Below are 144,179 nucleotides of genomic sequence, written 5' to 3' on the forward strand. Positions count from 1 at the left end.
CATTACAGGGGCTGCGGCTGCATCTGCCGCCACTTCTTCCCCCTGGTTGACATAACTTCTCCCCTTTGCTAACCTTATTGAGGTCAGTGTCTCCTCTCCGGAATCTGCAGCGGTTCTTCCGGCGTGTCGCTCGACACTTTGCAGCGTCTTCACCTCTGGCTCCCCTTCCGGCGTTCTCAGCAGCACGGCACCCGTTTCCTTCTTCGCGCTCTTTGTGGCGCTGTATGGCAGCAGTTTTGGTGACAATTGGCAATGAACAGTCTCCCAGGCGCACATAACCCGTTTTGCTGGGTCAGTCCACTGCTATTGACCTGTTCTCGGGCCTAGCCACTATCAGTGGTTTCCTGATTGGCTGTCTCAGTCCATGCACAAAGGCCTGTGCCAACATTTGCGTGTGTATCTGGTCATGAATGGTGAAGCCCAAGTCTTGGATTACTTGCATTACTCTGCCATGAAACTTCTTTACAGACTCTGTCTTGTCTTGGCTCATGTCATGTAAGCTGAGGGCTTGTCCTGCCAATCTGCCTTTGGCTCATACTCTGAGCTGTTCAATTAGCTGTGGCCCTGACTCCTAAGCGTGTACATCTAATTCTGCTGGAAGTTTGAATTGTTCCTTCATGATTGGCCAGAGTGCATCACCTGTTTTTCAGTTCCATTTATGGCCCAGAGATCATTCCAGGTGGCTATATATGTTCGCTGGTTCTGCTACATTCTTCAGTAAAATGGCATGGGATGCATCCCTGGGTCTGATTGTCACCTGACTTAAAGTGCAGTGCACATAGTGTAATGGTGGTGCCTCTATCTGCCCCCGCATTCTTGGTGTCTGTGGATTTCTTTTCCTAGTACTGGGCAGCATGTATGATGTTCCCTCTTCATCAGAGGAATAGTTGTGATAGTGTGTGCTGGGGTCATACACTCACTGATTTTGGACTTAGAAGTTGCCTTTTTGTGTGAGGATGTCTCCCCCTTGCTGAAGCATAGGCTTATAGTTCTATGTTAATGTGAATGTAGGCAGCTCTGACCGGTGCTGAAGTTGCACATTATCAACAGATGGTGAGTCCTCCCCCCTCTGCACCCAGGGCTGAGCTGTTTGCTGCCTGATGTGTCTGTATCTTGGGGGGTGCCTTCTACTGGGGGATCTCCACCTTCCTCCCCCGATACCATGACTGTCAGAGGCTGGGCTGTATTGGGAACATAGAATGTGCCTTGTGCTGTGAGCACCGGATACAGAGACACCTCACTGCTTGAATCTGGCATCTGCCCAACAGGCAACAAAGCAGGAGAAGGAGAGTGTGAAACAGGAAGAGATACATGGTGCAGAGGAAAAGAAGGAGGTAGAGATATAAGGTGCGCAGAAGGTGGGACGTGCAGAGGTGAAGAGTGAGGGAGGGGAGCTGATAGAGCAAAAGACGGGTGGTTTAGGGAAGGGGGGAGAGAGAAGGAGGCAAAGGGTTTGGCGAAAGAGAAGGAGGAGGTGTGGAGTGTGATTTAGAATGAGGGAGAACAGAGGGAGGTGTGGAGGAGAGGAGGAGGAGAAGAGAGGCGTGGAGATGGGTGTGGAGAAGGAAGAGCAGGAGGAGATAGGTGTGGTGGGGGAGTGAAGGAGGAGAGAAGGAGGGTGAGTGAAGGAGGAAAGAGGTGTGGAGAAGGAGGAGTAGAGGAGATAGAGAGGGAGAGGAAAAGAGAGTGAGAGAGAAGGAGGAGAGAAAGAATGACAGAGAAAAAGCAGGATAGAGAGACGAAAGATGGAGGAGAAAGACAAGAAGAAAATTCCTTCTTCTTTGATGGCAGATGCAGCCTGAGACTGCATGGTCAGAGCAACAGCACCATCTCCATGTACAAAGGTTGGGCGGGGCGCACCACATACTGTGCAAAAACTCCCTATACCATGGAATCTATTGAGAGCATGGGGAGGTGCTGATGGCTTATTACCTTTCCCCATTTTATATACATAAAAATCACTTCCTGACTCCTTCACATATCTCTCTGTACCACCTAAACGATGTAAGCTCTGCTGCTACTGTATACCATGTATCAGCATTGAGCAATGTAACATCAGCTAACTTCCCTTATTTTCCTTTCTATGTCATGCCATTCTGCAGCTTGAATTCTGCCATTCTTATGAATTTCACATACTTTATACCTTCTAAAATTCTTCACGTACTTAACACCTTCGTGTTCTACCACTATCTGGATGGCCATTTTCTCATCAGGAAGTAAAAGACCCACCTGTTGCTTGGCCACCTTATTTCCCATTGCAAAATGAAAAAAAAAAAAACACAACAAAAAACTTCAAACAAATGGGTATATGAAAACACAAAAAAATAATAAAATAAAAAAAGAAAGGAACACTTCCAAAAATTGGTGCAAGATGTTGAAATCAAAACATTAAAAAAAAAAAACATCAAAAACTCAGTACACGATCCAAAACTCAGGATCTTTACAGAAAAGGAGAGAGAGAAAAAAAAAAAAAAAACCTTTTTAAACAAAAAAGTGAAGAGGCAGAAAAGAAAAAAACTTTGAAAAACTTAAAAAATAGTCTAAAAGCTTCAAAATGCAAAACAGAAGGACTGAAGGAAAAAAACCCTTCAAAAGAGTAATAAAAAAAGATTAAAACGACTTCTTTTCTCTCTTTTTTTTCCTGAACTCTGCGCTCAAATACAGTCAGAGTCACACTTCCCCTTTTCTTATGCCGCTGTATCCAATGTCTAAGATCACGTATCTGAAAACACGTATGTCGCATCAAAAATGATAGATACAATTTGTTTCACTTCTTCACAAAAAAATGCTACACCATAGCCAGACACAGTTAGGGCCAGAAATATTTGGACAGTGACACAAGTTTTGTTATTTTAGCTGTTTACAAAAACATGTTCAGAAATACAATTATATATATAATATGGGCTGAAAGTGCACACTCCCAGCTGCAATATGATAGTTTCCACATCCAAATCGGAGAAAGGGTTTAGGAATCATAGCTCTGTAATGCATAGCGTCCTCTTTTTCAAGGGACCAAAAGTAATTGGACAATGGACTCTAAGGGCTGCAATTAACTCTGAAGGCGTCTCCCTCGTTAACCTGTAATCAATGAAGTAGTTAAAAGGTCATGGGTGGATTCCAGGTGTGTGGTTTTGCATTTGGAAGCTGTTGCTGTGAGCAGACAACATGCGGTCAAAGGAACTCTCAATTGAGGTGAAGCAGAACATCCTGAGGCTGAAAAAAAAGAAAAAATCCATCAGAGAGATAGCAGACATGCTTGGAGTAGCAAAATCAACAGTTGGGTACATTCTGAGAAAAAAGGAATTGACTGGTGAGCTTGGGAACTCAAAAAGGCCTGAGCGTCCACGGATGACAACAGTGGTGGATGATCGCCGCATACTTAATTTGGTGAAGAAGAACCCGTTCACAACATCAACTGAAGTCCAGAACACTCTCAGTGAAGTAGGTGTATCTGTCTCTAAGTCAACAGTAAAGAGAAAACTCCATGACAGTAAATACAAAGGGTTCACATCTAGATGCAAACCATTCATCAATACCAAAAATAGACAGGCCAGAGTTAAATTTGCAGAAAAACACCTCAAGAAGCCAGCTCAGTTCTGGAAAAGTATTCTATGGACAGATGAGACAAAGATCAACCTGTACCAGAATGATGGGAAGAAAAAAGTTTGGAGAAGAAAGGGAACGGCACATGATCCAAGGCACACCACATCCTCTGTAAAACATGGTGGAGGCAACGTGATGGCATGGGCATGCATGGCTTTCAATGGCACTGGGTCACTTGTGTTTATTGATGACATAACAGCAGACAAGAGTAGCCGGATGAATTCTGAAGTGTACCGGGATATACTTTCAGCCCAGATTCAGCCAAATGCTGCAAAGTTGATTGGACGGCGCTTCATAGTACAGATGGACAATGGCCCCAAGCATACAGCCAAAGCTACCCAGGAGTTCATGAGTGCCAAAAAGTGGAACATTCTGCAATGGCCAAGTCAATCTCCAGATCTAAACCCAATTGAGCATGCATTTCACTTGCTCAAATCTAGACTTAAGACGGAAAGACCCACAAACAAGCAAGACCTGAAGGCTGCGGCTGTAAAGGCCTGACAAAGCATTAAGAAGGAGGAAACCCAGCGTTTGGTGATGTCCATGGGTTCCAGACTTAAGGCACTGATTGCCTCCAAAGGATTTGCAACAAAATATTGAAAAAAAATATATTTTGTTTGGGTTATGTTTATTTGTCCAATTACTTTTGACCTCCTAAAATGTGGAGTGTTTGTAAAGAAATGTGTACAATTCCTACATTTTCTATCAGATATTTTTGTTCAACCCTTCAAATTAAACGTTACAATCTGCACTTGAATTCTGTTGTAGAGGTTTCATTTCAAATCCAATGTGGTGGCATGCAGAGCCCAACTCGCGAAAATTGTGTCACTGTCCAAATATTTCTGGCCCTAACTGTATATGCAAAAACCGGAAACTTAGCAGAAAGGAAAAAAAAACAGATATGACAGTGTGATTTACAATGCATATATCTCTGCTTGCGGCGTGGAAAAGGAAAAAAAAAAAGAGGAAGAGCAAAAAAACTTCTCTATACAATTATATGCTCTTAAAGCAGCAACATGTGACTCGAACCAAACAGATACAGACATCCGAGAGATGCCCATTTAATTATTCTGTGACACGTGCAGGTTGCGCTGGGAACAGACTACTGCCAATCGCACTGGGCACACCTGAACCCGGGCCGCCTGAGTGGGAAACACAAGCGGGATATCTACCACCCCGGTCCGTCATCCTAACTGGATAGCCGGCACTACGGAAATCTGCAGTAGCCCTCTAAGTTATCACTACCCATGCCTGGAGCCTGGGACCACCTGCCCCGGGACTACCTGTCCCTCCTATGCACCGGAATCCTGCAATAACTTATCGAGCGATTTGACCTCCTGCGGTCTGTTACCCAGCAACCACAAGCAGTCACTGTTCCTTGCTTCTCCCGGATCTACACAAACACAGAACACATACACGGCACACAGCAGACACCTTGATCCCAGGGTTTTGGGTACAGGCTTTGGATTTTTTACACTACCTGGGAATGCGGTGGTGACCACACCTGACCGGCAAGAGGTATAGACCCGGACTGGGCACAGGGGACTTTCAGGTAAGATGATAACATTTTCTTACCTTACTTATGGAGCTGCGCAGTCTCCATCCCGTGAACCAAGGCCGTGGTTAACACCTCCGTCTCTCCGGTCAGCAGGGTCGCGTGTGTTTCGTCCACGCCTTGCAGTTGGGGGCCATTTGATATGGAAATTTGGGTTGGATAAATCTATCCTGTGTGTGCTGCGGCTGTTCCCAATAAGACTGAGTATTTTGAGCGCTCAAGGAATGACACTGCACAACATTGTGTCCATAGCATTCCATCAATACTGACTCTTTATTTCCTGATACATAGTTTTATAATTGCATATAGAAAGGAGTGGTTAGGGGTGGTTAGTTAATTAACATATTGTTTAGCTCCTCTGTTATTGGTTATCTGATTATATATGGAATATTGTGATTAATGCACATATGACTGCTGATTAAGCAACTAAAATGAAGTTCTCTGCATCTGGGACAAAGTTGAGACATCTCATCAGCACTTAATACATCTGGAGTTCTTCTACTTTTTGGGTGGAAAACACCGAACAGTCTGTCTGGCTTATATTAGTTTATGTCAGCCATTTTAAGCCATTGATTATAATGTATATAGATATATTTGCGTTTATATGAGTATATATGATTATAGAGGAGTATACATGCAAGTGAGATCTACATGATATAAATATTTCTATCACAGTATCACAACTCTTGGGGGGATGGATTATTCAAAAGCTCTGAATAAAGGCAGATTTTAACCTTGCGCATAGGGTGTTTAATAAATATCTGCAAATACATCATGTGTTTAGTACATAATATAGAATACACGCCATACTGATTTATAGACATCCCACAACAGATACCATTGCTACAGTGGTGGATACAAAAGGTCTAATATCCCTTATTTATAGGCAGTTACTGTCCCTACATTTCATAGTTAAGACAAAATGGGAGGAGGATGTAGGTCCCTTATCTGAGGAGCAATGGGAGGAAATACTGGATTTGACACCTAAGCTTTCCTTGTTGGATTCACAAAGATTGTCCCAAATTCCTCTCATCCATAGGGTATATAGATCCCCAAGTATTTTATTTAAAATTGGAATACGAACGGATGACATATGCCCTAGATGTGGTCACAATGATGCCGACCTGATGCATATGATGTGAGAATGTTAGCGACTACTGGAAGCAAGAGATCGTTCTTGTACTATCTCTATTTGGGATACAACTTCAGTTGGAAACTAAAATTTGTATCCTAGGACTCCTGGGAGAGGACGTAGACCCAGACTCCCATATGGCAATAGCTCAGGAATATTATTCTAGCCAGAATGTTGTCGGCTCTTCATTGGATAGACAATTTTCCCCCTATGATAACAGAACTAAAATCCAGGATAAATATCCCTCTATGCTTGGAAAGGGGAAGCTTATATTAAAGGAACGCTCTCAAGAAATCCATGCATATATGGGAATATATGGGTGTTGCTTTAGAAAACCTTCTCAGAAATACTATACTGGACAGTTTCTCCATTTCCTTACAGTAAACCAAAAATTTATATCCTTATACCCAAGGTTTCAGCAAATAATAATTGTCTTAGTCCACACAATAGTAATATAGTTAGTAAGGTTGAAGGAAGACTTTAAGTCCATCTAGTTCAACCCATAGCCTAACCTATCATGCCCTAACATGTTGATCCAGAGGAAGGCAAAAAAAAACCATGTGGCAAACAGCTCCATATTGAGGAAAACAATTCCTTCCCGACTCCACATACAGCAATCTGACTAGTTCCCTGGATCAACGCCCTATCAAGGAATCTAGTATAAATAACCTGTAACATTATGCTTTTCAAGAAAGGCATCCAGTCCCCTCTTAAATTTTAGTAGGGAATCACTCATTACAGCATCATACGGCAGAGAGTTCCATAGTCTCACTGCTGTTACAGTAAAGAATTCCGCATCTGTGATTATGATTAAATCTTCTTGCCTCCAGACGTAGAGGATGTCCCCTTGTCTCTGTCTCAGGTCTATGAGTAAAAAGATCATTAGAATGGTCTTTGCACTATCCCGTTATATATTTATACATTAAAATAAGATCAATTGCCCCTTCTTAGATAGTAACATAGTTAGCAACGCCGAAAAAAGACATTTGTCCATCCAGTTCAGCCTATATTCCGTCAGAATAAATCCTCAGATCTACGTCCTTGTAAAGAACCTACTAACTGTAGGATACAATATTGTTACGCTCCAGGAAGACATCCAGGCCTCTCTTGAACCCCTCGACTGAGTTCGCCATCACCACCTCCTCAGGCAAGGAATTTTAGATTCTCACTACCCTAACAGTAAAGAATCCTCTTCTGTGTTTTCTGGAAATACATTTTATCTCCTCCAGACGCAGAGAATGCCTCCTTGTGACCATCACCTTCATTGGTATAAATAGATCCTCGGAGAGATATTTGTATTGTCCACTTATACAGTTATACATGGTTTTTCTAGAATAAATAATCCTAATTTTGTTAATCTCTCTAGGTATTGTAGTTCCCCCATCCCCTTTATTAATTTTGTTGGCCTCCTTTGTACACGCTCAAGTTCCATTATATCCTTCCTGAGCATGGGTGCCCAAAACTGTACACAGTACTCCATGTGCGGTCTAACCAGGGATTTGTACAGAGGCAGTATAATGCTCTCATCATGTGTATCCAGACCTCTTTTAATGCACCCCATGATCCTGTTTGCCTTGGCTGCTCCAATAAGTTTATCATTAACTAGGATCCCCAAGTCCTTCTCCATGTCAGATTTACCCCATGGTTTCCCGTTCATTGTGTAATGGTGATATTGATTCCTTTTTCCCATGTGTATAACCTTACATTTATCATTGTGAGGCCGGGATCACACACAGCGAGATATGGCCGAGTCTCGCTGGTTAAAACCAAGCTCTGGCACCGGCACTCCAGAGCAGAGCGTGCGGCCGCACAGCAATACATGGAGCTGCACGCTCCGCTCTGGAGTGCCGGTGCCAGAGCTTGCTTTTAACCAGCGAGACTAGGCTCTATCTCGCTGTAGTGTGACTCCGGCCTTAAACCGCATCTGCCACCTTTCGGCCCAAGTTTCCAACTTATCTAGATCCATATGTAGCAGAATACTATATTCTCTTATATTGACTGCTTTACATAGTTTTGTATCATCTGCAAATATCGATATTTTACTGTGTAAACCTTTCACCAGATCGTTAATAAATATGTTGCAGAGAATAGTTCCAAATACCAACCCCTGCGGTACCCCACTGGTCACAGCGACCCAGTTAGAGAATATACCATTTATAACCACACTCTGTTTTCTATCACTAAGCCAGTTACCCATTTACACACATTTTCCCCCAGACCCAGCATTCTCATTTTGTTTACCTACCTCTTGTGTGGCACGGTATCAAACGCTTTGGAAAAATCAAGATCTACCACATCCAATGACTCACCTTGGTTCAGATATATTCTTTTTGCTTTGATGTCCCAATAGGGAAAAAAATTAGTCAGGAAGTATTCAGATATTTATGTCTGTACAAATGTAAAATTACTATTTCAAAGCATTGTACTATAGAGCGAAATTAGGATTTATACCATTGCAACCGGTTGTTATGTTGTTTACTGATTTTCTTTCTTTTTATTGTTTTTCTGACAATGTTTGCATAAAAAAAAACAAAATGTTGGCAATTATTTGTTTTGCTCAATAAGAAAAGATCTGATTGAAAAAAGAAAGGAGCTAAGGTCTATAATAGATCAAACGTATACAAAATACCAAGCACACATAAGAAGGTACTCGTATGAATTCACACATAAATGTTGTCGCTGCTTAGCAAAGAGGTTACATCCACGCATGCAAAGGACATACGTATCCAAAATAAAAGGGGCACCCAGGCTAGAAAGTCATAAACCCACTGACATCGCTGAAGTATTTCATGGCTGTTATAGCTCGCTGTATAATATTCATGGACAATACCACAACATGCCACCTAATATTCTCAAAATATAAATTGATAAATATGTTATAGACACTGCCCTTATTTACTTACAGATGCCTGAGCAGGAGGTACTAGACAAAGCTGTCACTGAATAAGAGATAGGAGAGGCCATTACGTCATTCCCTATCGGGAAGAGCCCTGGGCCAGATGGATTCAATAATAGATTTTAGAAGATGTTTGCACCCCAGTTATTACCATTTTTAGCCAAAGTGTTCAATAATATCTCAGAAGACCCACCTTTTGCTCTCCAATCACTTGAGCTCACATAATGGTTTTATTAAAGCCTGGAAAAGATCCAGATGCTTGCCCTAATTTTGTCCAATATCATTAATTAATGTTAACATCAAAATATTCTGTAAAATAATTACAACATGGCTCTCCTACTACCTGCCGTCAATTGTTAGCAACCAATAGGTCGGCTTTATTAAGGGTAGAGAAGATTGTGATAATACAAATAAAACATTGTTAATTTCACATGAATAAACCCAGGGGATCCCAACGTGCCTTGTTTATGTTGATGCTGAAAAAGCGATCGACAGAGTGCATTGGACTTTCTTGAAGATCACCCTATGACAAATTGGGTTGGGCTTTTTCTTGTTATCTAAAATTCTATCCTTTGACAATGACCCTACAGTGATAATTAGGGTACCGTAAATACTCGAGTATAAGCCGAGATTTTCAGCCCATTTTTTTAGGCTGAAAGTGTCCCTCTCGGCTTATACGCGAGTCATTGTCCCTGGGGGGTCGGCGGGGGAGGCGGATCGGTGGCTGTGACATACTCACCTGCTCCTGGCGTGGTCCCTGCATCTCCGATGGTCTCGGGGTGCGGCAGCTCTTCCAGCATTGAACGGTCACATGGTACCACTCATTACAGTAATGAATATGGATACCCATAGGGGTGGAGCCGCATATTCTCTACTGTAATGAGCAGTACCAGTGACCGCTCAAAGCTGGAAGAGCTGCCGCGCCCGGAAAGTCCATCAGAGAAGCTGCCAGGGACCGCGCTGGGAGCAGGTGAGTATAATGGGGAGGGGGAGTACGGAGATATTCACCTCTCCTCGTTCCACCGCCGGGCACCGTCTTCCACGTCATCTGCCTGTGACGCTCAGGTCAGAGGGCGCGATGACGTCGTTAGTGCGCGCCCTCTGTCTGAGCGTCAGTGCGGAGGACGGGGAAGACACAGCGGCGCCCAGCGGTGGAACGGGGAAAGGTGACTATAGCAAGTGCAGGGGCCCTGAGCGACAAGAGGTGAGTATGTCATTTTTTTTTTAATCGCAGCAACAGCATATGGGGCAAATATCTGTATGGAGCATCTTATGGGGCCATAATCAGCATTTGTGGAGCATTATACCGGGCAAATGTGTCTATGGAGCACTTTATGAGGCCATAATCAGCATCTTATGGGGCTATAATCAGCATTTGTGCAGCATTATATGGGTCAAATGTCTGTATGGAGCATCTTATGGGGTCATAATCAACATTTGTGGAGCATTATATGGGGCATATTTTAATATGGAGCATCTTATGGGGCCCATCATAAACTGTATGGAGCATTATATGGGGCATATTATGTATGGAGCATCTTATGGGGCCATCATGAACTTTATGGAGCATTATATAGGGCTCCTGATTCAATATGGGTATTCAAAAACACTGAACCTACTGATGTCTCAATTAATTTTACTTTTATTGGTATCTATTTTTATTTTTGACATTTACCGGTAGCTGCTGCATTTTCCACCCTAGGCTTATACTCGAGTCATTAAGTTTTCCCAGTTTTTGTGGCAAAATTAGGGGACTCGGCATATACTCGGGTCGGTTTATCCTCGAGTATATACGGTAGTCGGCTTTCTATCTGACACATTTTCTATTAAAAATTGTACGAGGCAAGAGTGTCCCTTATCACCTCTCCTATACACTTTGGTGATGTAACATTTAGTAGTAACATTGCGTATAAATCCAGATTTTAGTGGTGTTACTATAGGCTCAAATCTCTATAAACTAGCTCTATACGCAGATGACTTGTTGCTATATGTTTCAAACTCAATGATCTTATTTCCCTTCAGAGAAGGGAATTCAAAGAATTTGGCTATGTGAGCAATTTTAAAGTCAACTACTCTGAAACAGAAGCCATCAACATAACTTTTAACGCTGAACTGACAACAATTAATTTCTAACTTTCCCTTTAAGTGTCAGAAAGTGTCATAATTAAGTACCTGTGTACACAAATTCCGGGAAACTTGGATGATCTGTATTGTTTAAATTATATAGTCCCATCTGGCTCTGATATCCCTATCCTTGAACAAACTCTATAAAATCTAATGAATTATAACTTGTATGTATGTAACTGTATATCAGATTGCTTTCTTAGTTCTGTATATAAGATTGCTTTCTTAGTTCTGTATATAAGATTGTTTTCTTAGGTCTGTATATAAAATTGCTTTCTTAGTTCTGTATATAAGATTGCTTTCTTAGTTCTGTACATACGATTGCTTTCTTAAGTCTGTATATAATATTGCTTTCTTAGTTATGTATATAAGATTGCTTTCTTAGGTCTGTATATAAGATTGCTTTCTTAGTTATGTATATAAGATTGTTTTCTTAGTTCTGTATATAAGATTGCTTTCTTAGCTCTGTATATAAGATTGCTTTCTTAGGTCTGTATATAAGATTGTTTTCTTAGTTCTGTATATAAGATTGCTTTCTTAGTTCTGTATATAAGATTGTTTTCTTAGGTCTGTATATAAGATTGTTTTCTTAGTTCTGTATATAAGATTGCTTCCTTAGCTCTGTATATAAGATTGCTTTCTTAGGTCTGTATATAAGATTGTTTTCTTAGTTCTGTATATAAGATTGCTTTCTTAGCTCTGTATATAAGATTGCTTTCTTAGGTCTGTATATAAGATTGTTTTCTTAGTTCTGTATATAAGATTGCTTTCTTAGCTCTGTATATAAGATTGCTTTCTTAGGTCTGTATATAAGATTGCTTTCTTAGTTCTCTATATAAGATTGCTTTCTTAGTTCTGTATATAATATTGCTTTCTTAGGTCTGTATATAAGATTGCTTTCTTAGTTCTCTATATAAGATTGCTTTCTTAGTTCTGTATATAAGATTGGTTTCTTAGTTCTGTATATAAGATTGCTTTCTTAGTTCTGTACATAAGATTGCTTTCTTAGGTCTGTATATAAGATTGCTTTCTTAGTTCTGTATATAAGATTGTTTTCTTAGTTCTGTATATAAGATTGCTTTCTTAGTTCTGTATATAAGATTGCTTTCTTAGTTCTGTATATAAGATTGCTTTCTCAGTTCTGTATATCAGATTGCTTTCTTAGTTCTGTATATAAGATTGCTTTCTTAGTTCTGTATATAAGATTGCTTTCTTAGTCCTGTACATAAGATTGCATTCTTAGTCCTGTACATAAGATTGCTTTCTTAGTTCTGTATGTAAGATTGCTTTCTTAGTTATGTATATAAGATTGCTTTCTTAGTTCTGTATATAAGATTGCTTTCTTAGTTCTGTATATAAGATTGCTTTCTTAGTTCTGTATATATGATTGCATTCTTAGTCCTGTATATAAGATTGCTTTCTTAGTTATGTATATAAGATTGCTTTCTTAGTTATGTATATAAGATTGCTTTCTTAGTTATGTATATAAGATTGCTTTCTTAGTCCTGTACTGTATATAAGATTGCTTTCTTAGTTCTGTATATAAGATTGCTTTCTTAGTGCTGTATATAAGATTGCTTTCTTAGTTCTGTATATAAGATTGGGTTTTTAGTTCTGTATATGATTGCTTTCTTAGTTCTGTATATCAGATTGCTTTCTTAGTTGTGTATATAAGATTGCTTTCTGAGTTCTGTATATAAGATTGCTTTCTGAGTTCTGTATATAAGATTGATCTCTTAGTTCTGTATATCAGATTGCTTTCTTGGTTCTGTATATTAGATTGCTTTCTTAGTCCTGTACATAAGATTGCATTCTTAGTCCTGTACATAAGATTGCTTTCTTAGTTCTGTATGTAAGATTGCTTTCTTAGTTATGTATATAAGATTGCTTTCTTAGTTCTGTATATAAGATTGCTTTCTTAGTTCTGTATATAAGATTGCTTTCTTAGTCCTGTACATAAGATTGCATTCTTAGTCCTGTATATAAGATTGCTTTCTTAGTTATGTATATAAGATTGCTTTCTTAGTTATGTATATAAGATTGCTTTCTTAGTTATGTATATAAGATTGCTTTCTTAGTCCTGTACTGTATATAAGATTGCTTTCTTAGTTCTGTATATAAGATTGCTTTCTTAGTGCTGTATATAAGATTGCTTTCTTAGTTCTGTATATAAGATTGGGTTTTTAGTTCTGTATATGATTGCTTTCTTAGTTCTGTATATCAGATTGCTTTCTTAGTTGTGTATATAAGATTGCTTTCTGAGTTCTGTATATAAGATTGCTTTCTGAGTTCTGTATATAAGATTGATCTCTTAGTTCTGTATATCAGATTGCTTTCTTGGTTCTGTATATTAGATTGCTTTCTTAGTTCTGTATATAAGATTTCTTTCTTAGTTCTGTATATAAAATTGCTTTCTGAGTTCTGTATATAAGATTGCTCTCTTAGTTCTGTATATCAGATTTCTTTCTTAGTTATTATTATTATTTATTGTTATAGCGCCATTTATTCCATGGCGCTTTATATGTAAGGAGGGGTATACATAATTTATTACTATTATTATTCATTTTTATAGCGCCATTTATTCCATGGCGCTTTACATGTGAATGGGGCAAATATAGACAAGTACAATAAACATGAGTAAAACAAGGCACACATAAGTACAGGAGGAGAGAGAACCCTGCCCGCGAGGGCTCACAGTCTACAGGGGATGGGTGAGGATACACTAGGTGAGGGTAGAGCAGGTCATGTGGCGGTTCAGTAGACTGGGGATCACTGCAGGTTGTAGGCTTGTCAGAAGAGGTGGGTCTTCAGGTTCCTTTTGAAGGTTTCCTTGGTAGGTGAGAGCGTGATGTGTTGGAGTAGAAAGTTCCAGAGTATAGGGGAAGCACGGGAGAAGTCTTGGATGCGGTTGTGGGAGGAAGAGATGAGAGAGGAGTAGAGTAGGAGATCATGAGATGATCGAAGGTTGCGTGTAGGTAGGTAACGGGAGACCATGTCACAGATGTATGGAGGAGTCAGATTGTGAATGGCTTTGTATGTCATTGTTAGTGTTTTGAACTGTAGCTTCTGGGCAATAGGAAGCCCGTGAAGGGCCTGGCAGAGAGGAGAGGCTGGGGAGTAACGGGGAGACAGGTGGATTAGTCGGGCAGCAGAGTTTAGGATGGATTGGAGTGGTGCCAGAGTGCTAGAGGGGAGGCCAGAGAGTAGGAGGTTGCAGTAGTCAAGGCGGGAGATGATAAGGGCATGTACTAGTGTTTTTGTGGTTTCATGGTCAAGGAATGTACGGATCCGGGAAATGTTTTTGAGTTGGAATCGGCAAGAGGAGGCAAGGGCTTGGATATGTGGCTTGAAAGTGAGGGTAGAGTCAAGGATCACCCCGAGGCACCGAGCGTGCAGGACCGGGGAAAGTGAGCAGCCATTGACATTGATGGATAGGTCGGGTGGAGGGGTAGAGTGAGGTGGGGGAAAGATGATGAATTATGTTTTGTCCATGTTCAGTTTTAGAAAATGAGCAGAAAAGAAGGATGAAATAGCAGACAGACATTGTCAGATTTTGGTCAGTAAGGAAGTGAGGTCGGGTCCAGATAGGAAGATCTGCGTGTCATCAGCGTAGAGATGATATTGTAAACCGTGGGATTCTATGAGCTGTCCCAGGCCGAAGGTGTAGATATAGAACAGTAGGGGTCCTAGAACTGAACCTTGGGGAACACCGACAGACAGGGGGCGAGATGAGGAGGTGGTGTAGGAGAGGGAGACACTGAATGTCCGGTCTGTTAGATATAATGAGATCCAGGATAGGGCCAAGTCTGTGATGTCAAGAGAGGAGAGGATCTGTAACAGGAGGGAGTGGTCCACAGTGTCGAAGGCAGAAGACAGGTCCAGGAGGACATAGTAGTGTCCCTTGCTCTTGGCGGTTAGTAGGTCATTGGTCACTTTAGTTAGGGCAGTTTCAGTTGAGTGATGTGTTCGGAAGCCAGATTGTAACCGGTCAAAGTGGGAGCAGGAGGAGAGGTGGGAGGACAGTTCAAAATGGACATGCTGTTCCAGTAGTTTTGAGGCATAAGGGAGAAGGGATATCGGGTGATAGCTGGACACAGAGGATGGGTCGAGGGAGGGTTTTTTGAGGATTGGTGTGATTGATGCATGTTTGAAAGATGAGGGGAAGACACCGTTTGTAAGTGAGAGGTTGAAGAGTTGTGTTAGGGTTGGGATGAAGACTTTTGCGAGGTTAGGGATGAGGTGGGACGGGAGTGGGTCAAGAGTGCAAGTGGTGAGCTGTGATCTTGATAGGATGGAGAGCTCATCATCTGTCATAGTGGAGAAGTTGGCTTTGGAACAGGGCTGAGAAGTCAAGAGGAGGGGCATTGGGGGCTGCGGGCCAAAGCTTTGTCTGATGTTATCTTCTGCTTATAGAAAGAGGCAAATTCTTCAGCTGAAATGAGAGGGGAGGGAGGAGATGCTGGGGGATAGAGTAGAGAATTGAAAGTGTTGAAGAGCTGTTTAGGGTTGTGAGACATGGAGGATATGAGAGATGAGAAGTAAGTTTGTTTTGCGGCAGTGAGCGCGGACTTGAAGCTGGCGAGGGACTGCTTGTATGCAGTGAAGTGCTCAGCAGAACGAGATCTCTTCCATCGCCGTTCAGCGATTCTGGAAGCCCGTCTCAGTTCTTTGGCCAGGCTGGTTAGCCAGTGCTGCCTGTTGATTCTGATGAGTTTTGCTATGCATGAGTGGGGCGGCCGAATCGAGTGTTGCTATTATTGTGGTGTTATAAAAAGAGGCAGCAGCATCTGTGTCATGGAAGGAAGCTATGTCTGTAAGAGGGAGAAGGGACTCAGAGTGATTGTAAATTGAGGTGTTTGAGATTTCTGCGTGGGTGAGTGAGTTTGTTGAGTGGAGGTTGCACGCTAGGAGGGGAGAGAGAAGAAAATGTCAGTAGGTTGTGGTCAGACAGGGGGAAAGGTGAGTTAGTGAGATTAGTAAGGGAAAAGAGGGCGGTGAAGATGAGGTCCAATGTGTGGCCATCTTTATGGGTGGCTGCAGATGACCATTGAGTAAGACCAAAGGAGACAGTGAGCGATAAAAGTTTAGAGGTGGCTGAGGTAGAAGTGTCAATAGGGATAGTGAAGTCACCCATGATGATAGTGGGGATGTCGGCTGAGAGGAAATGAAGTAGCCAGGTGGTGAAGTGGTCAAGAAAGGTGGAGATGGCTAGTTTTGGGGGGCGGTAGATGACAGCCAGCTGTAGATTGGAGGGGGAGTAGATGCAGACGGAGTGCACCTTGAACGAGGGAAGAGTAGCAGAGGGTGGTAGTGGAATTGGGGTAAAGGAGCAGGTATCGGACCGGAGCAAGCCAACCCCTCCATGACGTTTGCTGCTGGGGCGAGGGGTGTGAGAGAGGTGGAATCCACCATAGGAAAGAGCAGCTGGAGAGGCTGAGTCAGAGGGGGTAAGCCAGGTTTCAGTGATGTCGAAGAAGGAGAGTTTGTTATTGATAAAGAGGTCGTGGATAAATGACAGTTTATTGCAGACAGAGCGTGCGTTCCATAGTGCTCCAGGTAGGGGGACCGGGGGAGTGGGGGCTGGATGAATGGGTATGAGGTTACTGTGGTTGCAAAGACGTGTAGAGGATTGTGGCAGGGGATTAGAAATGAGTGTGGGGATGTGATGAGGAGGGCCAGGATTTGGGGATATGTCGCCAGCAATGAGGAGCAGCAGAGCGTTAGAAGGTGTGAGCTGGATAGGTCATGATGTGGCCGTGTGTGTTTGCAGAGAAAGGATTGTATGTGGGGGAATAGTTCTGTGGAGGAGGTGAGGTGGCTGGGGAGGATGGATACATTTACAAACACATAGCTCTGTTACCTGTTCATAATTACATACACAGCTCTATTACATACACAGCTCTACTACTACTATATATGCACATTTGTTTACACATACACTGTATATACATTGCCTCATTTTTCAGTTCCTTCCAGGTCATGTGGTTGATTACATGATCTAAAAGATTTTTTAAAAAAAACAAATCGACAATATATCACCGGGCTACTCCATACATGTGTGGAGGACAATGGTAGTAGGAACCAACGCGTTTTGAGGGTCAGCAGCCCTCTTCGTCAGGGTAGTTACCCATCCACACTTAGGTGACATCACCCCGAAACTCCGCCCACTTCATTCCCGCCGCAGACACAGCATGCTTCCGGCCGGGGAACCTGTGATCATTACCGGCTTCCAGGGCAGCGTTTCTCTGCACACCTAATGCAGACACCTTCTGAAGCACAACGGTTAGTTATCTGGACACAGGCACACCGCTCGCCTCCTCTGCGTCCAGGCTCCACACAGTGAGTACCACGTAGAAGCCCGATTAAGTATAACAGGTCTCTGCTTTTGAATCCTGATATTTCCACTCACGGCAGAACCATTTATTCACGGAGTTTACTATTCTCCGAACAGCTAAGTCATTCCGACTACATGTTATGCTCACAGGACATCATACCTCCCTTTGAATGGCAGCATACTAGCGCAGCATCAACAGATTAACTACCAACCTATCTATCTACACCAATTCATTAAGGGGTCACACTGCCTCACGGCACTCCAGTAAGTACAATTACAGACATACCACCACTATTTACTGCATATTAAAAGTTTTATTGTTAATATCAAAAACTCTCTTCGCTTATAGGGCACACTAGACCCTACTCCACCAAATGCTGGGACCATCACCTTCTTAAACCCAGTACCTTTTCATCAGAACCGTTATTTTGGCATAATCGCAGTAAGTTTCTTTTCATTTACAAATTTTTCACCTTCACCATTACCCCCCTACTACCATTGTCCTCCACACATGTATAGAGTAGCGCAGTGATATAGTGTCGATTTTTTTTAGGCTTTGCTTTCCAGCAGGCACACACAGAACCTGCTCTAATCACCAGCAGCTCTCTATACTAATCTCACCCTTGGGCCAGTCCTTTGCAGAGCGCCAGTGTTTACATTTATACTTTTGCATGATCTAAAAGATCCTTGAGCTAGTCGGGTGTAAGGTTCTTCAGCTGCTCACTCAGGACATGCAGCCTCTGTGCAGGTCCTGGTAACTTCCTCTCCGGTTCTGCACCAATCACTTAGATAAGTGTGGGGCTATAGGAGAGAGAGCAGTTCTCTCGGTGATCTTAAAGGATACTGTCTCATTGTTCTCTGTCACAGGAAGCTGCCTCTAGTCTATAAGACATACTTATTAGCCAGATTTTTTTTCTTGCTAAAAGTGTCTTATACAACCCCTGGCAAAATTATGGAATCAGCGGTCTTGGAGGATGCTCATTCAGTTGTTTAATTTTGAAGAAAAAAAGCAGATCACAGACATGGCACAAAACTAAAGTCATTTCAAATGGCAACTTTCTGGCTTTAAGAAACACTAAAAGAAATCAAGAACAAAAAATGTGGTAGTCAGCAATGGTTACTTTTTTTTTTAACCAAGCATAGGGGAAAAATTATGGAATCATGAAAAACAAAAAAACACTCCAACACTACAGCCAGGGGTTGTAGTACAAAAAATTCAGTAAATTCTAAAGTAATTTCCCATTTTCATTTAATTATTTGACTGTCTGTTATATGTTTTTGTACAATTTGTCAATAATATATATAGTGTTAGGAGTCGAGTTTCCTCTGCTGCGGTCTCCCATTCTCCTCCAGCCGCAGTGGAGTCTGCTCAGCAGGGACGTCGATCCCAGCGTCTCGCTCAGTCTGACTCTGTGCGAAGAGTTGCTGTTGCTTTTCCTGCTTCTGCCATTAAAGCCAGGGCTGGGCAGCGGCGAGTGGACGTTTCTGGATCTAAGTCCTTATTTGCACACACTGAGCATGCCCAGGTCAAGATCTCCTGTTGGAGATCGAGGGTCACATGCTCAGGTACTGCAGCACATCCCATTGGTCCTTTTGGCAGGTCTTGGAAGGGCAAAAATGCTGTGGCCACTTCCTGTGCTACAACTATATAAACTGCGCATGACCGCACGGCCATGCGCTAGTATTGTCTCATAATGTTATATGTGTGTGTGTGTAGATGAATGTATGTCGATGGATGAAAGCTCCTAAATATCCCTCCCTAGAGTTGTTGTCTGCTCGCGGATGTTGGTAGCTATCTAGCGCCCGACTAATCATCTGCACGATACACACATTACAGCGTCCTCTTGCTGTGTCCGCCTGTACGGCGCCGTGCGCTTGCCTTGCGCTTTCCATACCCAAGCCAGTGTGGTTGGTGGCGTCCGTCAGTGCGGCATTGCTCGCACTCCTGTGCATTTATATATTTATATTTAGTTTCCTTACACACGCAGTTGCGGTGTAGTGCCAGCGAGGGTCTAATCGGACTTCAATCCCAGTTGGGGTTAAGTACGCTGACTACTCGCTCGCGCTTTAGGTGCGGTACCGCGATCCTGTGACACAACAGGATTGCTCCCTTCACGCTGGGTGAGGTTGAACCCACGTGTATATACTTTAGTGTACCGCCATATAGTCTGTATTTACTAGCAGCAGGTTTTCACCTGCACGGTGGACCCCGGACTGCGAACGCATCTATATCACCTTTCTTGGTGCGTTCCACCAGTCCTAACATAATACTAGCGCCAGGGTCTGGCTAGTAAATGATGGACGATCAGCGTTCACAGCGGTACATCCAGCAGCTGGAGGGAAGGTTGGCGGCTCTTGAGCGTTCAACCTCAGCTGTGGATGTCACTGCTGTCGCTGTTCAGGCTGCTAGTGTTGCTGCAGCCACCTTGTCCACTGCCGCTCCTGTCCCGACTCTAACTCGCCTCCCGCTTCCAGAGAAATTCTCTGGTGACAGTAAGTCTTGTAGGGGTTTCGTGAGTCAGTGCTCTATCCATCACGAGCTTCTGGCCTCTCGTTTCCCTACAGAGCGGGCTAAGGTGGGATTTATAGTGTCTCTTCTGTCGGACAGAGCGTTGCAGTGGGCTACGCCGCTATGGGAGCGTAGCGATCATGTGGTGCAGAGTGCTCCGTTGTTTCTGAGCACTCTGAAACAGGTCTTTTTGGGACCTCGTGTCACCCATGATACGGCGCTCCAATTGTTGGCATTAACTCAGGGCTCGTCCTTGGTCAGTCATTTTGCCGTCCACTTCCGCACCTTAGCATCTGAGCTGGAGTGGTCGGATAAAGCCCTCATTCCAATATTTTGGAGGGGGCTGGCTGACCACGTTAAGGACGCCCTGGCCACTAGGGAGATTCCCGCCACACTGGAGGAATTAATAACTCTATCCACTCGTATTGATCTCCGTTTTCACGAGCGGAGGTTAGAGCGAGCCCAGTGTAGGCAGAGGTTTCGGCTGGCTCCCACCTTCGCCAAACCTTTGGAATCTCCAGACCAGGCTCCTGTGCCCCATGAGCCTGTGGTAGAGTCTCGAGCAGGATCTAAGTCCCGGACCGCTCGTGCACTCCAGATTTGTCATCTTTGCCAACAGTCTGGACATCTTGCCTCCAGATGTCTCCAGCGGTCGAGGAAACGTCAGCGTCTAGTGGTAGTTGGTGGAGGTGCACTAGACACGGCGACGTTTGCCTCCAAATTGTCCTTTAAGGGGACAATAACATTGGGCTCATCCTCTCACTCGGTAGAACTCTGCGTGGATTCTGGGGCGGAGGGCAATTTTATGTCTTCAGCCTTCGCCCAACGTCACGCAATTCCTCTGGTCATGCTATCTCAACCAGTAACGGTACGAGTGGTGAATGGGTCGACACTGCCCACACAGATTACACATCAAACTATCCCTTTTACTCTGTCCATGTCACCATCTCATCAGGAGATTATATCTCTACTCGTCATTCCTGAGGGAATTGATGAGGTTCTCTTGGGGATACCTTGGTTACGGCACCACTCTCCTCACATCGAGTGGTCCTCAGGCAGAATTCTGGGATGGGGTGAATCTTGTGGGAACAGGTGTCATCGAGAGTGCGTTCAGGTTACTACTACAGAGGTACCCGCAGATCTCTCCTCTCTCCCCAAGCAATATTGGTCTTATGCAGACGTGTTCTCCAAAAAGGCAGCGGAGACTCTTCCGCCCCATCGCCCCTATGACTGTCCTATTGATCTCTTGCCTGGTGCTGAGCCTCCCCGGGGTCGAGTCTATCCATTATCTCTCCCGGAAACGGAGGCAATGTCTCAGTACATTCAAGAGAATCTGGCAAGAGGGTTCATCAGGAAGTCAGTGTCACCTGCTGGGGCAGGGTTCTTTTTCGTGCAGAAGAAGAATGGAGAACTACGTCCATGCATAGACTACAGGTGTCTTAATGCTATCACAGTTAAGAACAAGTACCCTTTGCCATTGATATCTGAGCTTTTCGATAGGCTTCGGGGAGCTAGAGTCTTTACTAAACTAGATCTGCGGGGTGCTTATAACCTGATTCGCATCCGTGAGGGGGACGAGTGGAAAACGGCATTTAACACCAGAGATGGGCACTATGAGTATCTGGTGATGCCCTTCGGGCTCTGTAATGCACCTGCCGTTTTCCAAGACTTTGTCAACGACATCTTCCGAGATAGACTACAACCGAGGTGGAAAGCATATCTGGATGATATTCTCATCTTTTCTCCAGATATTGACTCCCACCGGAGAGATGTTGGCAGAGTCTTCAACCTCCTACGGGCAAACTCTCTTTATGCAAAGTTGGAGAAGTGTGTGTTTGAGCAGGAGTCCTTACCTTTCCTGGGCTATATCATCTCCGCCCAGGGATTGGCTATGGATCCTGCCAAACTACAGGCTGTGATGGACTGGCAAGAGCCCCATTCTCTTAAAGCGGTGCAGCGCTTTATGGGGTTCATAAACTATTACCGCCAGTTCATTCCCCACTTCTCAACTCTGGTAGCTCCCTTGGTAGCCCTCGCCAAGAAGGGAGCGAATCCCAAATTGTGGTCGGAAGAGGTCTCCAAGGCCTTCACTTCTATTAAGTCCCACTTTGCTAGCGCTCCCATCTTACATCGTCCCGATGTGGATAAGCCATTCCTAATGGAGGGTGGATGCCTCGTCCGTTGGTGCTGGAGCAGTCCTCTACCAAAAGGATGCTCAAGGTCGGAAGCATCCATGCTTCTTCTCTAAGACCTTCACGCCAGCGGAGAGGAACTACTCCATCGGGGACAGGGAGTTGCTAGCAATGAAGTTGGCCTTTTCGGAGTGGAGACACCTTCTGGAAGGTGCGCGGTTTCCCTTCCAAGTTTACACGGACCACAAAAATTTGGTCTATTTGCAGACAGCCCAGCGGCTAAATTCTCGCCAGGCCAGATGGTCCCTGTTCTTCTCCCGGTTCCACTTTTCTCTTCATTATCTCGCGGGGGAGAAGAATATCCGTGCTGACGCTCTCTCTCGCTCCCTTATGTCAACTGAGGAGGAGGAAGAGGAGCCTCGGCTTATTGTCCCTTCCGAGAGCCTGAGAACCGTGGCGCCGGTTTCGTTAGAGTCTGTGCCTCCGGGCAAGACTTTTGTGCCCATTAATTTGCGACCGGAGGTTCTCTCTTGGGCTCATTCGTCCAGGGTGGGTGGACACTTTGGGACAAAGAGGACATCTGAGCTACTGGCGAGGACGTACTGGTGGCCGCATATGGTCCGGGATGTCAGGGATTATGTTCTGGCGTGTGTCTCCTGCGCCAAAAATAAATCTCCGCGTCAAAGGCCAGCTGGTTTGGTCTATCCCTTGCCGGTGGCAGATAGGCCCTGGGAGATGGTCGGGATGGACTTTGTTGTGGGTTTGCCCAAGTCTCGCGGCTGTACCATCATTTGGGTCATCACCGATCATTTCTCAAAAATGGTGCATTTGGTGCCGCTACCACGGTTACCTTCTGCACGGGCCTTGGCAGCGTTGTTCATTAGACATATCTTCCGCCTGCATGGTATGCCAGACAAAATTGTCAGTGACCGGGGTCCCCAGTGTGCGTCTCGGTTCTGGAGAGAGCTCTGTCGTCTTCTCAGTATTGAGTTGAATCTCTCTTCCGCTTATCATCCCGAGACGAATGGGTTGGTAGAGAGGGCCAACCAGACCTTGGTCACATACCTGCGACATTTTGTTTCAGCCAGGCAGGATGACTGGGCATCCTTGCTATCATGGGCAGAGTTTGCACTGAACAACGCCGTAGCCGACTCCACTGGACAAATCCCATTCCTCCTCAACTATGGTCAGCATCCACGGGTACCTGTGCCTATGCCCGTGTCTTCCGCCGACTCCAGGGTGGCAGACTGGGCTGTGGAGGCATGGGATATTTGGGACCGCACTCAGGATGCCATTCGGACCTCTAAGGAGAGAATGAGGTCCTCCACCGATGCTCATCGGCGCCCCGCTCCGACCTTTGCTCCTGGCGACTTGGTGTGGCTCTCCGCCCGTAACATCAGGCTGCGAGTTGAGTCCACTAAATTTGCTCCTCGCTACTTGGGCCCATTCAAGGTCCTCGAGCAGGTTAATCCTGTGGTCTATCGTTTGGCCCTTCCGCCACGCCTGGGTATCACCGACACCTTTCATGTGTCCCTCTTGAAACCCGTGTATATGTCCCGGTTCTCCGAGTCATCTGCTGGGACATCGGGTTTGTCTACGGACGATTATGAGGTGAACGCTATTTTGGGGTGCAAGGTGGTGCGTGGTAAAAAATTTTATTTGGTGGACTGGAAGGGTTATGGCCCCGAGGACAGGTCCTGGGAGCCTGTTGAGCACATTCGGGCTCCGCAGCTCATTGCTGCCTTCGAACGTAGCGAGGCCCAAGGAGGGGGGGCCCTAGGAGGGGGGGTAATGTTAGGAGTCGAGTTTCCTCTGCTGCACAGGGGGAATCTCGATCCGTCTCTGCTGCGGTCTCCCATTCTCCTCCAGCCGCAGTGGAGTCTGCTCAGCAGGGACGTCGATCCCAGCGTCTCGCTCAGTCTGACTCTGTGCGAAGAGTTGCTGCTGCTTTTCCTGCTTCTGCCATTAAAGCCAGGGCTGGGCAGCGGCGAGTGGACGTTTCTGGATCTAAGTCCTTATTTGCACACACTGAGCATGCCCAGGGCAAGATCTCCTGTTGGAGATCGAGGGTCACATGCTCAGGTACTGCAGCACATCCCATTGGTCCTTTTGGCAGGTCTTGGAAGGGCAAAAATGCAGTGGCCACTTCCTGTGCTACAACTATATAAACTGCGCATGACCGCACGGCCATGCGCTAGTATTGTCTCATAATGTTATATGTGTGTGTGTGTAGATGAATGTATGTCGATGGATGAAAGCTCCTAAATATCCCGCCCTAGAGTTGTTGTCTGCTCGCGGATGTTGGTAGCTATCTAGCGCCCGACTAATCATCTGCACGATACACACATTACAGCGTCCTCTTGCTGTGTCCGCCTATACGGCGCCGTGCACTTGCCTTGCGCTTTCCATACCCAAGCCAGTGTGGTTGGTGGCGTCCGTCAGTGCGGCATTGCTCGCACTCCTGTGCATTTATATATTTATATTTAGTTTCCTTACACACGCAGTTGCGGTGTAGTGCCAGCGAGGGTCTAATCGGACTTCAATCCCAGTTGGGGTTAAGTACGCTGACTACTCGCTCGCGCTTTAGGTGCGGTACCGCGATCCTGTAACATAGTAACATAGTAACATAGTTAGTAAGGCCGAAAAAAGACATTTGTCCATCCAGTTCAGCCTATATTCCATCATAATAAATCCCCAGATCTACGTCCTTCTACAGAACCTAATTGTATGATACAATATTGTTCTGCTCCAGGAAGACATCTGTGACACAACAGGATTGCTCCCTTCACGCTGGGTGAGGTTGAACCCACGTGTATATACTTTAGTGTACCGCCATATCGTCTGTATGTACTAGCAGCAGGTTTTCACCTGCACGGTGGACCCCGGACTGCGAACGCATCTATATCACCTTTCTTGGTGCGTTCCGCCAGTCCTAACATATAGTTTCTTCCCGTCTGACTTATTTTTTATTGTCAACAAAATAGGATTTTCCAGTAATTTATTTTTCACACTGTAGGTATGATTATGACTTCTCCCTGTGTGGGATTTTTGACATTTAACTCCTTCACCCTAAAGCCTGACCAAGCCAATTTTTACAATTCTGACCACTGTTATTTTAAAAGGTAATAACTCTGGAAGGCTTGAATGGATCCCACTGATTCTAAGACTGTTTTTGTGACATATTGTACTTCATGACAGTTGGAAGATGTATTTGACATGACATGTTTATTTCAGAAAAAATCAGAAATGTGCAATTTTGCAATTTTCAAACTTTTAAATTTGTATGCCCTTAAATCAGAGTTCCCACATGTCTACTTTACATCAGCACAATTTTTGAAACATAAACATGATAAACAATACCCAAAAGTGACACCGTTCTAAAAACCGCACCCCTCAAGGTGCTCAAAAGAACATTAAAGAAGTGTAACCCGTCAGGTGCTTCACAGAAATTTTTGCAACGTGGAAGGAAAAAATAAACATTTAACTATTTTTCACAAAAAAATTCCTTTAGACCCAATTTTTTTTACTTTCACAAGGATAACAGAAGAAAACGGACCATACAATTTTTTAAGGAAAAAAAATCAGCTCACCATGTCTTTTATCTTGACCTATGTGATCACCAAACACCTCGCACGGACCAGGGTGAAGTAGCCACAATGAATCCAACAGAAAAGCAGGTGTGTCCAAACTAAGTCATGATCTAAGACCACCAGGTCGAAACGCGTAAATCGTCATTAGGTTCTATAGCCAGTGTGTACTGAGTGCTGGATACCATATATATGGATATATTTTTAATTTATTTTCATTAAAAGTTATTTTTTACCTTCACCACTCGCTAGACACACCTGATTTTCTGTTGCATACAATTTGTTGTGCATTTTCTCCTGAGCATGCCAATATGCCATAGGTGGGGGAAAACCAATGTTTCAGCGCACGGCAGTGCTCGGGATCGAAGAAGCACCATTTGATTTTTTTATGCAAAATTTGCTGGCATAATTAGCAAGGCCATGTTGTGTTTAGAGAGCCCTTGACGTGCATAAGCAGTGGAAACCCCCCACAAGTGACATCATTTTGGAAACTAGACCCCTAAGGCAACTTATTTAGATATGTATTGAGCACTTTGAACCCCCAGGTGCTTCACAGAAGTTTATAACATTGAGCTGTGGGGAAAAAACAATAACACATTGTTCACACAAAAATGTTTTTAGCCCCAAATTTTGCATTTTCAGAAGGTTAACAGGAGAAATTGCACCATACAATTTGTTGTGCAATTTCTCCTGGAGTATACCATTACCCAATATCTGGAGAAAAACTACTTTTGAGGCACAGTTCAAAGCTCAGAAAGGAAGAAGCGCCATATAAGAGTTCTTATTTTGCTGGACTGGTTTGACTGTGCCATATCACAATAGAAGAGCCTCTGAGGTGCCAGACCAGCAGAACCCCCCATAAGTGACCCCATTTTACTGCGGATTGCACTAAATAAAAATATTAATAGAGTGCAATCGCAACCCGGGGTCCACCGTGCAGAGATGACAAACTGCTGCTAGTGAACAATGCCAGAAGTAAACAAGCGATCAGCTTAAATGCACTGTGTTAAAAGCCACACAGTGTGAATAGAAGTCAGAGTACCCAGCTCAGTTACTGCACAGAGTGGTACTACTAAAGTAAGCTACGTACTAAACCCTGTTAAACAAGATTGCCTTGCGCAGGCGTGTACTACGGAGGACACAGCATGAACTTCAACCCAATATTGCGGCCAGCATGCAGCCAGCGGGTAAGGAAAGGGTGAATCAAACACCCAAAACCCCCGCCCATATGACCACAAACCTGTCCCGACCCATTTTCAGGTGACAGGTTCCCTTTAAGTTCCACTCCAAACACTCATGCCCAGTTTGTTGAGACATCGCCCGCGGGCCAATCTGGAGCAGCCACATCACCAGAGCAGCTAACGTCCGACCACCAATGAGCAGACACCACATCACGGATATGCTCAGTAAGGTGATCTCTGGACTTACACTGGTGCAGCCTTGTGCTCTGGAGTGTATCACTGGTTACCATAGACTGGGCTGGAGAGCCAGCAGTAACCAAGCGTATATCATGAGCCTGAGCAAGACGCTAGGACCGACAACTGTGCTGAGCAGCACTAGTAGCGGCTGGGCCAGAATGGGAGACCACAGCACCAGACAAAGCTTGGGATCTATCCAGCTCTGCAGGAGAATCCCAACACCCAACACACCACTCAATGAGTTCATGTAGGGGTGCAGCGATCATAATTGACACCACAGATGTGTCAAAGAATTTTATACCATTGGGCAGTAAAGAAAAAATAATTACATTTTGTAATGAAATTACATTTTCCCACCAAGATTGTGTGTTAACCCCAGATTTTCCATTTTCATACTGGTAAATAGGTAAAACTTATCGTGTCCCACAATTTTTGCTTAATGTAAAAATACCCTATATATGGCTGTAGAGTACTGCTTAACCACACGGCGAGACTCGCTATTTACCTCTTGAAGCACAGATTTTCATAGAATAGTTTGCAGACTCCATATAAAGAGACTCTAAGTGCTAGAAAAGCATAATCCCCCAACAAGTGATATTACAAAGCAGGATATAATCCACAAAAATGAGTATGTATGGTTAGCAATGGACGTAAAACTTAACTTTTATTATCTCCAAATGAGAAACATGCAAAGTGCCCACTAAAATCACCTAAGTGAAAAAAAAAATATAACGAACATGACACTACAAGACACAATGAAGGGGGAGGGGGGGATAAAAATACTGATGACAATGGAATAGTATGCTCCTGTGGGAGCCTATACCAAAAAAGAGTGTCAGAACGTGATTCTTAACATAAAGTTCAAACCTGGTCTCGCACCGGAAAGGCTTAAAGATAAGCGACACAAGAATCACCACACTAGGCTTTATGTCAACCAAGTTGTCACAGACAGCAAATTAAGTAGGAATTACCGTGAGTGCACCTATAATAGTGAACCTATTTTCTAAATTATAGCCCTACGGGAATTTATCTACAGGTGCAGTGACGATTTTGACTCCATGGGTGTTTTCCAAAAACAAGCAGCAGTGCATATTGATGAGTGAAAATTGCTAATGTGCTATTGTAGCTATTGTATTGTACATTATAGTGCCTAGTCTGTTGTAGTCACCAGTATGTTATGCCCAGCTCGTGCTTCTGGAGACACGCATCTGTAAATTAGGCAGGCTCTCATAGCTACAGAAAAGCCAAACATGTGTACGTTAAATGTGGTTTAAGCACACTGGCTCAAAAGGGAAAGTGGGTCATTTGGAATTTGAGAGTGCAGAATTCACTGCTTTTCTTTTGGAGGGTGAGGTACCACAGTGCTTTTCCATAGCCTTTGCACTACCAGTAATGTGGAACCCCCCAATATATCTGCTTCATTATAGGGAATCCTCTGCCTGGGGTTCCATCTGAGTCACGTATTTCAGAGATTTACATGGAAACCTGGTGTAAGCACTTATTGTAGAGCGCAGGAAAAATGTGCACAGAGCCTTACTGTGATCTTTCGGAGGCTGAATGAACAAGGCAACAGCAGGTGAAGAATTTGTTTTATTTATTTTTTATGACGTTTCTCGTGATTAGACAACTTTATTCTTCAAGTCAGTACGATTACAGCAATACCACATTTATATTTTTTTTATGTTTTGGAGCTCTTACACAATAAAAAAAAAAATTTGCATCACTTTATTCTGAGTGGCTTTTTTTTGCAGGACAAGATTATGTTTTCAGCAGTATCATTTTTATTTCCATTCATCTTTATAGCGTTTTATTGCACTTTTTGTTTAACGGTATGATGATAAAGCATAGTTTTTGCCTCTTTTTTTATGGTATTCACTGATGGGGTTAACTAGATAACAGTTTTATAGGTCGGGTCATTCCGGTCACGACAATACCAAATATCTGCACTTTTTTTTTTACATAAATTTATTGGATTAATATTTTTTAATTTTTTTGTTCTTTATTTGGGTATTTTAAAAAAATGTTTACACAATTTTTATTAACTTTTTTTTTACATTGTTCCACTATGGTACATCATCCTTACACTGACAGATCACTGATCTGATACTCTGCAATGCTTCTGCAGTGCAGTGCATCAGAGTAGCGTCTGACAGGCAGGGAGGAGGCATGTCAGATCCTGCTCTTAGCAGGCGCTTATAGGGTCACCATTGAGACCATCGGAACAATCGCATCGCTTTGTGCTGATGGGAGAAGACAAGGAGATCACTCCCTCTGTGATGTTCCTTAAGGTCGCTGTCACAATATACAGCGCATGCATGATGCAATAATTTAAAGGGGTTCGACAACCCCCTTCTCATTCCTCATATTTGGTCCTGTAAAAATAACACTACTTAAGTAAACCTCCCATGCTGGTGTCGTTCCAGTGATGTCGGCACTTGCATTTCTGGGGTCTATGTGAGGTTGTTACATTATGTGAGCCCTGAACCCAATCAGCACTGGTGGCACTGTCCCCACCCTCAGACAAACTGAACAATAAGAGGAAGTCAGAGAGCAGCCGCAGACCTGGCTTCCTGTTGATGTTCAATACGTCCGAAGGCGGAGACAGTGATTGTGCGCAGGGTTCATGAGATGTAGCAATCTCACACGAGCACAGGGGATGTGAATGCCGACACAGCTGAAAAGGCACTGGCAAGGAAAGGGAGTATAAGTGATTTTATTTTAACAAGGCCAAACTTGAGGAATGACAAGGGGTTGCCCTGTTAATTGACAATCCTTTTAAGAAAATATAATTTTTGGTTAAAACATTTCCAACATTCTGGACATGAAAAAATGCTTCTCTCCTGAATGAGTTCTTTGGTGTATAACAGCATCTGATTTCTGGCTAAAACATTTCCCACAATCTGAACATGAAAAAGGCTTCTCCCCTGTGTGAATTCTCTGATGTCTGATAAAACTTGATTTCTGGTTAAAACATTTTCCACAATCTGAACATGAAAAAGGCTTCACCCCTGTGTGAATTCTCTGATGTCTGATAAAATTTGATTTCTGATTAAAACATTTTCCACATTCTGAACATAAAAAAGGCTTCTTTCCTGTGTAGGTTCTTTGGTCACTATCAAGATACACTTTCCGGTTAAAATATTTTCCACTTTCTGAAAATGAAAAAGGTGTCTCTTCTGTATGACTTCTCTGATGTTTATTAAGAGTTGATTTCTGTGTAAAACATTTCCCACATTCTAAACATGAAAATGGCTTCTCCCCTGTGTGTGTTCTCTGGTGCTTCACCAAATCTGATTTCTGGTTAAAACATTTCCCACATTCTGAGCATGAAAAAGGTTTCTCTCCTGTGTGAATTCTCTGATGCTTAACAAAATCTGGTTTATGGCTAAAATATTTCCCACATTCTGAACATGAAAAAGGCTTCTCCCCTGTGTGAATTCTCTGGTGCACAACAAGATACGATTCTCGATTAAAGCATTTCCTACATTCTGAACATGAAAAAGGCTTCTCCCCTGTGTGGATTCTCTGGTGCCTATCAAGATGTGCTTTCACTGTAAAACATTTCCCACATTCTGAACATGAAAAAGGCTTCTCTCCTGTATGGGTTCTCTGATGCTTAACCAAATCTGGTTTCTGTGTAAAACATTTCTCACATTCTGAACATGAAAAAGGCTTCTCCCCTGTGTGGGTTCTCTGGTGCATAACAATATCTGATTTACGGCTAAAACACTTCCCACATTCTGAACATGAAAAAGGTTTCTCCCCTGTGTGGATTCTCTGGTGCTTAACAAAATGTGATTTAAGGCTAAAACATTTCCTACATTCTGAACAAGAAAAAGGTTTTTCCCCTGTATGGGTTCTTTGGTGCATAACAACATCTGATTTTTGGTTAAAACGTTTCCCACATTCGGAACATGAAAACGGCTTCTCCCCTGTGTGAATTCTCTCATGCCTAACAAGATCTGATTTCTGGTTAAAACATTTCCCACACTTGGAACAAGAAAATCTATTCTCTGCTTTGTGAATTTTTTGATGCTTAAGAAAAGAATTTTCAAGGGGAAAACGATTTCCATTTTCTGAACATGAAAATAGCTTCTTTGCTTTTGGAGCAGTTTGTTTTTTAATGCTTATTTTGTAACTTTGATTTTCCTTAGTAGTCAGTAATGAATCAGAAGACAGGACCTGTTTCAAAGGAGCAGATGATAGATCTTTGCTATGAAGGGATGATGGTATATCTGGAGTAATGGCATTCACTTCAAGTGTATTCTGTGGGATCTCAAGATCATCCACTTTAAAAATTGAAGATGTCAGCTGTCCCTCTGATCTTCTAGTACAGTCATCTGCCAAGAATAAAACCAATTATTTATTATACAAAAATATTGAATTATTGACAGTCCTAATTAGGTGAACCAGTAGAGCATGGTGTTCAACTGTTTGTTCATTCTGCCTCCCAAATAAGAAATAAAAAGCCACCAAATGTTATGTAGAAAAAATTAGCTTCTAAAAATGTTAGGCTAAACCATTAGCAAACCGCACATGTAGGCGTTGTATAAATAAAGGGTATAGTTACCACGAAGAAGCACCCGGGGACCCACCACACCCGACGCGCGTTTCGCAATGAAATGCTTCGTCCAGGGGTGGTTGGGTACTGGCCAGAGGGGGATTATAAGAGGGTCATGACCAATAGAAGCAGAGAAGAAATGATACCGGCACCTGAATAAAGAGAGTCCTGATGAGATGACGTCCCGAGCAATGCAGGCGCGCCAGCGCGAAAGAACCGGAAGTGACGGCGCCGACCAGGCTCCAGGCAACAGCGCAGCCGCGGGCAAAGAGCAACCGTCACTACAACAAATAGAGAAGAACACCAAAAAAAGACACATTCAAGAAAAAACACCAAAAACAGGCAAAGATGCTTCCCTGTCTAAATAGGCCTCAATACAAATGCACAAGCAGGGTGCAGCGGACCCAAACAAAATAGCAAATGCACAGGTGCAATACCTAATGCACCAATGCACTAAGATAAAATACTCTGTATGTGGCGTGTTCACACAAGGAAAACAAAGCATCTGGCTACAGTCTATTAATAACGCCCTATGGCGGGCTGCCCAGAGTATTTTATCTTAGTGCATTGGTGTACCACACGGCCAAACCCTTATTGAAGGCTGGCTGTTTCATTAGGTATTGCACCTGTGCATTTGCTATTTTGTTTGGGTCCGCTGCACCCTGCTTGTGCATTTGTATTGAGGCCTATTTAGACAGGTAAGCATCTTTGCCTATTTTTGGTGTTTTTTCTTGAATGTGTCCTTTTTTTGGTGTTTTTCATGTTAGAGTAGGACTGGCAATACGTAAGGACCCTTGGCGTGGGTTGCCAGCTTCCATATTATGGCCCTAATATCAACTAATACCTTACATATATTTATATGTTTTTTTTGCACGTATATTTTTTGCAGGGTGCAGCTGGGCCCAAATTGTTCTGTACACTGTGGCCTCTGTTCACACGGGATGCATTTTAGCACTGGGCAGCCCGCCATAGGGCGTTATTAATAGGCTGTAGCCAGATGCTTTGTATTCCTTGTGTGAACACGCCACATACAGAGTATTTTATCTTAGTGCATTGGTGTACCACACGGCCAAACCCTTATTGAAGGCTGGCTGTTTCATTAGGTATTGCACCTGTGCATTTGCTATTTTGTTTGGGTCCGCTGCACCCTGCTTGTGCATTTGTATTGAGGCCTAACAAATAGAGAAGGCGCGGCCAAGAATAGAAGGCGGCCAAACTTGGTTACTAGCGCAGGCACATAATCGAATAGTAGTGGTTGCCAGGGACGCGTACAGCCAGCAATGTAGTTGAACCGCGCACGCGCACAAATAAGGAGAAAACAAAGCCGCACAAGCGCAAACATCAGAAACAGGCAGCCTAGGCTACAATAATGCAGGAAATAAATAAATCATTGCAGCAACCGTTACTATGGCAAATGGAGAAGGCGCGGCCGAGAATAGAAGGCGGCCGTGCTTAGTTACTAGCGCAGAGCGCATAAACAAATAGTGGTGGTTGCCAGGGACGAGTACAGCCGGCAATGTAGTTAAACCGCGCACGCACACAAATAAAGAGAAAGATAAGCCACACTAGCGCAAGCGTCAGAAACAGGCAGCCTAGGCTGCAACAATGCAAGCCCTAGATAAAATCATAACAAGTGAACCAAAAATAAGAACTAAAGTAGAGCGCAACAAAGTAAAGAAATGCACAAATAAATAGATTTATTTGTGCATTTCTTTACTTTGTTGTTTTCAGTATTTATTATTTTTTGTGTTTGGTTTCGTTATGCTTGGTTTGCTTTTCCTGTATTTGGGTTTGGTGTCCCTAGTCATTAGTACTTACATATTTTTATGCGGTCTTTTACTCTTGACCACTTGCTATTTTTGTGGGTTTATATTAATACTAGCTATTGAACCCGTTCTACGCCCGGGTGGCGAGCATTTATATTGGTATATGGTCTCCATCCTGGTATGTGCTGCTCCATCCTGCGTCCCCATCCTGTCATGTGCTGCTCCATCCTGCGTCCCTGTCATGTGCTGCACCCATCCTGCGCCCCCATCCTGTCATGTGCTGCACCCATCCTGCGTCCCCATCCTGTCATGTGCTGCACCCATCCTGCGTCCCCATCCTGTCATGTGCTGCACCCATCCTGCGCCCCCATCCTGTCAGGTGCTGCACCCATCCTGCGTCCCCATCCTGGTATCTGCTGCACCCATCCTGCGTCCCCATCCTGCGTCCCCATCCTGTTATGTGCTGCACCCATCCTGCGTCCCCATCCTGTCATGTGCTGCACCCATCCTGCGTCCCCATCCTGTCATGTGCTGCACCCATCCTGCGTCCCCATCCTGTCATGTGCTGCACCCATCCTGCGCCCCCATCCGGTCATGTGCTGCACCCTTCCTGCGTCCCCATCCTGTCATGTGCTGCACCCATCATGTGTCCCCATTCTGTCATGTGCTGCACCCATCCTGCGTCCCCATCCTGTCATGTGCTGCACCCATCCTGCGTCCCCATCCTGGTATGTGCTGCACCCATCCTGCGTCCCCATCCTGCATCCCCATCCTGTCATGTGCTGCACCCATCCTGCGTCCCCATCCTGTCATGTGCTGCACCCATCCTGCGTCCCCATCCTGTCATGTGCTGCACCCATCCTGCGCCCCCATCCTGTCATGTGCTGCACCCATCCTGCGTCCCTATCCTGGTATGTGCTGCACCCATCCTGCGTCCCCATCCTGTCATGTGCTGCACCCATCCTGCGTCCCCATCCTGTCATGTGCTGCACCCATCCTGCGCCCCCATCCTGTCATGTGCTGCACCCATCCTGCGTCCCCATCCTGTCATTTGCTGCACCCATCCTGCGTCCCCATCCTGCGTCCCCATCCTGTCATGTGCTGCACCCATCCTGCATCCCCATCCTGGTATGTGCTGCACCCATCCTGCGTCCCCATCCTGTCATGTGCTGCACCCATCCTGCGTCCCCATCCTGGTATGTGCTGCACCCATCCTGCGTCCCCTGTTGTGAATTCTGTGGCTGAATTCACTTCTGTGGTCACAAGTGGTATTGCAGTCTCTGGGCTTCCTCCCTCAGGTGTTTTGGTGAGCTCGTTGGCTGCCTTGCTATTTAGCTCCACCTGAGTCTGTCTTCCTTGCTCCTTGTCAATGTTCCAGTGTTGGATCTGAGCTACTGCATCTTTCCTTGGGCCTGCTGCTCTCCTAGATAAGTGCTTCTAGTTTGTTTTCTGTTTTTTCTGTCCAGCTTGCTATTAACTTTTGCTGGAAGCTCTGAGAAGCAAAGGGGTGCACCGCCGTGCTGTTAGTTCGGCACGGTGGGTCTTTTTGCCCCTTTGCGTGGTTTTCGTTTTAGGGTTTTTGCTGTGCCCCTGTGTTGTGTCAACCTGATGTTTCTCTTCCGTTCCAGGTCGAGGTTGATGCTTCTGAGATTGGTGCAGGGGCGGTTTTGTCACAGAGAGGTTCTGGTTGCTCAGTGTTCAAACCATGTGCTTTCTTTTCCAGGAAATTTTCTGCTGCTGAGCGTAATTATGATGTGGGCAACCGAGAGTTGCTGGCCATGAAGTGGGCATTCGAGGAGTGGCGTCATTGGCTTGAGGGTGCTAAGCATCGCGTGGTGGTTTTGACTGATCATAAGAACCTTACTTATCTTGAGTCTGCCAAGCGCTTGAATCCTAGACAGGCCCGTTGGTCGTTATTTTTTGCTCGTTTTGATTTTGTGATTTCATACCTTCCGGGCTCTAAAAATGTGAAGGCGGATGCTCTGTCTAGGAGTTTTGTGCCCGACTCTCCGGGGTTATCTGAGCCGGCGAGTATCCTCAAGGAAGGAGTCATTGTGTCTGCCATCTCCCCTGATTTGCGGAGAGTGTTGCAGAAATTTCAGGCTAATAAACCTGATCGTTGTCCGGCCGAGAAACTGTTCGTCCCTGATAGGTGGACTAGTAAAGTTATCTCTGAACTTCATTGTTCGGTGCTGGCCGGTCATCCAGGAATCTTTGGTACCAGGGAGTTGGTTGCTAGATCCTTCTGGTGGCCGTCTCTGTCACGGGATGTGCGTGCTTTTGTGCAGTCCTGTGGAATTTGTGCTAGGGCTAAGCCCTGCTGTTCACGTGCCAGTGGGTTGCTTTTGCCCTTGCCGGTCCCGAAGAGGCCTTGGACACATATTTCGATGGATTTCATTTCTGACCTTCCCGTTTCTCAAAAGATGTCGGTCATTTGGGTGGTCTGTGATCGCTTTTCTAAAATGGTCCATCTGGTGCCCTTGGTTAAATTGCCTTCCTCCTCTGATTTGGTGCCTTTGTTCTTCCAGCATGTGGTTCGTTTACATGGCATTCCTGAGAATATTGTTTCTGACAGAGGTTCCCAGTTTGTCTCGAGGTTCTGGCGAGCCTTTTGTGGTAGGATGGGCATTGACCTATCTTTCTCCTCGGCCTTCCATCCTCAGACTAATGGCCAGACCGAACGAACCAATCAGACCTTGGAAACATATCTGAGATGTTTTGTTTCCGCTGACCAGGATGATTGGGTGTCATTTTTGCCGTTGGCTGAGTTCGCCCTTAATAATCGGGCCAGCTCGGCTACCTTGGTCTCTCCATTTTTCTGCAATTCTGGGTTCCATCCTCGTTTCTCTTCAGGACAGGTTGAGTCTTCGGACTGTCCTGGTGTGGATTCTGTGGTGGACAGGTTGCAGCAGATCTGGACTCAGGTAGTGGACAATTTGACCTTGTCCCAGGAGAAGGCTCAGCTTTTCGCTAATCGCAGACGCCGTGTGGGACCCCGACTTCGTGTTGGGGATCTGGTTTGGTTATCTTCTCGTCATATTCCTATGAAGGTTTCCTCTCCTAAATTTAAACCTCATTTTATTGGTCCGTATAGGATTTCTGAGATTCTCAATCCGGTGTCTTTTCGTCTGACCCTCCCAGACTCCTTTTCCATACATAATGTATTCCATAGGTCGTTGTTGAGGAGATACGTGGCACCTATGGTTCCATCTGTGGAGCATCCTGCCCCTGTTTTGGTGGAGGGGGAATTGGAGTATATTGTGGAGAAGATTTTGGATTCTCGTGTCTCTAGACGGAAACTCCAGTATCTGGTCAAATGGAAGGGTTATGCTCAGGAAGATAATTCCTGGGTTTTTGCCTCTGATGTCCATGCCCCAGATCTTGTTCGTGCCTTTCATGTGGCTCATCCTGGTCGGCCTGGGGGTTCTGGTGAGGGTTCGGTGACCCCTCCTCAAGGGGGGGGTACTGTTGTGAATTCTGTGGCTGAATTCACTTCTGTGGTCACAAGTGGTATTGCAGTCTCTGGGCTTCCTCCCTCAGGTGTTTTGGTGAGCTCGTTGGCTGCCTTGCTATTTAGCTCCACCTGAGTCTGTCTTCCTTGCTCCTTGTCAATGTTCCAGTGTTGGATCTGAGCTACTGCATCTTTCCTTGGGCCTGCTGCTCTGCTAGATAAGTGCTTCTAGTTTGTTTTCTGTTTTTTCTGTCCAGCTTGCTATTAACTTTTGCTGGAAGCTCTGAGAAGCAAAGGGGTGCACCGCCGTGCTGTTAGTTCGGCACGGTGGGTCTTTTTGCCCCTTTGCGTGGTTTTCGTTTTAGGGTTTTTTGTAGACTGCATAGTTCTCTTTGCTATCCTCGCTCTGTCTAGAATATCGGGCCTCACTTTGCTGAATCTATTTCATTCCTACGTTTGTCTTTTCATCTTGCTAACAGTCATTATATGTGGGGGGCTGCCTATTCCTTTGGGGTATTTCTCTGAGGTAAGTCAGGCTTGTATTTCTATCTTCAGGCTAGTCAGCTCCTCAGGCAGTGCCGAGTTGCATAGGTAGTGATAGGCGCAATCCACTGCTGCTTATAGTTGTGTGAGGATAGATCAGGTACTGCAGTCTACAGAGATTCCACGTCTCAGAGCTCGTCCTATTGTTTTTGCTTATTGCCAGATCTCTGTATGTGCGCTGATTACTGCACGCTGTGTTGCCTGATTGCCAGCCATAACAGTCCCCATCCTGGTATGTGTTGCAACCATCCTGCGTCCCCATCCTGCATCCCCATCCTGGTATGTGCTGCAACCATCCTGTGTCCCCATCCTGCCATGTGCTGCACCCATCCTGCGTCCCCATCCTGGTATGTGCTGCACCCATCCTGCGTCCCCATCCTGTCATGTGCTGCACCCATCCTGCGCCCCCATCCTGTCATGTGCTGCACCCATCCTGCGTCCCCATCCTGTCATGTGCTGCACCCATCCTGCGCCCCCATCCTGTCATGTGCTGCACCCATCCTGCGTCCCCATCCTGTCATGTGCTGCACCCATCCTGCGTCCCCATCCTGGTATGTGCTGCAGCCATCCTGCGTCCCCATCCTGTCATGTGCTGCACCCATCCTGCGTCCCCATCCTGGTATGTGCTGCAACCATCCTGCGTCCCCATCCTGCATCCCCATCCTGTCATGTGCTGCACCCATCCTGCGTCCCCATCCTGTCATGTGCTGCACCCATCCTGCGTCCCCATCCTGTCATGTGCTGCACCCATCCTGCGCCCCCATCCTGTCATGTGCTGCACCCATCCTGCGTCCCTATCCTGGTATGTGCTGCACCCATCCTGCGTCCCCATCCTGTCATGTGCTGCACCCATCCTGCGTCCCCATCCTGTCATGTGCTGCACCCATCCTGCGCCCCCATCCTGTCATGTGCTGCACCCATCCTGCGTCCCCATCCTGTCATTTGCTGCACCCATCCTGCGTCCCCATCCTGCGTCCCCATCCTGTCATGTGCTGCACCCATCCTGCATCCCCATCCTGGTATGTGCTGCACCCATCCTGCGTCCCCATCCTGTCATGTGCTGCACCCATCCTGCGTCCCCATCCTGGTATGTGCTGCACCCATCCTGCGTCCCCTGTTGTGAATTCTGTGGCTGAATTCACTTCTGTGGTCACAAGTGGTATTGCAGTCTCTGGGCTTCCTCCCTCAGGTGTTTTGGTGAGCTCGTTGGCTGCCTTGCTATTTAGCTCCACCTGAGTCTGTCTTCCTTGCTCCTTGTCAATGTTCCAGTGTTGGATCTGAGCTACTGCATCTTTCCTTGGGCCTGCTGCTCTGCTAGATAAGTGCTTCTAGTTTGTTTTCTGTTTTTTCTGTCCAGCTTGCTATTAACTTTTGCTGGAAGCTCTGAGAAGCAAAGGGGTGCACCGCCGTGCTGTTAGTTCGGCACGGTGGGTCTTTTTGCCCCTTTGCGTGGTTTTCGTTTTAGGGTTTTTGCTGTGCCCCTGTGTTGTGTCAACCTGATGTTTCTCTTCCGTTCCAGGTCGAGGTTGATGCTTCTGAGATTGGTGCAGGGGCGGTTTTGTCACAGAGAGGTTCTGGTTGCTCAGTGTTCAAACCATGTGCTTTCTTTTCCAGGAAATTTTCTGCTGCTGAGCGTAATTATGATGTGGGCAACCGAGAGTTGCTGGCCATGAAGTGGGCATTCGAGGAGTGGCGTCATTGGCTTGAGGGTGCTAAGCATCGCGTGGTGGTTTTGACTGATCATAAGAACCTTACTTATCTTGAGTCTGCCAAGCGCTTGAATCCTAGACAGGCCCGTTGGTCGTTATTTTTTGCTCGTTTTGATTTTGTGATTTCATACCTTCCGGGCTCTAAAAATGTGAAGGCGGATGCTCTGTCTAGGAGTTTTGTGCCCGACTCTCCGGGGTTATCTGAGCCGGCGAGTATCCTCAAGGAAGGAGTCATTGTGTCTGCCATCTCCCCTGATTTGCGGAGAGTGTTGCAGAAATTTCAGGCTAATAAACCTGATCGTTGTCCGGCCGAGAAACTGTTCGTCCCTGATAGGTGGACTAGTAAAGTTATCTCTGAACTTCATTGTTCGGTGCTGGCCGGTCATCCAGGAATCTTTGGTACCAGGGAGTTGGTTGCTAGATCCTTCTGGTGGCCGTCTCTGTCACGGGATGTGCGTGCTTTTGTGCAGTCCTGTGGAATTTGTGCTAGGGCTAAGCCCTGCTGTTCACGTGCCAGTGGGTTGCTTTTGCCCTTGCCGGTCCCGAAGAGGCCTTGGACACATATTTCGATGGATTTCATTTCTGACCTTCCCGTTTCTCAAAAGATGTCGGTCATTTGGGTGGTCTGTGATCGCTTTTCTAAAATGGTCCATCTGGTGCCCTTGGTTAAATTGCCTTCCTCCTCTGATTTGGTGCCTTTGTTCTTCCAGCATGTGGTTCGTTTACATGGCATTCCTGAGAATATTGTTTCTGACAGAGGTTCCCAGTTTGTCTCGAGGTTCTGGCGAGCCTTTTGTGGTAGGATGGGCATTGACCTATCTTTCTCCTCGGCCTTCCATCCTCAGACTAATGGCCAGACCGAACGAACCAATCAGACCTTGGAAACATATCTGAGATGTTTTGTTTCCGCTGACCAGGATGATTGGGTGTCATTTTTGCCGTTGGCTGAGTTCGCCCTTAATAATCGGGCCAGCTCGGCTACCTTGGTCTCTCCATTTTTCTGCAATTCTGGGTTCCATCCTCGTTTCTCTTCAGGACAGGTTGAGTCTTCGGACTGTCCTGGTGTGGATTCTGTGGTGGACAGGTTGCAGCAGATCTGGACTCAGGTAGTGGACAATTTGACCTTGTCCCAGGAGAAGGCTCAGCTTTTCGCTAATCGCAGACGCCGTGTGGGACCCCGACTTCGTGTTGGGGATCTGGTTTGGTTATCTTCTCGTCATATTCCTATGAAGGTTTCCTCTCCTAAATTTAAACCTCGTTTTATTGGTCCGTATAGGATTTCTGAGATTCTCAATCCGGTGTCTTTTCGTCTGACCCTCCCAGACTCCTTTTCCATACATAATGTATTCCATAGGTCGTTGTTGAGGAGATACGTGGCACCTATGGTTCCATCTGTGGAGCCTCCTGCCCCTGTTTTGGTGGAGGGGGAATTGGAGTATATTGTGGAGAAGATTTTGGATTCTCGTGTCTCTAGACGGAAACTCCAGTATCTGGTCAAATGGAAGGGTTATGCTCAGGAAGATAATTCCTGGGTTTTTGCCTCTGATGTCCATGCCCCAGATCTTGTTCGTGCCTTTCATGTGGCTCATCCTGGTCGGCCTGGGGGTTCTGGTGAGGGTTCGGTGACCCCTCCTCAAGGGGGGGGTACTGTTGTGAATTCTGTGGCTGAATTCACTTCTGTGGTCACAAGTGGTATTGCAGTCTCTGGGCTTCCTCCCTCAGGTGTTTTGGTGAGCTCGTTGGCTGCCTTGCTATTTAGCTCCACCTGAGTCTGTCTTCCTTGCTCCTTGTCAATGTTCCAGTGTTGGATCTGAGCTACTGCATCTTTCCTTGGGCCTGCTGCTCTGCTAGATAAGTGCTTCTAGTTTGTTTTCTGTTTTTTCTGTCCAGCTTGCTATTAACTTTTGCTGGAAGCTCTGAGAAGCAAAGGGGTGCACCGCCGTGCTGTTAGTTCGGCACGGTGGGTCTTTTTGCCCCTTTGCGTGGTTTTCGTTTTAAGGTTTTTTGTAGACTGCATAGTTCTCTTTGCTATCCTCGCTCTGTCTAGAATATCGGGCCTCACTTTGCTGAATCTATTTCATTCCTACGTTTGTCTTTTCATCTTGCTAACAGTCATTATATGTGGGGGGCTGCCTATTCCTTTGGGGTATTTCTCTGAGGTAAGTCAGGCTTGTATTTCTATCTTCAGGCTAGTCAGCTCCTCAGGCAGTGCCGAGTTGCATAGGTAGTGATAGGCGCAATCCACTGCTGCTTATAGTTGTGTGAGGATAGATCAGGTACTGCAGTCTACAGAGATTCCACGTCTCAGAGCTCGTCCTATTGTTTTTGGTTATTGCCAGATCTCTGTATGTGCGCTGATTACTCCACGCTGTGTTGCCTGATTGCCAGCCATAACAGTCCCCATCCTGGTATGTGTTGCAACCATCCTGCGTCCCCATCCTGCATCCCCATCCTGGTATGTGCTGCAACCATCCTGTGTCCCCATCCTGCCATGTGCTGCACCCATCCTGCGTCCCCATCCTGGTATGTGCTGCACCCATCCTGCGTCCCCATCCTGTCATGTGCTGCACCCATCCTGCGCCCCCATCCTGTCATGTGCTGCACCCATCCTGCGTCCCCATCCTGTCATGTGCTGCACCCATCCTGCGCCCCCATCCTGTCATGTGCTGCACCCATCCTGCGTCCCCATCCTGTCATGTGCTGCACCCATCCTGCGTCCCCATCCTGGTATGTGCTGCAGCCATCCTGCGTCCCCATCCTGTCATGTGCTGCACCCATCCTGCGTCCCCATCCTGGTATGTGCTGCAACCATCCTGCGTCCCCATCCTGCGTCCCCATCCTGGTATGTGCTGCAACCATCCTGTGTCCCCATCCTGTCATGTGCTGCACCCATCCTGCGTCCCCATCCTGTCATGTGCTGCACCCATCCTGCGTCCCCATCCTGTCATGTGCTGCACCCATCCTGCGTCCCCATCCTGGTATGTGCTGCACCCATCCTGCGTCCCCATCCTGCATCCCCATCCTGTCATGTGCTGCACCCATCCTGCGTCCCCATCCTGTCATGTGCTGCACCCATCCTGCGTCCCCATCCTGTCATGTGCTGCACCCATCCTGCGCCCCCATCCTGGTATATGCTGCACCCATCCTGCGTCCCCATCCTGGTATGTGCTGCACCCATCCTGCGTCCCCATCCTGTCATGTGCTGCACCTATCCTGCGTCCCCATCCTGGTATGTGCTGCAACCATCCTGCGTCCCCATCCTGGTATGTGCTGCAACCATCCTGCGTCCCCATCCTGGTATGTGCTGCAACCATCCTGCGTCCCCATCCTGCGTCCCCATCCTGTCATGTGCTGCACCCATCCTGCGTCCCCATCCTGGTATGTGCTGCACCCATCCTGCGTCCCCATCCTGGTATGTGCTGCAACCATCCTGCGTCCCCATCCTGGTATGTGCTGCAACCATCCTGCGTCCCCATCCTGGTATGTGCTGCAACCATCCTGCGTCCCCATCCTGCGTCCCCATCCTGTCATGTGCTGCACCCATCCTGCGTCCCCATCCTGGTATGTGCTGCACCCATCCTGCGTCCCCATCCTGGTATGTGCTGCAACCATCCTGCGTCCCCATCCTGGTATGTGCTGCAACCATCCTGCGTCCCCATCCTGTCATGTGCTGCACCCATCCTGCGTCCCCATCCTAGTATGTGCTGCAACCATCCTGCGTCCCCATCCTGCGTCCCCATCCTGTCATGTGCTGCACCCATCCTGCGTTCCCATCCTGGTATGTGCTGCACCCATCCTGCGTCCCCATCCTGTCATGTGCTGCACCCATCCTGCGTCCCCATCCTGGTATGTGCTGCACCCATCCTGCATCCCCATCCTGCGTTCCCATCCTGGTATGTGCTGCACCCATCCTGCGTCCCCATCCTGTCATGTGCTGCACCCATCCTGCGTCCCCATCCTGGTATGTGCGGCACCCATCCTGCGTCCCCATCCTGCATCCCCATCCTGGTATGTGCTGCAACCATCCTGCGTCCCCATCCTGCGTCCCCATCCTTGTATGTGCTGCAACCATCCTGCGTCCCCATCCTGCGTCCCCATCCTGGTATGTGCTGCAACCATCCTGCGTCCCCATCCTGCGTCCCCATCCTGGTATGTGCTGCAACCATCCTGCTTCCCCATCCTGTCATGTGCTGCACCCATCCGGGGGCCTGAGCAGGCGGGGACACCGACGCGCTGTGAGGGTCAGGTGCTGGTATGGCCGCCAGCTCAGCCCCCCCAGCACTTACTATACTCACCTGTCTGTCCAGTTCCAGCGCTGCGCGCCGCCATCTTCCCAGGCTCCTGGATGTGACTGTTCAGTCAGAGGGCGGCGCCGGCACACATTAAGCGCGTCATCGCGCCCTCTGAACTGAAAGTCACAGGCCGAAGACCGGGAAGATGGCGGCGCTCAGCGGTGGAACGCAGGACAGGTGAATATGGCCGATACTCACCCTCCTGGCGGTCCCTGCTTCTCTGTTGGAGATCGCGGTGTGCGTTCAGTGTGAACGCATACCGCGATCTCCCGGGAGCGTCACTCTGTGAGGCCCAGACTGCGCCGGCGCTTGCGCCTGCACAGTCTATAAAGGCTTCGGACAGAGTGACGCTCCCATCGTTATATTATAGATAGACTGGTCTCTATGTTATTTTGTGCTTTGGTTCCTTTGTACTTATATGTTGGCTATGATGCGCTTTCTATACGCATGTTCGTCGTTAGGTTCTTTTGCATTGCGCTCTACTTTAGTTCTTATTTTTGGTTCACTTGCTATGATTTTTTCTGCTGCGTCTTGGTGCGCTTGCGCAGGCTGGTATGCTTTTCGCTCTATTTTTGGCCACCACTATCGTTCTAATATGCGCTTGCATTTGGATTTATCTAGGGCTGTGTCCTAATCCTGGCCGCAATTATTTATTTCTTGCATTGTTGTAGCCTAGGCTGCCTGTTTCCGACGCTTGCGCTAGTGTGGCTTATCTTTCTCTTTATTTGTGTGCGTGCGCGGTTTAACTACATTGCCGGCTGTACTCGTCCCTGGCAACCACCACTATTTGTTTATGCGCTCTGCGCTAGTAACCAAGTACAGCCGCCTTCTATTCTCGACCATGCCTTCTCCATTTGCCATAGTAACGGTTGCCGCAATGATTTATTTATTTCCTGCATTATTGTAGCCTAGGCTGCCTGTTTCTGATGTTTGCGCTTGTGCAGCTTTGTTTTCTCCTTATTTGTGCGCGTGCGCGGTTCAACTACATTGCCGGCTGTACGCGTCCCTGGCAACCACTACTATTCGATTATGCGCCTGCGCTAGTAACCAAGTTTGGCCGCCTTCTAATCTTGGCCGCGCCTTCTCTATTTGTTGTAGCGACGGTTGCTCTTTGCCCGCGGCTGCGCTGTTGCCTGGAGCCTGGTCGGCGCTGTCACTTCCGGTTCCGGTTCTTTCGCGCTGGCGCGCCTGCATTGCTCGGGACGTCATCTCATCAGAACTCTCTTTACTCAGGTGCCGGTATCATTTCTTCTCTGCTTCTATTGGTCATGACCCTCTTATAATCCCCCTCTGGCCAGTAGCCAACCACCCCTGGACGAAGCATTTCATTGCGAAACGCGCATCGGGTGTGGTGGGTCCCCGGGTGCTTCTTCGTGGTAACTATACCCTTTATTTATACAACGCCTACATGTGTGGTTTGCTAATGGTTTAGCCTAACATTTTTATGTCTATGTAGTGGGCTATCGCTTACTAGCCTTTTACTTCGTACCCATTATTGCACATATTTATTTATTTTGCACAATTGCTTTATGCGTATTTATTTGCATATTACTTATTGTTATCTTGTATATTATTTAGACACTGTTATCTGTAATCTTTATACCACTGCCGCATATGTTGTTTTTACTGAGGTTGCCCCCGAGTGAGTCCCACCTTTGCTGCTGCACTGGTGGCTACTGCCCTGTTTTTATTCTATTTATGTATATTCAATAAAGTTTGTATTTTTTGCTATATATTTTTTGGTCCTTTTTGTGAAGGTTTGTTCTTTGGTATTTTCAAACCACATTTAGCATCCATGTATTTGGTATTTCTACAGAGTAAAGAACCCACTTAGTTTACAGTATGTGTGTGTATCCTGGAACACATTCTGGGCACTATGTGTTGGGTAATAAAATGGCAAATTTCTACTCTCCAACTTCCACTGCGTGCCAATTTCAGGAAAGTGTCCGTGGAGTCAAAAGAGTCACTCCTCCTATAGATTAATACACTGAGGGTTGTAATTTCCAAAATGGTGTCATTTTATGGGGATTTCTAGTGCTCTGGTTTTCTGCCATTTTGTTATATTGGGGCTTCTGCAAATGACGTGTCCCATCTCCTCTGAGATCAGCTCCTGAGACGTCTGCTTCCGTTACCAGGAGCCACCTTATTGATTTTGTAGGCAGCGCTGGTAATGGAGGAAACGACATAACCAAAAACTCAAGCCACTAAGGTTAGGGTGCCTGGGACCTGTTGTACCATCTAGTCTGGCAGTATGTGTGCACGTGCTGTCCCGCTACAGTAATACTAGAGTAATCTGCTCCCTGCTTCAGCCAATTGGAAAGCACCACATCCTACAAAATCGTGAAGCATATTCTGGAAGCTGCCAGATACAGCCTTGTTCTTCTCTGGTTCAGTCCTCTGTGCTCCATTCTCGTCTGGTGTATTTGCTTCCTGTTGTATCCCTGGCCTGTTTACTGACTACTCGTGCGTTCTGATTTCATATTTTTTCTGCCATCCTGGTTCTGACTCTGCTACCTAACTATTCTTCATCCAATCTTACACCACTGAACAGTGAGCAACACCGCGGCCCACTCCTAGAGGTCTTTGTGCAAATCCAGATGCATGTAGAGGGGTTAAAGAGTGATGAGCAAGATAATACCTAGGATCTGGAAAATAGGGATTTTTGTGTACTCACCGTAAAATCCTTTTCTCCAAGCCAATCATTGGGGGACACAGGGCCATGGGTGTTATGCTGATGCCACTAGGAGGACACTAAGTTAACACAAAGAATAACTCCTCCCCTGCAATATACACCCTCCTGCTGGCTCTAAGTGAACCAGTTCAGTAACAAAGCAGTAGGAGCTTAACAATTAACAAGAATGAACTATGTCAAAACCAGGTCAACACAGAAAAAAATAAAGCCAATAGGTTAACAGGGTGGGTGCTGTATCCCCCAATGATTGGCTTGGAGAAAAGGATTTTACAGTGAGTACACAAAAATCCCTATTTCTCCTATGCCTCATTGGTGGACACAGGACCATGGGACGTCCTAAAGCACTCCCTGGGTGGGAAACAATCCACTGCAATTGCTCTTCGTACCACTGCAATTGCTCCTTGTACCCACAAGTTACAGATGCGGTACTGCCGCCTGCAAAATTCTTCTGCCGACGGACGCATCTGCTGAGGTCTGAGAATGGGCATGGTAATGTTTCGTAAACGTACGCAGGCTGGACCAGGTCGCAGCCCTGCAGACTTGTGCTGCCGACGCCTGGTGCCGGATGGCCCAAGACGCCCCCACTGACCGAGTAGAATGAGCCTTAATCCCTGCTGGGACGGAGTGACCTCTAACTCGGTTGGACTCCTGGATAGCTGAACAAATCCACTTGGCTATCGTAGCCTTGGAAGCGGCTAGACCTTTCCTTGGCCCTTCCGGGAGCACAAACAGGGCATCTGACCTGCGGAAAGACGCCGTCCTCGAGACGTATCTCCTAAGAGCTCTCACCAAATCCAGGGTGTGGAGAGCCTTCTCAGTGCGATGTACCGGCGCCGGGCAAAGTGAAGGCAAGACAATCTCTTCATTGTGGTGGAAAAATGAGACAACTTTCGGTAGAAAAGATGGGGATGTTCTCAAAACCACCTTATCCTGATGAAAAATGAGGAAAGGAACTTGACAAGACAAGGCCGCCAGCTCTGAAACTCGTCGGATGGACGTGACCACAACCAGGAAGGCAACCTTCCATGACAGAAAAGACATGGAAACATCCTGCAGAGGCTCAAAAGGAGCCTCCTGCAAGACTCCGAGGACCAAATTAAGGTCCCATGGTTCCAACGGCATCTTGTAGGGCGGCACCACATGGGAGACTCCCTGAATGAATGTCTTCACCTGTAATCAGTTGGCAATTTTACGTTGGAACAGGACTGACAAGGCTGAAATCTGCCCTTTGAGAGAACTAAGGGCGAGACCTAAGTCCAGACCCGACTGAAGGAATTTGAGGATGGAAGGAACTGAAAATTCAAGAGGAGAGCATCCTCGGTCCTGGCACCATGAGAAGAAGGTCTTCCAAATGCGATGATATATACGCATGGATGTATATATGAAATCGGGACCGGGCCTGTTGTTGCTGGTTCCGAAAGGGCCGAAGGGGTCTTTGTTGTAGAAGAAATTTACTCTTCCCTCCAGTGGCATCGGAAATTAATTGGTCGAGTTTTTCGCCAAAAAGCCCTGATATGGAAGAGAAGTCAATGACTTTTTGGAAGTCGAATCCGCACGCCAGTCCCTGAGCCATAAGGATCTCCGGATGGTGATGGCGTTTGCTGCTGCTTGAGAAGAACAGCTAGCAGCGTCCAGGGATGCGGTAACTAAGAAATCTCCCGCTCTGGCTATCTGAGTAGCGAGGTCTGCTATCTCGGGGGGGGGGGGGGGGGGGGGTGAGGTCGGTATCCAGAACCACTGCGGACAAGGCCTCAGCCCAGTGGGTCATAGCCTTAGCCACCAACGTAGCAGCAAAAGATGGGAAGAGTGCGACTGCTGAGGCCTCAAAGGCTGAATGCACCATATTGTCAATCTGACGATCGGTTGGATTTTTAATAGAGGCGCCCTCCGAAGAGGATAAAATAGATTTAGTAGCCAGGCGTGATACCGGAGGATCTACCAGGGGAGATTGAGACCAATCTTTTCTTAGGCGAAGGGATATTTTGATTCCATCGGCTTCTGCCCTGTGAATCGTTTATCAGGACGGATCCTGTGAGATTCAACAATTTCCTTAAATTCTGGATGAGTAGCGAATATATTGTGAGCTTGCTTGGTCCTCTTAAAGGACACGGCATGATCCGTTTTAGATAAAGGTTCCTCCTCAAGTTTCAAAGCCTTACTTCCTGGCTCAAAGAGTCGAGAGTCTCCTGATCGTGATGAAATTCCTGATCTAGGGACGTGTCAGAATCGTCCTCTGAAACAGGTGCTCTGCTAGCCCCAATGGAAGGGGAGCGAGAAATAGAGCTCTCAGAACCCGAATCCCAGTGATGGTCTGGGGACATAGCATGAGTCCTTTTTCTGGAAGGGCGGGAGCCCCTTGGCAAGGTACAACCCCTAGAGTACAAGGGGTTTTGAGGATCGGAAGCATCGTCCGTAAGAGTGGCCTGGTTAGAGGAGGGGTCTCGGAACGATTCTAACGCTTTTGCCAGGGAAGCCATAGACCGGGTAAGGGAGGTAGCCCACTCAGGGGGACCAGGCTCACTAGGTTCGGCATCAGTAACATGTGGTTCCTGAACAGTCGCCGGTTCACAAGCTGTGCATAATGCAGTATTATGACCCAGAGGTAATGAGACTTTACAAGAGGTACATGCAGCAAAAAATACTGTGTGGGTTTTCACAGACTTTTTGTGAGGCCTTGATTGAGACATAGTACCCTTGAGGAGAGCGCTTACTAGCAGGGGAAAGGTTAAGATATGTATCTGCAGCTTACCCAGGTTCTGTGTCTTGAGTCCCCAGGGGAGGTCCGCAATGTATGTGAAGGCTGTATATCGGTTGACCGCGGATCCAGAGATTAGGAAGGCTGGAATAAAAAACGCTGCAGGATCAGCGCTGGGTGTCCCAAGATGGTCGCAGAGATCTGTGAGAGCGCTTCTCATGGAACGAGAAGAGCTGGAAAAGATGGGCGGCGGTAATTGTCGGTGGGCGTGGCCAAGGACTCCGGCCTGTATGAGGAGAAAAGCCGGGGACTAAATTTAAAAAACTTGCGGTTGCGGCCTGTTGCCAGTAGCGGCGCCGCAACCGCTATTAGTGCCATCCTGAGGTAGCGCTCGTACATCAAAAATGGGCGCTGCGGACCAACCACGGACCTGGGTTTAGCCCTTTAGAGGTGCGGACCTTCCATACCCCCGGGACCAGGACCCCCAGCGCCTTGGCCCCCGCAGTTTACTCACTATAGATGTGGTGGGCCAGTGCTCAATCCACCGTCGCTTTAGTCAGGGAGGGGGTGGAGACCTTCTGCCACCTTGCGTCATCCGCTATATCGGTGGTGATGCAGAGGGGGGCTGCAAGGACGCCATACACATTATGTACGGCTATGCACCTGGCTCCAGGAGAGGTAGATGGAGGGCTACTCCATGTGGTCGCCTGCTATGGAGGGGGGAGATCAGAACGCGAAGGAACCATCGCCCAGAAAGTGAGCTCAGGGCTGGCATCCAATGTTGCAGGAAAGGATACGGGAGGAGCGCTCCACGTACTTGCCTGTTGATGATTCGGGGGAGATCGGAACCTAGAAAGGATCAGTCGCCCCCATTCGCTCCTTTAAGGGAAAAAATAGAACAAAAATTAAAAATTTAAATAAAAACGGTGGGGACTGAATTAGACACTAAGCAAGAACTGGTTCACTTAGAGCCAGCAGGAGGGTGTATACTGCCGGGGAGAAGTTATTCTTTATGTGTTAACTTAGTGTCCTCCTAGTGGCAGCAGCATAACACCCATGGTCCTGTGTCCCCCAATGAGGCGTAGGAGAAATGAAGACGTCTGTTCGTGGTGGCCATATTTAATGGTGCCAGGTGACACTGAACAGTGCCCCCAATACATTGTGTCTGCAAACTGTTCCAGCAAGATCTGCATTTAAATAGCTAAATAGCACTCATTATATTCTTAATCCTGCCACATGCTCAGACAGTAGTGTACAACAGTATATATGGTATTGTGCAATTATAGGAAAATAATTTGTCATGTCCACTTGTTTCCTTATCCTTTGTGAAGAATTCCAAAGTTATCACCTCATAAAGTGAAAGAAAAATGGGCCCTGATTAGGAAAACTGGCTGTGGGAAGTGGTTAAAGGGAACCTGTCACCTCAAATTGGGGGAATATTCAAATGAGTTTTCACCAGTCCGATGGGCGGCGTTTCCTCTTCATTTCTCCACCCCGTCCGTCCCTGTTGTCCGCAATATGTTAGTGAATTAGAGTACGTGTGCGCATAGTTGGCACGTGCGCAATGCAATCTTCGGTGGTGCATGCACAGTATGTTTTGCCCAACTGCAGGCAAAGCCGAAAAGCATTACTACGCATGCGCCTGCTGTTGTGAATTCTGTGGCAGAGCTCCCTCCTGTGGTCACAAGTGGTACTTCGGCTGGTTCTCTCTGTGAGCTTCCGTTGGTGGAGGAAAGTGGTACTGCGGCTTCTGAGTTTCCTTCCTCAGGTGATGTGGTGAAGTCGTTGGGTGCTGCTCTATTTAACTCCACCTAGTGCTTTGATCCTGGCCTCCAGTCAATGTTCCAGTATTGGACCTGTTTCCTCCTGGATCATTCCTGTGGCCTGCTGCTCTGCATATCTAAGTTCCTCTTTGCTATTTGTTTGCTGTTTTTTTCTGTCCAGCTTGTCAATTTGTTTTTTACTGCTTGCTGGAAGCTCTGGGACGCAGAGGGTGTACCTCCGTGCCGTTAGTTCGGTACGGAGGGTCTTTTTGCCCCCTTTGCGTGGTGTTTGTAGGGTTTTGTGTTGACCGCAAAGTTTCCTTTCCTATCCTCGCTCTGTTCAGAAAGTTGGGCCTCACTTTGCTAAATCTATTTCATCTCTACGTTTGTCTTTTCATCTTAACTCACAGTCATTATATGTGGGGGCTGCCTTTTCCTTTGGGGTATTTCTCTGAGGCAAGGTAGGCTTATTTTCTATCTTGAGGCTAGCTAGTTTCTCAGGCCGTGCCGAGTTGCATAGGGAGCGTTAGGCGCAATCCACGGCTGTCTTTAGTGTGGTTTGAGAGGATTAGGGATTGCGGTCAACAGAGTTCCCACGTCTCAGAGCTCGTTCTTGTTTTTTGGGTTATTGCCAGGTCACTGTATGTGCGCTGACCTCTATGTCCATTGTGGTACTGAATTACCTTTCACAACAGTACTGGAGGCCTAAAGTACTAATGATTCCCAATAGAGGGAAAAAAGAAGTTCTGAGACCATTTTTTTTTCTTTGCACTGTGTTTTGCCTTTTTTTTCCCCTAGACATTTGGGTGGTTCAGGACACAGGTGTAGCAATGGACATTAAAGGTCTGTCTTCATGTGTGGATCAGCTCACGGCAAGAGTACAAAGTATTCAAGACTTTGTGGTTCAGAATTCTATGTTAGAACCGAGAATTCCTATTCCTGATTTGTTTTTTGGAGATAGAACTAAATTTCTGAGTTTCAAAAATAATTGTAAACTATTTCTGGCTTTGAAACCTCGCTCCTCTGGTGACCCAGTTCAACAAGTTAGGATCGTTATTTCTTTTTTGCGTGGCGACCCTCAGGACTGGGCATTTTCTCTTGCGTCAGGAGATCCTGCATTAAGTAATATCGATGTATTTTTCCTGGCGCTCGGATTGCTGTACGATGAGCCTAATTCTGTGGATCAGGCAGAGAAAAATTTGCTGGCTCTGTGTCAGGGTCAGGATGAAATAGAGGTATATTGTCAGAAATTTAGAAAGTGGTCCGTACTCACTCAGTGGAATGAAGGTGCGCTCGCAGCTATTTTCAGAAAAGGTCTCTCTGAAGCCCTTAAGGATGTCATGGTGGGATTTCCTATGCCTGCTGGTCTGAATGAGTCTATGTCTTTGGCCATTCAGATCGGTCGACGCTTGCGCGAGCGTAAATCTGTGCACCATTTGGCGGTATTACCTGAGCTTAAACCTGAGCCTATGCAGTGCGATAGGACTTTGACCAGAGTTGAACGGCAAGAACACAGACGTCTCAATGGGCTGTGTTTCTACTGTGGTGATTCCACTCATGCTATCTCTGATTGTCCTAAGCGCACTAAGCAGTTCGCTAGGTCTGCCACCATTGGTACGGTACAGTCAAAATTTCTTTTGTCTGTTACCTTGATCTGCTCTTTGTCATCGTATTCTGTCATGGCATTTGTGGACTCAGGCGCTGCTCTGAATTTGATGGACTTGGAGTATGCTAGGCGTTGTGGGTTTTTCTTGGAGCCCTTGTAGTGTCCTGTTCCATTGAGAGGAATTGATGCTACGCCTTTGGCCAAGAATAAGCCTCAGTACTGGACCCAGCTAACCATGTGCATGGCTCCTGCACATCAGGAGGTTATTTGCTTTCTGGTGTTGCATAATCTGCATGATGTGGTCGTGTTGGGGTTGCCATGGCTACAAGTCCATAATCCAGTATTAGATTGGAAATCCATGTCTGTGTCCAGCTGGGGTTGTCAGGGGGTACATGGTGATGTCCCATTTCTGACTATTTCGTCATCCACCCCTTCTGAGGTTCCTGAGTTCTTGTCTGATTACCGGGATTTATTTGATGAGCCCAAGTCCGATACCCTACCTCCGCATAGGGATTGTGATTGTGCTATCGATTTGATTCCTGGTAGTAAATTCCCAAAAGGTCGACTGTTTAATTTATCTGTGCCTGAGCACGCCGCTATGCGGAGTTATGTGAAGGAGTCTTTGGAGAAGGGGCATATTCGCCCGTCATCGTCGCCATTAGGAGCAGGGTTCTTTTTTGTAGCCAAGAAGGATGGTTCACTGAGACCTTGTATAGATTACCGCCTTCTAAATAAGATCACGGTTAAATTTCAGTACCCCTTGCCATTGTTATCTGATTTGTTTGCTCGGATTAAGGGGGCTAGTTGGTTCACCAAGATAGATCTTCGTGGTGCGTATAATCTTGTGCGTATTAAGCGAGGCGATGAGTGGAAAACTGCATTTAATACGCCCGAGGGCCATTTTGAGTATCTAGTAATGCCATTCGGACTTGCCAATGCTCCATCAGTGTTTCAGTCCTTTATGCATGACATCTTCCGAGAGTACCTGGATAAATTCCTGATTGTGTACTTAGATGACATTTTGATCTTCTCGGATGATTGGGAGTCTCATGTGAAGCAGGTCAGAACGGTGTTTCAGGTCCTGCGTGCTAATTCTTTGTTTGTGAAGGGATCAAAGTGTCTCTTTGGTGTTCAGAAGGTTTCATTTTTGGGGTTCATCTTTTCCCCTTCTACTATCGAGATGGACCCTGTTAAGGTCCAAGCCATCCATAATTGGACTCAGCCGACATCTCTGAAAAGTCTGCAAAAGTTCCTGGGCTTTGCTAATTTTTATCGTCGCTTCATCTGCAATTTTTCTAGTATTGCTAAACCATTGACCGATTTCACCAAGAAATGTGCTGATTTGGTCAATTGGTCTTCTGCGGCGGTGGAAGCTTTTCAAGAGTTGAAGCGTCGTTTTTCTTCTGCCCCTGTGTTGTGTCAACCAGATGTTTCGCTTCCGTTCCAGGTCGAGGTTGATGCTTCTGAGATTGGAGCAGGGGCTGTTTTGTCGCAGAGAAGTTTTGATTGCTCGGTGATGAAACCATGCGCCTTCTTTTCCAGGAAGTTTTCGCCTGCTGAGCGAAATTATGATGTGGGCAATCGAGAGTTGCTGGCCATGAAGTGGGCATTTGAGGAGTGGCGTCATTGGCTTGAAGGAGCTAAGCATCGCGTGGTGGTCTTGACTGATCATAAGAACTTGACTTATCTCGAGTCCGCCAAGCGGTTAAATCCTAGACAAGCTCGTTGGTCGTTGTTTTTTGCCCGTTTTGACTTTGTGATTTCATACCTTCCGGGCTCTAAAAATGTGAAGGCGGATGCTCTGTCTAGGAGTTTTGTGCCCGACTCTCCGGGTGTATCTGAGCCGGCGGGTATCCTCAAAGAGGGAGTAATTGTGTCTGCCATCTCCCCTGATTTGCGGTGGGTGCTGCAAAAATTTCAGGCTAATAAACCTGATCGTTGCCCAGCGGAGAAACTGTTTGTCCCTGATAGGTGGACGAATAGAGTTATCTCTGAGGTTCATTGTTCGGTGTTGGCTGGTCATCCTGGAATCTTTGGTACCAGAGAGTTAGTGGCTAGATCCTTTTGGTGGCCATCTCTGTCGCGGGATGTGTGGACTTTTGTGCAGTCCTGTGGGATTTGTGCTCGGGCTAAGCCCTGCTGTTCTCGTGCCAGTGGGTTGCTTTTGCCCTTGCCGGTCCCGAAGAGGCCTTGGACACATATCTCTATGGATTTTATTTCAGATCTTCCCGTCTCTCAAAAGATGTCAGTCATTTGGGTGGTCTGTGATCGCTTCTCTAAGATGGTCCATTTGGTACCCTTGTCTAAATTGCCTTCCTCCTCTGATTTGGTGCCATTGTTTTTCCAGCATGTGGTTCGTTTACATGGCATTCCAGAGTATATCGTTTCTGACAGAGGTTCCCAGTTTGTTTCGAGGTTTTGGCGAGCCTTTTGTGGTAGGATGGGCATTGACTTGTCTTTTTCCTCGGCTTTCCATCCTCAGACTAATGGCCAGACCGAACGAACCAATCAGACCTTGGAAACATATCTGAGATGCTTTGTTTCTGCTGATCAGGATGACTGGGTGTCCTTTTTGCCTTTGGCTGAGTTCGCCCTTAATAATCGGGCCAGCTCGGCTACCTTGGTTTCACCGTTTTTCTGCAACTCTGGGTTCCATCCTCGTTTCTCTTCAGGGCAGGTTGAGTCTTCGGACTGTCCTGGTGTGGATACTGTGGTGGACAGGTTGCAGCAGATTTGGACTCATGTAGTGGACAATTTGACTTTGTCCCAGGAGAAGGCTCAACGTTTCGCTAATCGCAGACGCTGTGTGAGTCCCCGACTTCGGGTTGGGGACTTGGTTTGGTTATCTTCTCGTCATATTCCTATGAAGGTTTCCTCTCCTAAGTTTAAACCTCGTTTTATTGGTCCGTATAGGATTTCTGAGGTTCTTAATCCTGTGTCTTTTCGTCTTACCCTTCCAGATTCTTTTTCCATACATAACGTATTCCATAGGTCATTGTTGCGGAGATACGTGGCACCTATGGTTCCATCTGTTGATCCTCCTGCCCCGGTTTTGGTGGAGGGGGAGTTGGAGTATATTGTGGAGAAGATTTTGGATTCTCGTGTTTCAAGGCGGAAACTCCAGTATCTGGTTAAGTGGAAGGGTTATGCTCAGGAAGATAATTCCTGGGTCTTTGCCTCTGATGTCCATGCTCCCGATCTTGTTCGTGCCTTTCATATGGCTCATCCTGGTCGTCCTGGGAGCTCTGGTGAGGGTTCGGTGACCCCTCCTCAAGGGGAGGGTACTGTTGTGAATTCTGTGGCAGAGCTCCCTCCTGTGGTCACAAGTGGTACTTCGGCTGGTTCTCTCTGTGAGCTTCCGTTGGTGGAGGAAAGTGGTACTGCGGCTTCTGAGTTTCCTTCCTCAGGTGATGTGGTGAAGTCGTTGGGTGCTGCTCTATTTAACTCCACCTAGTGCTTTGATCCTGGCCTCCAGTCAATGTTCTAGTATTGGACCTGTTTCCTCCTGGATCGTTCCTGTGGCCTGCTGCTCTGCATATCTAAGTTCCTCTTTGCTATTTGTTTGCTGTTTTTTTCTGTCCAGCTTGTCAATTTGTTTTTTACTGCTTGCTGGAAGCTCTGGGACGCAGAGGGTGTACCTCCGTGCCGTTAGTTCGGTACGGAGGGTCTTTTTGCCCCCTTTGCGTGGTGTTTGTAGGGTTTTGTGTTGACCGCAAAGTTTCCTTTCCTATCCTCGCTCTGTTCAGAAAGTTGGGCCTCACTTTGCTAAATCTATTTCATCTCTACGTTTGTCTTTTCATCTTAACTCACAGTCATTATATGTGGGGGCTGCCTTTTCCTTTGGGGTATTTCTCTGAGGCAAGGTAGGCTTATTTTCTATCTTGAGGCTAGCTAGTTTCTCAGGCCGTGCCGAGTTGCATAGGGAGCGTTAGGCGCAATCCACGGCTGCCTTTAGTGTGGTTTGAGAGGATTAGGGATTGCGGTCAACAGAGTTCCCACGTCTCAGAGCTCGTTCTTGTTTTTTGGGTTATTGCCAGGTCACTGTATGTGCGCTGACCTCTATGTCCATTGTGGTACTGAATTACCTTTCACAAAAGCCCGCGCACTATGTCCCGGAAGTATTTTGCTGTGTTGCGGGATATAGTGCGCGGGCGCATGCGCAGTGATGCATAGTTGGGCAAAGCATACTTTTGTGTGCACCACTGAAGATTGCATTGCGCACGCGCCAACTATGGCGTGCACGTACTCTAATTCACTAACATATTGCAGACAACAGGGACGGACGGGGAGGAGAAATGAAGAGGAAACGCCGCCCATCGGACTGGTGAAAACTCATTTGAATATTCCGCCAATTTGAGGTGACAGGTTCCCTTTAATCAGAGGATTTTGGACACTAAGTACTGTAGTCAAACTGAGTATAGACAAGAACACATCTACTGAAATGATCAAACACAACAGTATTCATGGGTGAAATATGAGTAAGTAGTGGTGAAACCTCTCTGGAGTAATTAAAGTACGGAGCTTGGTGGCTCTTCGCTATCTAAACTATCATAAGGGCCAATATTTTTGGAAGAAAAATTAGACATTTAAAAATAACTTTTTATAATACTGAAGAGCTAAGGTGTCTTAAATTTAGATCTTGGGCACTAGGAAGAGGTAATGGAGATCTTATTTTAAAGACTACCAGGGAGTTACAGAGTAACATAAGTGATGCGGACTGATCCCACCACAATTAAACTATCAAACAGGAATAACTTGTAAAGGAAGACATAGACATATGTCAACAATGACTTCTGTCTTGGGGGAGAACTCCAACATTAAACTGGAGTTGAATAAATTTATGGTGGATCATTGGAGCTATTATGAGTCCTGACCAGAAGAGTAGAGAACGTATTAGTGCTCCCCATTTCAGGAGAGATTGTGCAGTAATCTGAATTTTCTTATGATCGAAAACATAATGAAATTTATGATGTGGAGTGAATCCATGAAACCAGGGCTCGAGCCAACATATCTCGTGCAGGAGTGAACGAATGTATATTACAGCCATCAGCCATGCACAGCTTAGAGATATATCATGGCACAGGTGGAATGTTTTTCATGTAGTTTATCACAATCCTGTTTGAAGTTAGTTGGTTTTAAAATAAATTGAAAAGTCAGGAAAAAGGAAAACTCTGTTGTTATTGTACAGAAATTCACACTTGGTCTTCACTGCACATTTAATGTTGTCGATCATAAGTCAAGTTTGGCCAGAAAAACAGGACCTGGTCTTGTAGGGACCATATGAGCACATTCATCAGCACAGAAGGGGAGAGAAGGTAGATTCATCCAATAAGATATCAGGGATCTAGGAAGCCAACAGCATCATTACGCTCCGATTTCTCTTACAGGCCAATCATAATGATTTTCAAACTTGTTAGCACATTTTACGTTTGTAGTTGGGTTTGTAGTTTACAGATCTACACAGGTAACAGCCCGCGTCTTCTAATCCCAGGGGGCAGGCGGATCCTCCAGGTTGTAAGTTACATACAAAAGGGCTTTCAATGACCAAAGTCATTTGAACAGTTTTGGATGGAGGAGAATGTTGTGCTCTAGAGGCAAAATGGTGATCACATGATTGTGATACGGCCGGACTACACCACCGATAAAGCAGCCACAGCTGGTGCCTGAGAAGAATCTGTGACTTCTCTGTATTTAGTGGTTACTACTCACCTGGGTAGTCATATGTAGGAATCTCATCTTTACACCACTCATCCCCCCTCACATATGTCTCTGAAGTATTAATATGGGTCAGATCTTCACCCTGAAACAAATATTGTAAAGTCAGAGACAGATGGAGAAGTCACAGCTATGATCAGCTCTAATACTGACATCTCCACCGTTCTTATTACACAAGTATTAAACATACAGTCATGGCTGAAAGCGTTGGCACCCTTGAAATTGTTGCAGAAAATTTAGTATTTCTTTCTGAAAATTATTGCAATTCCACATGTTTTGTTATATACATGTTCATTTAGTTTGTGTGCACTGGAACAACACAAAAAAGAAAGAAAAATTTGACAGAATTTCACACAAAACCCCAATGGGCAGGACAAAATTGTTGGCACCTTTCCAAAATTGCAGGTAAATAACTTTGTTTCAAGCATGTAATGCTCATTTAAACTTAGCTGTGGCAAGTAACAAGTGTGTCTTTGTGTGCCAAATTAAGCATTGGAGAACCGAAAAATTAGAAGAGAACTGTGTGAGGACTTGAGAATCAAAATTGTTGATTAATATCTACAATCTAAAAGTTACAAGTCCACCTGCAGAGATTTTGATGTTCCTTTGTCCACGGTGTGCAACATAATCAATGAGTTAACAACCCAAGAAGCTGTAGCTAATCTCCTTGGGTGTGGTCAGCAGAGAAAAATTGATGAAAAGTTGCAATGCACTATAGTCCGGATGGTGAATAAGCAGCCCCAATCAAGCTCCAAAAAAAAATCAAGCTCTCCTGCAGGCTCAAGGTGCATCAGCGCAAACTATCTTTTGACATTTTAATGAAATTAAACATTATGGCATGAGACACAGGAGGACCCCACTGCTGACACAAAGCTAGACAGCAGTAAGTAAGCAAAAATCCCTCTGAGAAAGTCTTGTGCACAAATGAGATCAAGGTAGAGCTTTTTGGCAAAGCACATACCATATATACTCGAGAATAAGCCGAGATTTTCAGCCCACTTTTTTGGACTGAAAGTCCCCCTCTCGGCTTATACTCGAGTCATACCCAGGCGTCGGGAGGGGAAGCGGGGGCTGTCTAATTATACTCACCTGCTCCTGGCGCGGTCCCTGCTTCCCCGGCGCTGCAGCTTCTCCCTGTACTGAGCGGTCACATGGTACCGCTCATTACAGTAATGAATATGTGGCTCCACCTCCCATAGGGGTGAATCTGCATATTCATTACTGTAATGAGTGGTAACGGTGACTGCTCACTACAGGAAGAAAATGCGGCGCCGGGGAACAGACGTGCAGCGACGGCGCCAGGACCAGGTGAGTATGACGGAGGGGCAGTGCGCGATATTCACCTGCTCCTCGTTCCACCGTTGGCGCCGCTGTGTCTTCCGCAGTGATGCTCAGGTCAGAGGGCGCGGTGACGCGATTAGTGCGCGCCGCCCTCTTCCTGAACGCGGTGCAGAGGATGGGGAAGACACAGCAGCGGTCAGCGGTGGAACGGGGAGCAGGTGACTATAGCAAGTGCCGGGGGCGGAGAGGTGAGTATGTAATTTTTTTTATTTTTTTTAATCGCAGCAACAGTATATGGGGCAAATATCTGTATGGATCATCTTATGTGGCCCTGTGCAGCATTATATGGGAGCAAATATCTGTATGGGGCATCTTATGTGGCCAAGTGCAGCATGATATGGGGCAAATATCTGTATGGGGCATCTTATGTGGCCATGTGCAGCATGATATAGGTGCAAATATCTGTATGGGGCATCTTATGTGGCCATGTGCAGCATGATATGGGGCAAATATCTGTATGGAGCATCTTATGGGGCCATGTGCAGCATTATATGGTGGCAAATATCTGTATGGGGCATCTTATGTGGCCATGTGCAGCATTATATGGGGGCAAATATCTGTATGGGGCATCTTATGTGGCCATGTGCAGCATTATATGGGGCAAATATCTGTATGGGGCATCTTATGTGGCCATGTGCAGCATGATATGGGGCAAATATCTGTATGGGGCATCTTATGTGGCCATGTGCAGCATGATATGGGGGCAAATATCTGTATGGGGCATCTTATGTGGCCATGTGCAGCATGATATGGGGCAAATATCTGTATGGAGCATCTTATGGGGCCATGTGCAGCATTATATGGCGGCAAATATCTGTATGGGGCATCTTATGTGGCCATGTGCAGCATTATATGGGGGCAAATATCTGTATGGGGCATCTTATGTGGCCATGTGCAGCATTATATGGGGCAAATATCTGTATGGAGCATTTTATGGAGCCATGTGCAGCATGATATGGGGGCAAATATCTGTATCGGGCATCTGTATGGGGCCATGTGCAGCATTATATGGGGCCATGTGCAGCATGATATGGATGCAAATATCTGTATGGAGCATCTTATGGGTCCATAATCCACATTTTTGGAGCATTATACGGGGCAAATGTCTGTATGGAGCATCTTATGGGGTCATAATCAACATTTGTGGAGCATTATATGAGGCAAATTTCTGAATGGAGCATCTTATGGGGCCATGTGCAGCATTATATGGGGCAATTATCTGTATGGAGCATCTTATGGGGCCATGTGCAGCATTATATGGGGCAATTATCTGTATGGAGCATCTTATGGGGCCATGTGCAGCATTTTATGGGGCAAATATCTGTATGGAGCATCTTATGGGGCCATGTGCAGCATTATATGGGGCAATTATCTGTATGGAGCATCTTATGGGGCCATAATCCACATTTGTGGAGCATTATATGGGGCAAATGTCTGTATGGAGCATCTTATGGGGCCATAATCAGCATTTGTGTAGCATTATATGGGGCATATTTTAATATGGAGCAGCTTATGGAGCCCATCATAAACTGTATGGAGCATTATATGGGGCTCCTGATTCAATATGGATATTCAAAAACACTTAAACTACTGATGTCCCAATCAATTTTACTTTTATTGGTACCTCTTTTTATTTTTGAAATTTACCAGTAGCTGCTGGATTTTCCACCCTAGGCTTATACTCGAGTCGTTAAGTTTTCCCAGTTTTTTGTGCAATATTAGGGGGGTCAGCTTATACTCGGGTCGGCTTATACTCGAGTATATACAGTAATTCTACTGTTTACTGAAAATGAAATGAGGCCTACAAAGAAAAGAACACAGTACCTACAGTCAAATATGATCAAGGTTCAAAGATGTTTTGAGGGTGTCTGGCACTGCATTTTTTGAATGTGAGCAAGCCATCATGAAACGTGAAGATCACCAAATGATTTTGGATTGCAATGTAGTGCCCAGTGTGAGCTGGGTTTGCATCCTAGGTCATAGGTCTTTCAGCACGACAATGACCCCAAACATACTTCAAGAAATCCTAAGAAATAGATGGAAACAAAGCCCTGGAGAATTCTGAAGTGGCCAGTAGGGTTGAGCGAAACGGGTCGTTCATTTTCAAAAGTCGCCGACTTTTGGCAAAGTCGGGTTTCATGAAACCCGATCCGACCCCTGTGCGGGGTCGGCCATGCGGTACGCGACTTTCGCGCCAAAGTCGCGTTTCAATGACGCGAAAAGCGCCATTTCTCAGCCAATGAAGGTAAACGCAGAGTGTGGGCAGCGTGATGACATAGGTCCTGGTCCCCACCATCTTAGAGAAGGGCATTGCAGTGATTGGCTTGCTGTCTGCGGCGTCACAGGGGCTATAAAGGGGAGTTCCCGCCGACCGCCATGTTACTGCTGCTGATCTGAGCTTAGGGAGAGGTTGCTGCCGCTTCGTCAGAAGCAGGGATAGCGTTAGGCAGGGTCCATTAACCACCAAACCGCTTGTGCTGTAGCGATTTCCACTGCCCAACACCACCTTCGGTGTGCAGGGACAGTGGAAGCTACATTTTTTTTTTTTTTCCCCCTCAGCGCTGTAGCTCATTGGGCTGCCCTAGAAGGCTCCCTGATAGCTGCATTGCTGTGTGTACGCCGCTGTGCAAACCAACTGCTTTTTTCAAAGCACAAATCCTCTTGTTCCTTCCTTTCTGCACAGCTATCTTTTTTGTTTGTACACACTTTTTATTTAATTTGTGCATCAGTCCACTCCTTATTGCTGCCTGCCATACCTGGCTGAGATTACTGCAGGGAGATAGTAATTGAAGGACACTCCCTGTTTTTTTTTTTTTTTGTGGGAGATTAAGATTGACATTTCTGCTAGAGTGCCATCCCTGTCTGTGTCATCTCTCACTCAGTGGGCCATAGAAAGCCTATTTATTTTTTTGCTTGATTTGGGTTATAAAATCTACCTGAAAAAATCACTACATCAATCAGTGGGAGAAAAATATTGGCCTCAGGGCTTGTGTGCCACTCTTGACTCCTGTGTGTGCCATCTCTCACTCAGTGGGCCATAGAAAGCCTATTTATTTTTTTGCTTGATTTTGGTTCTAAAATCTACCTGAAAAAATCACTACATCAATCAGTGGGAGAAAAATATTGGCCTCAGGGCTTGTGTGCCACTCCTGACTCCTGTGTGCATCATCACTCACTCAGTGGGCCATAGAAAGCCCATTTTTTTTTTTTTTTTTGCTTTATTTGGGTTCTAAATTCTACCTGAAAAAATCAATAAATCAATCAGTGGGAGATTAATATTGGCCTTTGGACTTGTGTGCCAGTCCTAAGCGTGCCATCTCTCTCTCTCAGATAGTGGGCCATAGAAAGCCTATTTATTTTTTTGCTTGATTTTGGTTCTAAAATCTACCTGAAAAAATCACTACATCAATCAGTGGGAGAAAAATATTGGCCTCAGGGCTTGTGTGCCACTCCTGACTCCTGTGTGCATCATCACTCACTCAGTGGGCCATAGAAAGCCCATTTTTTTTTTTTTTTGCTTTATTTGGGTTCTAAATTCTACCTGAAAAAATCAATAAATCAATCAGTGGGAGATTAATATTGGCCTTTGGGCTTGTGTGCCAGTCCTAAGCGTGCCATCTCTCTCTCTCAGATAGTGGGCCATAGAAAGCCTATTTATTTTTATTTTTTTTTATTGGGTTTATAAATTTTCCCTGGAAAAAAAAAAAAAAGTGGGAGATTAATATTGGCCTCTGGGCTTGTGTGCCAGTCCTGAGCGTGCCATCTCTCTCACAAATAGTGGGCCATAGAAAGCCTATTTATTTATTTTTTTTTTGGTTTTATAAATTCTCCCTTAAAAAAAAAAAGGGAGATTAATATTGGCCTTTGGGCTTGTGTGCCAGTCCTAAGCGTGCCATCTCTCTCTGTCTCTCAGATAGTGGGCCATAGAAAGCCTATTTATTATTTTTTTTATTGGGTTTATAAATTTTCCCTGGAACAAAAAAAAAAAAGTGGGAGATAAATATTGGCCTCTGGGCTTGTGTGCCACTCCTGACTCCTGTGTGCGTCATCTCTCACTCAGTGGGCCATAGAAAGCCTTTTTTTGTTTTATTTGTTTTCTAAATTCTCCCTGAAAAAATTATTTTATTTTATTTGGTTTCTAAATTCTTCCTGAAAAAATCATTTTATTCTATTATTTTTTTTTCCTAAAGTCTCCCTGAAAAAAACAAAAACAAATCAGTGGGAGATTAATATTGCCCTTTCTGCTTGTGTGCCAGTCTTGACTCCTGGGTGTGCCATCTCTCTCTCTCTCTCCAATTGTGGGCCATAGAAAGCCTATTATTTTTTTAGCTTGATTTGGGTTCCAAAATCTACCTGAAAAAATCACTACATCAATCAGTGGGAGATAAATATTGGCCTCTGGGCTTGTGTGCCACTCCTGACTCCTGTGTGCGTCATCTCTCACTCAGTGGGCCATAGAAAGCCTTTTTTTGTTTTATTTGTTTTCTAAATTCTCCCTGAAAAAATCATTTTATTTTATTTGGTTTCTAAATTCTTCCTGAAAAAATCATTTTATTCTATTATTTTTTTTTCCTAAAGTCTCCCTTAAAAAAAAAAAAAAAAATCAAATCAGTGGGAGATTAATATTTACATTTGTGCTTCAGTGACAGTCCTGCGTGTGTGGCATCTCTCTCATTTGTTGCCACCAACAACAGAGTGTGTAACATTGTGCCTGATTTTCGTTGTGGTCTCACTCACCTGTAAAGGGGTAGCTAAATCATACTGAAGTTATAGCTCACCGTGTAATTTGTGTGACAGCAACAAATACCGTTAGTTTGTTTACGTTTTTAAAACAATGAGGAAGTCTGGTGGAAGAGGTCGTGGCCGGGGGCGTTCATTGTCAGCTGGTAATGAGGGTAGTGGTAGTGGTGGAGCATCAGCTGGTCGTGGGAAAAAAAATATTGCACCTAAGTCTGGAGCTGTGGAGCCAGGTTCGTCGTCAGGCTACACAAGGCCTCAAACGCTCCCTTTTCTGGGAGTAGGAAAACCGCTTTTAAAGCCGGAGCAGCAAGAGCAAGTTTTGGCTTATCTTGCTGACTCAGCCTCTAGCTCTTTTGCCTCCTCTCGTGAAACTGGTAAATGTAAAAGCAGCGCGTCGTTAGTGGATGTTCACGGTCAGGGACAAGTCGCTTCCTTGTCCTCTTCAGCAAAAACAACAACAGAGAAGAATGCAGCAGGCGACACAACGGGTTACTCCATGGAGCTCTTTACACATACCGTCCCTGGCTTAGAAAGTGAAGCAGTTAACAGTCCATGCCCATTACAAGTTGAATCTGACATGGAGTGCACTGATGCACAGCCACAGCCAGACTACTATGCTGGTCCTTTGACTCAGACCACAACATTGCCCTCGCAGGGTGCTGATCAAGAATCAGACCCTGATGAGACTATGTTGCCCCATCACGAACGCTATACCACCGACCGACACGGTGACACAGACGAAGTTGCACACGAGCTACAAGAAGAGGTAATAGATGACCCAGTTCTTGACCCCGATTGGCAGCCATTGGGGGAACAGGGTGCAGGCGGCAGCAGTTCTGAAGCGGAGGAGGAGGGGCCGCAGCAGGCATCAACATCGCAACAGGTTCCATCTGCCGGGCCCGTATCTTGCCCAAAACGCGTGGCAAAGCCAAAACCTGTTGGAGGACAGCGTGGCCATCCGGTTAAAGCTCAGTCTGCAATGCCTGAAAAGGTATCCGATGCTAGAAAGAGTGCAGTCTGGCATTTTTTTAAACAACATCCAATTGATCAGCGCAAAGTCATCTGTCAAAAATGTTCAACTACCTTAAGCAGAGGACAGAATCTGAAAAGTCTCAATACAAGTTGCATGCATAGACATTTAACCACCATGCATTTGCAAGCCTGGACTAACTACCAAACGTCCCTTAAGGTTGTAGCACCCTCGGCCAATGAAGCTAGTCAGCAACGCAACATCCCTTCCGGCAGTGTAGGGCCACCATTTTCCGCACCACCTGCAGTATCTGTGCAGGTTTCTTTGCCAGGCCAAAGCAGTCAGGGTCAGGGAATCACCAGTTTCGTAGTAGGAAACACTGCATCTAGGGCACCGGCGGCAACAATACCATCTCCCACCGTCTCTCAGTCTGCCATGTCCACCGGCACCCCGCTAGTTCCACGATCTCCAGTCCAGCTCACCCTACATGAGACTATGGTTAGAAAAAGGAAGTACTTAGCCTCGCATCCGCGTACACAGGGTTTGAACGCACACATAGCTAGACTAATCTCGTTAGAGATGATGCCCTACCGGTTAGTTGAAAGCGAAGCTTTCAAAGCCCTGATGGACTACACTGTACCACGCTACGAGCTACCCAGTCGACACTTTTTTTCCAGAAAAGCCATCCCAGCCCTCCACCAGCATGTTAAAGAGCGCATCGTCCATGCACTCAGGCAATCTGTGAGCACAAAGGTGCACCTGACAACAGATGCATGGACCAGTAGGCATGGCCAGGGACGTTACGTGTCCATCACGGCACACTGGGTGAATGTGGTGGATGCAGGGTCCACAGGGGACAGCAAGTTTGGGACAGTTCTGCCTAGCCCACGGTCTAGGAAACAATTGGCTGTAGCCGTTCGCACCACCTCCTCCTCCTCTTCGTCCTCCTGCAGAAGCGAGAGCTCGTCCACAGACCGCAGTCGCACAACCACTCCATCCGCAGCTGCCACTGTTGCACACCAGGTCTCCCATTATGGGGCAGCTACTGGCAAACGTCAGCAGGCTGTATTGGCTATGAAGTGTTTGGGCGACAACAGACACACAGCGGAAGTTCTGTCCGAGTTCTTGCAGAAAGAAACGCAGTCGTGGCTGGGCACTGTAGATCTTGAGGCAGGCAAGGTAGTGAGTGATAACGGAAGGAATTTCATGGCTGCCATCTCCCTTTCCCAACTGAAACACATTCCTTGCCTGGCTCACACCTTAAACCTGGTGGTGCAGTGCTTCCTGAAAAGTTATCCGGGGTTATCCGACCTGCTCCTGAAAGTGCGTGGACTTTGCTCACATATCCGCCGTTCGCCCGTACACTCCAGCCGTATGCAGACCTATCAGCGTTCTTTGAACCTTCCCCAGCATCGCCTAATCATAGACGTTGCAACAAGGTGGAACTCAACACTGCACATGCTTCAGAGACTGTGTGAACAGAGGCGGGCTGTTATGTTTTTGTGGTATACACATACACATACATGGGCAGGCAGTAGGATGGCAGACATGGAGTTGTCAGGTGTGCAGTGGTCGAAGATTCAAGACATGTGTCAAGTCCTTCAGTGTTTTGAGGAATGCACACGGCTGGTTAGTGCAGACAACGCCATAATAAGCATGAGCATCCCCCTAATGCGTCTGCTGATGCAAAGTTTGACGCACATAAAGGATCAGGCGTCTGCAGCTGAGGAAGAGGAAAGCCTTGATGACAGTCAGCCATTGTCTGGCCAGGGCAGTGTACAGGACGAGGTAGCGGGCGAAGAGGAGGAGGAGGACGACGAGGATGATGGGGATGATTATATTTTTAATGAGGAAGCTTTTCCGGGGCCACTGGAAATTGGTGGCGCGGCAAGGCCGGGTTCTGGTTTTTTGAGGGACACAAGTGACGTGGATTTGCCTGAAACTGCCCCTCAACCAAGCACAACCGCAGATTTGAGAACTGGAACTTTGGCCCACATGGCGGATTATGCCTTACGTATCCTCAAAAGGGACACACGCATAACTAAAATGATGAATGATGACGATTACTGGTTGGCCTGCCTCCTTGATCCTCGCTATAAAGGCAAATTGCAAAATATAATGCCACATGAGAACTTGGAACTAATATTAGCAACCAAACAATCAACTCTTGTTGACCGTTTGCTTCTGGCATTCCCTGCACACAGCGCCCGTGATCGTTCTCACACGAGCTGCAGGGGCCAGCAGACCAGAGGAGTTAGAGGGGCAGAAATCAGAAGTGGCGTTGGCCAGAGGGGTTTTCTGACCAGGTTGTGGAGTGATTTTGCTATGACCGCAGACAGGACAGGTACTGCAGCATCAATTCAAAGTGACAGGAGACAACATTTGTCCAGTATGGTTACAAACTATTTTTCATCCCTTATCGATGTTCTCCCTCAACCGTCATTCCCATTTGATTACTGGGCATCAAAATTAGACACCTGGCCAGAATTGGCAGAATATGCATTGCAGGAGCTTGCTTGCCCGGCAGCTAGTGTCCTATCAGAAAGAGTATTCAGTGCTGCAGGTTCAATACTAACAGAAAAAAGGACTCGTCTGGCTACCCAAAATGTAGATGATCTAACCTTCATTAAAATGAACCACAACTGGATTTCGAAATCTTTTGCCCCACCTTGCCCGGCTGACACCTAGCTTTCCTATGAAAAGGTCTTGCCTGTGGACTATTCTGAATGCCTTTTCCAATCTCGTAATTTTCTGCACCTGATTGTCCAGCATACGACATGTTTACACCTCACTAAATGGCCAAACTCCCCACACGGGGCCGTGGTATCGACACTTGGCGACAGCACCCGTGAGAGTGCAGTTTGTCTGAAGAGGTGGGTGAGCCCACTTTTGGTCGACGGCACTGCCACTGGGTCCCTCCTAGTACAATAAAGTGTCTCTGGCGGTGGTGGTGCGCACCCAACGTCAGACACACCGTTGTAATATGAGGGGCCCTGGGCCTGTACCGCCGGCCACAAGACAGTTCACTCCACCCAGCTCAAACAGTGCTCTACCACTTGCAAAATTATCTCACAGCTCTACCAATGTTTAGTCTATGCGCTGACATCCTTCAATGCCTGCCACTGACAATACCATTGTATTGACATTTTTGTTATGTTAGGCCTTCGATGCCTGTCTGTGGTCACTCCTTCCACTAGGCCTCCACTGACCACACCACTGCTGCCCGTGTACCCCTGTAACCAATTTAAAATTGCCTACAGCCATGTGTTATTATTTTAGGCCTTCGATGCCTGTCTGCGGTCACTCCTTCCACTAGGCCTCCACTGACCACACCACTGCTGCCCGTGTACCCCTGGAACCAATTTAAAATTGCCTACAGCCATGTGTTATTATTTTAGGCCTTCGATGCCTGTCTGCAGTCACTCCTTCCACTAGGCCTCCACTGACCACACCACTGCTGCCCGTGTACCCCTGGAACCAATTTAAAATTGCCTACAGCCATGTGTTATTATTTTAGGCCTTCGATGCCTGTCTGCGGTCACTCCTTCCACTAGGCCTCCACTGACCACACCACTGCTGCCCGTGTACCCCTGGAACCAATTTAAAATTGCCTACAGCCATGTGTTATTATTTTAGGCCTTCGATGCCTGTCTGCGGTCACTCCTTCCACTAGGCCTCCACTGACCACACCACTGCTGCCCGTGTACCCCTGGAACCAATTTAAAATTGCCTACAGCCATGTGTTATTATTTTAGGCCTTCGATGCCTGTCTGCGGTCACTCCTTCCACTAGGCCTCCACTGACCACACCACTGCTGCCCGTGTACCCCTGGAACCAATTTAAAATTGCCTACAGCCATGTGTTATTATTTTAGGCCTTCGATGCCTGTCTGCGGTCACTCCTTCCACTAGGCCTCCACTGACCACACCACTGCTGCCCGTGTACCCCTGGAACCAATTTAAAATTGCCTACAGCCATGTGTATTATTTTAGGCCTTCGATGCCTGTCTGCGGTGACTCCTTCCACTAGGCCTCCACTGACCACACCACTGCTGCCCGTGTACCCCTGGAACCAACATCAGAAAATATAAAAATAAGTATTTTGCTTATAAAAAAGAAAATACTGGAGAGATATCAAATGCAGACATTTCAACATTAAAAACAAACACATACAACAAAAATCTGGTACAGTACTAAAAATGGCCACCAGCTACAATAACTTTCTCCTGCAAGTAGTTAACTGAAAGGTTTTTTTCAATTTTAAACACAGATATGGCATCCACCGAGTGTTGTCCTGTCGCGTCTTCTTTATATTATTGCCAAGAAGATGCAAAACAATGAAAATAATAAAATCATTATTTACCAAAAAAATAGAGTAAGTCAAAACCACATTGCAAATAAACATTCATTACAAATAAAGAAGCAGGGCGCGTCCGAGGGTGAGTATATACCTAATAAGAATATAATCACCCTCGGACGCGCCCTGCTTCTTTCCGACAGCCTTCCTTCCTAAGAATCAGCCCTTCCGTTGTGTAGAGAGAGGGTTTGTTACACTCCAAGGTGTTCCCCAGGTTGCCTTTCCCGAGCTTCGATCTTCCGGCTCTCGTTTAGTAGTTGTTGGAAACTACGCTGCATTAGGCCTACAAATTGGGTATGGGGTGTAGAGAGATGGTGTGTTCCACTCCAAGGTGTTCTCCAGGTTGCCTTTCCTGAGCTTCGATCTTCCGGCTCTCGATTAGTAGTTGTTGGAAACTACGCTGCATTAGGCCTACAAATTGGGTATGGGGTGTAGAGAGATGGTGTGTTCCACTGTAGAGAGATGGTGTGTTCCACTCCAAGGTGTTCCCCAGGTTTCCTCGCCAATGCTTCGATCATCATGCTCTCGTTTAGTAGTTGTTGGAAACTACGCTGCATTAGGCCTACAAATTGGGTATGGGGTGTAGAGAGATGGTGTGTTCCACTCCAAGGTGTTCCCCAGGTTTCCTCGCCAATGCTTCGATCATCATGCTCTCGTTTAGTAGTTGTTGGAAACTACGCTGCATTGGGCCTACAAATTGGGTATGGGGTGTAGAGAGATGGTGTGTTCCACTCCAAGGTGTTCCCCAGGTTGCCTTTCCTGAGCTTCGATCTTCCGGCTCTCGTTTAGTAGTTGTTGGAAACTACGCTGCATTAGGCCTACAAATTGGGTATGGGGTGTAGAGAGATGGTGTGATCCACTCCAAGGTGTTCTCCAGGTTGCCTTTCCTGAGCTTCGATCTTCCGGCTCTCGTTTAGTAGTTGTTGGAAACTATGCTGCATTAGGCCTACAAATTGGGTATGGGGTGTAGAGAGATGGTGTGTTCCACTCCAAGGTGTTCCCCAGGTTTCCTCGCCAATGCTTCGATCATCATGCTCTCGTTTAGTAGTTGTTGGAAACTACGCTGCATTGGGCCTACAAATTGGGTATGGGGTGTAGAGAGATGGTGTGTTCCACTGTAGAGAGATGGTGTGTTCCACTCCAAGGTGTTCCCCAGGTTTCCTCGCCAATGCTTCGATCATCATGCTCTCGTTTAGTAGTTGTTGGAAACTACGCTGCATTAGGCCTACAAATTGGGTATGGGGTGTAGAGAGATGGTGTGTTCCACTCCAAGGTGTTCCCCAGGTTGCCTTTCCTGAGCTTCGATCATCATGCTCTCGTTTAGTAGTTGTTGGAAACTACGCTGCATTGGGCCTACAAATTGGGAATGGGGTGTAGAGAGATGGTGTGTTCCACTCCAAGGTGTTCCCCAGGTTGCCTTTCCTGAGCTTCGATCTTCCGGCTCTCGTTTAGTAGTTGTTGGAAACTACGCTGCATTAGGCCTACAAATTGGGTATGGGGTGTAGAGAGATGGTGTGTTCCACTGTAGAGAGATGGTGTGTTCCACTCCAAGGTGTTCCCCAGGTTTCCTCGCCAATGCTTCGATCATCATGCTCTCGTTTAGTAGTTGTTGGAAACTACGCTGCATTAGGCCTACAAATTGGGTATGGGGTGTAGAGAGATGGTGTGTTCCACTCCAAGGTGTTCTCCAGGTTGCCTTTCCTGAACTTCTATCTTCAGGCTCTCATTAAATTGTGGTTAAACGGAACAACTGCATTTGGCGTACTAGTTGGTTTGGGGCCTACTATCGGTGTCTGCCGCTCCTTGCTGTTCTCCTGGTTTCCTGTCCTGAAATTCCGTTTTCAGGCGCTCGTTAAGTAGTTGTTAATGTTAGACTGCATTTGGCCTACTAGTTGGGTTGGGGCCTACTATCGGTGTCTGCCACTCCTTGCTGTTCTCCTCCACTGAACAAAGCTGTGCCGCCTGTTTACTACGGTTGCCAATTTTGAACTGCATTTCGACTACTTACTGATTTGGGCCTACTCTCTGTGTCAGCCTCTCATTCCAGTTGTCCTCCACTGCAATGCCCCCTGATTAGTCCTGTGTTACCAATTTTGAACTGCATTTAGCCCACTTTATTCTTTGGGCCTATATCTGTGTTTCCTCCTCATCCTGCCCATTGCCCAGCCAGTGATAGATGAGTCTGCTGGTACATTGACCCATAACGCAACATTTCCCGTGCACGCTACACTGCAAGATTGTGACCCTGCTGAAAGTCAGGTCCCCCTTCCCGCATACCATACCACCTTACACGGGGACAAACAGGAAGGTGCAGATGAAAGTGCAGGTTCCTTCATCAGGTGGGGGGAGGAATACTTGTTGGCGACGTCACTGGCACAGGGCCTCTCATAGTACGCAAAAGTGTTGCTGCCGGTGGGAGGCGCCCCCGCCGTGCAAACACACCGCTGTACTTTGAAGGGCCCTGTGCCAGTGCCAATGCCAACGAGTGGGCCCCCCCTGCTTGCTCAGGTTCACAGCACTTGCAAAGTTGAAATACTTACCTCTCCCTGCTCCACTGCCGTGACGTGGTCCAGATTTCCTGGGCCCACTAATTACTTGAACCAGCCCTACCCACCACAACTTTAGCCAAATAAACCCCAATTTCAAATGCCTTCCAATTATTATAAGGTAAATTACGCTTGACAAGCTTCATTAAGAAGAATGGATGGTTTTGACATTAAAATGGGCACTCTAGGTGTTTTCCTGGCCCCCACTCACTGCCGACTATGCTGCCCCATTGACTTGCATTGGGTTTCGTGTTTCGGTCGATCCCGACTTTACGTCATATTCGGCCGATTTCACTCGACCCGACTTTTGAGATAGTCGGGTTTCGCGAAACCCGGCTCGACTCTAAAAAGGTCAAGGTCGCTCATCTCTAGTGGCCAGCAATGAGTCCTAGTCTCAATAGCATGCAACACCTGTGGAGAGATCTTAAAATTGCCCTTGGGAGAAGGCAACCTTCAAACATGAGAGACCTGTAGCAGGTTGCAATAGAAGAGTGGTCCAAAACTCTAGTTGAGAGTTGTAAGAAGCTTGTTGATAGTTATAGGAAGTGATTGCAGTTATTTATTCCAAAAAATGTACAAGCAAATATTAACCCCTTCATGACCCAGCCTATTTTGACCTTAAAGACCTTGCCGTTTTATGCAATTCTGACCAGTGTCCCTTTATGAGGTAATAACTCAGGAACGCTTCAGCGGATCCTAGCGGTTCTGAGATTGTTTTTTCGTGACATATTGGGCTTCATGTTAGTGGTAAATTTAGGTCAATAAATTCTGCGTTTATTTGTGATAAAAACGGAAATTTGGCGAAAATTTAGAAAATTTCGCAATTTTCACATTTTGAATTTTTATTCTGTTAAACCAGAGAGATATGTGACACAAAATAGTTAATAAATAACATTTCCCACATGTTTACTTTACATCAGCACAATTTTGGAAACAAAATTTTTTTTTGTTAGGAAGTTATAAGTGTTAAAATTTGACCAGCGATTTGTCATTTTTACAAAGAAATTTACAAAACCATTTTTTTTAGGGAGCACCTCACATTTGAAGTCAGTTTGAGGGGTCTATATGGCTGAAAATACCCAAAAGTGACACCATTTTAAAAACTGCACCCCTCAAGGTACTCAAAACCACATTCAAGAAGTTTATTAACCCTTCAGGTGCTTCACAGCAGCAGAAGCAACATGGAAGGAAAAAATGAACATTTAACTTTTTAGTCACAAAAATGATCTTTTAGCAACAATTTTTTTGTTTCATTGTTTCCCAATGGTAAAAGGAGAAACTGAACCACGAAAGTTGTTGTCCAATTTGTCCTGAGTACGCTGATACCTCATATGTGGGGGTAAACCACTGTTTGGGCGCACGGCAGGGCTTGGAAGGGAAGGAGCGCCATTTGACTTTTTGAATCAAAAATTGGCTCCACTCTTTAGCGGACACCATGTCACGTTTGGAGAGCACCCGTGTGCCTAAAAATTGGAGCTCCCCCACAAGTGACCCCATTTTGGAAACTAGACGCCCCAAGGAACTTATCTAGATGCATAGTGAGCACTTTGAACCCCCAGGTGCTTCACAAATTTATCCGTAAAAATGAAAAAGTACTTTTTTTTCACAAAAAAATTCTTTTAGCCTCAATTTTTTCATTTTCACATGGGCAACAGGATAAAATGGATCCTAAAATGTGTTGGGCAATTTCTCCTGAGTACACCAATACCTCACATGTGGGGGTAAACCACTGTTTGGGCACATGGTAAGGCTCGGAAGGGAAGGAGCGCCATTTGACTTTTTGAATGAAAAATTATTTCCATCGTTAGCGGACACCATGTCGCGTTTGGATAGCTCCTGTGTGCCTAAACATTGGCGCTCCCCCACAAGTGACCCCATTTTGGAAACTAGACCCCCCAAGGAACTTATTTAGATGCCTAGTGAGCACTTTAAACCCTCAGGTGCTTCACAAATTCATCTGTAAAAATGAAAAAGTACTTTTTTTTCACAAAAACAATTTTTTCGCCTCAATTTTTTCATTTTCACATGGGCAGTAGGATAAAATGGATCATAAGATATGTTGGGCAATTTCTCCCGAGTACGCCGATACCTCATATGTGGGGGTAAACCACTGTTTGGGCACTCGGCAGGGCTCGGAAGGGAAGGCGCGCCATTTGACTTTTTGAATGGAAAATTAGTTCCAATTGTTAGCGGACACCATGTCGCGTTTGGAGAGCCCCTGTGTGCCTAAACATTGGAGCTCTCCCACAAGTGACCCCATTTTGGAAACTAGACCCCCAAAGGAACTTATCTAGATGCATATTGAACACTTTAAACCCCCAGGTGCTTCACAGAAGTTTATAACGCAGAGCCATGAAAATAAAAAATAATTTTTCTTTCCTCAAAAATGATTTTTTAGCCTGGAATTTCCTATTTTGCCAAGGATAATAGGAGAAATTGGACCCCAAATATTGTTGTCCAGTTTGTCCTGAGTACGCTGATACCCCATATGTGGGGGTAAACCACTGTTTGGGCGCACGGCAGGGCTCGGAAGGGATGGCACGCCATTTGGCTTTTTAAATGGAAAATTAGCTCCAATCATTAGCGGACACCATGTCACGTTTGGAGAGCCCCTGTGTGCCTAAACATTGGAGATCCCCCAGAAATGACCCCATTTTGGAAACTAGACCCCCAAAGGAACTAATCTAGATGTGTGGTGAGGACTTTGAACCCCCAAGTGCTTCACAGAAGTTTATAACGCAGAGCCATGAAAATAAAAAAAAAAATTATTTTCTCAAAAATGATCTTTTAGCCTGCAATTTTTTATTTTCCCAAGGGTAACAGGAGAAATTTGACCCCAAAAGTTGTTGTCCAGTTTCTCCTGAGTACGCTGATACCCCATATGTGGGGGTAAATCACTGTTTGGTCACATGCCGGGGCTCGGAAGTGAAGTAGTGACGTTTTGAAATGCAGACTTTGATGGAATGCTCTGCGGGCGTCACGTTGCGTTTGCAGAGCCCTTGATGTGCCTAAACAGTAGAAACCCCCCACAAGTGACCCCATTTTGGAAACTAGACCCCGAAAGGAACTTATCTAGATGTGTGGTGAGCACTTTGAACCCCCAAGTGCTTCATAGAAGTTTATAATGCAGAGCCGTGAAAATAATAAATACGTTTTCTTTCCTCAAAAATAATTATTTAGCCCAGAATTTTTTATTTTCCCAAGGGTAACAGGAGAAATTGGACCCCAATAGTTGTTGTCCAGTTTCTCCTGAGTACGCTGATACCCCATGTGTGGGGGTAAACCACTGTTTGGGCACACGTCGGGGCTCAGAAGGGAAGTAGTGACTTTTGAAATGCAGACTTTGATGGAATGGTCTGCGGGCGTCACATTGCGTTTGCAGAGCCCCTGGTGTGCCTAAACAGTAGAAACCCCCCACAAGTGACCACATTTTAGAAACTAGACCCCCCAAGGAACTTATCTAGATATGTGGTGAGCACTTTGAACCCCCAAGTGCTTCACAGACGTTTACAACGCAGAGCCGTGAAAATAAAAAATCATTTTTCTTTCCTCAAAAATGATGTTTTAGCAAGCATTTTTTTAGATTCATAAGGGTAACAGGAGAAATTGGACCCCAGTAATTGTTGCGCAGTTTATCCTGAGTACACTGATACCCCATATGTGGGGGTAAACCACTGTTTGGGCACACGTCAGGGCTCGGAAGTGAGGGAGCACCATTTGACTTTTTGAATACGAGATTGGCTGGAATCAATGGTGGCGCCATGTTGCGTTTGGAGACCCCTGATGTGCCTAAACAGTGGTAACCCCTCAATTCTACCTCCAACACTAACCCCAACACACCCCTAACCCTAATCCCAACTGTAGCCATAACCCTAATCACAACCCTAACCACAACCCTAATTCCAACCCTAACCCTAAGGCTATGTGCCCACGTTGCGGATTCGTGTGAGATATTTCCGCACCATTTTTGAAAAATCCGCGGGTAAAAGGCACTGCGTTTTACCTGCGGATTTTCCGCGGATTTCCAGTGTTTTTTGTGCGGATTTCACCTGCGGATTCCTATTGAGGAACAGGTGTAAAACGTCGCGGAATCCGCACAAAGAATTGACATGCTGCGGAAAATACAACGCAGCGTTTCCGCGCGGTATTTTCTGCACCATGGGCACAGCGGATTTGGTTTTTCATATATTTACATGGTACTGTAAACCTGATGGAATACTGCTGCGAATCCGCAGCGGCCAATCCGCAGTGTGGGCACATGGCCTAATTCTAAAGGTATGTGCACACACTGCGGAAAACGCTGCGGATCCGCAGCAGTTTCCCATGAGTTTACAGTTCAATGTAGACCTATGGGAAACAAAAATCGCTGTACACATGCTGTGGAAAAACTGCACGGAAACGCAGCGGTTTACATTCCGCAGCATGTCACTTCTTTGTGCGGATTCTGCAGCGGTTTTACAACTGCTCAAATAGAAAATCGCAATTGTAAAACCGCAGTGAAATGCGCAGAAAAAAACGCGGTAAATCCGCCATAAATCCGCAGCGGTTTAGCACTGCGGATTTATCAAATCCGCAGCGGAAAAATCCGCAGAGGACCAGAATACGTGTGCACATACCGAAACCCTAACCCTAGCCCTAACCCTACCCCTAACCCTACCCCTAACCCTACCCCTACCCCTAACCCTAACCCTAACCCTAACCCTATTCTAACATTAGTGGAAAAAAAAAATTTCTTTATTTTTTTATTGTCCCTACCTATGGGGGTGACAAAGGGGGGGGGTCATTTATTATTTTTTTTATTTTGATCACTGAGATATAATCTATCTCAGTGATCAAAATGCACTTTGGAACGAATCTGCCGGCCGGCAGATTCGGCGGGCGCACTGCGCATGCGCCCGCCATTTTGGAAGATGGCGGCGCTCAGGGAGAAGACGGACGGGACCCCGGCAGGATCGGTAAGTATGATGGCGTGGGGGATCGGAGCACGGGGGTGGGGAATCGGAGCGCGGCAGGCGTGGAACGGAGCACGGGGGGCGTGGAACGGAGCACGGGGGGGCTGGAACGGAGCACGGGGGGGTGGAACGGAGCACGGGGGGGTGGATCGGAATGCAGGGGGGGTGATTGGAGCATGGGGGGGGGTGATTGGAGCACGGGGGGAGCGGACAAGAGCACGGGGGGAGCGGAGCACTGGATGGAGGGGAGCCGGAGCAGTGTACCGGACAGATCGGGGGGCTGGGGGGGCGATCGGTGGGGTGTGGTGGGGGCACATTAGTATTTCCAGCCATGGCCGATGATATTGCAGCATCGGCCATGGCTGGATTGTAATATTTCACCCGTTATAATAGGTGAAATATTACAAATCGCTCTGATTGGCAGTTTCACTTTCAACAGCCAATCAGAGCGATCGTAGCCACGAGGGGGTGAAGCCACCCCCCCTGGGCTAAACTACCACTCCCCCTGTCCCTGCAGATCGGGTGAAATGGGAGTTAACCCTTTCACCGGATCTGCAGGGACGCGATCTTTCCATGACGCCACATAGGCGTCATGGGTCGGATTGGCACCGACTTTCATGACGCCTACGTGGCGTCATGGGTCGGGAAGGGGTTAAGTTGATGGTGCAAATAGTTTTGCCCAGCCCATTTTGGGTTTTATTGGGAGAATTATGCAAAATTTGCCATTTTTTCTCATTTTTTGTGTTGTTACAATACACACAAAGGAAATAGAAGTGTATATCAGAGCAAGTATAATTGCAATTATTTTTTGGGGAGAAATACTTCACTTTCTGCTTCACAATTTTAATGATGCCAACAGTTTCAGCCATGACGTTATAATACTAGTGGATAAAACAAGACTGAGCACAAGACCTTCACAGCTATTTACATATCAAAGGAGACATCTCATGACACCTTCTCTCCAACTACCTGATGATCCTGAGGAACATTGGGATCTTCTTGTTTACAGTCCTGTGGAAGAAGAGGACGGGGACATCTCTCTGGTGTTGTCCTCTTACTGGATAGAACTGGGGGAAACACATACAGGGACTGAATTCATTCTTTACATACAGATAATTATAGGACATGTGTATTTAGTACTGTCTATTACCTGGTGATGTGAGAGGCTGGGGAACCTCCATCATGATGTCCTTGTACACATCTTTGTGTCCTTCTAAATACTCCCACTCCTCCATGGAGAAATAGACAGCGACATCCTGACATTTTATAGGAACCTGACACATACAATGATACCGTCATCCCCGATCCCTTCATAGCTTTACTGTATAATGTCCCAGCATTTCCAGCAATGTCACCTCTCTAGTAAGCAGCTCAATCATCTTGTAGGCAAGTTCTAGGATCTTCTGGTAGTCAATATCCTCACGTATGAAGGGGTGAGTTGGAGGCCCCTTGATTGGGTTTAGTGGTCTTCCCCATCCCTCAGACACAGGGTCCTGACAGCGCTCACTAGAGGTCTTCTGCACTACTGTGTAATCCTGGTTATGGAGAGACACATTAATAAATCTCACTACAGACATTTCCAGAGTCCTCACCTCTCCAGTTCTGTCCATCTGTTATTCCCATAGATAAGAATGATGTAATGTGACGTCATCAGAATCTCTCACCTCTCCAGTAAGCCGGAAGAGGATCTCTAGGGTGAGGTGTAATATCCTCTCCACCATCTTGTCTCTGTCCATATCCATCTTTGATGGGTAAATCAGGAAAATTCTCATATATAGAAGATCTTCACTGAGAGGATCTGATATTGTAGAGACCTGAATGAGAAGAAGATGAGCCGATGTAACATCATAAAAATCCTGTGTAATAATACAATTACTGGAGCTAATAAGGGAAACACATGAGGAGATTTATTATTTTACAGTATTTCGTTCTCTTCTTTACATCCACTAATAAATCCTATATATTTAGGCCACAGACAACAAGCAGTTTCTCCCTTGGAGTCGGCAGCTGAATACGTTCCTCATAGACTCATCTTCCATAACGCTAATTCTCGTCTCATTTACCGACACTGGAATCGGCATTAGCAATACTGCAGGAGATATTCATTACACATGACAGGAGAAATAACTACTTCATGATGAGGACGACATCTTCATCTTCTACTACGGCTCTAGAAACATATTTAGCCAGAGTCCATCGCTGACTCCATCACCACTGGTCGTCTATATGAAGGTTTCCCGTCTTCCCCGCACTGTAATCTTCTATCACGTTAGATCTCAGGTCTGATTCAAACACAGAAGTTTGAGGCTTTTATAAAAGCTTTTTTGTTTGCACAAACACTGCGGATAGAAATGGTTTGATCCCATGTACAGTGTTTTATGGGGTTTATTTCTGGTCTTAGGCTTCCCATGTTACAAGAAAAACACCAGAAAAAGCAGATATTAAAATGTTTCAAAAGAAACTTGGCTTCAACAATTCTGGCAAAAAAAACAACAAAAACATAAAAAGCAGAAGACACTGTTAGGGTTGGCGGATTTCACTAGATTTAATGAGGAAGCGCAATCACATCCTGGGGTCCACCATGCAGAGATGTAAAACTGCAGCTAATCTGAACAATGACGGCAAATGCAGTGACCGATTGCTTGCTCGCACTGAGTTAAAAGTCACTCAGTGAGCAGCACACTAAGTAGTGTCACTCACACACAGTAACGAAGCTGATGCTCTGCAATAGAGCACGTCACTCGCACACAGCAACGAAAGATATGACGCTAGACACGATCCCTGTTTGCTTCGCAGGGGATCGAAACCCACCAACGGAGCTGGTAGCAACAGTGGTCAGACAATCAGCAACAACACTCAAACAACTCCTATACAGATGTGCCAGAATTCTAGTGGCTATAAGTCAGCCCTGAATCCATAGGAACAAATTCCTCTCCAGAGGTGCCGCAATTCTCATGGCTAGTGTGACACCACAGGGTCCTGGTTGTTACAGTGGCATTGCTTTCCTCACGGGGAGAGTGATGCCACACTTGGAAGAGAGGGAAGATCTTCTCTATCAGGTAACACAAGCATACAACATGTTCACACTTTAGGCCAGAAGGGGGAGCTCTGATCCAGCTTATGGGTAGCTCCCCTATATATATTGTGGTCTGGAGGGAAAGTCAGCCAGTCTGAGAGTGAATTCCTGTCAGAGAGACTGAGGAAAAGAAAGCAGAGGGGCCGTGCAGCCATGAGAAACTGCTGCAGCTCCTGGAAAGAAGAGGACAGAGAGAACAGTGAGGACCTTGACAAAAGCCACAGGCAGCAAGGGACTACACCACTGCACTAGTAGGAAGGCTTTTTACTCCATCTGGTAAAGGGGACTCTGAACTTGCTTCCAAGCCAGCTGGACCCTGCCTGTCCTTGTGATCTGGTGCCCTGGACTGTGGATGTTTGAATATTTCAGTAAACCAGGTAAAGATACTGAAAACCTGTGTCCTCCATTCTTTAACCCCTTCATGACCCAGCCTATTTTGACCTTAAAGACCTTGCCGTTTTTTGCAATTCTGACCAGTGTCCCTTTATGAGGTAATAACTCAGGAACGCTTCAACGGATCCTAGCGATTCTGAGATTGTTTTTTCGTGACATATTGGGCTTCATGTTAGTGGTAAATTTAGGTCAATAAATTCTGCGTTTATTTGTGATAAAAACGGAAATTTGGCGAAAATTTTGAAAATTTCGCAATTTTCACATTTTGAATTTTTATTCTGTTAAACCAGAGAGATATGTGACACAAAATAGTTAATAAATAACATTTCCCACATGTTTACTTTACATCAGCACAATTTTGGAAACAAAATTTTTTTTTGTTAGGAAGTTATAAGGGTTAAAATTTGACCAGTGATTTGTCATTTTTACAACGAAATTTACAAAACCATTTTTTTTAGGGACCACCTCACATTTGAAGTCAGTTTGAGGGGTCTATATGGCTGAAAATACCCAAAAGTGACACCATTCTAAAAACTGCACCCCTCAAGGTACTCAAAACCACATTCAAGAAGTTTATTAACCCTTCAGGTGCTTCACAGCAGCAGAAGCAACATGGAAGGAAAAAATGAACATTTAACTTTTTAGTCACAAAAATTATCTTTTAGCAACAATTTTTTTATTTTCCCAATGGTAAAAGGATAAACTGAACCACGAAAGTTGTTGTCCAATTTGTCCTGAGTACGCTGATACCTCATATGTGGGGGTAAACCATTGTTTGGGCGCACGGCAGGGCTTGGAAGGGAAGGAGCGCCATTTGACTTTTTGAATCAAAAATTGGCTCCACTCTTTAGCGGACACCATGTCACGTTTGGAGAGCTCCCGTGTGCCTAAAAATTGGAGCTCCCCCACAAGTGACCCCATTTTGGAAACTAGACGCCCCAAGGAACTTATCTAGATGCCTAGTGAGCACTTTAAACCCTCAGGTGCTTCACAAATTGATCTGTAAAAATGAAAAAGTACTTTTTTTTCACAAAAAAATTATTTTCGCCTCAATTTTTTCATTTTCACATGGGCAGTAGGATAAAATGGATCATAAAATTTGTTGGGCAATTTCTCCCGAGTACGCCGATACCTCATATGTGGGGGTAAACCACTGTTTGGGCACACGGCAGGGCTCGGAAGGGAAGGCGCGCCATTTGACTTTTTGAATGGAAAATTAGCTCCAACTGTTAGCGGACACCATGTCGCGTTTGGAGAGCCCCTGTGTGCCTATGCATTGGAGCTCCCCCACAAATGACCCCATTTTGGAAACTAGACCCCCCAAGGAACTTATCTAGATGCATATTGAGCACTTTAAACCCCCAGGTGCTTCACAGAAGTTTATAACGCAGAGCCATGAAAATAAAAAATAATTTTTCTTTCCTCAAAAATGATTTTTTAGCCTGGAATTTCCTATTTTGCCAAGGATAATAGGAGAAATTGGACCCCAAATATTGTTGTTCAGTTTGTCCTGAGTACGCTGATACCCCATATGTGGGGGTAAACCACTGTTTGGGCGCACGGCAGGGCTCGGAAGGGATGGCACGCCATTTGGCTTTTTAAATGGAAAATTAGCTCCAATCATTAGCGGACACCATGTCATGTTTGGAGAGCCCTTGTGTGCCTAAACATTGGAGATTCCCCAGAAATGACCCCATTTTGGAAACTAGACCCCCAAAGGAACTAATCTAGATGTGTGGTGAGGACTTTGAACCCCCAGGTGCTTCACAGAAGTTTATAACGCAGAGCCATGAAAATAAAAAAAAAAAATTATTTTCTCAAAAATGATCTTTTAGCCTGCAATTTTTTATTTTACAAAGGGTAACAGGAGAAATTTGACCCCAAAAGTTGTTGTCCAGTTTCTCCTGAGTACGCTGATACCCCATATGTGGGGGTAAACCACTGTTTGGGCACATGCCGGGGCTCGGAAGTGAAGTAGTGACATTTTGAAATGCAGACTTTGATGGACTGCTCTGTGGGCGTCACGTTGCGTTTGCAGAGCCCCTGATGTGGCTTAACAGTAGAAACCCCCCACAAGTGACCCCATTTTGGAAACTAGACCCCGAAAGGAACTTATCTAGATGTGTGGTGAGCACTTTGAACCCCCAAGTGCTTCATAGAAGTTTATAATGCAGAGCCGTGAAAATAATAAATACGTTTTCTTTCCTCAAAAATAATTATTTAGCCCAGAATTTTTTATTTTCTCAAGGGTAACAGGAGAAATTGGATCCCAAAAGTTGTTGTCCAGTTTCTCCTGAGTACGCTGATACCCCATATGTGGGGGTAAACCACTGTTTGGGCACACGTCGGGGCTCAGAAGGGAAGTAGTGACTTTTGAAATGCTGACTTTGATGGAATGGTGTGTGGGCGTCACATTGTGTTTGCAGAGCCCCTGGTGTGCCTAAACAGTAGAAACCCCCCACAAGTGACCCCATTTTAGAAACTAGACCCCCCAAGGAACTTATCTAGATATGTGGTGAGCACTTTGAACCCCCAAGTGCTTCACAGACGTTTACAACGCAGAGCCGTGAAAATAAAAAATCATTTTTCTTTCCTCAAAAATGATGTTTTAGCAAGCATTTCTTTATTTTCACAAGGGTAACAGGAGAAATTGGACCCCAGTAATTGTTGCGCAGTTTGTCCTGAGTATGCTGGTACCCCATATGTGGGGGTAAACCACTGTTTGGGTGCACGTCGGGGCTCGGAAGTGAGGGAGCACCATTTGAATTTTTGAATACAAGATTGGCTGGAATCAATGGTGGCGCCATGTTGCGTTTGGAGACCCCCTGATGTGCCTAAACTGTGGAAACCCCTCAATTCTAACTCCAACACACCCCTAACCCTTATCCCAACTGTAGCCGTAACCCTAATCACAACCCTAACCCCAACACACCCGTAACCCCAACACACCCCTAACCCTAACCACAACCCTAATTCCAACCCAACCCTAGCCCTAAGGCTATGTGCCAACGTTGCGGATTCGTATGAGATTTTTCAGCATCATTTTTGATGCGGATTTACCGCGGATTTCCAGTGTTTTTTGTGCGGATTTCACCTGCGGATTCCTATTGAGGAACAGGTGTAAAACGCTGCGGAATCCGCACAAAGAATTGACATGCTGCGGAAAATACAACGCAGCGTTCCCGCGCGGTATTTTCCGCACCATGGGCACAGCGGATTTGGCTTTCCATATGTTTACATGGTACTGTAAACCTGATGGAACTCTGCTGCGGATCCGCAGCGGCCAATCCGCACCGTGTGCACATAGCCTAATTCTAAAGGTATGTGCACACGCTGCGGAAAACGCTGCGGATCCGCAGCAGTTTCCCATGAGTTTACAGTTCAATGTAAACCTATGGGAAACAAAAATCGCTGTACACATGCTGCAGAAAAACTGCACGGAAACGCAGCAGTTTACATTCCGCAGCATGTCACTTCTTTCTGCGGATTCCGCAGCGGTTTTACAACTGCTCAAATAGAAAATCGCAATTGTAAAACCGCAGTGAAATGCGCAGAAAAAACATGGTAAATCCGCCATAAATCCGCAGCGGTTTAGCACTGCAGATTTATCAAATCCGCAGCGGAAAAATCCGCAGAGGACCAGAATACGTGTGCACATACCGAAACCCTAACCCTAACCCTACCCCTAACCCTAACCCTACCCCTAACCCTAACCCTACCCCTAACCCTAGTTCTTACACCAACCTTAGTGAAAAAAAAAAATTTTTTATTTTTTTTATTGTCCCTACCTATGGGGGTGACAAAGGGGGGGGGGGGGGTCATTTACTTTTTTTTTTATTTTGATCACTGAGATATAACCTATCTCAGTGATCAAAATTCACTCTGGAACGAATCTGCCGGCCGGCAGATTCGGCCGGCAGATTCGGCAGGCGCACTGCACATGCGCCCGCCATTTTGGAAGATGGCGGCGCTCAGGAAAGAAGACGGACGGTCCCCGGGAGGCCAGGTAAGTATAAGGGGGGGGAGATCAGGGCACGGGGGGGGCGTCGGAGCACGGGGGGGTGGATCGGAACACGTGGGGTGGATTGGAGCACGGAGTGGGGGATCGCTGTGCGGGCGGGTGGATCGGAGCACGGGGGGGGGGAATCGCTGTGCGGGGGGGGATCGCTGTGCGGGGGGGGGATCGGAGTGCGGGGGGGTGTGATTGGAGCACGGGGGGAGCGGGCAGGAGGACGGGGGAGCGGAGCACAGGACCGAGGGGAGCAGACCACAGATCGGGGGGCTGGGGGGGCGATCGGAGGAGTGGGGTGGGTGCACATTAGTGTGTCCAGCCATGGCCGATGATATTGTAGCATCGGCCATGGCTGGATTGTAATATTTCACCATTTTTTTAGGTGAAATATTACAAATCGCTCTGATTGGCTGTTGAAAGTGAAACTGCCAATCAGAGCGATCGTAGCCACGAGGGGGTGAAGCCACCCCCTCTGGGCTAAACTACCACTCCCCCTGTCCCTGCAGATCGGGTGAAATGGGAGTTAACCCTTTCACCCGATCTGCAGGGACGCAATCTTTCCATGACGCATATGCTGCGTCATGGGTCGGAATGGCACCGACTTTCATGACGCAGCGTATGCGTCAAGGGTCGGGAAGGGGTTAATGCACCACTCACCTTCCTCCTCTACACACCAGGAGCCCTGGGGACTCAACCTGGGGGAAGTTATACCATCTTAGCTGCCATAACATAACCCCAGAGGACCCCTTTAAGCAGCGTTGGTACCCTCTGACCGAATACCACAGGTGACATCACAAACTTTATTCTCAAAACCCCTTTAAAGACTATCCCTTTTACTTTGGCGCCCAGGGCCACGGACCAGGTCGCAGCCACCGAGACATCACCTTTAAGTACCGGACCCGGTACCGAGTACCTCACGGCCCTGGCAGACGTTCCACTATCAGCCGACCCTGAGCACCAGCTGACACAGACCACACAGTTGCAAAGTACACTCAAACGAGATTAGGTTAATACTAGTGCACTGGTGTGCACCTCTAAGAACCTTTAACACGTGCAGCTCAAGTCCAGTCAGATAGGACCTTGCCCATGGACCAATCCGAAACTGCCACATCACCAGAGCAGCTGACGACCAACCACCAATTTGATGTCGCCACATCACGAGCATGCTCAGTAGGGAGATTTCTGGACTTAACCCCTTTGAGACTAAGCAAGTTTTCGCCTAAATGAGAACAGTAAAATTTCTTCGACATGACTTGCGTTTATTTGTGAAAACAAAACGGAAATTTGGCGAACATTTTGCAATTTTCAGACTTCTAATTTTTATGCCCTTAAATTAGAGAGTCAAATCACACAAAATAGTTAATAAATTACATTTCCCATATGTCTACTTTACATCAGCACAATTTTGGAAACATATTTTTTTTCCTTAGACTCTTGTAAGGGTTAAGAGTTGACCAGCGATTTCTCAATTTTAACAACAAAACTAGCAAAACCATTTTTTTAGGGACCACATCACATTTGAAGTAACTTTGAGGGGCCAATATGACAGAAAATGCCCAAAAGTGACACCATTCTAAAAACTGCACACCTCAAGGTGCTCAAAACCATATCCAAGAAGATTATTAACCCTTCAGGTGCTTCACAGAAATTTTTGGAATGTGGAAGGAAAATATAAACATTTACTTTTCTTTCACAAAAAATTTCCTTTAGACCTTTTTTTTTTTTTAACTTTCGCAAGGGTAGCAAGAGAAAATGGACCATATATTTTGTTGTGCGGAATTTCTTCTGAGCATGCCGATACCCCATTTCTGGCGGAAATCTACTTTTTGTGCACATGGCAGTGCTCGGAAGGGAAGGAGCGCCATTTGATTTTTTTTATGTAAAATATGCTGGAATAATTAGCGGTTGCCATTTCATGTTTGGAGAACCCCTGATGTGCCTAAACAGTGGAAACCCCCCTGCAGGTGACACCATTTTAGAAACTAGACCCCTCATGGAATTTATCTAGATGTGTGAGCACCTTGAACCCACCTGTGAACAGGTGCTTCACAGAAGTTTATAGCATAGAGCCGTGGAAATAAAAAAAAAAAAAAATCACATTTTTTCCCAAATAAATCTTTTTTAGCTCCATATTTTGCCTTTTCATAAGGTTAGCAGGAGAAATTGCTCTACACAGTTTGTTGTGCCATTTCTTCTGAGTACGCTGATACCCCATGTGTGGGGGAAAACCACTGTTTGGGTGCACAGCAGGGCTTGGAAGGGAAGGAGTGCCATTTGACATTTTGAATGCAAAATTTGATGGAATAATTATCGGACACCATGTCACGTTTGGAGAGCCCATGATGTGCCTGAACAGTGGAAACCCCCGACAAGTGACACCATTTTGGAAACTAGACCCCTTAGGGAACTTATCTAGATGTGTATTCAGCACCTAGAACCCACAGGGTTCACAGAAGTTTATAGTGTAGAGCCATGGAAATAAAAAACAAAAACACACTTTTCCCAAATAAATCTTTTTAGGTACAAATTTTGCATTTTTGCAAGGGCAAAAGGAGAAAATGGACCGCAAAGTTTGTTGTGCAATTTCTCCTGAATTCATCTATACCCCATATGTGATCAAAAGCTACTCTTGAAGCACAGTGCAAAGCTCAGAATGGAAGTAGCACCATACTACAGTGCCGATATACCCCCCATAAGGAAGGGACCGCATTTTGAAAATTATAACCCTTTGGGAATTTATCTACAGTTGTAGTGACGATTTTGACTCCATGGGTGTTTTCCAGAAACAATCAGCAGTGGGTGTTGCCGAGTGAAAATTGAAAACTGCCATTGTAGTGACCAGTACGTTGTAGTGACCAGTACATTATGCCCAATTCATGCTTCTGGAGACATGCACCTGTAAATTAGGTGGGCTGTCATCACTACAGAAATGCCAAACATTTGGGTGCTAAATGTTTTTAAGAAAAATATTTAGAATTGAGAGTCCTCAGTGGTTAATACCTTTTAATGGCTAACTGAAAAGATGGTAACAAATTGTAAGCTTTCGAGACTACACAGGTCTCTTCATCAGGCATAGACTAACCCCTTAGCGACCGCCGATACGCCTTTTAACGGCGGCCGCTAAGGGTACTTAAGCCACAGCGCCGTTAATTAACGGCGCTGTGGAAAAAGTACATAGCGCCCCCCAGAGGCCGATTTTCTCCGGGGTCTCGGCTGCCGGGGGTAGCCGAGACCCCAGAGAACATGATTCGGGTCGGTTTTCACCGACCCCGCTTTTGCGATCGCCGGTAATTAACCGTTTACCGGCGATCGCAAAAAAAAAAACGCGATTAGTATTGTGTTTCTCTCCCCTCTAATGTGATCGGACATTAGAGGGGAGAGAAATAGGGTCCCCCGAGCCCCCCACGGTACCTTATGTACCGGAGAAGGTGCCCCCCCGGTCCCCGACCCTCCTCCTTCCTGCCCGGGCTCCAAAATGGCGGGCGCATGTGCAGATGCGCCCGCCAAAGCCTAGCTTCCCCCGGTGTATTGGGGTCTGTTTTTACAGACCCCCTGGAGCGATCGCAGACCCCCTGGAGCGATCGCAATCCCAGGGGTCTTTACAGACCCCCGGGATTGCGATCGCTGCAAATAGTTTGTAAAAAAAAAAAAAATGCTTTGCATTTCTCTCCCCTCTGATGTGATCGCACATCAGAGGGGAGAGAAATAGAGCCCCCGAGCCCCCCACCATACCGCCTGCTCCTGTCCCCGGTCCTCAGTAGTGGTCCCCGGTCCTCAGTAGTGGTCCCCGGTCCCGAGCCCACTGCTCCTGGCCCCCCTTCTTCTCTGCTGGAAGAAAATGGCGGGCGCATGCGCAGTGCGCCTGCCATGATCTGCCAGCAGAGACCCAGCAACCTATGAGAATTTTCTCATTGGCTGCTGGGTTTTGATTACTGTAATATGTCCAATTACAGTGATCAAAACCCCTAATATTTGATAAACATGGCAGCACTTGGGCTGTACCTTTCTCTTCTCTCCTTGTAGTTGTTCTAGGAGAGAAGAGAGAGAGACTACAGTTCAAGTGCTGCCCTGTCAGTGACAAAAAACATAATATCTGCCTCCGCCAGCATCCCATTTACCCACCCCCGTTCTCCGTAATCCCTGCATCACCAGCAGAGGATTATAAAAAAAAACAAAAAAAGAAAAAAAAAAAACATTTTTTTTAGGGTTAGGGTTAGGGGTAGGGTTAGTGTTAGGGGAGGAATTAGATAAAATGGCTCGCAGAACTTTTAGCGCGGAGCAAGCTTACAGCCTGCTTTGCTCCGGCAGCTCCGGCAGCGAAACAGATTCTGCCCCTGAAGTTGAGCAGTTTTCAGACAGTGATGACGACTCTTCCTCCACGGGATCCCCCAGCCCGGTGGTAGCGGAGTCGGTCGTCACTGCTGAAGCTTCAGAGGCAGGACCAAGTACCGCAGTCCCCCCACCGCTGTGGTATAATGACACCTCATTTTCCCCTCAAATTCCCCCTTTTTCTGCAGTCCCTGGAATAAAAGTAGATGTCGCCAATTTTACCCCCATTGATTTTTTTGAAATTTTCATTAGCCCCGAAGTCCTGCAATTAATCGTCCACCAAACTAACCTATATGCCCGGCAATATATTTCCCAAAAACCCACTGCCTTTCATTCCCGTTCCTGGATCCCCACAAATGTCCCCGAAATTAAAAAATTCTTAGGCCTCACCCTGAATATGGGTATAGTAAAAAAAACCACTCTCCGCTCTTACTGGGCAACAAAAGCTGTCCACTGCACCCCTGTATTTGCAGCCATCATGTCCCGAGCCCGTTACGAAGCCCTGATGAGATTCCTCCACTTCAGTGACAATGCCCAAGCTCTCCCAAGAACTGACCCCAACTACGATCGGCTAAATAAATTAAGACCCCTAATTTCCCTCCTAAAAACTTCCTTTCTAAATTCCTATACCCCAGAGCAAAATATGGCAGTCGACGAGTCCTTGATGAGCTACAAGGGCCGTCTTTCATTCCGCCAATTTATTCCCTCCAAGAGAGCCAAATACGGCGTAAAATTATATAAAGCTTGCGAGAGCTCATCAGGGTACACGTCCACCTTCCTAATTTACGAAGGTAGGGACCGCCAAATAAACCCCCCAAACTGCCCCCAGACAATTGGTATCCCAGGCAAAATTGTCTGGGAGCTAATGACGCCCTTTCTCAATCAAGGGTACCACGTGTACACAGATAATTATTACACGAGTATCCCCCTATACAAATCCCTCCATGCTGCAAGTACAGGGGCCTGTGGGACAGTGAGGAAAAACAGAGTGGGGTTTCCGTCACAGTTGGTGTCCAGACGTTTGGAGAGGGGGGCGTCATTTTCACTTGCAAGCGACCAACTACTTGCAGTGAAGTGGAAAGACAGGAAGGACGTCTATATGCTTTCCACACTGCATACGGACACCACTGTGACGGTCAGAGAGAGGGGTGCCACCAGGGACAAAGAAAAACCTGTCTGCGTCACAGAATATAATAGACATATGGGTGGCGTAGACCTGTCAGACCAGGTTCTGCAACCATACCTGGTCAAGAGGAAGACCAGGGCGTGGTATAAAAAGGTGGGAATCTATCTAATTCAGACTGCCACCTACAACAGTTTTGTCCTATACAAAAAATCTCAAGGACCACTAACTTTCCTGCACTTTCAGGAAAAAGTAGTAGAGAGCCTCATATTTGAGTCCATGGCACCGGGGGAAGCCTTCGACTCTGAGGATTCCCGGAGACTGTCAGAACGCCATTTTCCTCACCCTGTCCCTGTCACTCCCACCCAAAGGTATCCTCAAAAAAGGTGCCGAGTTTGCAGAAAGCATGGCAGGCGGAGTGATTCCCGATTTTATTGCCCCACATGCCCATCCCAACCAGGCCTTTGTATCTCCCCCTGTTTTGAGACCTACCACACCACCTACAATTATTAGTTTGGTTTTTTTTTCAATCATTTTTATTTTCTGCTTAGTGGCCCCAGTAGTACAATTTGGAACAATTGATAAATATTTTAATTAGTAGATCCCATTTTACCCCATTTCACAATTAATTCCAGAATTTGATCAATCCCATACCAAACTACTATCCCAACAAATTCTCATCCACGTACCCACGTCTGTACGCTCTAGAGTGTGGACCCCACAAATGTTCTTGCAAAGTCAGGTCATCTGAAAATTCTACGACTCGATCAATCCCATACCAAACTACTATTCCAACAAATTCTCGTCCACGTACCTATGTCAATAAGCGTTAGAATGTGGACCCCAGAAATGATCTTGAAAAGTGAGATTATCTGAAAATGAATTCTAGGACTTTATTACTCAAACATTTTTGACCATTTATCTAACTTTGACTGTTTTTATAACTGTCTTGCTACACAAAACTTTGGCTTCCATTTATATTACTTATATTTATGTTGATGATACGGGCATGATCATTTTATTGTAGGATTTCTAAAAAATGAGGAAGTTCCGTACTTATACACTATGGGCTTTACTTTATGGTTCTTGCCGAACCTCTGGTACCAGACAATACTTTCTATAGAGAACTGGTTGTTTTGTGCATATAGCGGTTCTGACCTTGGCGGGTGGGAGCTTGCTATGGTGTACCACGTCTATTGGCACATTCGTCTCTCATATAGGGATTGATGGAGCTAAAAGGACGTTGTACGACCAGTCTCTGAAAGTGTCTGCCATTCTAGCCCTGATGGTGTTCTTTCATCTTTGGAACAAACTCCGCTTTGCCACATAGTTGGCTGCATTTTCCTACACATTTTGCCCTTCATTCCAGTACAGTTTATTCTTCCTGCTACAATATACGCAAATGCGGGACAACTGTTTTGTTAGCAAGACCAATTTTATAGTCAGCCATTGTGTTTTAGGAGCATGCCTCCCTCTGTGAGTAATAATTCCTGGAAGGATTTTCTTTTTTGCTCAATGTCTCTAGAAGCTTTGAATGGGTCCTGGATCTTCAATTTCAAATAAAGCCAAATTTGTCACATTGTGCCCCTTTCTGTCCAAGCCCTGCCATTTGTCCAAACAGAACTTTTTTACTACATATGGGATATTGCTGCACTCATAATAAAGTGGGTAACGAATTGTGGGGTCCACTTTTTGATGTTATTTCTGAAAAATCGAGACATTCAGGTCTAAAACAAGATTCTCGTGGAAAAAAATGAATTTTTTCAATATGACAACCTAATGTTATCAAACTCTGTGTCATACATGTGGGTTCAAATTGCTCAATATACCCCTGATTAAAATCTTTGAGGGGTGTAGTTTCCAAAACGGGGTCAGTTGTGGGGGGTTTCTGCTGTTAGGCACATCTACAAACCCAAAATGACGTCCGCTCTCACAATTAAGAGATTAAAAAGTCAAACGGCGCGCCTTCCCTTCCAAGCTCCGCAGTGCGCCCAAACAGAGGTTTACCCCCACATACAGGGTATCGACATACTCAGGACAAATTGCACAACAACTTTTGGGGTCTATTTTGTCTTGCTACCCTTGGGAAAATAAAAAATTGGGGGTGAAAAGATCATTTTTGTGAAAAAAAAATGATTTTTAATTTTTTCGGCTCTACGTTATAAACTTGTGTGAAGCACTTGGGGGTTCAAAGTGTTGACCACACACCTAGATAAGTTCCTTAGGGGGTCTAGTTTCCAAAATGGTGTCACTTGTGGGGGGTTTCCACTGTTTAGGCACATCAGGGGCTCTCCAAACGCGACATGGTGTCCGATCTCAATTCCAGAGAATTCTATGTTGAAAAAGTCAAATGGCGCTCCTTCCCTTCTGAGCTCTACTGTGCACCCAAACAGAGGTTTACACCCACATACGGGGTATCGGCATTCTCCGGACAAATTGCACAACAAATGATGTGGTTCATTTTCTTTTTTTACACATGTGAAAATAAAAAAAATTGATTCTGAAGTAAAATATTTGTGAAAAAAAGTAAAATGTTCATTTTTTCCTTCCACATTGCTTCAGTTCCTGTGCAGCAACTGAAGGGTTAGTAAACTTCTTGAATGTGGTTTTGCGCACCTTGAGGGGTGCAGTTTTTAGAATGGTGTCAATTTTGGGCATTTTCTGCTACATAGACCCCTCAAACTGACTTCAAATGTGAGGTGGTCCCTAAAAAAAATGGTTTTGTAAATTTTGCTGTAAAAATAAGAAATTGCTGGTCAAATTTTAACCCTTATAACTCCCTAATAATTTTTTTTTTTTTTTCCAAAATTGTGCTGATGTAAAGTAGACATATGGGAAATGTTATTTATTGACCATTTTGTGTGACATATCTCTCTGATGTAAGGGCATAAAAATTCAAAGTTTGAAAATTGCAAAATTTTCAAAATTTTCGCCATATTTCCGTTTTTTTAATAAATAAACGCAAGTAATATCGAAGAAATGTTACCACTAACATGAAGTGCAATATGTCACGAAAAAACAATCTCAGAATCAGCGGGATCCGTTGAAGCGTTCCAGAGTTATAACCTCATAAAGTGACAGTGGTCAGAATTGTAAAAATTGGCCTGGTCATTAAGTACCAAATTGGCTCTGTCACTAAGGGGCTAAAGCAAATTCTGAAGAATCACATATTTATACACAACACAGCACAGAACTGTCATTATGGGAGAGTGATAAGTGATAAACAGTTGTGTCCATAAATATTTTGTTGTCCTCTGATTGGGGTCTGGTTCGGTTATGATGACCCCACATGGTCTGAAGTTCAAATTCCTTAACTGATGTAAAAAGACATAAATCCATGTGACACATACATTACTGCACTAAGTGTGTCAAATGTTGTCATAAGTTTATACTCCCAGATTCTCCTGTCTCTCTGAGATTTGAAGCTACCTTTCAATACAAGTAATTTCAGGTCCATGGTGCTATGATCAGGCATATAAAAATGTTTGGCCACAGGTAGATCCATTCTTTTTTCTTTTATTGTACAGTACAGACCAAAAGTTGTTTGGACACACCTTCTCATTTAAAGATTTTTCTGTATTTTCATGACTGAAAATTGAACATTCACACTGAAGGCATCAAAGCTATGAATTAACACATGTGGAATTATATACTTAACAAAAAAGTGTGAAAACTGAAATTATGTCTTATGTTCTAGGCTCTTCAAAGTAGCCACCATTTGCTTTGATGACTGGTTTGCACATTCTTGGCATTTTCTTGATGAGCTTCAAGAGGTAGTCACCGGAAATGGTTTTCACTTCACAGATGTGCCCTGTCAGGTTTAATAAGAGGGATTTATTGCCTTATAAATGGGGTTGGGACCATCAGTTGTGTTGTGCAGAAGTCTGGTGGATAGACAGCTGATAGTCCTACTGAATAGACTGTTAGAATTTGGATAATGGCAAGAAAAAAGAAGCTAAGTAAAGAAAAACGAGGGGCCATCATTACTTTCTGAAATTAAGGTCAGTCAGTCCAAAAAATTGGGTAAACTTTGAAAGTGTCCCCAAGTGCAGTAGCAAAAACCATCAAGCGCTACAAAGAAACTGGCTCACATGAGGACCGCCCCAGGAAAGGAAGACCAAGAGTCACCTCTGCTTCTGAGGATAAGTTTATCCGAGTCACCAGCCATTGAAATCGCAGGTTAACAGCAGCTCTTATTGGAGACCAGGTCAATGCCACACAGAGTTCTAGCAGCAGACACATCTCTACAACAACTGTTAAGAGGAGACTTTGTGCAGCAGGCCTTCAAAAAAAAAAAAGCTGCTAGGAAACCACTGCTAAGGACAGGCAACAAGCAGAAGAGACTTGTTTGGGCTAAAGAACACAAGGAATGGACATTAGACCAGCGGAAATCTGTGCTTTGGTCTGATGAGTCCAAATTTGAGATCTTTGGTTCCAACCACCTTGTCTTTGTGCGACGCAGAAAAGGTGAATGGATGGACTCTACATGCCTGGTTCCCACCATGAAGCATGGAGGAAGAGGTGTGATGGTGTGGGCGTGCTTTGCTGGTGACACTTTTGGGGATTTATTCAAAATTGAAGGCATACTGAACCAGCATGGCTACCACAGCATCTTGCAGCGGCATGCTATTACATCCGGTTTGTGTTTAGTTGGACTATCATTTCTTTTTCAACAGGACAATAACCCCAAACACACCTCCAGGTTGTGTAAGGGCTATTTGACCAAGAAGGAGAGTGATGGGGTGCTACGCCAGATTACTTGGCCTCCACAGTCAGCAGACCTGAACCCAATCGAGATGGTTTGGGGTGAGCTGGACCGCAGAGTGAAGGCAAAAGGGCCAACAAGTGCTAAGCATCTCTGGGAACTCCTTCAAGATTGTTGGAAGACCATTCCCAGTGACTACCTCTTGAAGCTCATCAAGAAAACGCCAAGAGTGTGCAAACCAGTCATCAAAGCAAAAGGTGGCTACTTTGAAGAACCTAGAATATAAGACATAATTTCAGTTGTTTCACACTTTTTTGTTAAGTATATAATTCCACATGTGTTAATTCATAGTTTGGATGCCTTCAGTATGAATGTACAATTTTCATAGTCATGAAAATACAGAAAAATCTTTAAATGAGAAGGTGTGTCCAAACTTTTGGTCTGTACTGTATGGCGGTGAGAATTTATCCTTGTTCTCAGTTTCTGCCCTGTCTCCCCAACATACAGACCCCCGTTGGACATTTAGTATAAATAATTAAGTACACCACATTAGATGTGATGCAGCTGAAGGTACCTGGGATCTTTTCGTCCTGATGTGAATTGGGGATCTTTATCTTGTCCGTGGTCATTATAAATGGACAGGTTTTACATTTTTTCTGGTTGCAAGGAAAGGTTCCTGCAGCTGTTGGAGAGGACAGGGAGCTTCTGACAATGATGCTTCTTAGATTTGGGGGCTGCCTAAAACACGGTAGGGGGGGGGGCTGGAAAAATGGATTGTAAGCGGGCATCTTTTTGTAGTAAAGGTTGTAATTTCCGTGCAGCTCCCCTTAGCACCTCCAGATTTGGATTGTAGGTAACTACTAGAGGTACCCGGTTATTTTCCTCTTTAGCTTTGTAATGTAGCACGTGATTCCTTGATATTCTGGAGGCTCTTGTGATCTGGTTTTCAATTGTTCTTGGATGGTAGCCCTGATTCAAAAAGGTCTTTCTGAGGCGACCAAGGTGTTCATCAATATCCATGGGGTTGGAACATATACGACTGTATCTGATGGCTTGGCTGTAGACAATAGTTTTTTATGTGTTTTGGATGGAAACTGTCCCATTTAAGATATGTTGGACGGTCGATTGGCTTCTAATACAGGGATGTGCAGCGCCCCAGAGATCTGGTCGTTGCAGTATGACACTCTGCCACTAAGGGGAGTGATGGTACGTCTGATGGCACTGAAGGAATTCTACTGACCAGGTATCACCAGCACACATTACACTTCACACTCCGGCCACTAGGGGGAGAAAAAGGCTTTATTTATTGGGCCACTCCTCACACTGGTAAAACTAGGGGTTGGATAGGAAGTTAGTCAGAAGCTGACTGGGTTGGATTCAGGCAACATCCCGTGGCAGGGGGTGTTGCAGGGAGAAGACACAGGGGGATCCCTGTCAGGCGTGGGAACCTGGCAGGTGCCTAGCGAACAGAGCAGAACGTAACGGAACCGCGCCTGCACACCCCGCGGCGGTATCCCAAGAGAGAGACACGAAGGGAAGGATATTGTGGAACAGTGAGAAACGAGATCAAGCACAAAGGAGAACCAGTAGGAGTCGTGCCGTGAGACCGAGGCAACATCCTACTGAGGCGCGTAGCCGGTGGCCGGAACACCGCGGGAGTAACCGACTCTAGGCCTTACTTCGAACTCCGCAGGACAGTTAATTATAGGTTGGCTGTCTACCTTAAATTTCCTACGAAGACATAGGGGGCAACGCGTGGAGAGGGGCGTCTCTAGGGTCCCGGAAGAGCTCCGAGCCTTCCCGTCATACGGTTGCGTCCTAGCCATAACATACCTGGGGGACGAGAAACTAGTAACATCTGGAACAAGCGAGAGGGAATTAGAAAGAACGAACGAGAACAGCAGTTGTGAGGACTATTCCGAATGCTCAGCAGGGTAGCACTACAACACACAGGCGCTAGTGGTAGGCACTGATTTCCACCTGCAAAGGGAACTCTAGATGTGCCCATCGGACCGGCCGGTCTCAGATAGCCCTGTTAAGCGTGCTCTGGATTGAGGATCCTGAAGTCTTCAGTAAAGAGGTAAAGAGACTGCAACCTTGTGTCCTCGTTATTGACTGCACCTCACACCATCATCATCCACCTTACTGGGAAGCCCTGGAGACATATTTCACCTGTGGGAAGGTATACCATCCAGCTGCCATTCCATCATCCCAGCGGACCCCACAGCAGCGTCGGTCACCCTGACCGAACACCACAGGTGGCGTCACGAATCCCTGACAGACTGTACTACCTTTATTGGACGCACCTTAGCAGGGTCGCGGACTGGGTCTAGCCACCGTGACGGCCTCAGAACTGAACCAGAGAGGCCCGGTACCGAGAACTCGTGGCCCTGTATCTGGGGGCGCTCTAAGTTGGCATCACGAACAGGATTATACTTAAATCCTAAAGTATAAACAAATAATATATCTAATAATAATCACAAATGTCCCGAATCTTAAGCCCATCGGGATTAGAGGCATGGCACAGCCTGAAATGGCGAGGAATCGTTTTTAGAAGCGCTACGTCAGGAGCTAGCTGGGCCGCCTTAATGTCCCTCACGTGTTCCCTAGTTCTCACCCGCAGAGGGAACACGTGAGGGATATAAAGGCGGCCCAGCTAGCTCCTGACGTAGCGCTTCTAAAAACGATTCCTCGCCATTTCAGACTGTGCCATGCCTCTAATCCCGATGGGCTTAAGATTCGGGGTATTGATAGAGTCCATGGAGGGATTAGGGGTGGTGACCTTAAGCGGAGGCTGGCGCAGCTTGAGTGTCGTTGGATTATTACGCTAGACACCATAACACCACATGGATTAAACGAAAACATTAGCTTTTCATCATTTTTATAACCGTGGGTGTCTGCTCGGAGGTTACCTTTGCTATATAGGTGATTTTTCATTATTATGTCGATTATCTGCCCTTGGAGCCTGTGTTTTTATATTTATTTTAACTTTGTGTGTGTTTGTGTTTTTCATTTACTAGTGTACGTTCTATTGGATTAACCTTCAATTGTGCTACACCCCTATTGTGATGAGCATTTCTGTGAACAAAGAACTATCTGGGATCAGGACCCTTTACCTGCATCATCTTTAAAATCAGCTGCACATTGTGGACATTTAGATATATGTCATTATTTATATGTTTTCTATTAAATGGATTAATGTACTGTATTATACTTACATATGTGTTGCGGCGCTCTTATTTGTATAGATTATCATTATGTTCATTTGGTATGTCTAACAGCGCTGCTGCCCATATTGATATGTCCGCTTCCCTACTTCCGCCCTTGTTGCGTGTCTTCCTGGGCGATGTGCAGCATGGTTTAGATGTTGTCCTGGCAACCCCTCTCCCCTATATGCATTGCGGCGCGGTTACCTTCTGCCGCGGGTAGCGCATGCGCTCTGATGTCCCCTCCGCCTCTGATTCACAGCGGCGTCTATTCTACGCGGTGAGTGTATACGTTACTATGGGAACCTTGTCCCGACACTCACCGCTTCCTGACGCCAGCTGGGATGATTGGCTGTGGTGGGCCTCGTCCACATGCGCTCGTTAGACGCGGCTGGAGCTGGCCTTGTTCTATGCAGGTGATTGGGTCATGCTTTTCACATGGGGGTATTTAACCTCTGAACACTGCACATTTGCACACTGCCCCCTGAAGAAGCAGCGGTGAAACGCGCGTTGGGGTATCTGTGCGGTGGGTGTCTGGCTTTCCTAGTTAAGACATATGTATTTTTTATGTATGCGCACTATTGGCACTTTAACTCTGGGAATCATGGGGGTATGATTATCCTGCCACATGGCCTATATTATAATGGAGTGGCTCCTGTGATCCTTGGTGTCTTTTCCCAAATGATATGAGGGTTATTTTATGGTTACTCTTTTTTGGTAATTGTGCACACTTGTGCCTTCCAGCTTGCATACATGGTTGCTGGGATAGATTATTTACATTTTTGAGTACCTCTCCCCCCTCTTATTGTAGGATCGCTCACCCCCGCCAGTTTGCATTGTCGTTCATTAGACCAATCCAATTATTTATTTTTTCTTTGTATTGTATTGTGTGTGTTTTTTTCATGTCTAGTGTGTGTTTTGTATTATTATTAAATATATTTTGATAGTTATTTTTCTGGACATTTGTGATTATTATTAGATATATTATTTGTTTATACTTTAGGATTTAAAAACTCTTGGTTTCTTTATGTTTTTCATATAGCTTTATTGAGTTTTCCTTGTTAATATGGTCATTATATATGGTCAGTTCTGGTATGTTATTAGGATTGTACTTAAGCCTGAGAAGCAGGTCATGTGTGCCTTGGAACTGTGATTGAATTGTGCATGAACTGTGATTTATTGCAAGGACTGTGTATTGCCGATTGCCGCAAGATTCCCGCCAAAACCGCCGCCATTACAGCGCCACGAGGAGCGCAGGAGAAGAAGAAGGGCGTGAAAGTGGGTCTGAACAAGCTGAAGAGCGCGAACGACAATGGCCGCCCAGTCTAAATATTTCTGTACCTTGAGGACGTGTCCGTCAGCGGCCGAGATCCGCCTCCTGATCCTCAGTGGAGGGCGGAGACAAAGGAAGCTAAACCGCCCACGAAGGAGAGAGCGGGAAAAGGACAAGGAGGGAGAAGAAGTGAACCACGTGGGAGATGCCATGGCCAGCCGACCAGGATCGGAGCGTGGGGTCGGAGCAGAGGACTCCCCCAGCTACCCAGAGAGATACCGCGGCCAGGCGTCACCTGTTGGCCCCGACTTCCTGCAGGCCGGAGTGGACGAGCTCAGCGACCAACTCCGGCGGACGCAGCTGAGCACTGAGGCCAGGTGGAAGGAGACCGTCATCAGGGGCCTCACCAGACGTCTGTCGGCAGCTTCGTCTGGTCTGGAGCAAGAAAGAAGTTCCAACGCTCCGAAGCCAGAAAGCAAGGCCCTGCCGGAAAGCGAGATACTGCAAACAGAGATGACAACGCCACAGCGCAAGGCCCCGCAGTCAGCGTTCCAGATCCCAGCGGAGACGGAGCAGGCCGGCACCGGAGGGACCGCATCTGAAGCAGGTATGAAAAACGATCCTGCCCCAGTGACCAAAGACCTACTGGTAGGCCCCGTAACAGCGCCACCTGCTGCCATGACTAAGACTAACTCTGAACTGACAAATCCTAATACTGCTACCACAGTGGGCATTATTGCCGCTACTGAACCTACTACCAAAACTGACATTCGAACCTAGATTATACCTGAAAAACCGATTAGTGACATTGATACCACCTCAGATGAGAAAAGAGATATGCAAAGCCATAGGACCCCCATCTGGAGTGAGGGAGCTCCTTATGTGGCACCTGGTAGCCGCCAGTATCCAGCTGGGCTACCCCCTGAGTTACAGCACTAAACCTCGAAACCCCGACAAATGTACATAGTTATTTAACTGTTTCCTCTTTTGCTGCTCTAAACCCGTCCAGGGTTATTCCTTAAAGGGATCCCTTTGTTGACCCGGGATCCCTATTGTTTTACATTTCTCTTTCTATTTCCTTTTGCACAAGTTATCATTGTTTCAAAAGACTGGCGGATCATGAACAGTGAATGATTCCAAAACTGTTTTGTATATAGTTTGCACCTTCTTAAAGGTGCTCCCTACTGGTTTTACAAAAGAAAGAAGACTTTGCGAAGATAATGCTTCTGGACATGACGCAGACGGTCTTGCTTTCATTGGACTTGCAGACAGAGAGAATCTGCACTACCTCCTAGAGACTCGGCTCCCTCTTAAAGGGAATGTTTACATGTTGCCTTAGGAAAGGTTGAAATGTTGATAATGTTGAAATTTAGAAAAGTTTGATAATGTTGATCGAGATTGAGGACAGGAAAGATTGAAAGTGAACCCGTAGGGGTTAGAGAGAGAGTAAAGAAAGACAATGACAGTAGGCCCAGCCCAGGAGCTAGGCGGTCCTGCATTGGTGAAGCTAGAAAGGAAAGAAAAGTTGAGTTATTTTATAGTATTTTATAGTAGGCCTTTAGTGGGTTCAGCTTATACGCCCTTAAAGGAAAAGTTAACTTATTGTTCAGAATTTGCACTTAGTAGAATACCCGGCTGGGTAAAAAGAGTTATTTATAGTTATAATGTTATTTTAAAATATTTAATCCTGTTTTTGTTTGTAACGTTCAAGTGTCCTCACCTCCCATAAAGGGAAGCATTGTTCTATTTACTTGTTTTAAGCATTTCAAAAATTTTGTATGTCTTTTGCTGAAATGTATTGTTGTTCTTCTTCCCAGTCCAGGAGTACTGGATTTAACCGGGGGTAGGGGGGGAGTGCAGCGCCCCAGAGATCTGGTCGTTGCAGTATGACACTCTGCCACTAAGGGGAGTGATGGTACGTCTGATGGCACTGAAGAAATTCTACTGACCAGGTATCACCAGCACACATTATACTTCACACTCCGGCCACTAGGGGGAGAAAAAGGCTTTATTTATTGGGCCACTCCTCACACTGGTAAAACTAGGGGTTGGATAGGAAGTTAGTCAGAAGCTGACTGGGTTGGATTCAGGCAACATCCCGTGGCAGGGGGTGTTGCAGGGAGAAGTCACAGGGGGATCCCTGTCAGGAATGGGGACCTGGCAGGTGCCTAGCGAACAGAGCAGAACGTAACGGAACCGCGCCTGCACACCCCGCGGCGGTATCCCAAGAGAGAGACACGAAGGGAAGGATATTGTGGAACAGTGAGAAACGAGATCAAGCACAAAGGAGAACCAGTAGGAGTCGTGCCGTGAGACCGAGGCAACATCCTACTGAGGCGTGTAGCCGGTGACTGGAACACCGCGGGAGTAAGTGACTCTAGGCCTTACTTCGAACTCCGCAGGACAGTTAATTATAGGTTGTCTGTCTACCTTAAATTTCCTACGAAGACATAGGGGGCAACGCGTGGAGAGGGGCGTCTCTAGGGTCCCAGAAGAGCTCCGAGCCTTCCCGTCATATGGGTGCGTCCTAGCCATAACATACCTGGGGGACGAGAAACTAGTAACATCTGGAACAAGCGAGAGGGAATTAGAAAGAACGAACGAGAACAGCAGTCGTGAGGACTATTCCGAATGCTCAGCAGGGTAGCACTACAACACACAGGCGCTAGTGGTAGGCACTGATTTCCACCTGCAAAGGGAACTCTGGATGTGCCCATCGGACCGGCCGGTCTTAGATAGCCCTGTTAAGCGTGCTCTGGATTGAGGATCCTGAAGTCTTCAGTAAAGAGGTAAAGAGACTGCAACCTTGTGTCCTCGTTATTGACTGCACCTCACACCATCATCATCCACCTTACTGGGAAGCCCTGGGGACATACTTCACCTGTGGGAAGGTATACCATCCAGCTGCCATTCCATCACCCCAGCGGACCCCACAGCAGCGTCGGTCACCCTGACCGAACACCACAGGTGGCGTCACGAATCCCTGACAGACTGTACTACCTTTATTGGACGCCCCTTAGCAGGGTCGCGGACCAGGTCTAGCCACCGTGACAGCCTCAGAACCGAACCAGAGGCCCGGTACCGAGATCTCGTGGCCTTTTGTCTGGGGGCGCTCCAACTGTCTCTATTTTATTGTTCTGCAGCTTAATGATGGTGTCCAAAAAGTTAATTTCAGTACAGGAGTAGTTGATTGTCAAGTTGACTGTGGGATGAAATTGATTAAACTGTTCATGGAACGTCTTTAGCTGTGGCTCAGACTCCGTCCAGATGATTAAAATGTCATCAATGTAGCGGTAGTAGGCCAGAGGCCTGATGGGATATGAGGACAAAAAGTCGCTTTCAAGCTTGGCCATGAAAAGGTTTGCTTACTGTGGGGCCATTTTACTTCCCATTGCTGTGCCAGTCTCCTGTAGATAGATCTTCTTGTCAAATTCAAAGTAATTGTGGGTGAGGATGAATTTTATAAGTTTCACCACAGAATTTGCATCAGTCCCTGTGTTTTCCAGGAAGAATTTGCAGGCATTTAATCCATCCTGGTGTGGGGTATTGGAGTACAAAGATTCCACATCCATGGTGGCCAAGATGGTTCCTTCTGGTAGAAGACCTATTGCTGATAGTTTATTCAATAGGTCAGTTGTGTCCTGAATGAAGCTGGGTGTATCCTTTACCAGGGGTTTAAGAATACCCTCTACCCATCCAGATACCTGCTCAGTAAGGGTGCCCACACATGATATAATTGGTCTTCCTGGATTTCCAGATTTGTAGAATGTCCCTGTTCTTGGACTTTCTGGTATCGGGTCATTGGCTCTTATGGATTCGTCGGGCAGACAAGATACCAACTTGTTTAGTTCCTTGTAATAGTCCTGTGTAGGATCCGACTCCAATTTTTTGTAGTAGCGTGTGTTCATAAGTTGTCTGTTTGCTTCCCTCATATAGTCTGATGTGTTCATCATGACTATTGCACCTCCCTTGTCAGCAGGTTTGATGATGATTTCTTTGTTGGTTTTCAGAGACTGTATGGCCTTTCTCTCCTAGGCACTGATGTTGGATGCTTGTCTCCTGTTAGTATGATGGTGGATTTTATCAAATGTCTGAAGGAGTCTATATACTTATCCAAACGAGGGTTGCGTCCAGGTGGAGGTGTCCAGTCTGACCTTTTCTTTGTTGTTAGGATCCCTTTTCCTTCAGTCCAGGTGGGTTCTGAATCTTCTGCCTCATTGAAATATTCCCTCAGGCGCAGTCTCCTGAAAAAATGTTCCATATCACTGCAGAATTCAGTTTTATCCAGGGCCTTAGTAGGACAAAATGAGAGTCCTCTGGAAAGCACAGCCAGCTCCACTTTGTTGGGTTTATAATCTGAGAAATTAATGAAACAGTTAGATGCTTTTGTGTCTGGAATGGAGTGGTTGTCCAAGTTGTCAGGTTTTGGCTTTGTTTTGTATCTGTTGTTTGTATAGAGTCCTGAATTGAGGCGCAATCTGTGCAGTTTCTCATCACCATACAATAAGAGAAAAAAGAATGGATCTACTTGTGGCAATACATTTTTGTCTCCCAAATCATAACATTATGGACATGAAATTACTTGTGTTAAAAGGTAGCTGCAAATCTCAGAGAGACAGAAGAGTCTGGGAATATAAACTGATGACGACCTTTGACAGTCTTAATGCAGGAATGAATGTGTCGCACGGATTTATGTCTTTTTTACATCATCTATGGAACTTGCCCCTCAGACTATGAGGGGTCATCACAACAGAGACCCTAATCAGAGGACAATAAAACATTCCTTATCTAACCCCTTTCTGACATCGGACGTACTATCCCGTCCATGTGGGGTGGGCCCCTATGACCATGGACGGGATAGTACGTCCAGCGCGATCGGCGGCGCTCACGGGGGGAGCGCCGCCGATCGCGGCCGGGTGTCAGCTGCCTATCGCAGCTGACATCCGGCACTATGTGCCAGGAGCGGTCACGGACCGCCCCCGGCACATTAACCCCTGGCACACCGCGATCAAAGATGATCGCGATGTGCCGGCGGTGCAGGGAAGCACCGCGCAGGGAGGGGGCTCCCTGCGGGCTTCCCTGAGCCCCCCGCAGCAACGCGATGTGATCGCGTTGCTGCGAGGGTCTTACCTCCCTCCCTCCCTGCTCGAGCCCCGGATCCAAGATGGCCGCGGATCCGGGTCCTGCAGGGAGGGAGGTGGCTTCACAGAGCCTGCTCAGAGCAGGGACTGTGAAGGCTGCAGCGCTGCATGTCAGATCAGTGATCTGACAGAGTGCTGTGCAAACTGTCAGATCACTGATCTGTGATGTCCCCCCCTGGGACAAAGTAAAAAAAAAAAATTTTCAAATGTGTAAAAAAAAATTAAAAAAAATATTCCAAAATAATGAAAAAAAATATATATATATTATTCCCATAAATACATTTCTTTATCTAAATAAAAAAAAAAAACAATAAAAGTACACATATTTAGTATCGCTGCGTCCGTAACGGCCCGACCTATAAAACTGGCCCACTAGTTAACCCCTTCAGTAAACACCGTAAGAAAAAAAAAAAAAAACGAGGCAAAAAACAACGCTTTATTATCATACTGCCGAACAAAAAGTGGAATAACACGCGATCAAAAAGACAGATATAAATAACCATGGTACCGCTGAAAACGTCATCTTGTCCCGCAAAAAACGAGCCACCATACAGCATCATCAGCAAAAAAATAAAAAAGTTATAGTCCTGAGAATAAAGCGATGCCAAAATAATTATTTTTTCTATAAAATAGTTTTTATCGTATAAAAGCGCCAAAACATAAAAAAATGATATAAATGAGGTGTCGCTGTAATCGTACTGACCCGAAGAAAAAAACTGCTTTATCAATTTTACCAAACGCGGAACGGTATAAACGCCTCCCCCAAAAGAAATTCATGAATAGCTGGTTTTTGGTCATTCTGCCTCACAAAAATCGGAATAAAAAGCGATCAAAAAATGTCACGTGCCCGAAAATGTTACCAATAAAAACGTCAACTCGTCCCGCAAAAAACAAGACCTCACATGACTCTGTGGACCAAAATATAGAAAAATTATAGCTCTCAAAATGTGGTAACGCAAAAAATATTTTTTGCAATAAATAGCGTCTTTCAGTGTGTGACGGCTGCCAATCATAAAAATCCGCTAAAAAACCCGCTATAAAAGTAAATCAAACCCCCCTTCATCACCCCCTTAGTTAGGGAAAAATTAAAAAATTTTTATTTATTTCCATTTTCCCATTAGGGCTAGGGTTAGGGCTAGGGTTAGGGCTAGGGCTAGGGTTAGGGTTAGGGCTAGGGTTAGGGCTACAGTTTGGGTTGGGGCTAAAGTTACAGTTAGGGTTTAGATTACATTTACGGTTGGGATTAGGGTTAGGGGTGTGTCTGGGTTAGAGGTGTGGTTAGGGTTACTGTTGGGATTAGGGTTAGGGGTGTGTTTGGATTAGGGTTTCAGTTATAATTGTGGGGTTTCCACTGTTTAGGCACATCAGGGGCTCTCCAAACGCGACATGGCGTCCGATCTCAATTCCAGCCAATTCTGCGTTGAAAAAGTAAAACAGTGCTTCTTCCCTTCCGAGCTCTCCCGTGTGCCCAAACAGGGGTATACCCCAACATATGGGGTATCAGCGTACTCAGGACAAATAGGACAACAACTTTTGGGGTCCAATTTCTCCTGTTACCCTTGGGAAAATACAAAACTCGGGGCTAAAACATATTTTTTGTGGGAAAAAAAAAGATTTTTTATTTTCACGGCTCTGCGTTATAAACTGTAGTGAAACACTTGGGGGTTCAAAGTTCTCACAACACATCTAGATTAGTTCCCTGGGGGGTCTAGTTTCCAATATGGGGTCACTTGTGGGGGGTTTCTATGTTTAGGTACATTAGGGGTCCTGCAAACGCAATGTGACGTCTGCAGACCATTCCATCTAAGTCTGCATTCCAAATGGCGCTCCTTCCCTTCCGAGCTCTGCCATGCGCTCAAACGGTGGTTTCCCCTAACATACGGGGTATCAGCGTACTCAGGACAAATTGGACAACAACTTTTGGGGTTGAATTTCTCCTCTTACCCTCGGGAAAATACAAAACTGGGGGCTAAAAAATAATTTTGGGGGGAAAGATTTTTTTTTTTTTAATTTTCACGGCTCTGCGTTACAAACTGTAGTGAAACACTTGGGGGTTCAAAGCTATCACAACACATCTAGATGAGTTCCTTAGGGGGTCTAGTTTCCAAAATGGTGTCACTTGTGGGAGGTTTCTACTGTTTAGGTACATTAGGGGCTCTGCAAATGCAATGTGACACCTGCAGACCATTCCATCTAAGTCCTCATTCCAAATGGAGCTCCTTCCCTTCCGAGCTCTCCCATGCGCCCAAACAGTGGTTCCCCCCCACATATGGGGTATCAGCGCACTCAGGACAAATTGGACAACAAATTGTGGGGTCGAATTTCTCCTGTTACCCTCGGGAAAATACAAAACTGGGGGCTAAAAAATAATTTTTGTGGGAAAAAAATTTTGTTTTATTTTTACGGCTCTGCATTATAAACTTCTGTGAAGCACTTGGTGGGTCAAAGTGCTCACCACACCTCTAGATAAGTTCCTTAGGGGGTCTACTTTCCAAAATGGTGTCATTTGTGGGGGGTTTCAATGTTTAGGCACATCAGTGGCTCTTCAAACGCAACATGGCGTCCCATCTCAATTCCTGTCAATTTTGCTTTGAAAAGTCAAACGGCGCTCCTTCCCTTCCGAGCTCTCCCATCCGCCCAAACAGTGGTTTACCCCCACATATGGGGTATCAGCGTACTCAGGACAAATTGTACAACAACTTTTGGGGTCCAATTTCTTCTCTTACCCTTGGGAAAATAAAAAATTAGGGGCGAAAAGATAATTTTTGTGAAAAAATATGATTTTTTATTTTTACGGTTCTACATTATAAACTTCTGTGAAGCATTTGGTGGGTCAAAGTGCTCACCACACCTCTAGATAAGTTCCTTAGGGGGTTTACTTTCCAAAATGGTGTCACTTGTCGGGGGTTTCAATGTTTAGGCACATCAGTGGCTCTTCAAACGCAACATGGCGTCCCATCTCAATTCCTGTCAATTTTGCATTGAAAAGTCAAACGGTGCTCCTTCCCTTCCGAGCTCTCCCATCCGCCCAAACAGTGGTTTACCCCCACATATGGGCTATCAGCGTACTCAGGACAAATTGTACAACAACTTTTGGGGTCCAATTTCTTCTCTTACCCTTGGGAAAATAAAAAATTGGGGGCGAAAAGATAATTTTTGTGAAAAAATATGATTTTTTATTTTTACGGTTCTACATTATAAACTTCTGTGAAGCACTTGGTGGGTCAAAGTGCTCACCACACCTCTAGATAAGTTCCTTAGGGGGTCTACTTTCCAAAATGGTGTCACTTGTGGGGGGTTTCAATGTTTAGCCACATCAGGGGCTCTCCAAACGAAACATGGCGTCCCATCTCAATTCCAGTCAATTTTGCATTGAAAAGTCAAATGGCACTCCTTCGCTTCCGAGCTCTGCCATGCGCCCAAACAGTGGTTTACCCCCACATGTGGGGTATTGGCATACTCAGGACAAATTGTACAACAATGTTTGGGGTCCATTTTCTCCTGTTACCCTTGGAAAAATAAAACAAATTGGAGCTGAATTAAATTTTTTGTGAAAAGAAGTTAAATGTTCATTTTTATTTAAACATTCAAAAAATTCCTGTGAAGCACCAGAAGGGTTAATAAACTTCTTGAATGTGGTTTTGAGCACCTTGAGGGGTGTAGTTTTTAGAATGGTGTCACACTTGGGTATTTTCTATCATATAGACCCCTCAAAATGACTTCAAATGAGATGTGGTCCCTAAAATAAAATGGTGTTGTAGAAATGAGAAATTGCTGGTCAACTTTTTACCCTTATAACTCCCTAACAAAAAAAAATTTTGGTTCCAAAATTGTGCTGATGTAAAGTAGACATGTGGGAAATGTTACTTATTAAGTATTTTGTGTGACATATCTCTGTGATTTAATTGCATAAAAATTCAAAGTTGGAAAATTGCGAAATTTTCATAATTTTCGCCAAATTTCCATTTTTTTCACAAATAAACGCAGGTACTATCAAAGAATTTTTACCATTGTCATGAAGTACAATATGTCACGAGAAAACAATGTCAGAATCACCAGGATCCATTGAAGCGTTCCAGAGTTATAACCTCATAAAGGGACAGTGGTCAGAATTGTAAAAATTGGCCCGGTCATTAACGTGCAAACAACCCTTGGGAGTAAAGGGGCTAAGAGCTGGCCCAATATTTATGGACATAACTGTTTATCACTCTTGGTAATTCTGCTTCATGTCACCTGTCTTATCCATGGTTTCCCCCCCCCTTTTTTTTCTCTGTGCTATGTTGTGCATAAATATGTGATTCTTCAGAATTTGTTTTAGTCTTTGCCTGATGAAGAGGCCTGTGTAGTTTCGAAAGCTTGCAATTTGTGGGCAGCACGGTGGCACATTGGTTAGCACTGCAGCCTTGCAGCGCTGGGGTTCTGGGTTCTAATCCCACCCAGACAACATCTGCAAAGAGTGTGTATGTTCTCTCCGTGTTTGTGGGGGTTTCCTCCGGGCACTCCGGTTTCCTCCCACATTCCAAAGACATACTGATAGGGTTTCTAGATTTTGAGCCCCATCGGGGACAGTGATGATAATGTGTGCAAAACTGGGAAGCGCTGCGTAATATGTTAGCGCTATATAAAAATAAAGATTATTATTATCTTTTCAGTCAGCCATTAAAAGGTATCAACCACTGAGGACTCTCAATTCTAAATATTTTTCTATCCAACTATGAGAACCAAGAATGAGGCAAAGTGAGCATTCATTAATTAGCTGTGAGGTTGTCACAGGAGTAGATGATACCATATTGTGCATGTAGGGGGCAGTACGGTGACATCATCAAAAAGTTTGGGGAAGGGAGTACTGTGGGGACATTAAACTGGATGTGAGGGGGATGCCAGTCCTGTGGATCATTATCCTGTGTGTGGGAACAAAATACTGTGTGTGGGAGGATGGCGGTATTGTGGGAACATTTTACTGTGTGGAGGGAATTGCAGTACTGTGGAAACATTATACTGTGTGAGCGGCATCATATATATTGCATAAAGGGTGTAAAAAGGAGTGTGATAAGAACGAATCCTCAGGGCTGTGCTGCATTTGTACAAATACTGCTATCTGCCGTCCAGTCGGGACCATGTGACATCAATGGGAAGAGGGAGGAAGAGTCTAGAGGGTGCACCTGGTCAGGAGACCTTGATGACGCAGGTTACTGATATTATAAAGGCCAGAGCCCCAAAGGCAGAACAGATTTGGCACCAAGCAAAGGAAAGGGGTGCGGGGAAGAATCTGAGGTACCAGCTTATGGTAAAGTGCCCGAGGCAGCTGGTTGTGGGGCAGAACCGTGCTTACAGGGCATAATGGGGGCATTACACTGTGTGGGGGCCAAGAAAGGGGCCCTGTACTAGGAGAACAACCCGTTCCCTCACTTCCTGTCCTCCATAGTTGGGCCGTGTGTATCAATTACAGGAAACAGAACAAAAACGTTATGATTCCTATAAAGTGGCAACAAAGACCCAAAAAGTGTCTCAGAAGGGGTTAATATCCCCTGCGCTCAGTAATGGGGAATCTCCAGCACCTACCTCCACCCGCAGAGCCGCACTCCACATATATGGCTGCTCTGTGCGCACAGGACCTGTGATGAGGTCACTGGAGGGGAGGAGTCAGGGGTCACATGATCAGGGGCCTCCGTGAATGATATCCGCAGTGAAGACCCTACATGGAAACTTCTCCTCAGTCAGTGACATTCCCGCCATTATTTCCCCTCACTACTGGCACAATTACCCCGCGCCGCCTTTTCTGCACAGTGTTATGTGTGGAATGTAACGTGTGATTTCTCTGGAGACAAATAGACCCCACACATGAGGGAATTATCACCAGTCACCGGACGTCTACTATATGGCGTCTCCAGTCGCTGTGGGGGGGTTTTTATTAAAAGGATGGAGGGCTGCGTCTGTGTGCTTGGATTTTAGAGAGATTAATAAAATCATGGCGCACAATCCCTGTCCTTTACCACTTATACCTGACCTGTTTAACCAATTATAGGGAAGCTAAATGGTTTTACAAACTTAACGCAAGAGGGGCATATAACCTTACACATGTATGTCAGGGTGATGAATGGAAGACCGCATTCAATACACCTGAGGGTTATATTGAAAATTCGGTGATACCTTTCGGGTTCAACAATGCTTCGGCAGTCTTTGAAAATGTCATGAATAACTTTTTTTCTCACCGATTGGTAGATTTGTGGTAATTTACCCTGATGACATATTGAGTTTCGTACTCTGTAGGAGCATTGTGAACATGTCAGATAGGTTCTACGTGACAACTATTTGTTAAACTGGAGAAATGCCAATTTGAGGTACAGCAGGTCCATTTATCAGGACATTTGGCTTCTGCATTGGGGTTTCAGATGGGCCCTATTAGCGTCCAAGCAGTCCTTGATTGGTTTTAACCAAGTAACCTCAAAGTGTTACAGTGATTTCTTGTAGTCAAGACACTGGGGAGCAAAGAAGCATAAAATAGGGTCTTAACTAGTGTTGAGCATTCCGATACCGCAAGTATCGGGTATCGGCCGATATTTGCGGTATCGGAATTCCGATACCGAATTCCGATATTTCCCGCGTATCGGATACCGGAATTGGAAGTTCCCAGAATTCAAAACTGCACGCAGCAGCCAATGAGGAATGAATGGAAGTGTGGGCACATCCTGTTTAGCATGGTGGGCATGTAAGTACTGGCAAGGCTGTGATTGGCTGCTGAAATGATGTCACTCTGCACTATAAAAAACGCTGCCGCCATTTTGCGCTCACTCTGCTGTGATTTCAGTTAGGGACAGGAAGTTGTGTTCTAACTGAGGGCCAGTTGAGATAGCGAATTGCTTCATTGCGCTTTTCCCAGGCTAATTTAGCAATCGCTGTGTGTTCACCTTGCTCTTGCCTTGCAGCGCTGTTTTTAAAAGCGTTCTGCAAGGTCTCTCTCAGTGTGTGTGTGTGTGTGCAGCTCACTCTGTAGTCTGTGTGCAGCCATATACCCGGTTGTATTCAGCTCAGGGGGGGTTCACACTGCCTCATACTGTTCTATCCATTGTCCTTTTTTGCTCATAGTGCAGCCTTCTGCACATTTTTTCTAAAATTTCCTATTAGTGTTTTTCCACCCGTCTCTAGCTAAATTGTGGAAAAACACTACATAGGATAACCAATAGGAGGGTTTTTGGGCCTTGCAGCGCCGTTTACGGCTGTCTGCACGGTCCCCGTGTGAGTTAAACTTGCTCTGTAGCCCGATCAAAAAAAAAAAAAAAAAGTAAAGTTCACCAAACACCACTTAACACTTGTGTAGGCCACATTTTATCAATAATAAAGTCTAGTCCACACTTTACAACATTAGTGTTTCTTACACCTGTTAGGAGGAGCATTTCAGGAATAAGCACACTAAGGCCTTAGTACTTTTCTGCTTATCTTTATCTGTCAACCAAGATGAAGAGGGCAGGGAGTAAGGCACGTGGGCGTGGGCGCGGAGCAGGGAGAGGACGTGGTGATTCTGTGCCTGCTGTGGGCACCGGTGACTAATCATCACTCAGTTTCAGCAGGGAACAGTCCTTCATGCGCAGCTTTGTCGGAGAGCGCCGTGCACCGCTGCTGCGTGAAGATCAAATTGAAGCCGTTGTCGGATGGATGGCAGCTAACGCATCGGCATCGACTTCAATTAGTGCCACATCCTCTCAGGCACAGACCACTGGAGAGCAGCCATCCGTCTCTTCACCACCTGCCAAATTGGCCTGGCAGTCAGAGAGCCCAGGACAGGAGCCGCCTCTACTTCTGTTCTCTGAATCTCTTGGCTTGGAAACAGGGGGCCAGCCAAGCAGCATTGGAGAAATGGAAGAAGAGGCAGTGCGCAGTGATGCCCAACAGCCTTGTCTCTCTGACTCTGAAGAGGCGGGTGGGCCAGTGCCTCAGGTGACCACAGCACAGTACGCATCTGATGATGAAACTCAGGTGCCGCTTTCTGGTGCGTACTGTGCTGCCGAGACTACCCAGGAGGAGCAGTTGGTGGCAGAGGGTAGTGGAGATGATGAGATCCTTGACCCATCGTGGCGTGAGGAACAGGAAGGTGGTGGGAGCAGCTCTGAGGAAGAGATTCCTCTAACGGGCCAAAGAGGGACAGGGAGGGGGAAGACTGTGGAGCCTGTAGCCTCCACTTTGGCACCCGTTAGGAGCTTGTCTCTTCCAAAAGCCACAAAGGGCGCTCCCAAGACTTGCAGTACTTGGTCCTTTTTTGACACAGTTGCAGATGACATTTGTTTTGTCAAATGCAAGCTGTGTCATCAGAAAGTCAAAAGAGGTAAAAGTGTCAGCAACCTCAATACCACAAATATGTGGAAACATGTGCGGACCATGCACGCGGTGGAGTTCCAAAAACACACTGAAGACCTAGGCCAACCAACAGCGGCAGCTACCACCTCTTCAGCTCGTGTTGCCTCTTCCTCCAGCTCTCACACAGCTGGTTCGGCTTCCTCCCAGGATCGCCATGGAAGAACCTCTGGCACTGTTGTCCAGAGACCTAATGTAATTCCACCCACAGCACCACGTTCCCAGTCATCCTCACACTCCCAGCCTAGTCTACAGCCATCAGTAGTACAGGCATGGGAGAAAAGGCGGGCATTCTCGGCCAACCACCCCCGAGCACAGGCTCTGAATGCAGGCATTGCCAAACTTCTGTCACTGGAAATGCTCTCATTCAGGCTGGTGGAGACTGACAGCTTCCGTGACTTGATGGCATTGGCAGTCCCACAGTACAAGGTGCCCAGCCGCTTTTATTTCAGCAGGCAAGCCGTCCCTGCCCTGCACAAGCATGTGGAGGGACACATAAAACACGCGCTACTGAACGGCGTCAGTAGCAAGGTCCACCTCACCATCGATGCGTGGACCAGTCAACATGGACAGGGGCGATACCTTTCCCTCATTGCCTATTGGGTTAATGTTGTTGAGCCAGGTACAGATCGCGCGAGTGGCGCAGGACGTGTCCTGCCCACTCCAAGGATTGCAGGAATCCAGTCTGTACGCATTGACTCCTCCTCATACACAAGTTCCTCAGAATCATCGCTGCAGGAGCCATCACAGTCCACCTCCAAATGGACCCGTTTACCTGTTACGACCGACATGAGCACAGCCGTGGCCAAACGTCAACAGGCCGTCTTGAAACTTGTTTCTTTGGGGAATCGAAGCCACACAGCGCAGGAGCTCTGGAATGCCATCAAGCAGGAGAGCGATGTGTGGTTTGTGCCAGCGAATCTCCAGCCAGGCATGGTAGTGTGTGACAATGGCCGAAATCTGGTGGCAGCTTTGGCCATTGGCAACCTCACTCACATCCCATGTCTGGCACATGTGCTCAATTTGGTTGTGCAGAGTTTTCTGAGGGACTATCTGGATCTTAATGCACTGCTGCACAAGGTCTGCCTAGAGTGTGCTCACTTGCGGCGTTCCAGCTTGGCAAGATCCCGCATTGCTGCTCTGCAGCGCCGATTCCGCCTTCCGGAACACCGCATCATATGTGACCTACCTACCAGGTGGAATTCCACATTACATATGTTGGAGCGGTTGTGTGAGCAGCAGCAAGCAGTAATGGAGTACCAGCTGCATCAGGCGCAAAGAAGTCGCAGTCAGCGCCGATCAGACTTCACAACCACAGAGTGGGCCACTATGAATGACGTCTGCCAGGTTTTGCGTCCTTTCGACTATTCCACGCGGATGGCAAGTGCAGATGATGCACTAGTCAGCATGACTGTCCCCCTTATCTGCCTGCTTCAACAAACACTGCAAGCGTTAACGGATGATGTTGTGGAAGAGGTGGAGGATGAGGAGTCACCTTTTCCATCAGCTTCTGGAGAGTCAGCGCCACGTGGTTCCTTACAAAGGGGTAGGCAGGGGCCACTTTGTGAGGAGGATGAGGAGGAGTCAATGGAGGAGGAAGAGCTCCGTCCAGAGGAGGGAGTTACACAATTGTCCAGTGGTCAGTGTGTACAGCGAGGGTGGGGTGATGACGAGCGGGCAGAGATCATGTCTCAAGCAGGGGACAGCGTTTCTGGGCCAGTTGGCAGTCTGCAGCACATGGTTGATTTCATGCTGCAGTGCCTGAGAAACGACCGCCGCATCGACCACATTCTCAACATGCCTGATTATTGGGTGTTCACCCTCCTCGATCCTCGCTACCGGGACAACGTCCAAAACCTCATCCCAGCGTTGACCCGGGAGCGTAAAATGCGGGAGTACCACGACACACTGGTGAATTCCATCATCTCCAGTCCAACTGAGAGGAGTGCTGCTAGTGCTTTACAAAGCAGCTCAGTGCGTCGAGGCAGTGGAGGAGGCTCTGCACAAAGAGGGAGCAGAAGCAGTGCCTCTGCCCAAGGCAAGATCAGTATGGCACAACTGTGGCAAACTTTTGTGTGCCCGCCCCAAATGTCTACACCATCACCGGCGGCTCCAGTCAGCAGGAGGCAACGGTTCCGTCAGATGGTGACAGACTACATGTCTTGCCCTCTTACTGTACTCCCAGACGGCTCTTCCCCTTTCAAGTTTTGGGTCTCTAAGCTGGATACATGGCCAGAGCTAAGCCAGTATGCATTGGAGGTGCTGGCTTGCCCTGCGGCTAGTGTCTTATCGGAACGTGTCTTTAGTGCCGCAGGTGGTGTACTAACAGACCGTCGCATGCGACTATCCTCCGAAAACGTTGACCGGCTTACTTTTCTGAAAATGAACCAGGCCTGGATCTCGCAGGAATTTGCCACTCCTCTGCCTGATTAAGTAATTGGGTGTCATCCAGGTCTCCTGATGTGTTCATCTTTCTACCACCTGAACTGCTATTCCTGGGCTCCAACACCGCCAGTTGCGGCTCAGAAGTGCAGGCTGCACAGTCAAAATATACGACCCAGTGTTATTGGGTTTCAGTAACGTCAGCTGATCCCCAGCTGTGTAGCCGGCAATGTGTCCTGCGACCGCCACGCTGGCACAACAACCTAAATGTAAGGAAACCTGTCACCTCCCCCCCCCCGACGTTTGTTACTGAAAGAGCCACCTTGTGCAGCAGTAATGCTGCACAAGGAAAAGGTAGCTCTTTTAGTTTAGCTCCTTGCACACGCAGAACTTAACACTTATAAAATGTGTTCACTGATACCGTTATACCGTCCCGGAGCTGGGACTTTCCTTCGTAATGTGACGCGGCACAGCCGTCATTCCTACCCCCTTGGTGCCGTGTGCTGCCTCCTCAGCGTTGTTTTAAGCTGTCACGGACCCTGCGCTGCTCTGTTATCCCTTGGCCATGCCCAATTTGCGCTGCCTGTCTTCTGACAATTTGGTGTCAGGCTGGCTGCGCCTGTGCGGCCGCGCTGCCTGAGATCCCGCCTCGCAGTGTCTTCTGATTGAATCACACTGCGGGCCTGGGATCCATGGGCATGCGCAGTGCATATCTTCCCCTCAGGCTCTCGCTCATCTCCCTCCGCCTTCTTCAGACTGTGCACCGTCAGCTGATCCCTAATAGCATGCCACGGCCGTGACGCCGCACAGTCTGAAGAAGAGGGAAGGAGGGGAGTGAGAGTCGAGGATATGCACTGTGCATGCCCATGGATCCAAGGCCCGCAGTGGGATTACATTAGACGACACTGCGAGGTGGGATCTCGGGCAGCGTGGACACACAGGCACTGACAGCCTGACACCTATATGATGTCAGAAGACGGGCACCGCTAAGTGTGCATGGCCAAGGGATAACATAACAGCGCAGGCTCCGTGACAGCTTAAAACAACGCTGATGAGGCAGCGCACGGCACCAAGGGGATAGGAATGACAGCTGTGCTGCGTCCCATTACGAAGGAAATTCCCACCTCCGGGACGGTTTTACGGTATCGGGGGCCACATTTTAAGTGTTTACTTCTGTGTTAGCAAGGAGCATAATTAAAAGAGCAACCTTTTCCTTTTGCATCCTTAGTGCTGCACAAGATGGCTCATTCAGCTACAAACGTCTTGGGGGGGGGGGGGGTTAAAGCTTCCCCTTCAACTTGCTCCAATCAGGCTTCGGCCTGCACTCTGTTCCTCTGCTACTCGTGCTGTCCCTTGGCTCTAACACCGCCAGTTGGTGCCTGGAAGTGCTGTCCGCACAGTCAACAGTCGCTCCTCTGTTATTGGGGTTCAGTAACGTCAGCTGATCCCCAGCTGTGTGTGCGACTATACCTCCAATCTGCTCCTCCTGCTGTCCCTGGGCTCTAACACCGCCTGTTGGTGCCTGGAGGTGCTGTCTGCACAGTCAACAGTCGCTCCTCTGTTATTGGGGTTCAGTAACGTCAGCTGATCCCCAGCTGTGTGTGCGGCAATACCTCTAATCTGCTCCTCCTAGTGTCCCTGGGCTCTAACAACGCCAGTTGGTGCCTGGAAGTGCTGTCTGCACAGTCAACAGTCGCTCCTCTGTTATTGGGGTTCAGTAACGTCAGCTGATCCCCAGCTGAGTATCCAGCAACGTGTCATGCGACCGCCACGCTGGCACAACAAAAATGTAAGGGAACCTGTCCCCCCCTTCCCTAGGCGTTTGTTACTGAAAGAGCCACCTTGTGCAGCACTAATACTGCACAAGGAAAAGGTCGCTCTTTAAATTATGCTCCTTGGAAACGCTGAACTACATACTCATGTAATGTGTCCCCTCACACCGTCAAACCGTCCCGGAGGTGGGACTTTCCTTTGTAATGTGACGTAGCACAGCCGTCATTCCTACCCCCTTGGCTCCGTGCGCCGCCTCCTTAGCGTTGTTTAATTCTGTCACGGACCCTGCGCTGTTATGTTATCCTTTTGCCATGCACAGTTTGCGCTGCCCGTCCTCTGACATCATTTGTTGTCGGCCTGGCTGTGCCTGTGCGTCCACGCTGCCCGAAATCCCACCTTGCAGTGTCGTCTAATGTGATCCCACAGTGGGCCTGGTATCCATGGCCATGCGCAGTGCATATACTAGCCTCTCACTCCCCTTCTTCACGCTTCTTCAGACTAGGCGGCGTCAGCTGATCCCTAATAGCATGCCACGGCCGTGACGACGTCTGAAGAAGCAGGAAGGAGGGGAGTGAGAGGCGATGATATGCACTGCGCATGCCCATGGATCCCAGGCCCGCAGTGGGATTACATTAGATGACACTGCGAGGTTGGATCTCGGGCAGCTTGGACTCACAGGCACTGCCAGCCTGACACCTAAATGATGTCAGAAGACGGGCACCGCTAAATGTGCATGGCCAAGGGATAACATTACAGCGCGGGCTCCGTGACAGAATCAAACAACGTTGAGGAGGTGGCGCACGGCACCAAGGGGGTTGGAATGACGGCTGTGCTGTGTCACATTACAAAGGAAAGTCCCACCTCCGGGACGGTTTAATGGTGTGAGGGGACACATTATATGAGTGTGTACTTGAGCGTTTGCAAGGAGTATAATTTAAAGAGCCACCATTTTCCATGTGCAGTATTACTGCTGTACAAGATGGCTCTTTCAGAAACAAATGCCTGGGGGGGGTTAAAGGTTCCCTTTCAACTTGCTCCACTGCAGGCTTCGGCTTACACTCTGCTCCTACTGCAGACCCTGGGCTCTAACACCGCCAGTTGTTGCCCGGAAGTGCTAGCTGCACAGAGAAAAACACCCGCCATTGTGTCAGTGGGGTTCAGCAACGCCAGCTGTTCCTCTGCTGTGTAGCCGGCAACGTGTCCAGCACAAGCCACGCTGGCACAATAACAGACTTTTTCCTGCCTCCAGTGCAGGCTTCGGCCTACACTATGCTCCTCTCCTCCTCCTGCTGACCCTGGGCTCTAACACCGCCAGTTTTTGCCCGGAAGTGCTAGCTGCACAGAGAAAAACACCCGCCATTGTGTCAGTGGGGTTCAGCAACACCAGCTGTTCCCCTGCTGTGTAGCCGGCAACGTGTCCTGCAAACGCCATGCAGGCACCTGAACTGAAATTAAAGGGAACCTGCCCCCCCCAGGTGTTTCTATGTATAACAGCCACCTTGTACAGCAGTAATGCTGCATTTGTACAAGGTGGCTGACTTTTTCTTCTTGCCCACGTCAAACTCAACACGTACAAAATGTGTCTCATTAGAGACCATTACATTGTCCCTGAGGTGTGACTTTCCTTTTTAATGACACGCAGCACCCCCCTTGGTAGCGCTGCCCGCCTTCTGACATCATTGGTTGGCTGGCTGTGCCTGTGCGTCCGACCTGCCCGACACAACGTCCCTCGTTGTCTGATATATTTTGGCTGCGAGGGTGTGATTGATGGGCATGTGCAGTGCATATGTTCTGAACAGTGAAAAAGTTGAGTTTCAGCTCACCCCCATCAGCAAATCCATGAGAGTCCACAGGAACATCCGAGCAAGGAAAACGCCACCGCCCAACGTCCTCTGCTGAGTAAGTAAGAAAAAAATCCAGCTCCGGAGTAAAAGTCATCAAATTTTATTTCCACAAATTTAAAATTAGGAAAAAGCTGCTTGCAAGTAGCTTTTTCCTAATTTTAAATTTGTGGAAATAAAATTTGATGACTTTTACTCCGGAGCTGGATTTTTTTCTTACTTACAGTGCATATGTTCGCCTGTCTTCACTCATCTCCTTCCGCCTTCTTCAGACTGTGCGGCCTCATGGCCGCGGCATGCGATAAGGGATCAGCGGAGGCCGCCCAGTCTGAAGCAGGTGTAAGGACATGAGTGAGCGGCAAACATATTTACTGCACAAGGCCACGAATCCCAGCCCTGCAGTGTGATTTTATGAAAAGACACTGCGGGTCTGGGATTCATGGCCATCGCTAACCGCACCGGCCGACATGAAATGAGGTGAGAAGACAGGCAGCGCTCACAGAGCATGGCCAAGGGATAACACAAGAGCGCAGACTCCTGTATAGCAAATAACAATGGTCAGGAGGCTGCGCCCAGCACCAAGGTGTTATTTTGGACACCTGTGCTGCGTCTCCTTAAAAAGACAAGTCACGCCTCCACTACAGTTTGACTGTATAATGGGCTAAATTGTGTACGTGTTTCATTCAGCGTGTGGAAGTAGAAAAATTCATAGAGCAACCTTTGACTTGTGCAGCATTAATGCTGCACAAGGTGTGGCTCTTGTACTTTGCAACACCTAAGGGGGGGTTAAAGCTTACCTTTGAAATTGGTTCTACTAGACTTCGGCCTACACTTTGCTCCTCCTGCAGACCCTGGGCTCTAACTACGCCAGTTGGGGCCCGGAAGTGCTGGCTGCACAGAGAAAAGCACCCGCCATTGTGTCAGTGGGGTTCAGCAACGCCAGCTGTTCCCCTGCTGTGTAGCCGGCAACGTGTCCTGCAAACGCCACGCAGACACAACAGACCTAAAGCTGCCACCAGTGCAGGCTTCGGCCTACACTCTGCTCCTCTTTGATTCCCTGGGTTTCAACACTGTCAGTTGTCACCTGGAAGTGTTGTCTACACAGAAAAAACACTCGCTGATGTGTCAGTGGGGTTCCGCAACGCCAGCTGTTCCCCTGCTGTGTAGTCGGCAATGTGTCCAGCACAAGCCACGCTGGCACAACACACCTAAAGCTGCCACCAGTGCAGGCTTCGGCCTACACTCTGCTCCTCTCCTCCTCCTGCTGACCCTGGGCTCTAACACCGCCAGTTTTTGCCCGGACGTGCTAGCTGCACAGAGAAAAACACCAGCCAATGTGTTAGTGGGGTTCAGCACCGCCAGCTGTTCCCCTACTGTGTAGACGGCAACGTGTCCTGCAAACGCCACGCAGGCACCTGAACTGAAATTAAAGGGATCCTGCCCCCCCAGGTGTTTCTATGTATAACAGCCACCTTGTACAGCAGTAATGCTGCATTTGTACAAGGTGGCTGACTTCTTCTCCTTGCCCACGTCGAACTCAACACGTACAAAATGTGTCTCATTAGAGACCATTACATTGTCCCTGAGGTGTGACTTTCCTTTTTAATGACACGCAGCACCCCCCTTGGTAGCGCTGCCCGTCTTCTGACATCATTGGTTGGCTGGCTGTGCCTGTGCGTCCGCCCTGCCCAACACAACGCCCCTCGTTGTCTTACTTATTTTGACTGCGAGGGTGTGATTGATGGGCACGAGCAGTGCATATCTTCGCCTGTCTTCACTCCCCTCCTTCCGCCTTCTTCAGACTGTGCGGCCTCATGGCCGTGGCATGCGATAAGGGATGAGCTGAGGCCGCCCAGTCTGAAGCAGGTGTAAGGACATGAGTGAGCGGCAAACATATTTACTGCTCAAGGCCACGAATCCCAGCCCTGCAGTGTGACTTTATGAAAAGACACTGCGGGTCTGGGATTCCTGGCCATCGTTAACCGCACCGGCCGACATGAAATGAGGTGAGAAGACAGGCAGCGCTCACAGCGCATGGCCAAGGGATAACAAGAGCGCAGACTCCTGTACAGCAAATAACAATGCTCAGGAGGCTGAGCCCAGCACCAAGTCATTATTTTGGACACCTGTGCTGCGTCTCCTTAAAAAGACAAGTCACGCCTCCAATACAGTTTTACTGTATAATGGACAAAATTGTGTACGTCTTTCATTCAGCGTGTGCAATGAGCAAAATTTAAAGAGCAACCTTTCACTTGTGGAGCATTACTGCTGCACAAGGTGTGGCTCTTCTACATTTTAACACCTGAGGGAGGGTTAAAGGTTACCTTTGAAATTGGTTCTACTAGGCTTCAGCCTACACTCTGCTCCTCCTGCAGACCCTGGGCTCTAACACCGCCAGTTGGTGCCTGGAAGTGCAGGCTGCACAGAGAAAAACACCTGCCATTGTGTCAGTGGGGTTCAGCAACGCCAGCTGTTCCCACGCTGTGTAGCCGGCAACGTGTCCTGCAAACGCAACGCAGACACAAAGCTGCCTCCAGTGCAGGCTTCGGTCTACACTCAGCTCCCCCTGCTTACCCTTTGCTCCAACACCGCTAGTTGGGGCTCTAGGAATACAATCTTGAATAGGCAACGCATCCGGGTTCCAGCACCGTCAGCTGGTTCTCGGCAGTGTCTTTGTCACGGGTACTCCCTCTTGCCCAGCCTGGTTCCAGCACCGTCAGCTGGTTCCGGGTAGGGTCAAGCTCACTGAGACGCCTATGCGTTGCCCCGTCGTGTTGCGGTCGGGTTAGCCAACTCCATGGTGCCTCCAGTTTAGGAGCTTCCTATGTGGGGTCCGGGAATTGGCAATCAAGGCTGGTTCTGTAGTGCCAGTAGGCCAAGCTCCCCCTGTAGGACTGTTGGTGTTCAGTAACTGCGGCAGCCTCGCGGCCTAGCTGTTGTCTCCTCTCCTGTGGACCTTCTGGTCCACATCCTGGTTCCAGCACCGTCAGCTGGTTCCGGGTCAAGCCTTTGGGTTAGGTGCCTCCTTCTGGGTATCCGAGTTCCGCCAACGCCAGGCGGTCCTTGGTAGTGCTTTTAAGCACGGGTGCCTACAGCTTTGTAACCGGGTTCCAGCACCGTCAGCTGGTCCTCGGTGCCATTGGTTCTTGCACACTTGGGCAACGCATCCGGGTTCCAGCACCGTCAGCTGGTTCTCGGCAGTGTCTTTGTCACGGGTACACCCTCGTGCCCAGCCTGGTTCCAGCACCGTCAGCTGGTTCCGGGTAGTGTCAAGCTCACTGAGACGCCTATGTGTTGCCCCGTCATGTTGCGGTCGGGTTAGTCAACTCCATGGTGCCTCCAGTTTAGGAGCTTCCTATGTGGGCTGCGGGAATTGGCAATCAAGGCTGGTTCTGTAGTGCCAGTAGGCCAAGCTCCCCCTGTAGGACTGTTGGTGTTCGGTAACTGCGGCAGCCTCGCGGCCCAGCTGTTGTCTCCTCTCCTGTGGACCTTCTGGTCCACATCCTGGTTCCAGCACCGTCAGCTGGTTCCGGGCCGAGCCTTTGGCTTAGGTGCCTCCTTCTGGGTATCCGAGTTCCGCCAACGCCAGGCAGTCCTTGGTAGTGCTTTTAAGCGCGGGTACCTACAGCTTAGTAACCGGGTTCCAGCACCGTCAGCTGGTCCTCGGTCATGCCATTGGCTCTTGCACAGTTGGCCAACGCATCCGGGTTCCAGTACCATCAGCTGGTTCTCGGCAGTGTCTTTGTCACGGGTACTCACTCGTGCCCAGCCTGGTTCCAGCACCGTCAGCTGGTTCCGGGTAGTGTCAAGCTCACTGAGACGCCTATGCGTTGTCCCGTCATGTTGCGGTCGGGTTAGCCAACTCCATGGTGCCTCCAGTTTAGGAGCTTCCTATGTGGGCTGTGGGAATTGGCAATCAAGGCTGGTTCTGTAGTGCCAGTAGGCCAAGCTGCCCCTGTAGGACTGTTGGTGTTCGGTAACTGAGGCAGCCTCGTGACCTAGCTGTTCTCTCCTCTCCTGTGGACCTTCTGGTCCACATCCTGGTTCCAGCACCGTCAGCTGGTTCCGGGCAGAGCCTTTGGCTCAGGTGCCTCCTTCTGGGTATCCGAGTTCCGCCAACGCCAGGTGGTCCTTGGTAGTGCTTTTAAGCGCGGGTACCTACAGCTTAGTAACTGGGTTCCAGCACTGTCAGCTGGTCCTCGGTGCCATTGGCTCTTGCACACTTGGGCAACGCATCCGGGTTCCAGTACCGTCAGCTGGTTCTCGGCAGTGTCTTTGTCACGGGTACTCCCTCGTACCCAGCCTGGTTCCAGCACGGTCAGCTGGTTCCGGGTAGTGTCAAGGTCACTTAGACGCCTATGCGTTGCCCCGTCGTGTTGCGGTCGGGTTAGCCAACTCCATGGTGCCTCCAGTTTAGGAGCTTCCTATATGGGCTGCGGGAATTGGCAATCAAGGCTGGTTCTGTAGTGCCAGTAGGCCAAGCTCCCCCTGTAGGACTTTTGGTGTTTGGTAACTGCGGCAGCCTCGCGGCCTAGCTGCTGTCTCCTCTCCTGTGGACCTTATGGTCCACATCCTGGTTCCAGCACCGTCAGCTGGTTCCGGGCCGAGCCTTTGGCTTAGGTGCCTCCTTCTGGGTATCCGAGTTCCGCCAACGCCAGGCGGTCCTTGGTAGTGCTTTTAAGCATGGGTACCTACAACTTAGTAACCGGGTTCCAGCACCGTCAGCTGGTCCTCGGTCGTGCCATTGGCTCTTGGACAGTTGGCAAACGCATCCGGGTTCCAGTACCGTCAGCTGGTTCTCGGCAGTGTCTTTTGCTCTTGTACCTTCTTCTCCCCATCCTGGTTCCAGTACCGTCAGCTGGTTCCGGGCAGAGCCTTTGGCTTAGGTGCCTCCTTCTGGGTATCCGAGTTCCACCAACGTCAGGTGGTTCTTGGTAGTGCTTTTTAGTACGGGTACCTCCTGCTTAGTAACCGGGTTCCAGTAATGTCAGCTGGTCCTCGGTAGTTCCATTGGCTCTTGGACCTTCGGCTACCCATCCGAGTTCCAGTTCCATCAGCTGGTTCTCGGCATTTTCTCAGCCTTCTTGTACCTTCTGCTACATTTCCAAGTTCAAGACCCTAAAGACGACGACCCGGAAGTCCACCCCTAAGATGACGACGACACCAGAGACGACAACCACTGAGATGACGACGACCCTGTAGATGACGACCCTGAAGACCACCCCGATGACGACGACGACGGCGGAGACGACGACGGCGGAGACGACGACCCTGGAGACGACGACATGGAAGACCGAGAAGCAGAAGAACAAGAGGCTGCAGAACAAAGAGCAGAAGAACATTAAGCATAACACTTAATATCAGAGCAAAAGATATTATCTAAATTATATGCAGAAGAAGACTAAGCAGTGTATGGGGGTGAGTCCGTTCCTTCTCGTGGTGCCCCTGGATAAAGCCTGATGCTGCAGGCCAAACTGAACGCGGACAAATGTAACTTTTGTGACAGGCAGAACGGAAGGTGTAATCTTCAAACTTTTATAGATAACAACTACGGGAATGCCTGTCACAAATGAGAATATGATGAAGAAGTAGAATAGGAAGAATAATAATAGTTGAAGAAAATGAATATGAATAATGTAATTAAAAAAAAATGTAGAAGATGAAGAAGATGAATAAGGTGAAGAAGAAGTTGATGTCAAAGATGCTGATGATGATGAAGATGAAAGTGTGGGAAAAGTAAAAAAAAAGAAGGGGAAGGGTGTGGAATAGTGAAACATCAATATCTGACAAAATAAAAAAAAAATTTACATAGTCAATATCTTTGTAACTCCGAACGTCTTTAAAAAAAAATAAAATTCCTGCTATTCTATTTGATTGGGCTAAACCTCTATGCCTTTAATGTCTCCGCCACCTCCCCAAATACATCCTGCATTATTCTTAGTTGTTTTCCTTCATGTAGAATGAACCTACAAGGAAAGAAAGGGTTTATTTTAATTCCGATATTTTGGTCCCATTGACTTGTATTGGGATCGGGTATCGGTATCGGCGATATCCGATATTTTTTGAATATCGGCCGATTTAATCCAATACCGATACTTTCCGATATCGGAAGGTATCGCTCAACACTAGTCTTAACCGATAACAAGATCTAATGAAAATAGGGGAATATTACGCTCACCTGATGGAGTGGCACCTTTGCAACATGTTCAATGCATAAATCAGCTGCTACAGGACACAGGTCCAAAGACCGAGCAGAATAGTTGATCCAGGTATAATGACAAAGCATGATATGTCAAGGTTCATGAGAAAGTCTGTTAAACAAAGATAAATTATAGTTCATTAAAAAAAAAAACACACACACACTTACATACATTATATTAACAAGTACCTTTGAATTAAATGAGGTCACCTAAAAGAATAAATAAAAATGTACCATATTTTTCGGACTATAAGATGCACCGCACCATAAGACGCATCCCAAATTTTCAGAAGGAAAATAGGGAAAAAATTAATGGGGGTCCATCTTACAGTCTGAATTCAACTTACCAGGGGGGATTGGCAGCACTGGTGAAGCCAGGTCACAAGAGGTGTTCAGTGGTCCTACAATGATCTGACTCTCATTCCAGGCTGGTGCGGCTGGTTTGGTGGTGCGGGGGCTCCGCTGACATTTTGTGAAAGCCTGGAGCACCTGCACATTCATTGCTGCAATTCGTTGGCCTCTGGGAAAATGGCCACCAGAGGTGGTTCATGCATTGAATGAGATCTCGGCACCAAGATCTCTTCTCCTGAGATCTCAATCTGCATCTGCACCGCCTCCTGCGACCACTTTCCCAGAGGCCACAGCATTGCAGCAATGGAAGTAAAGGGGCTTAGGGCTTTCACAAAATGTTGGTGGAGCACCCGCAGCACCGAGCACCACCGAACCTGCCGCACCAGCCTAGGATAGGAGTCAGATCATCGCTATGCAGCATCGGACCATCAAACACCCCCTCTTCCCACTCCAGGGCCAGCAGAATCGCCCGACTCCTGCTGGTGCGCCACATTCCGGGTAAGAACTTCCAGACTATAAGACGCACCCCCATTTTCCTCAAAAAAATTTTAGGGAAAAAAGTGCATCTTATAGTCCAAAAAATACGGTATGTGAAATGAATGAAAAAGTTCTTGCCATTATATAAATCATTTATAAATGGTTTTATTTAGTTGTGTCAGTAGTTTCCTACATGAGATGCAAACTGGTGTTCAGTAAGTTTCTGAAGTCACAGGTATAGTGGTGTAAAGCTGGGCACCACTAGAGAACTTGATGGATCAGCATTGGACTGAAAAAATAGGATTATTGGAAAAGAATCCATAGAACCAGAAGACAAATACTTAACCCAATGGTTCATAAGTAATAAGAATGAATGTCAGCCTGGGGAGTTACATAGTGAGAAATGGAAGTGCTGAAAAAACAAGAATTTGATTGAATCTTGTATGTGACGGCTGTCTATTCGAAGAGCGCGTGTTGTTCCTGATCGCGGCTGTTCTGGTAACAGGAGACATAAACCTAGTGAGCATGTATTGGGATCAAGCTACGATGGTGGAAGCTGATAGAATGTGTAGTGAATGGGAGTGAGGGAAAATAACAGAGGTGTTGTAGATGATGTGAATAATGCGGGGGCCGAAATTGTTCAACTTATCTGTTTTCTGGATGCCAATAAATGAACTTTCTTCTGCATAATCTTTTGAGCCCAATATCTCATTTTTGTAAGAGTGTCGTGTTTTGTTGTACTGAGCGACACAAAGAGCGTTGGCTGATCACTCAGGCTACAGAATGGAGGATCCATTGGAGGAGCACTCTGGATGCCGGAGACAACTAAAAATACTGGGGAACAACCTACACACAAGAATTGGTGGCAGCTGTGTAGTATATAATATAGTAGATATATATACAGTATATATATATATATATATATATATATATATATATATATATATAAAGAATAATTACCTGATACGATATACACAAACTACGTGTTATTATAGTTGAAATGTATTAAAACTACTGGAGCGCCCGTGAGGGCCGTGGCGTACTTGGTACCGGGCTGGTACCTAAAGGGATGTGTCACAGTGGGAGTGACTCGGTCCGTGGCCCTGGGCATCCAAGAAAGAGGGAAAGGTCTTTAAAGGGATTGTTGAATAAAGAATAAAGTTTGTTCGTGATGCCACCTGTGGTATTCAGTCAGGGATCACCGACGCTGCTTAAAGGGGTCCACTGGAAATGACGGTATTGCAGCAGGGATGATATGGCTTCCCACAGGTGAAGCTGGATCCCCAGGGCTCCCGATATAGTAGGGACAGGTGGTAGGTGGTATAGAAAGAACCAGAGGACACAAAGTTGCATTCTCTTTACCTTTTTACTGGTATAAGGCAGCCACAGTCCAGTGTATGGATCATAGGTGCTGGTGTGGTCCAGCCGGTTTGGAAATGATTCCGGAATCCCCCTAACCAGGTTATGTTGGAAGCCTTCCACTACGAACTGTATTGTAGTCCCTTGCTGCCTTAAGGTACCTTCACACTAAACGACGCTGCAGCGATCCAGACAACGATCTGGATCGCTGCAGCGTCGCTGTTTGGTCGCTGGAGAGCTGTCACACAGACCGCTTTCCAGCGACCAACGATGCCGGTAACCAGGGTAAACATCGGGTTACTAAGCGCAGGGCCGCGCTTAGTAACCTGATGTTTACCCTGGTTACCATCCTAAAAGTAAAAAAAACAAACGCTTCATACTTACCTTCCCCTGTCTGTCCCCGGCGCTCTGCTTCTCTGTACTGGCTGTGAGCACAGCGGCCGGAAAGCAGAGCAGTGAGTGCAGGAAAGCACAGCGCCGAGGGACAGACAGCAGAAGGTAAGTATGAAGCGTTTGTTTTTTTTTTCTTTTAGGATGGTATCCAGGGTAAACATCGGGTTACTAAGCGCGGCCCTGCGCTTAGTAACCCGATGTTTACCCTGGTTACCAGCGAAGACATCGCTGAATCGGTGTCATACACGCCGATTCAGCGATGTCAGCGGGAGAGCCAGCGACCAAACAAAGTGCTGGCCCTCTAGCCCCGACCAACGACATCACAGCAGGATTCTGATCGCTGCTGTGTGTCAAACTAAACGATATCGCTAGCGAGGACGCTGCAACGTCACGGATTGCTAGCGATATCGTTTAGTGTGAAGGTACCTTTAGGCCTCACACAAGGTCCTCACTCTCGCAGTCCCTTTGGTAGGACACTACCTGCATGGCAGACAACTCGAGCCTTTTTACAGGGGTCTCTCAGATGACTCCGGGCTCTATGCGCTGCTGTGCCTTTGGGTGTTAATGGTGGACAGGCGACTTGCAATCTGCTGTCCGCCGGTTTCTGCTGTGGGGCATAAAGTTACCCCCAATACCTCAGTCTTCTGACCACCGGTTTCAGCATGGAGGAAGCTCAGTCACAGATTCTCTCCAGCTCTTCACTCTCCTTTGCTTCTCTTCCCCTTTCAACCTCCTGCAGACTACTCTGTTTCTCTTTCCTCATTCCAGGAGCTGCAGCACCAATTGTCTGCATGGCCCCAGCTTTTCTTTCTCCTCTGTCCCTCTGTCAGACTACTCTCTCAGACTCCTCCTCCAGCCAAAATATATAGGGAAGCTTCCCTGAATCCGGGTCTCGAGCTCCCCCTTCTGGTCTGGAGTCACAACAGAGTTGCATGTACTGGTTACCAGTTAAAGGGATCCTTCCTCGCTTCCAAGCATGGCATCACCCTCCCTCTGAGGAGGGCAATACCACTGTAACAGCCGGTTACCTGGGGTGTTGCACTACAGCTCTAGCAAAAATTAAGAGACCTCTGCAAAATGTAAATGTAAATTGTTAATTTATTCGATAAACTTCTGACAACATGTCTCCAAATTTCCAAGCAATAAATTTTGTACTTTTTTTCTGAAAAGGAGAAATGGTCAAAATTTAAAAAACAGTGCTCTCAGACCTCAAATAATGCAAAGAAAACAAGTTTATAATCATGTAGAAACAACAGTACTTATGTTTTAACTCAGGAAGAGTTCAGAAATCAATATTTTGTGGATTATCCAAGATTTGTAATCACAGCTTTCATGCATCTTGGCATGCTTTTCCCCAGTCTTTCACACTGCTTCTGGAGCAAAAATTTAAGCTCTTCTTTGTTTGATGGCTTGTGACTATCCATCATCCTCTTGATTACATTCCAGAGGTTTTCATTGGGGTTCATGTTTGGAGATTGGGTTGCCCATGACAGGGTTTTGATGTGATGGTCTCTTAATTTTTGCCAGAGCTCTATATTATAGATAAGGGTGATAAAAAATATGACAATGACATTTATGAATGTATTCAAAGTATGTTAAAAATATTAAAATAATTAAAATCCCCAATGAAAAGACCAATAAAATTTATGCTAAATATTACAATAAACTGTTATAATAAATAATACAATTTATGAAGTCATAAAGGTCAGGGGCGTGGCCTAGGCATTCAGCAGGACGGATGTGTTCCATTGCAGTTCCTGCTCGTAGGCTATAACTTTTATATATTTTGACTATATAAAGTGGTTAAAGTGACATTAGAAGAGGTCCTACCGACTGCAGTACATCTCTATCCCTTGGATAGTGTCACTGGACGAAGCAGCTTAGACCGGACCCCAGATGCTGCGACAGAGGCTCTCGCAAGCCAGAACCCCAGGATCCATTAGCTGAGTCAACCTAGGTTGGCAGGCTCTGGAGAGGCTGCAGATCACCGCCTTCTCCACACGCAACGGAAGATCCTGACCAACTGGAGAGGTGACCGGAGAGAGGAGACAAGAGAGGTGAGGGGGATTCCCAGGGGTGCAGTCTCTGAGCACTGCAGCTGCAGCGCGCTGGGTTGTCTTTCCTCCCCTTCTGGTGTACGCAATGGCACCACTTACCCTGTAGCCTTGGCCGATGTACACCGGTTGACGGTGGGTTTCTGTAGAGGAGGTGTGGGTGTGGTGAGTCTGGAGGCCTCTGGGAACAGACCACGTGGAGCAGGTTGGCGGCCTAAACCCAGAAGATAAGAGCCCCGGTGGCCATCTTTGATGGTGAGAGTGGTGAATACCGAACCTAGTGGGTGGTCTCCCTGGGGGATCACAGATCCCGCACGTGGCTGCACACCCTGGTCGCCAAGCCTGACTGGCAGAAAGAGAAGAAGGGGGTGATAGGAGAGGTCAAGTGGAACCCTGGAGTGTTGTCCCTTTGAGGAATAGCTGGTGCGTGCTGGGCCCTCTCTCCCTCCACTTCTATCAGGATACAGCTATAATCAGCCCATCCACTCTCCTCTAATATAAAGAACATTACATGGACTTTTAATTTAAGGTCTACAGAGTAAGATTGGAGACAAATAATTAACAGATCATTGAAAACTTTTTTAAGTGTTTTATAAGCCACGAACATTCAGTCTCTTCTTTGAACTGGATATCAGAAAAGACAATCTATTGCCACCTTCTTACCATTAGATTAAATTACAGCTAACTCTACTCCTAAACTTTTCTAAAGTTCCTCTATAAATCATCTGAAGTGACTATGTAATTTCAAAATTCATGTACAAGTGATGACATGCTAAGGCTACGTTCACACTAGCGTTGTGCGCCACTGCGTCGGCGACGCGATGCACAACGCACCGAAAAACGCGTGCAAACGCATGCAAAAACGCTGCGTTTTTCGACGCGTGCGTCGATTTTTACGAAAATCGGACGCAAGAAAAATGCAACTTGTTGCGTTTTCTTGGTCCAACGCTAGCGTCAAAAAAGACGCACGTGTCGGAAAACGCAACAAGCAAAAACGCATGCGTCCCCCATGTTAAACATAGGGGCGCATGACGCGTGCGTCGCCGCTGCGTCGCCCGACGCTAGCGCGACGCACACTAGCCGAATGCTAGTGTGAACGTAGACTTAAGCATGCTTACAGTAAAAAATGGTGAAATGAAATAAAGAGCGTGCAAAAAACCTTACAGAACATCAAGCCTCTCAAAAACAAGGAGAATTAGATCATTTCCTCAGGAAGAAAAATGCGACTCACCAAACTCCGTCTAAAAACCATTCGGCACGTTCCCTCTTCTCAACCCAGATGGAAGATTCAGATTTGAGCCATGAGGATACAGACTGTGACTCAAGGAACATTTTCTTGGCACCAATCTCTAAATTCTTTCTAAAAGTCTCTGGCCCAGACCATGAAGCCACTACTCCAGGAAATCTCTGGTTTGCGTGCTGATCTGAAACATGTAGGCTAAAGAGTTGAGTCTTTAGATGCCTCACATGCAAATTTGGTAGAGACCTCTACCATTTTAAGAGAACAAATGATCCAACATCACCATCAGATTAATACAGCATTATTGGCCCTGGAAGATCAAGAGAATTGAAGCAATAAAAAAGAATGTCCGTTTCAAGGGAATTCCAGAGACCTGGGAAAGGTTACCAAAGAAATTTTTGCTTCAATACTAGGACAAAAACGTGCAGATATTATCATCACTGAGAGAGTGCACAGAGCCCTTAGACCCTGTTCGAAACCATCGGATCCTCCCAGAGATGTCATAAGCAGTTTGCTGAGTTTTGTAGATACGTAAGCGATTCTGACTGGAGCCTGAGAAAAAGCAGCTCTCAGCTATGGTGACTCCCCAATTCTCTTGTTCCAGGACATCTCTCCAAGTGCTCTAGCTAATAGAAGATAGATGAAGCCATTTTTATACATCCTAAGGTCCAATAAGCTCAATTATAGATGGCGTTTCCCTTCGGTCTGGGAGTATTTAAAGATAGCAAGCAAATTACCATATGAACCCCTGAAGACCTTGACAAAGCAATAGAGACTCTGAAGGTACCACCTATTGAGATACCTTTGTGGATGCCAGTGGACATCGGCTGGGAAATCTCACAATTATTGAAACCGGAATAGTAGTCAACCTTCAGGAAAACAACTTCCCTGAAAGTTAGAAAATGTGGACTAAGACATCAGCAATCTTAAACACTGAATCTTCGGGGTGAGTGTTACAGAGTCTTCCCATTCTCTGGTTTGCAGGAACCAAATTTTGATCCCCTCCCTCACCTTCCTATAATCCAACCTTGAATAAGGACAACTTCAATGGCGAAGGGTAATTGTTTCTTCATGAGAAATGAAATAAGAGTTGATTGTTCATTTGTCTAATCATAAAATCAGATCACCACTCAAACTGTCTCATCTGCATAATTGGGATGCATTGCCCCCCCCTGCCGAAGATGAGATCTCCTTTGTTTATAGTTGTTTGTTTGACTTAACTGTTCTTTTTTACAGGTGAAAAATGAGCATAAATCCAATTACACTACATTCTTAATGAATGATAGGACTCTTCCGAACCTTGTCACGGTGGCATCATTCAATCTTAAAGGTATAAACTCACCTAATAAATGTAATTAAATCTTGACACAACTAAAAAAAATAAATCACACTTAATTTTCTTGCAAGTGACCCATTACAAATAAAGGACACATCCCCAGACCTCTCACATTCAATATACCCTGTGTGGTTTAATAGTACCACTAGGTCTGCCTCAAAAGGTCTAAGCATAGCAATATTTAGCCTAAAGGATAGCCTCTCAGATCCAGATGGTAGGTACATACACTGCTCAAACAAATAAAGGGAAAACTCAAACAAAAGAATATAACTCCAAGTAAATCAAACTTCTGTGAAATCAAACTGTACACAGAATCATAGAACGATAGATTTGGAAGTGACCTCCTGGTCCAACCCCCTGCTCAAAGCAGGATTCACTAAATCATCCCAGACAGATGTCTGTCCAGCCTCTGTATGAAAACTTCCATGGAAGGAGAACTCGCCACCTTTCGCGGCAGCCTGTTCCACTCATTGATCACCCTAACTGACAAAAAGATTTTTCTAATATCTAATCTGTGTCTCCTCCCATTCAGTTTCATCCCATTGCTTCTAGTCTTTCCTTGTGCAAAGGAGAATAAAGATGATCCATCTACAATGTGACAGCCCTTGAGATATTTGTAGACAGCTATTAAGTCTCTCAGTCTTCTGCAAGCGAAACATTCCCAAATCCTGCAACCATTCGTCATAGGACATGGTTTGCCGACCGGTCACCATTCTGGTCGCTCTTCTCTGAACTTGCTCCAGTTTGCTGATGTCTTTTTTAAAATGTGGTGCCCAAAACTGGACACAGTATTCCAGGTGAGGTCTGACCAAAGAGGAGTAGAGGGCAATAATGATTTTGCGTGATCTGGACTGTATGCTTCTGTTAATACATCCCAGAATTGCATTTGGCTTTTTTGCTGTTGCATCACACTGATGACTCATGTTCAGCTTATGGTCTATTAGTATACCCAAGTCTTTTTCACATGTGCTGTTGCTTAGCCCTATGCCTCCGATTCTGTAAATGCTTTTTTCATTTTTATTGCCCAGATGTAGTACTTTGCATTTTTCCTTGTTAAAACCCATTCTGTTAGTTGCTGACCACTGCTCCAGTTTACTTATATCTTTTTGAATCCTCTCTCTCTTCTCTAGTATCAGCTATCCCTCCTAGCTTTGTGTCATCAGCAAATTTAATTAGTGTACCCTCAATTTCTTCATCTAAATCATTGATAAAGATGTTGAACAATACAGGACCCAGGACAGAACCCTGTGGTACCCCATTTGAGACATTCTTCCAACTGGATGTGCAGCCATTTACGACCACTCTTTGGGTCCGATCACTAAGCCAATTATGAATCCACCTAACAGTTGCCTTGTCCATTCCATACTTAGTCATTTTTTCAATAAGTATGGTGTGAGATACTTTGTCAAATGCTTTGCTGAAGTCAAGATATTGTCACGCCGTTCTGTCTGTATCTGGTCTTTGGCTTGACATTGCATGTCTTTGCTTTAACCCTTTGCTCCTGTCCCCATAATTAAGCTGGGATGCTGTTGGCTGTTACCTTTATGGAGCCTGCTTAGTTCCCTGCTCTTCTGCGTAGCCGTACATTGGTGGTTAGGTCTTTGCTCTGCTGTATGACCATCCTCATGCACTGTCCCTGGTTGCCGCTGTGGAAGCTGTCCGCGGGTTGCGAGGTCATTTGCAGCTGGTGCATGACTTTCCATGTGTGTCTGGGTGTGCAGTCGCTGCCAGGTGCCCTGAGCCTCAGTTCCTGCACTGATTGTGCTGTAATGGTTTCTGTTTGTGCTTAGGGCGTGCGCGGCTACACCTTCCCTGCTTTTATCAGAGTTAGTGTGTGTACTTGAAATGCTGTCCCCAGCCAATTGCTGAGGGGTAGCTCCTATATAAAGTTCCCCTGCCCTATGGGTGGGGCCTGAGCTACTCACAAATTTCTTGAACTTTGCTATGCGTGTTTTGTGTTCCTGCACCTCGCCTGTGTATGTTTTGGTACCAAAGTCCTTGCCTTGATTCCTGTTATGTCCTTTTCTAGCGCCTGTCCTGGAGGCGGTATATCTAGGCCCGAATCCTTGATCTTGAATACTGTCTTGTACCTGACCCTGTCTGAACTGTGCTGTGTTATGTTCCTGGAATCCCTCTGCATCTGGAGCCTTGCACGGAGTGACTGAGTCTCTTGTAACCGGTGTTTTTCCTGAGCATCTACTACTCTGTGCTCTGACTAACATGCGGTGCTAGCTCCTGGCAGGTCCAGCATTCCTGCGGTTCTAGCACCATCCAGCTTGAGTTCCTTCCTAGGTCCGATGCCCGGAGCCTGACGACCACAATCTGGAACCTGAGGACTGCTGCTTGGAGCCTCATGACTGTGGTAGTGGCTGTAGTTCGTGTTGGATGTCTGGAACTGAACGACTCCTGTCTGATGTCTGCTGGTGACTCTGTGCCCAGATGTCCTGATGTCCCCGTGTATTCTGATGTCCAGCCTGGGTTCTGATGACTTTTGTGTACTCTGATGTCCTGCCTGTGTCCTATTGTCCTGCCTATATGTGCCTCAGTGATTTGTTGGTGCCTTGGGGTCCACTAGGTGGTACCCTTCTGGGAGGTGTGGAATCGGGAGCCTGGCATCGTCATGTTTGAGTTATGTACTGTGTGGCTTTACTTTAGTAAACTTTACTTTCTCTATACCTTAAGTTGTGCGGTGTAATCAAGTCCTACGTGTCTTTCCTTGTCCACATGCTCAGCTGCCACAGAACCCCAGTCTCTGCCTTCCCCTAGTTTGGGTAGATCCGGGTCCCCCTCTGCGGTACAAAGTGTCCGTATTGCATCCACGGGAGATGCGTGCCCCACATGGTCAGCGTGGGAGCGCTATTGGGCTGGGCCGCATCGGCAGCTGCAGCTGACCATGACAGATATACTATATCTACAGCATTTCCCTGATCCACCCAATCAGTGATTCTGTCATAGAAGGAAATTTAGTTAGTCTGACATGACTTTTTAGTTACAAACCCATGCTGACTCTGGTTAATCAGTCCATTCTTATCCAGGTACTTACATACATGTTGTTTAATAATTTGTTCAAAGATCTTTTCCTGGTATGGAAGTCAGACTACCGGCCTATAGTTCCCAGGGTCCACCTTCTTCCCCTTTTTGAAGATAGGAACAACATTTGCTCTTCCCCAGTCTTCTGGGACTTCTCCTGTTCTCCAAGAATTTTCAAAGATTATGGAGAGTGGTTCAAAAATTTCTTCTGCTATCTCCTTCAGTACTCTGGGGTGTAATTCATCTGGACCTGGAGTCTTGAATTCATTTATGTTAGCTAATTGTTTCCTCACTATCTTTCTGTTTATAGATATCCTGAATTCTTTTACTCCTTTAATAGGACAGTGAAGATCAGTTGATGTTACATTTCCTTTCTGAGAGAAAACAGATGCAAAATAGGAATTTAAAAGTTCAGCCTTCTCAACATCCTTTCTTATTATTTCATCATTTTCATCCTGTAAAAATCCTATAGCATCTTTGACTTTTCTTTTACTCTTGACATATCCCCCAAATTATGTTTTACTGCTTTTGACATCTCTTCCAAGCCTTATTTTATTGGGAGCTTTATATAATCTGATTTGTGCCTTGCAGGTTCTGCAGACAGCATTATATTATTCTTTAGATATGCCTCCCTCTTTCCATTTGATAAAACATTTCTTTCTTCCTTTTTAGCATGTGTTTAAGTTCTTTGTTCATCCATCCTGGTTTCCTTAAATGCTTTGTATTCTTCCCTCTTTTTGGAATTGTTAACGACTGTGCTTTTAGAATCTCATTTTTCAAGATTTCCCAACCTTCCTGGACATTTTTGTCCTTAAGGATATCTAACCATTGGATCCCTCCGATTCTCTTTCTGAGTCCCTTAAAATCTGCCTTTCTGAAATCTAACCTTGACGTCTGAGTCTTCACAGGTCTTCCTCCTCTAGTTATGCAAAATTCTAAAATAACATGGTCGCTACCTCCTAGGATCCCAGCAACTCTTACCTCCTCAACCCTTTCCTCCCTGTTTATAAGGATTAGATCCAAGATAGCAGATCCCCTTGTTTTCTCACCTACCTTTTGGAAGATAAAGTTGTCAGCAAGAGAGGATAAGAATTTGCATGACCTGTTATGGTACCTTCACACATAACGATATTGTTAACGATATCGTTGCTATTTGTGACGTAGCAACGATATCGTTAATGAAATCGTTCTGTGTGACAGCGACCAACGATCAGGCCCCTGCTGGGAGATCGTTGGTCGCTGAATAAAGTCCAGAACTTTATTTCGTCGCTGGACTCCTGCTGACATCGCTGGATCGGCGTGTGTGACACCGATCCAGCGATGTCTTCACTGGTAACCAGGGTAAACATCGGGTAACTAAGCGCAGGGCCGCACTTAGTAACCCGATGTTTACCCTGGTTACCATGCTAAAAGTAAAAAAAAACAAACAGTACATACTTACCTACAGCTGTCTGTCCTCCAGCGCTGCGCTCTGCACTCCTCCTGTACTGGCTGTGAGCCGGAAAGCAGAGCCGTGACGTCACCGCTCTGCTTTCCGGCTCACAGCCAGTACAGGAGGAGAGCAGAGAAGCAGAGCGCAGCGCTGGAGGACAGACAGCTGTAGGTAAGTATCTAGTGTTTGTTTTTTTTTACTTTTAGCATGGTAACCAGGGTAAACATCGGGTTACTAAGCGCGGCCCTGCGCTTAGTTACCCGATGTTTACCCTGGTTACCGGCATCGTTGGTCGCTGGAGAGCGGTCTGTGTGACAGCTCTCCAGCGACCAAACAGCGACGCTGCAGCGATTCGGATCGTTGTCGGTATCGCTGCAGCGTCGCTAAATGTGAAGGGGCCTTTAGTTTTACCTGAGAGAGATTCCCAACAAATGTCTGAATAGTTGAAATCTCCCATGACCACTATGTCATATTTTTTGGAGAACGTGGCCATTTGATGCATAAAGAGTTTATCCATATCTTCAGCTTGCACAGGTGGCCTGTAGTAAATGCCTACAATGGTATTCTTTCCGTTGTTCTCTCCTTGTATTCTTACCCAAAACAGTTTCCACAGAACTACCAGTATCTGAAGCTTCAATCTCTGTGCAGATATATGCTTTTTTAACATACAATGCAACATCTCCTCCTCGTTTATCAAGTCTGTTTCTTGCAAATAAGTTGTATCCTTCTAGTCTTGTATTCCAATCATGTGTATTGTCCCACCAAGTTTCAGTGATTCCAATGACATCACATTTCTTCTCCTGTGTTAGTAGTTCCAACTCTCCTTGTTTGTTGCCCATGCTTTGTGCATTTGTATAGAAACACTTTAATTTGTGATTGGTTTCTCTTCCTCCAATATTTGTACCATTTAGAATTTTTTGTCTTTGTTCTTCCTTTCCATTTCTAACAGCAGCGTTCTCAATAGTATTTGTCATGTGTATGGCTTTTTCTGGCCTTTTGCTTCCCTTCCCACATTGTTCTAGTTTAAAGCTCTCCTGATGAGTGTAGCAAGGTGACTTCCAAATACTTGATTTCCAGTCTTCGTAAGGTGCACCCCATCTCTAGTAAGCAGTCCATCGTATAGGTATTTCACTCTGTGATCCAGAAATCCAAATCCTTGCTGATGGCACCATCGACGTAGCCATTTGTTCACCTGCAGAATCTTATTCCACATCCTTGTTCCATGGCCATCCACTGGGAGGATGCAAGATAAGACCACCTGCGCTCCCAGTTCTTTCACTTTCTTAACTAAGTTTTCAAAGTCACTGCAGATGGTTTCCAGGACGTTTCTTGTGGTGTCATTTGTCCCCACATGTATTAGCAGGAATGGGTGGTCATCTGTAGGTCTGAAGAGTCCTGATATCCTGTCAGACACATCTTTAATTTTTGCACCTGGAAGACAGCACATTTCTCTTGAGGTTATATCCGGTCTGCAGATTGCGGCCTCTGTTCCTCTCAACAGGGAATCCCCCATGACCACAACTCTCAGTTTCTTCTTCACAACATTTTTCTTTCTCCATCCAGGAGGACTCTGAGGGCATCCAAGGTTGTTCTTTGTGGGCAAAGTCTTATCTTCATGTATTTCTTCGTCATTCTTCTGTGTGAGAGCCTGGTACTGGTTCCTGAGCAGTATGGGTGTTGACTGCCTCTTGGTCCTCCTACTTCTCTGGGTCACATGCTTCCATTCCTCTGTTTCTTCTGGTGCACTTCAAGTTTCTACTCTTTCTGTAACATAAAGAGATATTTCTACTCTGTTTAAGAACTTTTCACCTTCCTTAATGATGTTCAATGTAGCTAACCTTTCTTCTAGATTTTTCTACTTTTCCTCCAACAGGGACACAAACTTGTATTTCTGCATGTGAAGTTTGGCTTTTCCACTGGTAAGTCTGTGAACATGTAGCAAGAAATGCAGCTCACCAAATGTTCTTATTGTCAAAAAGATTTCAAAACTGTGAGAAATTTGCCGATGCGCGGTTTACCGATGTCCTCCTTTCAGCTGAAATGGCCAAAATACAGTGCTATTTGAGCTCGCGGAGACTTCACTTATCCCAGAAGCCACTGGGAATATGCAAATTCTCTCCTCATGACTCTTCCCCTGGTTATAGGAGTCCTGATGTCCACTCTACCCTGAATGTGACAAAACCTGGCACTCAACTTAATGTCTGAAGAGATATTTTATTAATCAGCAACAAAACGTTTCGGTCCCAAACAAAATGGACCTTCATCAGTCACTGAGAATATAAATAATATACAAGATAATGCAAAAACAAAAAACAAGAAACGAAAATAAAGTATATACATAGAAAGACATCATGGGTTCGGAACAGATAAACCTGTGTATGGACCTTCTCTCTTTGATACTATTCAATAACCACTTTCTCTTCCAGGATCAGTTTTTTCTCCAGGTACGTGGGACCGCCATGGGTTCCAACGTTGCTCCCCCCTACGCTAATGCCTATATGGCACACTTCGAGGAGTCCGTTATCTATAGACATCATCTTTTTATTACACATGTCCTATACTGGACGCGTTATATAGATGACATTTTTTGCATATGGGGGGGCATGTTGGAATCCCTGGAAACATTTTTTACGTTTCTAAATGAAGCTTGGCCAGGAATAGGGTTTACCATCACCCACGATACCAATTCGGTAAGCTTTCTGGACACTACGGTTCTGAAAGACCAGGAGGGTCATCTCACTACCGACTTACACATAAAACCCACTGACCGCAATAGTGTTCTACACTTTGATAGCTTCCATCCCCCAGCAGTCAAACGTTGTATTCCAAAATCACAATTTCAACGTGTGTGCCGCATTGTCTCCGACCATGTCAAATGTGAGGAACGTCTGCAAGATATGACCACCAAATTTCATCAACGGGGGTATCCTAAACACATTCTGGAGGAACAAAAAAACCCTTTACCCCGGACACGGCAAAGTGATCAGGGTAAAAGGGTCCCATTCGTACACACCTACCACCCAGTAACCGCCATTCTCCATAAGCATATAAGAAAACACTGGCCATTACTTTCAGCCGCATATCCTACAGTACCAGAATTTAGACTTCCTTTTCTGCCATGCTACAAGAGACCACAGAACATTAGGGACACACTGGTTAAAGCAGATTTTGGGTCCACACGAACAACGAAATCCAGATTCCTATCACAGCCAAAGATGGGCACATTCCCGTGCCTACACTGTGCACAGTGTGGGAATGTGCAAAAAAGCCATACTTTCCAGCATCCGCATACTGGTAAGAGCTTTGAAATCAAAAACTACTATACATGCCAATCATCATTTGTTATTTACCTTATAAAATGCCCATGCGGCCTATTATACGTCGGGGAAACAACCCAACCAGTACGTGATAGGATATCGAAGCACAAATCCACCATCCGTTGTAGCAATCTCCTTCTCCCAGTTCCCCATCACTTCTCGACTCAGAGTCATACCATCTCCCAATTAAGATATCAGGTCATCGATTCGATTCCACCACAACGACGGGGGGGTGACCGTGTCGCGCTTTTGAAAAAGCTTGAGGCATTTTGGATACACACGCTGGATACCCTGACACCAAAAGGGTTAAACAGGGACTATGATTTGTTGGCATTCATTTGAACCACTGTACTAGTTATTACTGTTAGGTTATACTCTTGTTGTATACTATACTAATCATTTTCTTTGTTTGCTCATTTTAGAACCGCCTGTATTGACTCTGGGATCGAGAATCCTCCTATGTGGCACTCTCTCTAAAGTGACGGCTCACCCTTTAATCACCAGCACGACTACAACTTAAGCAAATGTCTCTTTGCCTCTAGTCACGGCCTCTCACGTACTTGGCTCTACTAAATCTGCTGCATAGATGTGTTCTGGCCTAGGTCCTCGTATCCACGTATTCCTAGACATCACAATTCACAAACTATAGTATCACCTCATTTGCATGAGACCTTTCCATCTAACCTATATCGGTCCATAACCTTCTTATGTCTCACTATGTTATTCTTAATATGTGCTCTTAATACATACTGATATAACACTTGAAACCCTCTTGATAGGTGTCCCTAATAGTATAATAGCCTGCTTTCTTTTCACATAAGACAGATGTAGTTACCTTCCCGATACTGGGACAACCCCCAGTGTGACTCACACTGGAAGCTTCCTGGCTACACATTACCATATGGGCTATGTCCCAACGGTGGAGTGGACACTCCTCCCACACAGGCCGGACACACCCGGCAGCGTGAGACGCACAGGTTTGCCTTTTGGAACGCACCACCATTACTGAGGTGACGTAGTATTCCTCGTGCAAGTGCGCGCTGGACACGCCCACTTCCGGTCAGCGGAGTATTTACCGCTGTGACCGCACATTAGCCCTGGCGTTCTCCCAGCACAGAGTCTGGACTAGCGGTGGACACCGTGTCTTTATGGCTACCTCCACAGGGTAAGATATTCACGCTCAGCGTTCTTTATACTTATGGGGCCAAGTTTAGTGTTTACGTTGTAACCCCAGCGTTTCTATATCCAGATAGGACATTGCCCTTACAGCTAGACGATACGCTGTTTGCAGCCACTTTGGTATGTACAATTAGGTTTCACACTACCAATCTCTCCATTCATCACCCTCATGATTACCTTCCTATTACAGATATCTTGCCTATTTATAGGAGCACATCCTTTACAAAACACACGCCAAATAGCACGGTATGTTACCACTTTCTTAACCTGCCTATCCACTTATTTATTATAGTAGCATTGTGCCTCTATTTGGACGGTTCCATTAGGTTATTGCGTCAATATACTGTTTACAACTTGCCATCTGTTAGATGTCTTTCTATGTATATACTTTATTTTCGTTTCTTGTTTTTTGTTTTTGCATTATCTTGTATATTATTTATATTCTCAGTGACTGATGAAGGTCCATTTTGTTTGGGACCGAAACGTTTTGTTGCTGATTAATAAAATATCTCTTCAGACATTAAGTTGAGTGCCAGGTTTTGTCACATATGGTTATGGTGTTGGAACCTACCTGAGCACCTCCTACCTTCAAGCTGTGCACCAGGTCATATACTTAAGACACTCTACCCTGAAGGCATCTACTGTGTACGGATTGTCCCCAGGGCTTAAGGAACAACATTTCCGGACTCTTCTATTGCTACTTGAAGCAAAAAGATCTATTGTGGGCTGAACCCATATGTCCACAATCTGACTGAATACTGATCTTTTTAGAGACCATTCTCCTTCTCTTAATTGATTGCGACTTAGGAAGTCCGCCTGCAGCTGGTCTACTCCTCGGATATGAAGGGCTGATAATGAGAGGAAGTGATGTTCTGCCAGATTTAAGATCTTTTCTGTTATTCCCATTATTGGTCGAGACCGAGTGCCTCACTGATGATTTATGTAGGTTACTGCTGTCTGCTTGTCTGACAGGACTCTCACATGCATCTTTTGAAGCTGCGGTAGTAGCCCCTTCAGTGCCCTTTCGATGGCCAGAAGCTCTGATTCATTCAAGGATAAGCCCCTTTCCTCTTGGGACCATGTATTCTGGAGCCACAGAGTGTCTAGGTGGGCTCCTGGAGTCCATTGTGACTATTCTGGAAGCCCTATATACCCAGGGAACCTCTTGGAGCTGATTTGATCTGTAGCCACCAATTGAATGACTGAATTACTGTATCTGGGAAGGTAAGCTTTCCTTCCTAAAGTGACCCTGAAGTACTAATTCATTCTGTAGTACACACCACTGCAGTTCCCTTGTATGGAACAGAGCCCATTTTACTGTTGGTATACAGGTGGTTAGAGACCCCAACAGTGAAATAGCTTTCCTGAGTGTCATTTATGGTTTCTTTATTGACGTCAAGACTAACTGCTTGATCTTTTCCTCTTTCTCCTCTGGGAGCTGACACTCTTGTGCTTGCCCTAAGAAAATCTGTACTGTTGCTGGTCTGGACTTTTTTAGATTTAACTGCTGTCTGTAAGGTCTCCATAACTATCCTGACTTGATCCTGACAGTGAAGAAAACTTCTCCCCACAATCAGGAAGTAGTCCAGGTATGGAATTATTAGAATGTCCTTCTCTCTGAGATGGGCCGTGACCTCTAAAATCAGTTTGGTGAATACCCGAGGGACTATTGCTAACCCAAATGGTAGAGCTCTGAACTGAAAATGGACTATTTGAGACTTTATTTCTACTGCTACTCTGAGGAATTTTCGATCCTGCTACATGGTAGTATCCATCCTTGAGGTCTAGGACCACCATGTAACACTGTGGGAAGAGAAGTTTTACCCGCTGATCTTACTGTCTCCATCTTGAATGAAGGAACTATCAGATAGCTGTTGAGATGTTTTAGGTTTATGATGGTTCTCCAGGAGTCGTCCGTTTTTTTTTTAAATCAGAAATAGGGGGAATAAAACCCCCTCTCTCTCCTCCACAGGAACCTCCTCCAGTATCTGTTTCTTTAATAGTGATATTACTTCTTATTCCAGAGCCTGTCGTTTCTCTTGAGAGGGCTGTACTGGGGTTTGAACATATCTTTGAGGTGGCAGACTGTGGAAATTCAATTTTAGGCCTGACCTCACAATCTGCCGAATCCAGGCGCTGGATGAAATTTCTTCCCAGGTGGGGAGGAAGTGAGAGAGCCTCCCTCCTACCCGAGTCACTGACATGGCTTCTTGGTGTCTCTGGAGGGTTTGCCGACATAAAAGCCTCTCCCTCCTCTGAACCGCTTATCAGCTCCGTCTCAGTCTCTGTATGACTGGCCCCTGGATCTGCGACCCCTTCGAAAGGAGCGCTGAAAGGTTGGCTGCTTTCTTATTATCTCCTGCCTTCTCCAGCACTTCATCTAGTGCTGGCCCAAATAAGAAGTTAACTTCACAAGGCAGGGAGCAGAGTTTTACCTTTGCCTGTATATCTCTTGGCCAGAATGTAAGCCACACTGTGCGACGTCCTGCATTGGCCAGAGCTGCTGACTTGGTCACCAGCCTTGCCAAGTCCGCCGAGGTTTCCGCTAAAAACATTGCTGCTGCTGTGATGGTAGGAACCGCCTCTAAAAACATTGCTGCTGCTCTGATGGTAGGAATCGCCTCTAAGATGGTTTCTCGGGGGGCGTGGCCTAGCAGGCGATGTGAACAGACGTGCAACAGAGCTCTCCCGCTTCATTATCTCTGTATTAACCCCTTAGAGGCGCCGCCGAACGCAAATCATACTCTCAGGAGTGCACATAGTCTCGGGGAGCGAGGTGTGACCCGAAGGAACGGGATCTTATCTGAGGATGACACGCAGGAGACAGAAGGAGCTGACAGCTGCGGGAAGCTCACAGGCCCAAGATGGCGCCGAGACTGCAGAGGAGGCGGCGAGGGCAAGCGCTGCTTATCAGAGGAAGATGGATGTGATTGCTAAGTTGGAGTGATTTGCCAGGTCAGAGGAGGCTGTAAATCTGCAGTCAGAGGCTGGAAGTGTGAAGTCTGGAGCAGCTGGTGCCCCCGGAGAACAGCAGGAAGGAGGGGCTCAGCTACAGTGCAGTGGGTCAGACCAGGGATCTCCTACCAGGGCCGCAGGAGCTGTTCTGCCTGCACAGTCTGACATGCCAGAAATGGAGGAGCCGACTCTGAAGGACATATTTTCAGTGGTGATGTACTGTAAGTCTGCCCTGGGGGCTCTAAACCTACGAGCGGATGAATTAA

At 46.3% G+C, this 144,179-nt stretch overlaps 1 pseudogene; it reads right to left on the reverse strand.

Annotated features, from left to right (window-relative positions):
* Positions 1–28,862: 28,862 nt before the first annotated feature.
* Positions 28,863–109,844, reverse strand: LOC138663578 (zinc finger protein 271-like; annotated as a pseudogene).
* Between the last annotated feature and the right edge of the window lie 34,335 nt (positions 109,845–144,179).

Source organism: Ranitomeya imitator, chromosome 2 (assembly GCF_032444005.1).
Source record: "Ranitomeya imitator isolate aRanImi1 chromosome 2, aRanImi1.pri, whole genome shotgun sequence".
In the NCBI taxonomy this organism is placed as follows: Eukaryota; Metazoa; Chordata; class Amphibia; order Anura; family Dendrobatidae; genus Ranitomeya; species Ranitomeya imitator.